Genomic DNA, 144179 nt, shown 5'->3' with positions numbered 1-144179 from the left:
TGGAACTCCGTCGGGCCAGTGTCGAATCAATTGTGAACTATGAAGTGTTTTGTGAATTCTTGTCGGGTAGAATCTTGACTTGGAGTGTCCCAAGTCTATTAGAGTGGTATCAAAGCATGGCCAATTTCTCTCCTACCAAGAAATCCGATCCTTTTTACGCGGCACTTATGGATTCAGACAGAGATCAATCGACTTCCTCTACATCCGAAGATGCGGGAAGAGATCACAATGAAGATTCATGTGAGGAATATGGCCCACCTTGGCCTACTTAGGCACAGCTTGAAGAGATGGAGCGTCGACGATTGATCGGAGATGCAACAAAGATGATGCTAAATTTTGCGAAGGACCCAAAATTTGCAAAATTTATGAGCCAGATCTCCTTCGACAAGGTGCACTCACAGTAGTGGAAAACCACAGACACCCCTCAAACCGGCATTGAAGAAACCTCCTACTCCAAGGATGTACACAGAGCAAGAATTAGAAGAGGTGGTTGATGCACGGATTTCTCATCTTTTTGACGCATATAACAAAGCTAAAAAGCACGAAAAAAAGCCGAAGAAAGGAACTGACTTCCCGGGTTATTGGGTCGTCAATCTACATTTGCATTGGCAAGAAAGCAGAAGAAGCGTGTTTGATTTGAAGGAGTACCCATTTCTTCTTCTTCTTCTTCTTCTTCTTCTTCTTCTTCTTCTTCTTCTTCTTCTTCTTCTTCTTCTAGCTCCTCTGACTCGAGCAAAGAAGACAGAAAAGGCAAAAAGTGAAGCAAAAAGCAAAGCTTCGAAAAGGGAAAGAAAAAGGCAAAGAAGTCTAAATCTCACCCAGTTGTTGACAGTTCTATAGAGGACTCGTCTTCCGATAGTTCGGACTCTAACGACAGCAACTTTTACGCAAAGAAGAAGAATTTTTGTAAAGCCAACCACTATGACTTTCTGGAAGAAAGCAAGAAAGTCTGAGAGTTCAAAGAAGGTGGACAATCAATTAAATTTCACACGTTTTTGGCTATAGAGATGCTTCGAAGGCTTTGGCTTTCATACAGCAGTGATATAGCTTTCTCTAGAGGGCGTTACTCAGAGCACTCCAAGATTCAGAGGACTACTTCTTAATTCAACGGAAATGCTCGAACTTGGTGGTCCACGCTTCTATTCAACAAGATAATGCTAGTTAAATGGTTGAAATTTAAAAGGCTTTTTATTTCTTCTTGGCTGACTCAAGAGTACAAACGAGACATACGAACTGCTTGGAACCATATTCGGATGACCAAGAAGGATAAATTGGGCGCATATTGCGAGAGATTTTGGAGATCTTTTCTCTCAGCCTCTTCATTTAAGAAGATCTCAAAGAACAGATTGAGCGTTTTACCTTGGGTCTTCCTACTGAGATTCGAGATCACTGCTTAGAGCAAAATTTAAATTCCATTCAAGAAGTGATGAGTCATGCGAAACGGGGTTTCTCCATTCACTCAGGTAGTTTGACCTACCCCACAGATGAAATCATGACACAAAGGACCGAACAGCCTTCAAACAATGAAAGTAGAAAGAGGAAGAGCAGCCTAGAAAAGAAATAAAAGGATGCACGGCCCAAACTCACTCCTCGAGAGAGAGTTCTTTACATCAAAGAGGGGAAGTGCTTTGGATGCGGTGAAACTGGGCACATCTCCATGAAGTGCCCTAAGAAGGCACCGAACGAACAGAATGACAAGGATGAAGACATGCATGAGGGTTCGAGAGTAGTTGAGGAACGTGGACAAAAAGGCAAGATGAAAACAAGACTGGTTCCAGATTGCATGGGTATTGACCCAAGCACGATGGACGAGAGTACAGAACTTTGCCGAGCATGGGGTTTGAGAGCAACTGAGGAACGTGGACAAAAAGGCAAGATGAAAACAGGACTGGTTCTAGATTGCGTGGGTACTCACCTAAGCATGATGAACGAGAGTACAGAACTTTGTCGAGCATGGGGCAAAGTGAAAGACCAGGAAGCCCTGATCTTCTTTGATGGAGGAGCCAAGGCCAACTTCATTTCACTTGAATTGGCGGCGTGGCCCGAGATCACACCCGATCGGATGGGACCACTAGCAGAGGCAGTTCTAGCGGCACCCGGCAGCAGGGACGTAGCCATTACACCTATCATTGGCAAACTTTGGTTGCATTGTCATGGGTATTTGGGACATGATGATGTCTACATAATTCCTTTGGAAGGTTGTGATGTCCTCTTGGGAATTCCCTGGTACCACAAGAGCAACGCCATGGTCAACTATTGGGGGAGAAAAGTGACTTTTGACTATAGAGAAGGGCCGAACTATTGTACTTGATGTAAAACTTAAGGGTGAGTCTGTCCCTATTGTATCGGCTTCGGCCATTTCAAAATTAATTAAATCCACTCTGCTTGTTTACTCAGTCTTTTTGAAAGAGCTGAATGATGAGGATAGGACAAATATGTCTGAACTTGATAAAGAACGCCAAGATTTTCTCCACACTCATGCCAATTGCTCTTCAAAGGGCCTGCCAGGCGAGTTACCACCCGCTCATGCTGGGGATCATACAATTGATTTGATACCTGGAAGCACACCACCAAACTGGCCACCTACCGTGTGAGCCGAGCACAAAACGAAGAAATTATGAACCAAGTGAAAGACCTCTTGGAAAAGGGTATTGTCTAGCCTAGTACTTCACCGTACTACTCTCCAGTGTTGTTGGTTTTGAAGAAAGATGGATGGATAGTGTGCATCGATTATAGAGCTCTCAACAAAATCACCATCAAGAACAGGTTTTCGATTCCTAGGATCGATGATATACTTGGCCGACTACTACAGGGATCCTCATGCTTTAGCAAGATCGACTTGAAAAGTAGATATCATTTGATCCGAATCGTGCCAAAAGACATCTATAAGATGGCTTTTTGGATGAATTTTGGGTTATTTGAGTTTTTGGTGATGCCTTTTGGCCTAACCAATGCTCCTGCAACATTTAACCGGATGATGGACATGATTTTTCGAGAGTACAAACTATTTGTTTTCCTCCAAGGATGAGGCAGAACATAGAGAACATTTGCTTCAGGTCTTTCAGGCATTACGAGATCACAAGTTGGTGATTAATGCAAAAAAAAGTGAATTTTTCCTACCAGAGATACACTTTTTGGGACACGTTCTCTCAGCAGGAGTGCAGATGGACCCGGCCAAGATTTAGACTATCCATGATTGGCCCGATTTGAAGAATGTCCATGAAGTTAGAAGCTTCTTGGGCTTGTGTTTGTACTGCAGGCGGTTCATTTGAAAGTTTGCAGAGGTTGCTTCCCCTTTGCATATCTTGACACAGAAAGGAGTCCCTTTCTCGTGGGGACCCACAGAGGTGACTGCCTTTCAGACGTTGAAAGAGAAATTGACTATCGGACCAGTTTTGACTTTGCCGGACTTGCACAAGTCATTTGAAGTATATTGTGATGGTTCTGGTCATAGTCTGGGTGCGGTCTTAATGCAAGAAGGCCATGTCATTGCCTACGAGAGCCGAATGTTATCAAGGCCGGAATTGACAGCACAGATTTATGAGAAAGAGCTTTTGGCGGTTATCCATGCTCTTACTCAGTGGAGAAATTACCTACTCGAAGCAGATTTTACTGTCTTCACAGACCATTGGAGTTTACGCTACTTCTTGTCACAGAAGCAGCTATCAAAAAAGAAGACATGGTGGGCGAACATCTTGTCACAGTTTCACTTCTAGATTGTCAATGTGCAGGGATAGAAGAATTCGGTGGCAGATGCTTTGTCTCGAAAGCCGTTGGTTGTGGTTATTTCCACGATACATCATAGGAGCTTCGAGGATATGGTTATTTGTAAAACCTCCGCGATACATCATAGGAGCTTCGAGGATATGGTTGAATAGTATACCACAAACACAGATTTTGTGGATATTTTCACTCGGATACGGAATGGGGAGATAGTAGCGGGATATTCCATTCGGGATGGCTACTTCTCGACTACTTGATGAGGAAAACCATGTTGTGCATTACACAACCGTTGAGGGAAAAGGTTATGACCTAATGCCGTTGTCCACCTTTTATGGGTCATCGCGGCATTGCTACCACCTTGAAAGGGGTAGAGCAATACTTCTTTTGGCCAAGAATCAAGAAGGATGTGGAAGAGTTTGTGCGCAGTTGCTTGGTATGCCAGAAGGTCAAGTTTGACAGGCATAAAGCACAAGGATTTTTACAGCCTTTGCCCATACCCACCCGCCCCTTGGAAAGTATTGGAATGGATTTCATTTTTGATCTTCCGAGAACACAGAGTTGTCACGATGGTATCTGGACTGTTATTGACAGATTTAGCAAGAATTATCATTTCATTCTAGTGAAGAAAACAATCAAGCCGGATCACTTAGCGAGACTGTTTGTGGCCCAGATCTTCAGATTACAATGTCCAAGACGATTGTCTCTGACAGGGACCCCAGATTCACGAGTTTGTTTTGGAAGGCTATTTGGAAAAACATTTGCACGCGGTTGCAGTTCTCGTCATCTTTCCACCTGCAGACTAAGGAGTAATCTGAGATTGCCTGAGGGGGTTTTCTCGCTTGGAACACCAAGGAAAAATAATTCTAAATGAATAATTGGAATTTTAAGTGAGAGGTTTTTCTCACTGGAGACATCCGAGTACAAAGTACATCATTCATAGTAATGATAGGAGCAATGTAAAAGGGAATATCTGTAAGGCCACTAGGAATGGGTACTTTTGATTCGTCACATCGGATGGGTGACAGGGAGCATCGGGAAGATGTATTCGACCATCCAGGAGTGGACATCTCTGATGAGTCATAGGATGGGTGACATAGAGCATCATGAAGGAGATTGTACCGTAAGTTCGATAGGAAAGGACTGGGTGATGGGTATTCCTGATGTGTCCCGTTGAGGGATGCATTGGAAAGGGGATATCCATAGTCAGGAGGAAACTCCGAACTATGTTAGAATTGTGGACAAGGAAAAAGCAAGCACTTGAATGAAGATGGGTTCAGAGGAAACTTTGAGGAAAAACAGATCCTATCTGAGAAAGCGGGTTGCTTTTTGGGAAAGAAGATGAGGAAGTCTATGTAAGCATTGCAACTATGCATGTGATTGCATCCAGGGACGCCTGTGAGTGCTGTGAAAGCATTTTTTTTAACTTATAAGGTTTTATTGAGTTTTTTTGAAAATTTAGACTATCTTTAAGATACGCTGGCCACCCACTTAATAAGTGAGCAGCCATCTAATAAATAAGGCAATAGATCAACATTCTCTCTCTCTCTCTCTCTCTCTCTCTCTCTCTCTCTCTCTCTCTCTCTCTCTCTCTCTCTCTCTCTCTCTCTCTCTCTCTCTCTCTCTCTCTGGCAGAGCAGCGCAAAAAGAAAAAGGCCGCGATCCCTATGCGAGCAGCCAATGCTCAGCTATCTTTGCCATGGCTAGGGAGCTATAAAAGCATCACACGTCCTCTCCCAGAGAAAAGACCAATTTTCACAAGGAGGAGATGTTGCTGCAGATTTCAGCCGCAAACTTGAAGACGTTGCAGGTGATGCCCATGGCTGCCCCAAGTGTACCAATGTTGCCAGGACTCAATGCGCGAGTTCCCTCATGAAGAAGTGCCTACAGAGCGTATTTCCATCACTAATTTTTCTCTGCTTTCAGCCCATAAACATCGTAGATAGGGCTGATTTACGAGAAGAAACTGGAGAAAACACCTCTTTTATGTGTAGGATTGGAAGAGAGGATTTTCTATGTAGGGATCTCTTCCGAGGAATTTTTTTTCAAAAACCGAGTTGCATTTCCAGCATCGAGACTTTGAAGGTAATGATTTTCATGTTATGATCTCTAAGTATTTGTTTGTAGGTGTACTTCCTCTTAGGGAGGGAGTAGAGGCAGTGGAAGGCATGAGCCTCTACAGAAGAAAGCGCTTGGAGGAACTAGAGCCAGATCAGACCAAGGGTGTTTAGGGCACGAGGACTTTTATATCATGCCTTTGGAAGGGTGTGACATCCTCCTAGGAGTCCCTTGGTACCATAAGAACAACGCCTCGGTCGACTATCGGGCTAAGAAAGAGACTTTGACTAATGAAAAGGGCCGAAAAATTATACTTGATGTAAAACTGAAGGGCGAGTCTGTCCCTATTGTATCGTCTTTGGCCATTGCCAAATCAATGAAATCCAGTCTCTTTGTTTACTCAATCTATGTGAAAGAGTTAAATGATGAACATAGAATGAACATGTCGGAACTTGAACAAAGAATGCCAAGATTTTCTCCACACACATGCTGATTGTTTCTCTAAGGGCCTGCCAGGCGAGTTACCCCCATCTCGTCCTGAGGACCACACTATTGATCTGATTCCTGGAAGCACACCACTGAACCAGCCACCTTACCGTGTTAGCCGAGGTGATAATGAAGAGATAATAAACCAAGTGAAAGACCTCCTGGAAAAGGGTCTTATTCAGCCGAGTACTTCACCTTACTGCTCTCCGGTATTGTTGGTATTAAAGAAAGATGGATCTTGTAGAATGTGCATTAATTACAGAGCTCTAAATAAAATCACTATAAAAAATAGATTTTTGATTCCAAGGATCGATGGTATTCTTGACCAACTTCAGGGATCCTCTTGTTTGAGCGGGATTGATTTGAAAAGAGGATATCATCATATCAGAATCGCTCCGAGAGATGTCTACTAGACAGCTTTTTGGACAAATTTCGATTTGTATGAATTTTTGGTGATGCCTTTTGGTCTCACCAATGCTCTAACGACTTTCAAACGAATGATGGATATGATTTTCCGAGATTATCGATCTTTTGTCGGCACTTTCTTTGATGACATTATAGTCTTCTCCAAGGATGAAGCAGAACATTGACACCATCTGCAACAGGTTTTTTAGGCATTGCGTGATCACAAATTAGTTATCAATGCCAAAACGAGTGAATTTTTCTTTACTCTTTTTGAGACACATCGTTTCAGTAGTAGCAGGAGTACAGATGGACCTTGCCAAGATTGACACTATACGTGATTGGCCAAATTTGAAGAGTGTTCATGAAGCTAGAAGCTTCTTGGTCTTGTGTTCTTACTATCGGCGATTCATTTGAAAGTTTGCAGAGGTAGCTTCCCCTTTGGATATATAAATAGAGAAAAGAGTCCCTTTCTCTTGGGGACAGACAAAGGTGACTTTCTCTTTTGTAAGCAGGCTACAATGTCACTTTCGCAGGACACACAATTAGTACAGTTGGTCTAGTCTGGTTCACAATGGATGGACTATCTAGGTAGGAGAGTGACATGTGGCAAGGATACGGACGGTGTTCTAGTCGAATCGTGGCCAGGTCACCACTAGTTTGGGATAGACTTAGATGGCTGACATTTATGAGCCGTTGGTGGCTCTCTATGATTGTACATGTGAGTAGTAGCTGTTGGGTAAGGATTATCATCTTCTTCATATATGGTCCAGTGTCGTCGTCTAGAGTAACGATATATACACACAGCACGTCTACACCATTCCTACACATCTGAGCCTCAACACCCCCATAGTACCTGTGAGTTCTGGGTTGGAGCTGAGTGTGCTTCCATGCCTGAGTCTATATCGGTTCTTTGAGGTAGTTGAGTCCTTATGTTCTGGTCTGCTGTTGTGTACATGTAAGGAAAACATTGTGATTTTGCAAAAGCATAATCAGCATGAATTCAATAGATCATTGGATGGGGTCTCAATGTATGATCAATGACCAGACTTATGGATTTGGTGGTGTTTATGCACATACAGCCTCGGAGGAACAGGCTGCTTTATGGAGTGCAATGTCTTCTTATCCATGGCTTTCCTTTGAAGTTAAAATCTCAAATGATTAATAACCTTCAAAATCAAGTACAAGGATTTAGAAAACTGCTCTTACATTAAAATAGGGCAGCCCAGCCTACGATGATGGGTATGGGGTATGGATGGACTAGAGCAGGTACACCAGTGCAGAATGCAGCAACATGTACTTCTCAACAATATATGGGACTCTACCATTAGACTCCAGTTCAGTGCTACAATCAACGGTATTCTCAGGGGTTTCAGTTGTCACCATTGCCTCAGATGCAAACGCAGAATGTTACTTGTTGCGACGGTATGCTGGTGCACGCCGCCATGGCTGTGTTACTTGACGTCCTCAGTACACTACAAGATAGGTGCTACCTACTGCCTAGCAGCAAGTGTCTAGCTCCTTTCCAGGCGGCCCAATTACAGACAGGAGATCCCACATACAGTAGGGTCCCACCATTGATTTGATGGCCCCACCTTTAGAGATTGATGCTTTGGGTGGTGTGGTGACTAATATTTCTCTTGGTTGACTCTAAGGCAGTTTTTTCACCATGAAAGTGCAGTGCAGTAGTGGTTTCTTTTGCAGTTGATTGGCAATTTTAGTTGTCTCTCTCACCGAGACGGTGAGCGGTCTTGTGGTGGGTAACATGTAGCACGCTACAGTGTAACTTTCACAGGACACACAGTTAGTACAGTTGGTCTGGTCTGGTTTACACTGGATGGACTCTCTGGGCAGGAGAGTGACACGTCGCAAGGATACGGACGATAGTCTAGTCGACATTGTGGCGAGGTCACCACCAGTTTGGGATAGACTTAGATGGCTGACATTTATGAGTTGGTGGCTCTTTATGGTTGTACATGTGAGTAGTAGCTGTTGCGTCAGGATTATCATCTTTTTCATATATGGTCTAGTGTCGTCGTCTAGAGTAGCGATATATACACATAGCATGTGTGGACCATCCTTGCACATATGAGCCTCGACACCCCCATTGTACCTGTGATTTATGGGCTATAGTTGAGTGTGCTGCCACGCCAGAGTCTGTATCGGTTCTTTGAGATAGTCGATTCCTTATGTTCTCGTCTGCTGTTGTGTCTCTGTGTTGATCAACTGTTATCTATTGTTTCCTTTGTTTTTCTTCTGTTTTGAGTGAGATGTCATGCACATTGCACTAAGGAGCACCCATTGTAGAGAGCACGACACACTATTCACGCCATAATTTCTTTTGGCCAAGACTCAAGAAAGATGTGGACGACTTTGTTCGCAGTTGTTTAGTATGCCAGAAGGTCAAGTTTGACAGGCATAATGCACACGGATTACTACAGCCTTTACTCATTCCCACCGGCCCCTGGGAAAGTATTGCAATGAATTTCATTTTTGATCTGCCAAAGACACGCAGTGGGCATGATGGCATTTGGACTGTCATCGACAGATTTTGGAATCAAGCTCACTTCATTCGAGTGAAGAAAACAATCAAGCCGGATGATTTAGCGAGACTGTTCATTGCACATATTTTTTGACTACATGGCATGCCTGAGACAATACTCTTCGACAGAGATCCCCGATTCACGAGTTTGTTTCGGAGGGCTATTTGGGAGAACATTGGCACACGGTTGCAATTCTCATCATCATTCCACCCACAAACAGATAGGCAATCTGAGATTTCAAATTGAGTCGTTCTGGATTTATTGAAGTCTTACATCTCTGATAAGAAGACTCAATGGGAAAATTGCCCTTGGTGGAATTTTCCTACAATAACACGATTCACTCTTCTACAGGGAGGCACCATTTGAGATCATTGAAGGTGCTCCGAAGATTCCACCCTTCTTTAGCACTAAGGATAAGATTTTTGAAGCCGGCCAGTACACGAGGGACTTCGACACTGCTTTGCCAAGGTCCGGGAGGCTTTATCAAAATCTCAAGAACGACATAAGAAGGCAGTAGATCGACATTGACGAGATTTGAAGGAAGACGATTGGGTGCGCTTACGTTTTGAGAAGGCACGCCTAAGAAAACAAAAAGGAAAGAAGCGGCTTTTTCCAAAGCTTAGCATGAGGCATTATGGCCCTTTCCAAATAAAAGGAAAAAAAAAAAGATGTCTCCCTTAGACTCAAGCTGCCCGATACTTGGAAGATTTACAATGCATTTCATGTGAGTCTATTGAAGCCTTTTAAAGGCGATGTGCCAGTTGATAGGGAGTCTGATGAGAAACCCAAAGTGGAGGAAAGCGAAGAGATACTCGTTCCAGGCACACAAGAACAGATTTTGGCACACAAGGACAAAAAGATAAAAGGTAAAGTGATTAGGCGGTTCTTGGTTAAATTCAAGAACTATTCTGCATAGGATGTGAAGTGGATGGAGGAGGAGGATCTAGCAGATACTCCTCAGATTTTGGAACTTTACCTTGAAGCATTCGGTTTAGCATAGTCTACTCCGATAGAACCCCGAATTCAGCGAGGGTGAATCTGGTACAGCGGGTTTGCACAAGAGGGGAGTTACTCCACTCCTTTGTCAACAGATTACCTCAATTTTTTAATAAGATCACTGATGTCCCCTTTGGGTTTCAAGGATACTAATGGACTGAATAGTATTCTGCTATATGACTTTATGACACAGAATTCCCAAAAATGAATATGATTGATTTGTACTCTCTCATTTGATTTGTTTGAGTGCAGGAACTGAAAGACGAAATGCATGCAGCATTTTAGTCTCATAAATCTATATAGACATGATTGCTATAAGGATTAGTTAATCGGACATTAGTAAGGTCCGGAATGGATATAGATGTGATTACTAAATACGTTGCCAATGGTCATGGTCTGTGATTTGGAAAGAATTTTTTTCTGTGATTTGTCATGTGATGTGTCTGTCATTTGGTACAACTGCTAGATGTGTCGTGTCTAGTGCATTGGTACTAACAATCAGTGTCTACTAAGACAATTTATGGCCTCTATCAATTTTGCAGGCGTAATCAAGGGCGATTACTATTCTTTCAAGAGAGGGGTATGTCACAAACTGATGATATGGCATGCCAATTAACGGACAAATGCCAAGGGGACACTTAATAAAAATGTCTCAACTTATAGATTATTGCCGAGGGTCCCAAAATGACACTAGGGAAATAAAAAGGGCTTGAAAAGAGGCAGCAGCAATAGTAGGGCGTATGGATTTTCGCAAATCTCCCTGGCTGTACGATCTCTAAAAATTGCGCTGACTGCACGGATTTCTACAATTCATGTTGGATGTTTTGGGGCCTCCTGCTTTTGAGTTTGAAGCTTTTGGGGCTCTGCTTTTGGCATCTGTTGGCGAATACGCCGCGATGAATGTCAGCACAGTGAGAACTCACCTAACAAGATTTGTCAGCTAAGGAGGAAGCTCAACCCGTAGGCGCGTGGAAGCAAGCATAGGGTGTCAACTTACACTCGACTGACTATTGACTACTTCCTACAGAGGTCTCTACCCAATGTCTAAGTTACAGCCTTCAAAAGTACACAGGAGGAGATTTCCTACAACGCTTCCAAGAGCCAAATACCCATCAGACGTTCTTGAAATGCTACGAAACTTGAGGGAAATTATATTAACACCCATAGGCCGCTCTCCCTAAGGTCTGTGACCCAAAACCCTACCCAAAAACACCCGGTGCAAAATCACGTAGGGTGTCTGACAGGTTTTTGCATGTCGTCGTTTCTGAAAACTAAAGTGCCTAATGTGTAGCTCTACTCATTGCAAACACGTGGATACACTGAAATGCAAAAACACACACCATATGCTCACCGAATCACCAGAAATAGCTCGCGGGTCAATCTTGCAAAGCCGGGCCGTACACACGCAATGTAGGTGTTGGCGCGTAGCTCTCTCCGGGGGCAACACGTTGCACTTCTTCGCACTCGATTCCGACCACCAGTGTGCGCATAGTGTCAAGATAAACTCTCAATCTCTCTCGTACACAGAATACGCTTCTCACAGACACTTCATAAAACTGAACAAAGGGTTTTTTCATTAAGGTCAAAATTTGGTATAAATAATTTCAAAATACAATATCTCATGCTCCAAAGTAAAATCCTACCCAGTCTACTGAAAAAATAATATACAAAATTGGAAACTTCTGAAAGCCCCAACTGTTTACAAATAAAATTACAGGTTTTTTCCTTAATCAGGGAATGACTACATAGGATTTATTTCTTTCTGTATTCCACGAGTCTCTAGTTGAGTGTAGTCGCCAGTCTTCTTCTAACACTCCCCCCCTCCTTGTTCATGTCGTCCCTGACATGACAGTAGAGCTGCTTCAGTGGAGGCTTTCGTGCATGTACAGAACAGACTCATACCGTGCATGCGGGGCAAATAATGTAGGGACCGAATATATCTATATCGATGGTAAAGAAGCCGGTGTAGAAGGCTTCTTCAAAGGCCTGGAGGTGGTATGAGGGTAAGAACATTATTCGTTGGTAGAGGGCATGTATCACCTCATGGGAAGGTTGAGCAGATAGTTCATAAGCACATCTATATGTATCTTGGAAGAAGAATATGTTGTCTGTTGCCTGTATAGGTTGAAAGACCTCAAAAACTGTTAGAAGGGTTCTACATATCTTCTTGAGCATAATGCAAGAGAGGTCAGGCTATCCAATGAGAAATTTAATGGAACCCGTTAGGGTTTCCACCATGTATTTCTCACTCATTCTCTCGCCTGTCTTCAAGCCTGACAGCTTTGGGTAGTTGAGCCACGTGGGGTGGCTTCTATCTCTTAAACAATTCATGCTCCTTCCATGTCTGCATCCTTGGTAGAGGGCAAAAGCTGAGGCTGTCTCTGATTATTTTAGGTGCCTATACGAGATGTACTAAATACTGAGGGTATTTAGTGATCCATGCCTTCCTCCATCTTGGTTGGGAGTCTACAATGAGTTTAACCCCTTCTGGTCTGGTGACATCTTCATTGTACAGTGGCACTGTGGTCTCCTCTTTGATCCTCTTGCTGATTATAGTAGCCTCATATTTGAGAAGAGGATAGGGAAGAGAAGTTTGTAGCCATTCATGTCGAACAACATTTGCATCTAATTTCTGAATTGTCATCGACTTTAATATCCTCTGCTCCCACTGCATTGCTTCTTTTGCGGTATCCTTTATAGCTACTTCTATGGCTTTCTGTAGATTGTCTTCCTCTTCTTGTGTCAGATCCCGGGGCTCTTGTACTGATCCCTCAGTAATGTCCTCTTGTATGATAGTGTCCACCGGATCTGACACATTCTCTATGTCAATTCCTTTCGTTGCAGCCGGCCCTTGACTTTGTTGACGTTCTTCACTTGTTTGGCCCTGAATTTCATCCAGTTGCTTCTGTAACTTGTCTTTTGCTATCTCAGCTTGTTTTGTCACTCACAGATACTAATAGTTCATTGAGTTCTACATTGACCCTATCAGCTTTGTCTAACTTCTGTTTTATCTGAGCGTTCTCTCTTTGTAGCGTTTGCGAATTATCTTCTAATCTTTCCTGAAGCTTCAGCAATTCTGCTTTCAATGACTTGACAACATCCCAATGCTTTTTACCAGGGGTAGACATAAATCTGTTGACAACTCCCACTGCATGTGCAATGTTAGGTCTTGTAGCCGCCATGGCATACATGAGACTACCACAAGATGAAGCATAAGGAATTTTAGCCATCACAGCTTTTTCCTCAGTAGATTTGGGACAATCGTTTTTGCTAAGTTTCAAATATGCAGGCAATGGAGTACTCAAGGCCTTCCCCTTGTGCATGTTGAAACGATCAGAAACCTTGTGCACATACTCTTTTTGAGAAAGGTACAATAACCTCTTCTTACGATCACGAGTAATGCGCATACCCAAAATGTGATTCGCTTCACCCAAATCTGTTATGTCGAATTGACTTTTCAGCTTGGTTTTCAAGTCAGCAATGTCCTTCTTAGAATGACTAGCAATAAGCATGTCATTTACATAAAGGATAAGCATAATAAGCTATCCATTTGGTTGTCTTTTCATGTAAAGACATGGATCCTCATTAATGCTCTTATAGCCTAGGGAACGCATAAATGCATCAGACTTTTGATACCATTGTCTGGACGATTTCTTCAAGCCATAGAGACTTTTCAGAAGCTTACAGACCAAATGTTCCTTGCCCTTGAGCACAAACTCTTCAGGTTGCTGCATATAAATCTCCTCCTCAAGATCACCATGTAAGAAAGCTATAATGACATCCATTTGATCAAGCTCCATATCTTCAGTGGCAACCAAAGCAAGCAACATTCTTAGTGTCATCATCTTGACCACTGGAGAAAATATTTCTTGGAAATCTACACAATATTTTTCCTTGAAACCTTTGGCCATTAAACGAGCTTTGTAATTCTCAACATTGGATGCAATCTTCTTCTTGTAAACCCATTTACAAGGCAAAGCTTTCCTACCTTTTGGCAATGGAACAAGTTCCCATGTTTTGTTCTTTGCAATACTGGATAGCTCCCTCTTCATAGCATGTTCCCACTGAACCTTATCATTGGCCAGCATAGCCTCTTTGTAACAAGAAGGCTCACCACTATCTGCCAGCAACACAAAGTCCACGCCTGGAACAAACCATTCTGGCGGATGTGAGACTCTTTGAGATCTCCTCGGCTAATCAGAGCTTGTACTAGCCTGTGTAGTAATTGGCTCTGGAGCTATCTGTGCAGGAGGTGATACACCGAAAACATCACTTTCCGGAATTCAACCTCTTTTGTTGGCTGCCTATGCATCTTGGTCTCATTGAAGACAACATCACTGCTACGAATTACTGATCGACTTTCCGGATCCCATAAACCATAGCCAAATTGACCATCTACACCATAGCCAATAAAGATGTATTTCCTGGACTTAGGGTCAAGCTTAGCACGCAACTCCTTGGGTACATGTGCATAAGCTTCGCAACCAAATGTACAGAGTTTTTCATAAGACAACTTATGTCCTAACCATAACTCCAAAGGTACACGAAACTATAATGAAGCATGTGGTGATCTATTGATCAAATACACAACAGTGTATAATGCTTCAGCCCAAAACGCTTGCGGTAAATTAGCCTATGATAGCATAGACATAATCCTCTCTTGGATGGTCCTATTCATTCGTTCGAAAACACCAATTTGTGCAGGGGTATAAGGATTTGTAAACTCATGCCTAATTCCCCTACTTGAACAGAAATCTGCAAACTCTTTGGAGACATATTCTCTACCATTGTCTGAGCGTAAAGCTTTCAACTTATGTTCAGACTCAATTTTCACACTAGATAAGAACTTTTTGAAACAAGAAAAAGTCTCATCTTTAGACTTCATGGCATAAACCCAAACATGTCGTGTTGCATCGTCAATGAATGTAACATAATAAGACACACCACCATGGGATTAAGAAGGCATATGCCCACATAAATCACTATGCACAAGCTCTAAGGGCTTTCTTTCTTTGTCAAAAGACTGTGTATGATGTGCTCGTGTTTGCTTACCATATTGACAGTGTTCACAAAAGGGAAAATCAGAAAATGATAAAGATGGTAAGTAGCCCAAATGAGAAAGAGTTTCCATTCCCTTCTTTGACATATGACCTAACCGGCTATGCCACAAAGCAACAGTTGGAAGCTCGGTTTTACAGAAAGAACACTGTTCTTGTCAGATACATAAAGAGGATAAAGTGTACCAACTTTAGAACCATGGGCTAAAATAAGATGACCTTTCGCAATACGCATGCTGATGAAAAGTGACTTTGTAACCCAAGTCATCAAGACGTCCAACCAAAATCAAATTTCGTGTCAAAGTTGGAGCATGACGCACATTATGTATGGTGAACCTCACCCCATTTTCCATAACCATAGCAATATCACCTATGCCCACAATGTCACAAGAGTAGCTGTCACCTAGCGTAACAGTTCCAATGGTTTCCTCATATGTAGTAAACCAATGCCTATGAGGTGTGACATGCAACAAAGCGCCCGAATCAAGAATCCATGTATGGGACACTCCACCACTAACAAGTAGCTCTGCTGGCATAGAGCTCTGCAAAGATAGAGTTTCTTGTGCATCATAAAATACATCATTATTTTCAGTTAACATATTGATGTCTTGTGCATCACAATCATCTTGCACTATGTTCAGTTCTTCAATCTTAACCGAACTCTTTGGTTTCTCCTTTGCCTTTACCTTTGTCACGCTTCCAAGCATAACAATCCGTCTTTATGAGACCAAACTTATCACAATAATGGCATTGAACATTGCGACAACTAGGAGACTTTGATCTACCCTTTGAAGCATCCCTATTGCCCTCTTTCTTGGATTCACGATTCCAAGAACGACATTTACGATGTTTTCCATCCTTTTTCACATAATGAGCTTCGCCATGATGCAAGCTATCCATAGCCTTGCGGCGCATTTCCTCTGACAAAAGAGAACTAGTGACATCAATGTACACTAGTGTACCATTAGGAGCAGAGTTATTGACAGTTGTGCAAAAGATGTCCCATGAGGGTGGCAAAACAACGAACAAAGTAAGAAGATTGCTTTCATCTCATCATCAATATTGATCCGTTGTGCACGAATCTGGGCAAATAGAGAATCAAAGTCATTAATATGACTGGCAACACTGGCTGACTCCTTCATGTGAAGGTTAAACAATTTTTGCATCATGAAAACCTTATTACTTGCCGTATCCTTTTCATAAGTGTTGCATAACTTTTTCCATAAAGCAAAGGCAGATTCACATTCTAGCAATGAAAAGTACACTGACTCAGCAAGGTGAATTCTAATAGTAGATCTACATAGCTCATCAAGCTCCTCTCACTGAAACTGAGTCAAATTCATCTCTTCAGTCCGTGTCGCATAAATAATAGGCAATTTTTGTTTCTTTTGGACAAGCACATCTTGCATCTGATTCTTCCAAAGCTAAAAATTAGTGCCATCAAACTTTTTTATGTCATAAATGTCACGGTCTTTGCTAGTAGACATGATGACAAAACTACCAAAAGATTTTGGGAAAATTTCGACAGAGTCTCCTTTGTATTTGGGACTATGTCAATCAAAATACGAGACAAAATGACTAAGTATGTCACTCATAAAGCATAGAAGAGAGCAATGCCTCTCAAAAGCACACTGTATAGAGACCAATTGAGGCGCATAAACAGTCAAACTGACCATAGACCATCAACTCGGCGTCAAAAGCACCTATACCACTCTATACATATCCTATGGTGAGGCCTCGTAAGGGATGCTCCAGCTACCTGTATCACCGAAGGTAACTCCAAATTTGAGAATACCCCAGCTCAATGAAAACCTCACCCTATCGACCCTCAACAACGTAGGTTATGCAGCAAAAAACGTATAGCCAAGTCTCAAAAATTGGCTATCTTCCGGACCAAGTCTCAGAAATGGTTGGAACTGCCGTACTAGCCAAAAGATGGCTCCACAAAAGCGTACAATGGCAGTATCCACAAAGATGTACAAGTCTGTCAAGACGCTCAAACAGGCATCAAAAGCATGTGCCTGTAACTAAACATCCCTGCGGGGAGTCAATCCACTCTCAAAAGAGCTCAAACACTGTCAAAAGTGTCAACATATGCATGTACGCATAAACAACTGCTCCCACTCAAACCATAATATCACAAGCACTGAAACCTGTAGCTTGTACCTATACCTGTACCTGTACATGTACCTGTAGTCAAAGAAGACAATGCTGTCAAGCTCCCACTCTATGTGTGTGTATGAGGCCACTCCGAAAGAGGCTACACACTCCCGAATGAGCCGTGGGCTCTCGTAGATGGAAGAGACTACAACAATGGTACTTGTAACTGGCTATGGAATCACTGCAACACAAACTACCACAAGAGGGCTGAAAATTTCATCTCTTGAACGGTAGCTCGAATGGGGTTTCTGATGGCTCGAATGGCTCCAAAAGGGGGATAAAACTCTAGGACACCTGGTGGAAACGCTCTCAGAAGTTGGACTTGCCAATGGCGAAATCGGAATCCTATTTGCACTCTTGAAAGTGCGCGCGCACGCAGAAACGATTTAGGGAATGAAACCGCTCTGATACCAGATGATGGGGAGGAGCTGGGAGCACAACGGAAGAAGAATACGCACGCACACACTCACTCACACACACACACACACACACCATAGCCACACACAGGTTGAAGGGGGAGAGCCAACGTACTGTATGCCCCCTTTTTTTCTTCTCTTATCTTATGCACTAAGGCACAATACACATTGTACTTAGTGTTAGTGGATCACACAAGTGTATAGCTGTACACTTAGGGTTAGTGGCAGTTAGTGATGGGCGGTCGGCCACATGGCCATTAAACCTAACAAGCCTCATATGAGATTTTAGCCTTGTCCGCTCTCTACTTGCTTCGACTCTTCCGCTAACTGTAGGGTTAGCTCATCCCTTTCCTTCTCAGCTTCAGAAAGAGCCTTGCTGACTTTCTGGTATTCCTCTTCAAAGTTTAGCAGTTTCTGATTGCTTTCCCGGCTTTGATTTTCTAGCTCTTGACATTTCTATAGTGCTGCTTCTAATTGAGTTTGTACCTATGCTTGGCCATGCAGTTGCTCCTGGTTTTGCCTCTGGAGTGTTTCCACTTCTATTTTCACATTTTCTTCACTCAACCTCAGCTCTTTGTACTCTATTTCTTTGGCCATTGATCTGGCTCTTAATCCTTGCAGTCTTTGTATAACCTCTTCCCAGTCTTCCTCTTGTGGTTGCAAATCTATGGTGTTTGTTGCATTCTCCTTCAACTCCACCAAACGAGTACTCAATGTGGATTTTTTTGGTTTAGGTGTTGATAATTGAAATGTTGTCTGAGCTTCCTCCTCTCGCGTGTATCCAGCAGCTAGCAGATCCAAGAATATTCCATAATTCCTTGCCTCGGGATCTTGCTTCTCATCTTTTGGTTCAATTTCTGCCTTCTACTCTTTCTCTTTGTTCTCCTCTTCCTTGGAGTCTTGTTGCCCATCAGATTTATTCAACTCCTCAGTTTGTCAGGGTTGAGGAGGACTAGGAGGAGGTGGTGATGGTGGAGGACTTGACTCTCGGCTTGATGGTGGGGTTGATGGTTTGTTTTTGAAATCCCGGTCAGCTTTTGTTTTCCTCTCTCTTTATTCCCCTTTCTGCTCTTCTAGCAACTGCTGCCTCACATCTTCAACCTCTTCGTCAGTAAAAGTTATGACTGGAATGTTCTCAGCCGCCACATCTAGGATCTCAAAATTCTTTATGTAGTCTTTGAAGCGATCCCTATTTGTCCTTTGAGAAGATCCAGACATTTCCTTAAGTGAGGGCTTCTATAATTCATTTAGATCTCCTTTTAGCATTCATTGGGCTTTGAAACTTTCCATCAAATAGCTTTCTTCCCTTTCTTTGGTTGAGCACGCTCTTCTTCCACTATCTCTAGCTTTCTCTTTAGTCTGGTGGTTACCTTGGGAGTTGTAGGTTGTTCCTCTTCCTTGTACTCTGTCAGCTTTAACCAGTCATTCTGTGATGGAGGAAGAGGCCACTGGCCCCTTGCATGTAAAGCTTCATATATCACCTGTGTAAGCTTCTCCCCTGGTGCAATGTATGTAGGATTTGGGGTTCCCATTCTCACAATGTTTTACTGTAGGTACGCCACATAATCTATCTCTTTTGGCTTGCTTGTCTTCATTGCCCATGTAAATGTCGTTCCAATTGCTGCCGGTTGTGTAGTGTACTTTTGAGGTCTCTTTGTGCACATATGGATTGGTTGTAAAGTTGGCACATGGTTGCCACCATTGGATCAACAACATCCTCGAAGGTGTAGTTCTTCTTGATTTCTTTGTATACCTTTACCCCTTCTTGTCTCTTGTTGACACTGTCGCCTTTATTAGAGAGGTTCAATGCACTTGCGAACACTTCTGGCATGATTACAATTACTCTGGTCTTTCCTTGCAGATTTGTCACTTTGGCTATGCCGTTTTCTTTGATTGTGGTGATGAATTCCCAAACTCTTTGGATGTCAATTCTTGTTGGCAATGCCTCAAAATAATTGTGTAAGTCCAGCTTTTCCAAGAGAGACAGTATATCTAGATTTCTCGTGAACTCATTGAGTTCCTGCGGTATCATTGGCAGCTCTATGGCATTGCCTTATGGGTCCTTGTTGGAAGATACACTGCGACACGTCAGCACAGCGAGAACTCACCTAACAAGATTTGTCAGCTAAGGACGAAGCTCGACCCGCAGGCGCATGGAATCAAGCATAGGGTGTCAACCTACACTCAACCGACTCTCGACTAATTCCTACAGAGGTCTCTACCCAATGTCTAAGCTACAGCCTTCAGGAGTGCATAAGAGGAGGTTTCCTACAACGCTTTCGAGAGCCAAATACCCATCAAACGTTCTCGAAATGCCACAGAACTTGAAGGAGACCCTACTAACACCAATAGGTCACTCTCCCTAAGGTCCATGAACCAAAATCCCAACCCTAAACACCTGGTGCAAAATCACGTAGGATGTCTAGTCGAAATTTGCAAGTCGTCGTTTTCGAAAACTAAAGTACCTAATGTGTAGCTCTACTCGATGCAAACGCGTGGATATGCTGAAATGCGAAAACAGACAACGTATGCTCACCGAATCACTAGATGGAGCTCGTGGGTCGAGTTCGCAAAACCAAACCGTACACCCGCAATGTAGGTATCGACGCGTAGCTCTCATCGGGGTTTACATATTTTTCTTAGCATGATGCAAGATAGGTCAGGTGAGCCAGTGAACAATTTGATGGCGCCCATTAGGGTTTTCACCATGTATTGCTCACTTATTCTCTCGCCTGCCTTCAAGCCTGGTAGCTTCGGGTAATTTAGCCAAGTGGGTTGGCTTCTCTGCAACAGCTCTTGGGCTTTCCATGTCCTCATCCTTGGTAGAGGGCACAAACTGAGGTTGTCTCTTATCACTTTAGGTGCCTCTACCAGATGGATTAAATATTGCGGATATTTTGTGAGCCATGCCTTTCTCCACCTGGGTTGAGAATCCACTATCAGCTTGACCCCTTCAGGTTTGGAGATATCTGCTTTGTACAATGGCACTGTTGGCTCCTCTTTTATATGTTTGTTGATCGTAGCAGCTTCATACTTTAGCAGAGGATATGGGAGAGAAGGCTATAGCCATTCACACCGAAGGATACTGGCATCTATCTTCTGAATAGTCATTGATTTAAACACTTTATGCTCCCACTCCAATGATTCTTTGGCTGTGTCTCTTACTGCCGCTTCTATGGCCTTCTGCAGCTTTTCTTCTTCTTCTTATGTCAGATCTTGGGGCTCTTGTGAGGGTCCCACCAAGATGTCCTCTTGAATGGTGGTGTCCACTGGATCTGACACATTCTCTATGTCGATTCCTTCCGTTGCTACTGGCCCAGTGCTAAATTGTTTCTCTTCAGTTTGCTACTGGCCTTTTAGCTCATCTATCTACTGTTGAAATGGCCTCTTTGCTTCTTTCGCTTGATCTCCCATGTTCACTAGGAGGTCGTTCATATCGGCATTGATTTTCTCTGCCTCCTTGAGCTTTCTCTTGATGTCTTCATTTTCTGCTTTGCCGTCTCTGAAAATCCTCATCCACCTTTCTTTTTTGCGCTTCTAGCTCATTTTTCAATGCCTGGTTCTCTTCTTCCAAGCAGTTTTGCATTACCAGAGACCCCTCGGCCAGCATCAGCCTTTGCCTCTTCTCCAGTGTTAACTCCTTCTGGAGTTCCTTCATTTGTTCTTCATACAAAGCAGTCTCTGAGGTTGTGCCAGCCGACGAGCTACCAGCTCTGACTCTGGCCGGAGATACCCTTAGCCTTTGGATGGTCTGATCTTTTACTTTAACCTGATCTTTCAGCTCGATCACTTCATCCTGGCTTGCCTCATGCTCTATCTTGGCCTTTTCCTTGGAATTTCTCAATGTTTCCACCTCTTTGGACTCTTCAGTAAGTTGTAGAGTCAGGTTGTCTCTTTTTCTCTCTGCATCTGTCAATGACTTGCTGATTTTCTTGTATTCTTCCTCTGCTTTTTGAAGTTTGTGTTCAACTGCTTGATTTTGTTGTTCCATCTCTTGGCATCTTTATAATGCCGTGTCTAGACTAGCTTGTAGCTTTGTTTGTTTCTCTATATGCTCTGGGCCTTGTTTTTGTAGTGAGTCGACTTCAGCCTTGATCTGAACTTCATTTGTTTTGAGATTATCAATCTCACTCTCCGTGGCCATTGATCTTTCTCTGAGCCAGGTTAGCTTTTGCATTACCACATCCCAATCATTGGTTGGTGGCTGTAGGTCCACTGTATTGGTGGCCATCTCTTTCAATTCCACTAACCGAAGGCTCTGTATATGTTTCGTGGGCCTTGTGCTTGTCAACTCAAAGGCTATAGTAGCTGGCTCTTCTCAAGAGTAACCCACAGCTAGTAGATCAAGAAATATTATAAAATTCTTTTCTTCTGGATCTAGCTTCTCCTCTTTTGGTTCAGCTTCTTCTTTCCGCTCTTCCTCTTGGCTCTTCTCTTGCTTGGACTCTTCTTGTTCATCAATTCTATTCAGCTCCTTCTTTTGTTGGGTTTGTGGAGGGCTAAGAGGAGGTGGTGATGGCGGTGGGCTAGATTCCCTGCTTGAAGGTGGAGTTGTTGGCTTCTTCTTGAAATCTCTGTCCACCTTGGTTTTTCTCTCTCTTTCTTGGCCTTCCTGCTCTTCTAGCAGCTGTCGTCTTACTTCGTCCTTCTTCTTCTGTAAATGGGATATTCGGGATATTTTCTGTCGTAGCATCTAGGATCTCAAAGTTTTTGATGTAGTCTTCGAACCTATTCTGGTGAACTCTTCGAGATGATCCTGATATGGCTTCAAGGGACGGCTTCCACAACTCGCTCAGATCTCCTTTGAGTGCTCTTTCGGCTCTAAAGCTTTCCATTAGTCTTTCGAGCCGCGCCGCTTTCTGTGACTTGGTTTCTTTGATCGGCACTTGTACACTTTCTTTCTTTCCTTTCTTCAACTCTGGCGGCTCTTCTAGCACGGTCTCTAAGCGGCACTTCAAATGTGTGGCTACTCTAGGTGCCCTGGGAGGTTCTTCTTCTTTATCTTCTTTCAACTTTAGCCAATCATTCTGTGAGGAAGGTTCAGGCCAGTTTCCTTTGGCATGCAATGCTCCATAGACCACTTTTGTTATCAGCTCACCAGGTACAATATAGGTGGGATTTCGGTTCCCCATCTTCACCAGGTTGTCATGGATGTAAGCAACATAATTGATCACTTTTGGTTTGCTCTTCTGCATTGCCCAGGGGAAGGTGGTAGCAATGGCTCCAGGTGGCATCCTGTACTTTTGTGGCCGCTTTGTACACATGTGGAAGTATTGGTTGTAGAGTTGGTTCATGATAGCCACTTTTGGGTTTGCAATATCTTCAAATGTGTAGTTGTTCTTCTTTTCCGAGTAGACTTTGACTTCGTCTCGCCTCTTTGTCACACTATCTCCTTTGTTTGAGATGTCAAGTGCGGATGCCACCACCATCTCTGTGATGACAATCATGGTATTTGGCTTGCATTGCAGATCAGTGACTCGGGCCACTCCATCTTCTTTGATAGTGGTTACAAATTCCCACACTCTTTTGATGTCAATCCTCACTGGCAAAGCTTCAAAGTAGTTATGTAGATCTAGCTTCTCCAGGTAATCCCCCATCTTGCTCCTAACAAATTCATTGAGCTCCCGTGGTATCATGGGTAGCTCCACTGCATTTCCTTCAGGATCTTTGAATACAGCTTGATAGATTCTCAAATCATTGGACTCTAGCAAATCATCTTGAATCCATGTGCTTGTGGGCTTTAGAGTTCCTTCTAGGATCACAAACGGTTCCAATTCTTCTAAGTAGTCTTTTATTGTCATCCTCTTCTTCTTTGCAAGTGATTTTGCGGCTGCCATGGATCCTGTTGCACTCAGTAGTCCAAAGTTAGCCTTTTTTGCTAATAAACTGAGTTCTAACTATCCAAATGACTTGAAAATTGAAAATAAAGCTCAAAAGGAACTAGGGAAACTCTTCATGTGTTCACAGTAGCTTTCTGGCTAAAAATTATCATTTAGACATCCTATGCGTAGGATGTCTACCTTGCCTGTTTTTGGTGAAACTTGGTAGGCTGGTGGCCCTTGACCTGTGCAACATGGCTATGTGATTGGAATTGGGTTTGGGCATCAAAAAGTGCAATTTTGGGCAGATTCAGGCTTTAGGCTCACAAATTGGGTAGGATGTCCTCAACAGGTGGAAAATGATATTCAAATGGGTTGAAATTTGATATACAAGCTTCTTGCACCCTGTTAATGGCTCCCATGAGGTCAGATCCTGCACAATAGGTCAAAATCACACTGGAGACATCCTACGCGTAGGATGTCTATTTCATCAAAATGACTTGAAGTTTGTTATGGGGGTAGCTCTTAGCATGTGGAACATGGCCCTGCTCTTGGATTTTGATTTGGATAAGAATTGATGTTGGTAAGAGCATGTGTAGTGCTTTTAGGCTCAAAAAGTGCATCTTGGAGGTGTTGGGGGCCAAATGTGATGAGAATGGCTTGAAACTTGATATATGGCTCATGAAGGTGTTATAGAGAGATCTAGAACTCAAAAATGTCAGTTGGGGGCCAAATTGGTCATTTAGACATCCTACGCGTAGGATGTCTATTTCATCATTCTTCACATATGACCCCACAGATATCTTGGCAATGAGCTCATGAGTATATTGTGCAAGTTCCATGTGATTTGAACTAGTTTTGATAGGTCTATGACCCATTATTGCCTCTATGCGCTGACTTTGCATTTTTTGATGCATATGAGGTCAATTTTTGTCCAAATGTGATGAAACTTGGTGGCTAGCATGTACATGCTGTTCAGAAATTGTGTGTGATATGAGATGTTGAGTTTGGTGCCCATATATGGCCTTGAGACATGCTACGCGTAGGATGTCTCCTGATGAAATTTATAAGGGAGGTGCTACTGGTGCCTGCCCTGAGTCCCCCTGAGTCCCTTTTAAGCCCTATTTCAACAAAAAAGTCAAATAGATAGAAAGAAACTCCCTGTGTGGATTTCAGATCCTTTGAGCCGTTTTCTGACTTTTGGAGTGCTTTTCGGCGATGAAATTTCTTGATGTTGGTCTCCATAGCTTCACGGTTCCTTGGGGATCCTTGCCATATGGTTTTTGTTGACTTTGGCTTCATCGGAGCTCTGTTTGGCAATTTGTCACTCTGGAAGCACCCGTGGTTGTGTTTACATGTCGCCGATGACTTGTGGTGGTCTACCACCATAGGACTTGGTTGTTGATGGTCTAGGAAAGCCGCTCGTGAAGTTTGGTGGGAAACGGACATGCGGTTTGGCCGTGAGAGCTATTTGACACTTTGTGTGTCTGATGCCGTTTTTGAAGCTTAGTGCAGCTTCGGGTCACCGTATGGCCATGTGGGCTATATAGACTTGTCAAGCATGTTGAGATGCTCCTACCCACGAGTTTTGGTAGCATTTGGGCACCTTTTCGCCGATTTACCATTTGGTGGCCTCTTGTAGGGCTCTAGAAGTTAGGGTTTTTTCCGATGGTTTTCTACCTCCTTTGGGCATTCAAAAGTGGTCTCCTATGCTAGGGTAATCCGTTGATGAAGTCTCATTGCTTTTGGGTTAGCCGTTAGGTGGCCACTTCTACCTATAGGTCTCTACTGCTCGCTTCCTATGTGAACCCTACGCTAGTTTTCACGACAAAACATCAAACATACGCGAAGAGCTCAAGGTGGTGAGCCTACCTCTCATGTTTGGAGCCTGTCGGGTGGTCGTGCGCGTCGTAGAAGCCGTTGGAAGTCCCGTTTGCTCTAGGTGGCAGGAGCTCTCTCTCAAAAGGCAATAGTAGAAATGAGCTTTAAATAAGGTGAAAAAATCTTATAATGGGGGTCCCCGAACCACTTTCCATGAAATTTGACATGTGCTCCCAACTCCTTGCGAGATGCGGTTTAGGCTCGAAATTTTTTTGATTTGGACTCCATTTGCCCAGTTTCCGAGAAATTTGACGTTTCGGTCAAAATCCGGCCAAAACACGCTTTCCGCTCCATTCACATAATTGCACCCCGATTGTACCATAGGTTGTCCTACAGTCACTGAATATCCCCATATTTTTTGTTTTTCATTACGATCGTTTTTTGCCTGCTTTTTGTATTTTTGAAGTTTTTCTGTCGATAATTAGTAAAATTAAAAAGAAAATAGCAAATTAAACCCAAAAAATCCCCAAAAATCATAATAACTCAAAAAAATCACCGCAAAACACTATATACACTCACATGCAATTTTTATGGCTGGATTTCTCCGTTTTACCAATATTTTGTCCGAAAAATGGCTATTTTTACCTATATACACGCACCTAGGGCCTTCATTTGGCACTTGGCCCCATATACTTGTCTATTCATGCTGTATAAGGGCATATGTACTTGGGTTAGTCTTGAAAATTTTGCAATCAAACGACAACCCTTTAAATAGTCGAAAAACATGCCCTTTTTTGCTCTCTTTTTTTTTCATTGGGTCCGCATTTAAAATGCCTCCCCCCCTCCTAGCCGGAGTCCTCCCGGATGACAAGGTATCACCTTGGTGTATGTGCCGTGCATGGGTGAAAAATCGTGCTAATGCTCGGCCGTGTAATGTGGCCCTATATAATGCATACTCGATCAATGCATGGAAAAATCAATGCTGTGCAAGAGGAGGGTATAAGCAAGATGCTTATTGGTATTCGCCGTCGAGGTTTCCTGTTTGTTGTTGATTTGGTCGGCAGATTTTCTTTGCAAGTAACAGTTGTAACTCTACCGCTCTCTATTTGATTGTTTTTCTGGCAAAAGTCACTTAGTTTGCCACTACTTTCGATATGGCCATGGTTGTCTCGTTGGAGAGAATTGTGGTGGCAGAGTTGGCCGTAGTCTTTGTCTTTTTTTCTTTCCATTTGTAGCTTTGCTTTGGAGGTTTTTGTAGGTTTATTGCTACTTCCGCGGTTGTCATTGTTTTGCTGCTGATTGACACCCACATAGATCAGTTTTCCGGTTTCATATGTAGTATGTGTCTGCCTTCCGATGTTGCTTGTACTGAAGTTAGTTCCTGTTGCTTTGGTTTCGGGATCCAAATGCGAGTCGCTTTTAAGTTGTTGCTGAGCATTTTCTTTGGGATCCATATTTGTTTTATTCCCTTAGTTTTTGGTTGAACTGTATGCTTTTGTTGACTTATTCTGTTGGTTTGTCTGCCATGTCCTCTGTATCCTTCCGCACCCATACTTATTTTTCACAGGTTGCTAACCTTGATCTTTGCACTGTGGTCTGTGTTGTTTTATGTTTGTAGTGAACATGGTTGGCAGTTCCCTGTTTGTTCGCCATGTTGTTCTTTAGTGCCACCCATCCTTTTGGCTCTTTATCCAGTGACTGTGTTGCTGCCATCTGGTTCTTACGGGGTTGCTGAGCAAAGGCTACCACTAGTTGTTCTTGTGCATGCTGAATTTTCACTGCATCCGCATTCCAATCTATCTGCACATTATACTCTTTTTGCCAAGGTTGTCCCAACAACATGGGGTGTTGTGTGCTTTCATCCTCAACCACATAAAACTTGTGTGGGTAAATATATTGATGTAGTTGTACATGCAACATAGTCGAGCCCACTGTTTTTAGCAAATGTGATGTACTACTTTCCAGCACTTGTGGAGTAGGATGTAGTTGAACTTTGGGCTTGAGCTGTTTGTATAATTTGTAAGAGATCAGATTTGCTTGAGCTCTAGAATCAAGCAATGCCGTCGATTCAACTTGACCGCTACCCACTTTGACTGAAGTTATTGGCTCCACTGTGTCTTTATCAAATTCGTTATTCGAATAGCATTTATTCGCAATGGTGATCCACATTGTTGTTGTTGTCATAGAAGCCGCCTTTTTGCAATGCGTTCGTTTGCTTCTGCTTGAGCTTCTTCACGTACCCTCTGTTTCTCCTTCATCCGTTGTTTTTCTTGATGGATTTGTTGAAGCATATCCTGTGTTAGTGGCAAATGATATTTTTTAATCGACACCCACTAATCCAATTTGGCATTTCTTCACCTGCTAATGTAGCAAGCTTGACAGCTCCACTTTGTGATAAGTCACTAATCACAAAGGGTCCCATCCCTCGCTTTTTAAGTTTCTTGGCATGTTGCTTCAAGGTATAAACAAGTACATAATCATCAGTTTTGAACTCTTTCGTGCGCACATGCTTGTCAAAAAAACTCTTTTTTTCTTCTCTTTTTAGCATAGATCGAAGCTACAGCTCTCAATTGAAGTTCATCTAGCTTTTCAAGATCATCTATTCTCGAAGAGAGCTCATGTCCTGTCCATTCTAAGCGTTTCGTTACTCGTAGAGTTGGAATTAAAAACTCTATGGGTAATATAGCATTTAGGCCAAACACCATGTTGTACGGTGTTGTTCCTATTCATGTTTTGTAAGCTACCCTGTATGACCATAGTGTTGAGTGTAACTGTTGATCCCAGTCTGTCCTTGACTCTGATACAATTTTAGTCAGAATAGTGCACAGTGTTTTATTTGTGGCCTCAGCTTGTCCATTTGCCTGTGGATGATATGGCAAAACATCTTTCTTTTATGGTTGTATAAGAAGGGTCGAATATGGCATATCGATGTTGTTAAGTATGGAGCTTCATTTACCCCTTGTAATTTATTGTGTTAAAAACGCATATTTGTGAGGGGCCCATTATGAGGAGAAGCCACCATGCGTGAAGGAAAATCACTTGCCGGAAACCAAAATTTTCATGGCCAATCTCGAGATTCAATCTCGAGATTGGCTTCGCCGAAATATTCCTTTTCGATGGAATATTATGTCCGGACGTAATATTCCTTTTTGTCAGAATATTATGGTCGGGTCGGCGGCCGGAAGGTGGTCGGAAAACGATCGATCGGTTGGCCGGTTGGTTGGTGGCCGGTGGCCGAATTCAAAAGTGGAATTGTCTTCTCAAGGGCGGTGGTGCAGCCAAAGTTGGTCCGCGCTATAAAGTGTGCTATGCAGTGCAAAGGGTGTTAGCATGTGCATGGCAAAGGGCTAAAGTAGGTATGAAGACCCTAAGCAAGAGAGCGGCAGAAAAAATGTATGCTTAAAGTGTTTTTTTAAGGGCAAGGAAGCCTCCAAAGTGAGATAATGATGACGGAAAGTCAAGGTGTTCAAAATGAGGAAAATGTGTCTCGAAATGTGGTGTTCAAGATGCTCTAGAAGCTCGTCAAAACGGCTCGTCAAACGGGGCTTCGGTGTGAAAGATATGCCAGTCTGAAGTTAGAAGGCTTCGCAGGTCCCGACAGACATGGTAGGTACAAAGGGGTGGCAAAAAATGGGATCAATGGATACACGTGTAAAGCTCAAGCTTTCGATCATGCCGGTCTTTTCGGTTCGCCATTCGGAGCTCAGACGAGCAAGTTATGGCCTATGGAATATTTGTCGGGGGTCGGGTATGTGCTCACCGGGCCATGATGGTAAGCACACTGACAAGCATGTTTCTAGGGATCGCGAAGATTCTGGAAAATGGCATGCAATGTGGGGAGTCAGCCGAAATTTGTGGCTTGCCGATCGGAGTCAGAGGCATCGAGATGCGCCCACTTCAAGTGGACAGACAATCACGGTAGAAGAAGGGGGCAAGCTTGATTTTTTTCCAATTGTGCGACTTGCGGTGGAAGGATGTGGAATGTTCCGAATGGGGAAAAAGTTCTCGAGAGGTGTGGCTTGGAGAGAAGGGGGTTCAACAAACGCGTGCACATACGAGCACCGATGGTGTGGGGAAACCATGCCTAAAAACCCCCTTGGCTATAAGTTCAAAAGGGAAAAAAAGGTTGGCCCTTAGTTTGGGTGGACTTTGCTCAAAAGCAAAAGGAGTGAAACTCACAAAGAAAAGTCCGGCTCCACTGCCCAAAAAAAAAGGAGTTTTTTTGTTTGGCCTTAAAACAAACAAACAAAGAAAGGGAGAAGGCAGCGTTTTCCGAGCTGTGTTGGATTTTGGGGTTTGGCTTTGAGTTTGGGGAAGAAGGAGGCACTTCGCGAGAGCAATCTGATCGAAGCCGACACCCAAAGGAGAAGGATCTCCGGGAAGCGGCTCGGAAGAGCGACACTGGGCAGAGGAAAGGGCCAACGAAGGCTACCAAGAGGAAACTTCGTGTACAGAGTGGTCGGAGCCGACATGGGTGGTCCGTGAAGCGACCTGAGAGCACGAGGGCTTGGAAGAAGAGCAAGCCAGCGAGGGTTTCCACAAGGAGGAGCTACTATGCAAGCGAAGACATCAGTGGATTTTCTGTCGAGTTGTGTGATGACAAAGTCGAGCTTCGAGAGATGTGTATGACCCTCAGTACAGATTGCTGGTGCGGCCTAGAGTAGACAATGCGGATCTTGTACAAGGTGTTGTTCATTGAAGGAACGCTATCATTGTCGATTTTGGCATTGTTTTTCCCCCCTTCCCCCTCTTTCTTCTTTGCTCGTCTCCAGGTTGTGTGGTGCCGGTCTATGTGAGCGTGTGCGCTTCCCGGGCCCCATGTGTGTGTGAGAGAGAAAGAGAGAGAGGTGTCAAAATGTGGAAGAGTTGGAAGTGGGCAAGATTGGTGTGATCGTTGTTTGGTGATTGTGCAAAGCGTGTGTGCGTTGGGCAAAGTGCAGGCGAGGCCCTGCTAGTGTGAGTTGTCTTTTGTGAAGGTTCTTTTTGAGAGGACAGGGGTGTTGTGAATACCCTGAGCTATATAGGGGTCATTGCGTGTATGTCGGGTGTGTTCCCCATTCCCCCTCTCCATCACTGGTGCCCCCACTAAGGAGCACACTGATGCTCCTGTTTGAAGATAAAGTGATGATTTTGGTGATGCCAACGGTGCGGCCTTTGTAGAGCAGGTGATGCTAGAGAAATAATGGCTTGGACGGGATTTCCCATTTTCATTGGGGTCGAAGATGTAGGAACCTGGCTCCAAGACTATGGGTTGTTCGTGCTGAAAAGCGGTTTGTCGAGGGAAGAAGGTGCGGTATAGGTGTTTTCTCTCCTGGTTCGGGGTAAAGCAAGGCTATGGTTTGATGGCCTGCCTAATGAGGAAAAGGTGGATCATGAAGCACTGGAAGCGGATTTTCGAAGTAAATATGTATCAGATGCGCAGTTGGATGAAGTAAAGAGAAGGCTAGGCAATTTGAAGCAAGGCTTAGAAGTGGATTTTCAAGCGTTCCTATGGGAGTTTGAGGTCCTATGGGGAAAGATGATAAAGGTAACTGCTGCTGAGAATGTTGGTTTTTTAAAATTGAGCAAATACAAGGTTGAGATAGACGGCGCGGTGTCATATGAAGAGGCTGTAACTTTAGCGAGAGGGCGGACCAAAAAGATGTTGAAGAAGCACAAAGCTAGGCAGGGTTTGCAAGGCACTGTGATGCCAAGACAGTGTGATGCGGTGGTAGTCGGTGGTGCAAAGAGAAGTGCATGTGCGAGAGGAACCAAGGGTTCTTTGGCTACAGAAAGACAGGGTGGTTCCTATGCTCAGGATGCCAGCTAGAGCAGTTCCAGTTGTGGAGGAAATGCAGGTGGTTCCAGAGTGGACAAAGAATGTGCTGTCGCATTTGAGTGCAGCTATTGAAGCTCCATTGGAGTGCGGTAAAGAGCAAGGAGTGCGGTTTGCAGACGAGGTCGAAGCGGTGAAGCTAGAGGAGATTCTCGAGCTTGAAACCGAAGTGGAGGCTATGTTGAGTGATGATAGTTCTATGGATGCAGACACGAGTTGGGAGACCGAGTCATCCCAATCCAGGTATGATGAGTTCGACCTCTTACATGTGAGTGGAAAGGCAGTGAATATGTGCGTGGAGCAGCATGAAGTGCAAGCCGAGGTGCTTAGTGGGGACCGAGTGGAGCAGACTAGGCCTACAGGGTGAAGAGAAGGTAAAATTGGTTTGCAGTGCCGTGCTAATGGCCATGTTGATGAAGATAGCAGTGGAATATGCCATGGTGGTGCAACAGGTGCAAAATTTTTCCAAAAGGGTTAGAGAAGCGGTACCTATGGAGGAGGATGAGGAGGAGGTGATAGAGAATGAGCTTCTCTCTTCCTTGATGGAGCATGATGCAGCAGCAGTAGAAAGGATGCTTGAAGAGCAAGTGATGGAAGCCGACAAGCAAGTGGTGCTTATTGACCTTGACGTGCCCGATTGATGAGGGAGATCTTGATGATGTTGGAGTTGAGTGCATGGAAGGTGTGAAGGCAAGTGTGGAGTCAAAGATAGAGGTGCTTCCTATGCAGCAACTGCACTCTGTGGCAGGTGATGCAGATTCCTAGATTGTGTCTAAGCTTTCCAAGGAGCTTTGTGAATGGTGGTTGAAAGGTATGCTCATAAGTGCAGCTATGAAGTGGGTGTTGAGCAGGTACAGGATCTGCTAGACGAGGATCTAGCTTTTCATGGATGGGAGGGCGAGTCAAATATGTTAGGTCTGTTTGGTATGAGTGATGATGCAGATATGCCGAGGGTGTTGGTTGAACACAATAGTGCTCTATTTGATGTTCTTGGAGGTGCTTGGTTGCAAGTGGATAGTTTGTCAGGGAGTGCTTAGAGTGGTAGAAGCATGTTGATGGCAGTTTGGCTATGCAGTTGGCTATGTGCCCTGGTATGGCACTATGCAAGGGTGTTACAAGTGGACGCAAGAGACCAGTACATGGTGTTTGACCCAGGCGGTTGATGACAGGTAAAGCAGGGGGTTCGGCAACCCGCATGAACAAAGGAAGCGGGTAGAAGATGCCAGGTTTTTTACATATGTTAGGTGGTTTTGTGATGTGCATAGAGTTTGTTTTGGTGTGGTAGTTTTTATAATGCAATAAGCCTGCTTGTGGTTGAACATAAATGTTCAACAAGGGGGTGGGCAATGATGGTGCAGCCAAAGTTGGTCCGCGCTATAAAGTGTGCTATGCAGTGCAAAGGGTGCTAGCATGTGCATGGCAAAGGGCTAAAGCAGGTATGAAGACCCTAAGCAAGAGAGCGGCAGCAAAAATGTATGCTTAAAGTGTTTTTTTTAGGGCAGGGAGGCCTCCAAATTGAGATAATGATGACGGCAAGTCAAGGTGTTCAAAATGAGGAAAATGTGTCCCGAAATGTGGTGTTCAAGATGCTCTAGAAGCTCGTCAAACGGAGCTTCGGTGTGAAAGATATGCCAGTCTGAAGTTAGAAGGCTTCGCAGGTCCCGACAGACATGGTAGGTACAGAGGGGTGGAAAAAAATGGGATCAATGGATACACGTGTAAAGCTCAAGCTTTCGATCATGCCGGTCTTTTCGGTTTGCCATTCGGAGCTCAGACGAGCAAGTTATGGCCTGTGGAATATTTGCCGGGGATCGGGTATGTGCTCACCGGGCCATGATGGTAAGCACACTGACAAGCATGTTTCTAGGGATCGCGAAGATTCTGGAAAATGGCATGCAATGTGGGGAGTCAGCCGAAATTTGTGGCTTGCCGATCGGAGTCAAAGGCATCGAGATGCGCCCACTTCAAGTGGACAGACAATCACGGTAGAAGAAGGGGGCAAGCTTGATTTTTTTCCAATTGTGCGACTTGCGGTGGAAGGATGTGGAATGTTCCGAATGGGGAAAAAGTTCTCGAGAGGTGTGGCTTGGAGAGAAGGGGGTTCAACAAATGCGTGCACATACGAGCACCGATGGTGTGGGGAAACCATGCCTAAAAACCCCCTTGGCTATAAGTTCAAAAGGGAAAAAAAGGTTGGCCCTTAGTTTGGGTGGACTTTGCTCAAAAGCAAAAGGAGTGAAACTCACAAAGAAAAGTCCGGCCTTAAAAAAAGCAAACAAAGAAAGGGAGAAGGCAGCGTTTTTCGAGCTGTGTTGGATTTTGGGGTTTGGCTTTAAGTTTGGGGAAGAAGGAGGCACTTCGCGAGAGCAGTCTGATCGAAGCCGACACCCAAGGGAGAAGGATCGCCAGAAAGCGGCTCGAAAGAGCGACACTGGGCAGAGGAAAGGGCCAACGAAGGCTACCAAGAGGAAACTTCATGCACAGAGTGGTCGGAGCAGACATGGGTGGTCCGTGAAGTGACCCGAGAGCATGAGGGCTTGGAAGAAGAGGGAGCCAGCGAGGGTTTCCACAAGGAGGAGCCACTATGCAAGAGAAGACATCAGTGGATTTTCTGTTGAGTTGTGTGCTGACAGAGTCGAGCTTCGAGGGATGTGTATGCCCCTCGGTACGGATTGCTGGTGCGGCCTAAAGCAGACAATGCCGATCTTGTACAGGGTGTTATTCATTGAAGGAATGCTATCATTGTCGATTTTTGCATCGTTTTTCCTCCCTTCCCCCTCCTTCTTCTTTGCTCGTCTCCAGGTTGTGTGGTGCCGGTGTGTGTGAGTGTGTGCGTCTCCCGGGCCCCCTGTGTGTGTAAGAGAGAAAGAGAGAGAGGTGTTGAAATGTGGAAGAGCTGGAAGTGGGCAAGATCGGTGTGATCATTGTTTAGTGATTGTGCAAAGCGTGTGTGCATTGGGCAAAGTGCAAGCGAGGCCCTGCTAGTGTGAGTTGTCTTTTGCGAAGGTGTTTTTTGAGAGGACAGGGGTGTTGTGAATACCCTAAGCTATATAGGGGCCATTGCGTGTATGTCGGGTGTGCTCCCCATTCCCCCTCTCCAGCGGCCACACATAGCCATTGAGTGGCTGCTTTCCAGTGGACGTAGCCCACATTGGGCGAACCACGTATATCGTGTGTACTCTCTCTCTCTCTTTCTCTCTCTCTACTCTATAATCTTTTGTGTGTGAAATCTACCTCTCTCCATTAAGTAATCTACTCAAATATCTATTTATCTACGTCATATTTCCTAACAGATGTTTGATGGTTATATCGTTAGTCAATCTTATTGCGCTATTAAGTTTGGTAGCAAATTAAATGTATGATTTTACTATCATCGTAGTGTTTAATTTGGCTAGTTAAGTTGTCATGGTTGTGAAAAATTGCTCTTGTTAATTATGACGGTGGTTGTGATTGTGTTGATCAATTTGTATTCCATACAAACTGACTCTACCTCAGCAAGCACCAAAGGTGGTTGTGATTGTGTTGATCAATTGTATTCCATACAATTGACTCTACCTCAGCAAGCACCAAAGGTGGTCGAGGAGCTGCTTGTCAGGGATGTCATCTCATGGAGTGCACTGATTTTGGGATATGCCCAACACAGGAAATCCCATGAAGATTAGGACTGTTTTTAGCATATTTAATGCGAGGACTTCTCACGGAGTGCACTGATTGCGGGATATGCCCACCAACATAGGAAAGGCCAAGAATAGGAGCTGAAAATGCTGTTTTTTTGGGCTGATTTGGGGCTGATCTGGGGTTTTTTTTTGCTGACTCGATGATTGATTTGGGCCTATTTTTTTGGGCTAAAAATGTTAATTTTTTAGGGTGATTTGGGGTTGATCTTGTCTGGGATGTCGTCTCATAGAGTGCATTGATTGTGGGATATGCCCAACATGAGCGGAAAAGGCGAGGAAGCTTAGGGTTGTTTTTAGCATGTGCAATGCAAGGACTTCTCATGGAGTGTGATGATTGAGAGATATGCCCAACATGGGAAAGGCCAAGAATAGGAGTTAAAAATGTTGTTTTCTGGGTTGATTTGGGGCTGATCTGGGTGTTTTTTTGGGCTAAAAACTCTAACTTTTGAGGCTGATTTGGTGGCTGATTTGGGGCTAATCGTGTTTGGGATGTCGTCTCATTCATTGCACTGATTGTGCGATATGCTTAATACGGGAGAAGCCAAAAAGCTTAGGACTGTTTTTAGCATATGCAATGTGAGGGCTTCTCATGGAGTGCATTGATTGTGGGATATGCCCAATACGGAAAGTCCAAGAATAAGAGCTAAAAACACTGTTTTTTTGGGCTGATTTGATGGCTGATCTGGGGCTGTTTTTTAAGGCTAAAAACGCTAACTTTTGAGGTTGATTTGGTGGATGATTGTGTCTGGGATGTAGTCTCATTAGTGCATTGTCTGCGAGATATGCCAAACATGAGCAAAAAAGGCGAGGAAGCTTAGGACTGTTTTCAGCATATGCGATGCAAGGATGTCTCTCCAAATGCAATCATTTAATCTTGCATCTTCAGGGCATATGGCATTATGCAAAAGATTAATATGGACAAAATACTTCAGATGATATTGTTAGTCAAGGGTTATTGAAAAACGATGTCTTTCTTGGCATTGCCTTAGTCGACGTGTATGCCAAATGTGCACTACCTCAGTAAGCACAAAAGGTGGTTAAGGAATTGCTTGTCAAGGATGTCGTCTCATGCAGTGCACTGATTGCAAGATATGCCCAATACAGGAAAAGCCAAAAAGGTTAGGGCTGTTTTTAGCATATGCAATGCAAGGAATTCTCATAGACTGTACTGATTGGGGGATGTTGGCCAACATCGGAAAGGCCAAGATCAGGATCTTAAAAAATGCTATTTTTTTGGGCTGATTTGGGACTAATCTGGGGCTATTTTTTTGGACTAAAAACACTAAGTCCCTGATCGTGTCTGGGATGTCATCGTGGAGTGCATTGACTGCAAGATATGCCCAACATGAGCGGAAAAGGCGAGGAAACTTAGGGCTATTTTTAGCACAGTTAACCACCGGCGTCCACTTCTAGTAGTCATGGGCAGGGCTTGCCGGTCCAATAGGAAAAGGGTAAGAGTGATCGCCGAAGAGAGGTGCACTCTAATTGGAACATTTAGGGGTTAGTTGGCTAAGCATGGGCACCCAAGTGTGAATGGACGAGCTCATATAAAAATCACCCAAACCTAAAAATCACTCATTCTCTCATTTGTGCAATTGAAGAGTGCTCTTGCTCCATCTCGATCTTCTTCTTCATCTCCTTATGTGTGTGTGTGTGTGTGTGTGTGTGTGTGTGCGTGCGAGAGAGAGAGAGAGAGTGATCGAGCATTGTGATGGCACGACGGCGGTGAGGCGGTTGAGTGCGGCACCACGGTAGCTCCCTCTTCTTCGCATCAAGGAATCCTCCACGAAGGCGAGTGTAGGACATTGAGTGACACACCCTTGCTCTCTTGAGCTTGCTAGATTAGTTTGGTTTTGTGCTTGCAGTCATTTGTGGCTGGCACACAGTGTACAGCAAGTCCCTTGCTTTGACACGTGCGACAAATACACACATTTTTGGCACCATTGACGGGGAAATGATCTGCATTAAGCTCAAATAGCACTCTATGCTGCTTTGTGGTGCAATTTGAGATGTAGGAAAGGTAGAGAAAAAGGTGTGTGGTTGTTGAGAAGGATTTGTGAATTTTGTTTTTCCTACAGTGTACTGTTTTTTGTTAATAAGGTGTTAGACTTTTTGTTGTAAAGTGTTGTTTTCTATTGATAAGGTGTTATCTTTAAGGTATTAGATTTAAAATGTTAGATCTTTAAGGTACAGTAAGTAAATTTGTTAGTTAATTAGTTGTTGTAGTATTGTGTTAGTGTGTAACAGTAGCTTTGTTAGTTGCAAGTATGTAGGTCACGTGTGTGTGTGCTCGTGCGTGCGGTGCAACCGTGGCGACTTTATCCAAAACAATAAAATAAAAAATTTAAAGGTAGGACTGGGATCGGGAGCATTCTCCAAGCTTAAGTCCAAGACCAAAAACTGTGTTGTAAAGCACACCACGACCCCCCGAGCAATACACTCATTTTGATCTATCACACGCTCTAATCCAAAAATCGATCGTAAAAAGACATTAAAAAAACATCAAAAATGAGTGAAAAAGGGGAGCAAAACGCCTAAAAAATCAAGCGGTTAACCTTCGAGGGTATTCGCTGACGCTTGTAGGGTGACAAAGGCACATGCATTTGCGCTCTGGTCGTGTGCTAGAGGCCGGGCAACTAGCGAGCACTTCAACTTACGTGGGTTCTCAATACCCACCTACCTTAGGTTCCGGGCCCTCGGCAAGGACCCAAGGTAGTACAACCCAAGACCTAAACATAGCGGCTAGTGACTCTTCATCGGACTACGATATTATGGAAGGTCATCCTACACCAAACCCCGAGCAAGTAAACAAAAAGGTACCTATCTAGGCCCCAGAGCCTGGATCTAGTGTGTTTAGTCGCTTTATAGAATCTTTAGTAGAGCTATGCGCTTTGAACCAGTGGCTACTGAAGTTAACGAAGGTGAGGGAGAGGTAGATTCTCCTTTGGTATCTGAGGGGGATCCTATACTCTCGAAGAGTGTCCACATCGATATCCTGCTCCTTGCTTTCATGGAAGACCTTGAAAAGCAATCACCCCCCGAAGTTCTACTACCCGATGGTAGGAGTCTTGTGGAGGTGTAAGCAGTTGAGCGCTATATGCAAGTGGCTAGGGAGAGGGAAATGGAGAGTTTCCTAGAACAACACCGATCCATGAAAGAAAATACCCCTAGGACAACAGGCATAGCAATTGAGCAATCGAGTGCTCTTGAGTTAGTAGGCAATGTGGGTCAAACTGTGGGGAACAACAATGCTTCCACCTCAAGGGAAACCTCTAGTACGTCGGACCTAGAATGGTTATTTCTAAATGAAAATTGAAAATATGACCTACAAACTGAAACCTTCACTGACTTGTACACGGGTTACACATACCATACAGGTTAGAAGTTGTACAATCTACCTCTAGCACCACAAGTCTAGAGGAGCGGCAACATATGGTCTGCAATGTCATCCATAGCATCATCCAATCGGAGAGGCAAAACTGAGGGATTAACATTCCTTCAATGGGTCTTATAAGATTCTTGGAAACGGGCAAAGCCAAACAATTGGCACTATCATAGATGGAAACTCCTTCAATGAGTCCAATGGACCCTTCATATATTGTGTCTCCTGGAGTTTTGGTATAGTCTGAACCCACAAGTAGTAGTTTTACTTTTCCAAATCTAGCTCATCTGTCTCTCGGAGACACTACAACTACAATACCTACTCTGGAGATGTGTACAAAAAGTACACCTTGGACCTCGTTTGTTAGCACTGCACTGCTACCTAGTAGCACAGTGCCCCCAACAATACCTACAGGTGTGCATTAAGCCTATGTACCTATCGCACCTCATGCCCATGTAGCTCTCACACCCCCAATTATGCCAAGGACTCACACTCCACAATGGCATTATCCGAGCTCTTATTCAAGTGGGGCCATACCATTTAGCAATAGCATGTCATATCTAGCACCGGCTATGCCTAGGGCCACACCTATGAACTTTGGACCACCACGTGATACACCACCATACGAGGTATGGTACCCAAGGGCTGCGCGTATGCCAAGGCCAAGGCAAACTCCCATCCCACGTGTAGTCTTTGGAGTGACTTCACCCACGGTGCATGCTCACTTAGGTGACTTGGCAACATTTGCTCAAGCTATCGGTCGATCTATTGTTGCTGAGAATATGCGTAACACGCCTGATAGAGAGCTTAGAAGTAAGGCAGTACAAATAGCCAAGCTCACACAAAAATTTAGTGGAGATAGGGATGTGAGAAAGCATATCAAAGTGTTTGAACAAATACGCAATTCTCTAGGAGAACACAATGACCTACATAAGAGTAATACTTTAAGCCTAACCTTAAGTGGGCAGGCCGGGGATTGGTATAGAACCCTAAGGGTGGAAGAAAAAATGATACACCCTACTCTTAGGAGACGAGAGGAACCCTAATTTGGGGTGTAGCATCTCCGCTCTAGAAATCCCAACGAGAGGAACGAGAGTCGGTGAGAGACTTTATTAGTCGCTTGAAGCATTTGAATTCTCGTTGAGCGCTTCAATAATAATCAATTACTTGATAGATTCATTAGGGGATTACAACATGAGGATATCTACAATGGCCTAGTCATTAGAGGTATCACCACTTGGGAAGCAGTCACCACCAATGCAATCCAATTGGAGGATAATTTAATGATTCAAGGTGTCTATTGAGCCTAAATCTACTAGCTCGCAAGCATCGAGGCATCAACCAATGACCCTAAAGCCTATTGCTAAGGAGTCGAAGATATCTAAGATGACTTTAGAAGATCTCACCAAGGTCATTCAAGAGAGTCTAAGAGACAATCGTGCTCCACAAGCAATCATATGTATCCAAGAAGGGAGCAACAATGGTGCTCAATATGCTATGGTCCGCATAGTACCAGTGAATGCCCTACTTTTAGAGTAAAATTCAATGGGAATTGCAATGCATGTGGGAGGTATGGTCATCAAGCTAAGGATTGCATAGTATTTAAGCGCGCAATGAGCAATAGACCAACCTTGGCATGGACAGACACACCTTGAGTGCCTGCATTGATGTCTGCCCCACCTCTTGAACAAATGTCACAACACATGGTCCCTAGGGCCCAAAATGTTGTTCAAACAACACCCTTACCACCGCTAGTGCTAGGACCGCAACCACCACATCCGAGAATCACGTATGTGAATCAAGTGGGTTGTGAGTCATCTATTGCTTGTTTAGAAGGCTATGAGGAAGATGTAGACCCTAATATTGCCTATGGGATTGATGCGGTTGAAAGAAAGTCCACAATACTACATGGAGGACTATTGGGGACAAGTCAAACTTGTCTATCAAGTAATGGCTCTTGCTACAAGAAGCCAAAATATCAGTTACATTGCCAAGAGACCATTTGGAGGTCCACATTGTGTAGTCGAGTGTCCTATCAGGCTATAAAAGAATGCCACACTAATGTAAACCAATCAATTGAGCACGTCTACAATGCCGATACTCATGTGTAATCAATGTGGCATAGATCATTTGATTGCCCAATGTCCAAATAATCTAAATGCACCAAAGATCACGCCATAAAACTTGATTGAGGCCACTGAGGAGCCATCACAAAGGACACCCGTGGTACCAGTAAATGTACTCACACGATTGATACTCCAAAAACAAAACTATGTTCTTGAAGAAAGAGACACGGCATCAATTGCCCAATCTCAAAGAAGAAGAAAACACGAAGGAAGAGATGGCAAAAAGCAGCAAAGTCCAGACACCAGTTAAAAGACCAACATAGGGATTGGTGACGACCTTGTATATATGAATGATGCTGAAGAGGATTTTGATTCAGGTGAAACCATGGAGACCAAAACGACCACTAAGAAAGAAACCAACAAGGAAGACCGTTATGAGCCACAATGGCCAAGATCCAAGAAGAAGATAGGAACTTATCTAAACCCTATAGAGGAGATCGAGTGAGTCAAGCAATTAAGGAGCTTGGTAGAAGATACCCAAAGGGATCTAGAACCAGTACCTAGGCAGATCTAGATTACAAACAAAGTGTTTCCTATGCAGCAACAACCTCACCAAGTCCATAGACCCTTAGCCACACCTAGTGTCATCCAAGAAGAAAGTGATTTAAAGTCATGGTAAAGTGGGTGTACTCACTTCTTGTTGGAAAAAATGTTTACAAAGGGACTACCTGACCCTATCAAAGAAATGGACATCCCATGTTCCCCACATCAAGGGACCGAAGCCCAAAAGGTTCCGTGAAATATTGCCGAATTGATGGATTTCATGGCTTCAGAAGTCAGAACCACCATCATGTCCAAACCACAATTTGCACAGATGGATGGAGCTAGGCAGATGCCAATAGAGGAGGAACACTTAGATCCACAACCTAGTCTAGATGAGAACCCTGTTGTAGAAATACCTGTTAACAAGTTGGGACAATACTTTGACGGTGATGAATCCAATGCAACCATACCAAGTGCACTACCAAGGGATTAACTGTGAAGTGAATCCTTGATGGTGACCCTGGGGTTAGCATTGTGAATAAAAATTTCTGGGAAACTATGGGAAGACCTCACCTTGGGACCACAATCGTAGTAGTAAAGATGGTCAATGGGTCTATTGTTAAACCTATTGGGATGCTAGAAGATCTCAAGATCAAGGTCTTTGGACACAAAATAAGAAATCCCTTTGTCATGGATTTCTCGAAGCACACTATGGCATCTGAGATGATCTTAGGACATCTTTTCATGAGGGAAGAAAAAATGGTGCATGACTGGTCTAAAAACCATGTCTTCTTGTAGTTCCAAGGTTATGTCATTCGAGTGGATCTTGTAAATGGTCAAACACATCCTCTAGGAAACATGTTTATAATTGATCATAGATCTGACACCATAGTTCACTTGGCCCCATTGCAGTATTGTTACACATGTAAAGTGGGCATTGATGTTGGGGAAGATTCTCCTTATATGGATGTACTACCTGGGATGATTGAGTCGAACAATGTGGATTGGGCCCACTTAGCAGTAACCATAGACACTTGGGAAAACAGAGGGATGACCTAGGTAACACCTGAGGGGGATGAAATTCCACCACTCGTACCCTTAAATATGCTATAAGCAATGCATATAGCTTGTGATGACCTACAAGATGAAGGTTTGACTGGCATTGAAACCAGTAGTGTCTCACAAGACTATAGCCCACACAATTTGGGGTCAGAATCATCAATCAAAATTGACTCTGAGGACAAAGTATCTGAGTTAAAGCTTAGTGAAAATGTGGGACAAACCATTCAGGGCCCAGTGGTACCCTATATGACAATCTATCCAAGGGAGCAGAAGACACAAGTAGTGATTCATCTACTGACTCTTCACTAGAGATTGGCCATAATCAAAAATTAGACAAGAAGAGTAAGAGATATAAGAGGCAACAATATCAAGCAAATGTGCGTGCTAGAATAAATGAAAATAAATCTACCGCAGAATGGCTTAAATATATAGGGCCATGTGATGCTCATCGAAAGCTGGTAGATAACAGGGGTGAATACCTTCAAAGCGTTATGTGGTGTAATCCACAACCCATTGATATCGCACAGCTAGAGGCTACAGCTGGTAGATAACAGGGGTGAATACCTTCAAAGCGTTATGTGGTGTAATCCACAACCCATTGACATCGCACAGCTAGAGGCTACAGAGAAGCCAAAGTTTAGCCGTACCGTAAGGAGACGACATAATAAAGAGTTACAAGCCATCCATCAAAAGAAGGCAGCAAAAGAAGAGGCACAGCTTAAAAAGATCCAAGCAAGAGTTGACACTCGAGAAAGACAACAATGTCTTAGACGCCAAAGAGAGGCTAATCTGAGAATCACGAAAGCGTTTTTTGAAGACACTGATGATGATTCGTTGGAATTTGAGCCACCTCTACGATATCCAATTGAACTAAATAGCCTCTATGGGAGAGTGCTATGTAACGCATTATTGGATAAAGGATCTCAACATAATTTGTTATCCTATGGAATTTGGTGTCAACTAAGAAAACCACCCTTATCCAGAAGCAACATCCAAGTCAAGGGTGTCAATAAGAATAAGACCATTGTTTTTGGAATCCTACACTGTCATGTTATTTATGACAATGGAACCGTGGTTCAAAGCTTTTTGGTCATGCATATTGTTACTATGGAGGGTAATATAAACCTGGGGTGCAAATGGATGTCTACAGTCAAATGTAATATCGATTGGGAGATTGGGAGTATCATGACGCAAAAACAACTCATGGCTCTACAGCTCAGGAAATAACACTTGAAATATCACCTCTTCATAACACAAAAAACAACAAAATAGTGCCAATCCAAAAAGTCACAACATCCTTTCCAGTAGCACAACCCTCTAAAGCTTCAACTTCCATGGCTACTACAGAAAGTGCTACATCAAAGGCTCCATGTGTTCTAACCAAGGGTACATATCAATGGGTCCCCAAGGTATTTTTATCGGACCCCCCTATGGTTCAAGTTAATTCACAAAGGAAACCTCGAAGGAAGGCATCCACTCAGGTTGAGAAGGTGAACACCAAATCATATTGGATTCCCAAACAACTAATAGAAGCCCAAGGCTACTATGATGGAAATGATTGAATTTTGGTACCTAAATGTAAATTGTGTCCTTCCCTCTCCACTACGAAACCATGTGAGTCAAACCTTGTGATTCCAAAGCCGATGGAAGATCATGAGGAGGGAAAGATCATAGAATGCTACACACCTATTCCAAAGCTAGTTTGGGTTCCAATGCAAAACCAATTTATTCGGCTTAGCTTAGGAAAGGGGGAGTTCCATGAAGCTTCTAGCTCCTCATGTAATGCATCCATAGTGATAAAAGCTTCTACACAGCCTCCACTTATCATAGGCAGCCTCCATGAAGCTACAAAAGATTCGACGCCTCCCATTGTTCAATTATTACTTGATGTTAGGAAATATGACGTAGCTAAATAGATATTAGAGTAGATTACTTAATGGAGAGAGATAGATTTCACACACAAGAAAATATAGAGTAGAGAGAGAGAGAGAGAGAGAGAGAGAGAGAGAGAGTACACACGATATACGTGGTTCACCCAATGTGGGCTACGTCCACGGGAAAGCAGCCACTCAATGGCTTTAGGACTTCAAAACAAGAAGTAGTTTATAAAGGGATTATACCCTTAATAGAGCTCCCTCCTTGCTTCACTCTCACCACCTCACAGCCACCTTGTTGCATCACTGACTTCACACTATGAAATCTGTGTAGAAATGGCCTCCTTTTACAAGCCAAAAGGACTGCGCTCTCTCATGAGAGGTAGCCATGTGTAGATAAGTCCAAATCGGACCCTCCAATCCGCCCATGTATGGCCTCCCTTGAGAAGACAAGTCCGCTTTTGAATTCGGCCACCGGCCATTGAATTCCGACCACCGGCCAACCGGCCAACTGATCAGTCGTTTTCTGACCACTTTTCGGCCGCTGCCCGGTCATAATATTGTGGCGAAAATAAATATTCCGGCTAATGTTGCCCCTGATTTTTGGCCGTGAAGATTTTGGTTTCTGGCGAGTGATTTTTCTTCACGCACAATGGCTTCTCCTCATAATGGGGGCCTTACAAATGTGCATTTTTACCACAGAAAATTACAAGGGGTAAATCAGGCTCCATACTTAACAATCTCCCACACTACTTCAAGTTCGTTCATGGGAGAGTACCTTACCACCCTTGCAACTCGATGAGGCACCCAAGGTAATAGAGAACTATTGGCTAAAATCCTCACCTATTACCGATTGGAATAACTAGTTCCAAAAAGTGATGACATCCTTTGAAAGTATGATCTACCTAAGGAAGGGGGGAGTCTTTGTTCACGTCAGCCTATTGAATTATTTTCCTCTTACCCTTCTTTCCCTGACCCTTGAGCTTTCCAATTTTAGGAATTGTATATATATAGATATATAATATCTATCCACCCTAGTTTTAGAAATTAAAATAAAAAAATAGTAAAGAGCTAGAGCAATCAGCAAACGAGTATGCACGCCTCGTGACATTCCTAATACTATTCTGCACAGAAGAGGACGAGGATGATAATGGTGATTGGACAAACGAGACACATGGCCTTGCCAAAGAGGATTACACCTACCTTGATGATGAGGATGGCAGTTTAGCCTTAGAGCTACCGACCGAGCTCTCCACCCTCCACTTACGTTGATCTTCATCACTCGAGTGATGGAGGGTAGGTAGGATTAGTACAATAGGGGTGTTTCTGTTTTAGAGTTTAGTGATTAACAAAGTTCTTTTTTTCCACTGATGTGCCTTTGGAAGGTGGATGTTTGGTGGTGACTATTGTGCAGTTTGTGACTACATAAGGATGCCTTCAAAGGACAACGACAATGGATGTTTACATGTTACAATGGATGTTCTCCATTATATCAGGTGTACTGCTTCCTTTTATCTATGCTTTCTACATTTACATGTTTGCATCTTGTCATTTGAGTTTCTAACAATGCATAAAATTTATGAAGTTGTGATATTGCCAATTTAGATGCTATAATTTTTTCAAACTTCTAGTACCTTGTTCTTCTCTTTGAGTTTGGTATATTAGTTGGCTTTAAGTAGGTATCAGGACCTTAGGCTAAACTAGGCCACTTTAATTCCTAAATAGTCTATTAATTACAGTAACTTTAGTAATGTGTTAAGCTTTGAGGATATAGTTCTCTCTAGCTTATTCCACCTAAGTGTGACTTGTGTTGTGGAAGTCCATGTGTTAAGCTGGTATTTGAGACCTCGAATCTCCCGGGTAGTTTATGCTCAAGCTGGTATTTCAGACCTCAAGTCTCCCAACTGCTAGTATTTGAAACCTCAAGTCCCCCAGCTACTTGTAGCAACTATGACGGGAAAAAAAAAAAACAAAAAACAAATAGCACAAACTTCCTTGTACTTTATGTTGATCACACTTAAGTGGTATAAGTGACAAGATCATTAGTCTTTAGACCTCGACAAGCATTTCTAGGGTTACCTACTCTTTAGTCGACATTTTTTAATTAATGTTGGTCAATCTAGTACTTACTTTAGCCCTAGCTCTTGTGTACTTCTCTTAGAGTCAACCTAATAGACCTTAACTCAATTGAATTGCATTCAGGTACTACGCTTGTTCTAGTTATTAATGTTACAATTCATGATTTTTTTTTTTGCATTTCCTAGAATATCATGTATACATCTAGGCTTACTGCATGACTGCACATGCTGCCTTTGAGCTTTCACAATGTTGTTTTTCTTTTGCTAACAGGTACTCCTATCATGGATCTCGATGCTGCACTGTTATATTCCGAGGGCGGAATCTACATCAGGAAGGGGGGACATGTTAACCACCGGCATCCACTTCTAGTAGTCATGGGCCAGTGGGCTTGTCAGTCCAATAGGAAAAGGATAAGAGTGATCGCCTATGAGAGGCGCACTCTAACTAGAACATTCGGAGGTTGTTGGCTAAGCATGGGTGCCTAAGTGTGAATGGGCGAGCTCATATAAAAGTCACCTAAACCTAAAAATCACACATTCTGTCATTTATGCAATTGAAGAGTGCTCTTGCTCCATCTCCATCTTCTTCTTCATCTCCTTGTGTGTGTGTACGCATGAGAGAGACAGAGAGACAGAGAGAGAAAGAGTAATCAAGCATTGCGATGGCACGGTGGCGGCGAGACGGTTGAGCGTGGCATGGCGGTAGCTCCCTCTTCTTCGCGGCGAGGAATCCTCCACGAAGGTGAGCATAGGTGGTGAGTGACACACCCTTGCTCTCTTGAGCTTGCTAGATTAGTCTGGTTGTGTGCTTACAGCCATTTGTGGCTCGCACATAGTATATGACAAGTAGGCTTGCTTTGACACATGCGACAGATGCGCACAAGCACATGCAATGCAAGGACGTCTCTCCAAATGCGATCACCTAATCTTGCATCTTCAAGGAATATGGCATTACACAAGACAATAATATGGGAAAACTACTTCAAATGATATTGTTAGTCAAGGGCTACTGAAAAACGATGTCTTTCTCGGCATTGCCTTGATCGACGTGTATGCAAATGTGCTCTACCTCAGCAAGCACAAAAAATGGTCGCGGAGTTGCTTGTCAGGGATGTCGTCTTATGGATTGCACTGATTGCGGGATATGCCCAACACGGGAAAAGCCAAAAATCTTAGGGCTGTTTTTAGCATATGCAATGCGAGGACTTCTCATGGAGTGCACTGATTGCGGAATATGACCAACATGAGAAAGGCCAAGAATAGGAGCCAAAAATAATGTTTTTTTTGTTTGATTTGATGGATAATTTGGGGCTAATCTGGAGCTCTTTTTTTGGGCTAAAAACGTTAATTTTGAGGCTGATTTGGGGTTGACATGTTTGGGATGTCATCTCATGGAGTGCATTGATTGCGGGATATGCCCAACATGAGCGGAAAAGGCAAGGAAGCTTAGGGCTGTTTTCAGCATATGCAATGCAAGCACGTCTCTCCAAATGCGATCACCTAATCTTGCATCTTTAAGGCATATGGCATTACGCAAGACACTAATATGGGTGAAATAGTTCATATGATATTGTTAGTCAAGGGCTATGGAAAAATGATGTATTTCTTGGCATTGCCTTGGTCGACGTGTATGTCAAATGTGCTCTACCTCAACAAGCATAAAAGGTGGTCGAGGAGTTGCTTGTCAGGCATGTTGTCTCATGGATTGCACTAATTGCGGGATATGCCCAACACGGGAAAAGCCAAAAATCTTAGGGTTGTTTTTAGCATATGCAATGCAAGGACTTCTCATGGAGTGCACTGATTGCAGGATATGACCAACACGGGAAAGGCGGAGCTAAAAATACTATTTTTTTGGTTTGATTTGATGGCTCATTTGGGGCTGATCTGGGGCTGTTTTTTTGGGCTAAAAATGATGATTTGGTGGTTGATTTGGGCCTGATTCTGTCTGGAATTTTGCCTCATGGAGTTCATTGATTGCGGGATATGCCCAACATGAGCGGAAAAGGTGAGGAAGCTAAGGGCTGTTTTCAGCATATGCAATGTAAGGTCGTCTCTCCAAATGCGATCACCTAATCTTGCATCTTCAAGTCAGATGGCATTACGTAAGACACTAATATGGGTGAAATAGTTCAGATGATATTGTTAGTCAAGGGCTATTGAAAAACGATGTTTTTCTTGGCATTGCCTTGGTCAACATGTATGCCAAATGTGCTCTACCTCAGCAAGCACAAAAGGTAGTCGAGGAGTTGCTTGTCGGGGATGTCGTCTCATGGAGTGTACTGATTGTGGGATATGCCCAACACGGGAAAAGCCAAAAAGATTAGGGCTGTCTTTAGCATATGCAATGTGAGGACTTCTCATGGAGTACACTAATTACAGGATATACCCAACACGAGAAAGGCCAAAATTAGAACCTAAAAATGTTGTATTTTTGGGCTGATTTGGGGCTGATGTTGTGTGGGATGTGGTCTCATGGAGTGCATTGACTATGGGATATGCCCAACATGGGCGAAAAAGGAGAGGAAGCTTAGGGATGTTTTTAGCGTATGCAATTCAAGGACGTCTCTCCAAATGCGATCGCCTACGCTTGCATCTTCACGACATGTGGCATTATGCAAGAGTTTAATATGGGTGGAATAACTTCGATCATTTTGCTAGTCAAAAATTGCTGAAAAACGTTGTCGTGCTTGGTTTCCTTGTTCAACATGTAAGCAAAACATGCTCCACCTCACAAAAATTGGTCGAGGAGTTTCTTGTCTAGGATGTCGTCTCATGCAGTGCATTGATTGTGAGATATGCCCAGCACAAGAAATACTATGAAGCTTAGGGCTATTTTTAGCAAATGTAATGCGAGGATGTCTCTCCAAATGCAATCACCTAATCTTGCATCTTCAAGGCATATGGCATTATGCAAGACACTAATATGGGCGAAATAGTTCAGATGATATTGTTAGTCAAGGTCTATTGAAAAACAATGTCTTTCTTGGCATTGCCTTGGTCGACGTGTATGCCAAATTTGCTCTATCTCAGCAAGCACAAAGGTGTTGAGGAGTTTCTTGTCAGGGATGTCGTCTAATGGAGTCTACTAATTGCGAGATATGCCCAAAACGGGAAAAGCCAAAAAGCTTACTACTGTTTTTAGCATATGCAACGCGAGGACTTCTCATGGAGTGCACTGATTGTAGGATATTCTCAACATGGGAAAGGCCAAGAATAGGAGCTAAAAATGCTGAATTTTTGGGCTGATTTGATGGCTCATTTGGAGGCTAAAAACTCTGATTTTTGGGGCTGATTTGGTGGCTGATTAGGGACTGATCTTTTTTGGATGTCGTCTCATGGAGTGCATTGATTGCGGGATATGCCCGACACGAGATGGAAAGGCAAGGAAGCTTAGGAATATTTTCAGCATATGCAATGCAAGGACGTCTCTTCAAATGCGATTGCCTATGCTTGCATCTTCAAGACATGTGGCATTATGCAAGAGGCTAATATGGGTGAAAGAATTTGATCATAATGTTAGTCAAGGATTTTTGAAAAAAAGATGTCGTGCTTGGCATTACCTTGGTCAACATGTAAGCGAAACGTGCTCCACCTCAGCAAGCACAAAACGTGGTCAAGGAGTCTCTTGTCTAGGATGTCGTATCATGGAGGAGTGTGTTTTATTGGCGAGCTTTCGATTTCGAGCTTTTATAATCAAAACCAGTTTTGCGAGCTTTTTGATTTAAGATTTAGAGCCTTTTCTAACGACACAAAAAAATTAATCCAAAACAAAGACATCAGAATATTATATACAACAAAAAACTTCTATCATCTTCCAACAAGTTGGCTTTAGATTTTGAGTCTCTTTTAAACGATACACACCAAAAACATGTACAAGTTTCCAAAAGCCCTAGTTTTGAGCTTGTACAATCGTCTAGATAGATACCACAAAGCATGCTTCTCTTACTAAAAGGAATCCAAATAAAGTCTCATGTTTCTAGAAAAGCTACTCTACATCTAATACATAAGAGAAATCTCCTTCAATGCATACTTCTACATGTCATTCTCTAAGATCTAGGTTCACTACACCAAAGGTTTTATCTTGCGGGTTTGCCCTAATACAAATGCAAGGTCTATGGGAGTTAGTGCAGGCTGATGAATGACCATGTGCTCTTTTGGTTGAAGCCCTAGAATATGCACGTACACATAGTACATGTGCTTACATGCCAAAAATTCTTTATGTGTAGATTCTCTCTTTTGAAAATCGGAACAGGTGCAACTAGGCTCTACCTTAATGTGTACATCATAACAATTCTTTGTCAATACCCGAAAAACTATGTGCTATTCACTTTCTAGTTTCTTGTCCAAGAACGTTGCAACCATAATTGCAGATGACTCCAATCTCTTTTGTGCTTCTTTGGAAATACCATGTCTCCACTTATGCTTCCTGCTTGATGGAGCCTCCTTGTGTAAGAGCAGCATTTGTATTGCTCATGCGTCGTAGTGGTGTTACAAAATCTGCGAATTGAGATCCATTTTGTACCAAGCTGTCAATCTCTTCCTTTGATAAGTTGGTTCCAATATCCACTTGCTAGAAAGCAGGAACAATAGGTGAGAATTTAACTTCCCACTATACTTTTTGTGTGTGTCCTAATTCATAATTACAGAACCATATCCACTGTGCAATTGTCTTGTCTTTAAAAGTTCTCTAAGACCAAAAACAAGGAGCTGTTTTCTAAGACCAAAAAGTTCTCTAAGACCAAAAAGCTCAAAAATAATGTTTCAATTCCAAAAGCTTGAAAACAAAAGCTCACAAATATAAAATCCCCATCATGGAGTGCACTGTTTTGGGATATACCCAACATAGGAAAGGACATGAAGCTTAGGGTTGTTTTCAAAAAATGTAATGCAAGGATTGTTTCTTCAAATGCAATCACCTACGCTTGCATCTTGAAGGCATATGGCATTACGCAAGACACTAATATGGGCGAAATAGTTCAAATGATACTATTAGTCAAGGGCTATTGAAAAATGATGTATTTCTTGGCATTTCCTTGGTCGACGTGTATGCCAAATGTGCTCGACCTCAACAAGCACAAAAGGTGGTCGAGGAGCTGCTTGTTAGGGATGTCGTCTCATGGAGTGCATTGATTGCGGGATATGCCCAACACGAGAAAGGCCAAAAAGCTTAGGGCTGTTTGTATATGCAATGCAAGGACATCTCTCCAAATGCAATCACCTACGCTTGCATTTGAAGGACGTGTGGCATTATGCAAGAGGCTATTATGGGTGACAGAATTCCAATGATATTGTTAGTCATGGATTGTTGAAAAACGATGTCATGCTTGGCATTGTCGTGCTCAACATGTATGCCATATTTGCTCTATCTTAGCAAGCACGAAAAGTGGTTGAGGAGTTTAAGGCCCAACAGTTTAGGGTTATTTGCAGCAAATCTAATGCGAGGACGTCTCCCCAAATGCAGTCATCTACGCTTGCATCTTCAAGGCATATGGCATTACACATGATACTAATATGGGCAAAATAATTCAGATGATATTGTTAGTCAAGGGCTATTGAAAAACGATGTCATGCTTGGCATTGCCTTGGTCGACATGTATGCCAAATGTGCTCTATGAAACTGTTATATAATGGGCTTGGGAGTTGGTTGACTCTTACAATGTTTATGGTTCTCTAGCTTTTATAAACATGTAGAATGTCTTATTCTATTTCACCCAAGAGCAAGATACAGGTTCTTCACCAAACTTGCCATTGTAGTGCTCTCTCTAACTAGGATTTTTTGTGCATGCCGCTCGCTCCTATTGCACTTAGATTCTTGATGGTGATAATTGCTCCCTCTCATGGGATCGTCCAATGGTCACCCCCTTCCTGAAGCAAAGAGTACACAAGATGACACATCAACATTTAGTCTACTCAGAAACCGAATTGCCATTGCGCCTCATAGCACATCATTTCAAAGTACAAAAGCCACCAAGATACACTAAATCGCTGTTGCACATGGAAGTGGTAATGGCAATGGGCTTAGCAGAAAGAAGAATGGTCTGCTAACTACGACTTTGGCAATTACCTCCTCGACAACATAGTAGAAGCAAATCTTAAGGAAAGCCAAAAGAGCATGAACTACATGAACGCAGGACCAGTGCTAACTCGAATCGCCTACTAAGCATTGGGGATGATTGCTGATCTACCACCTACAGAAGCACAGATAGATCTAATCCACAAATCCAGAAGAGCAGTAAAACTAGTAGCAGGACCATCCACAAGGCCAAACCAGAGGTTAAACAAACAAGGCAAAGCGCAACAAGAACAAACATTGACTGTGAAAAGACAGAGTCAGATGGTCTAAGGAAAGAGATACCCATTCAGAAAACAGTCGTTAGATGAGAAGCATGGGAATGAATTTTCCATGAGCTATACTCAATTAAAAAATAGGATAGCCCAATCAGCAGAGGCCATCCCAATTACCCAAGCCATAAGAACAATGGAAGAAGCACAAGCGCTAAGAAAAATTCGACAACAAAAGCACGAAGAGAAAAGAAGCAAGGGAACATAAGCGGACGATGAAAAAGAGGAAGAGGAAGAATAATACATCCCTTGCTACGCAGGCAATCAGTAGCTCTAGAACAAATCAAACAACACAAAAGACACGAAGCGGAGGAGGCTCTGAACATTGCCAGTGAAATGCAGCAATGGATTCAGAGTGAGCTCAAACGAAAGATGGAGAAAAGATAAAGAGAAGAGGGGAAGCGGTCACACATCAATGATCTCGATCATCGAATGAATTTACAAAGTCCAAGGAAGAAGATGATAACCAAGAAGAGAAGGGAGAGCACGACACGCTATACTAGCAAGGTTATGACTTTGAATCTCCTAAAGACAAAGAGGTCCCTTCAGAGGTTGGAACAGAAAAAAGATATGAAAGTTGTAGACCTTCCAAAACTAGGGGCAGAAAAGGTGTCGTCACAAGAGAAGGCAGATCAAGAAAAAAAGACAACACCGCTAGACACTACTACGATTCCAGTTGCTACTGAAGTCTTAAAAACCAAGGATAAAATGACTGAAGAGGCTGGAACCTCAGAACAGGGCCAAAGAAGCCAGCAAAAACCATGATCTCCTCGTTCGTAAGCTATTGTAGAGGAAGGAGAAAAAATGATCAAGTCATTTGACATTGATGCCTATTTAAAGTAGATCAAACTTCAATTCCAATTCCAAAGAGCTCTCTACAACTTGCGTGAGCTAGAGCTGGAGGACACCAAGAAGGAGGCATCTAAGGAAGCTCAAAACACTCTATAGCTAAAAGACAAAATAGAGGAGTTGCAAAAAGTTTAGCTACAACTCCAAGCAGGGTTGTAAAGAGAACAAGAAAATATGGCCTATTACTACAAAGAAGTCCAACAATTTAACGAGGCCAACTCTACTCTGCAAGTCGAGCAGCAACGACTAGAGGAGGAGCTAACTGGAGAAAGAGACTAAAATGAAAAGCGAAAAGAAAAGAGAAAGAGAAAGAGTCCTACACGGTGGTCAGCAAGACTCTGACCCATCTTTTAGCCCTGCAAGAGACGTCGAGCTCCTCAAGCTTACCAGCTAGATGAACCTTGCTAAACAAAGAGGTGGCAAGACCTAAAGGAGGCCCTTGCTCAGGAAAAACATGATAGACAAATCATGACAGCAGGGCATAGAGCACTACAAAAATCCAAAGATGTAGTAGATTGAAGAATTGAGAAAGGAGTTGGTTGAGGCCAGGGGAGATTTGGAGGCATTGAGGGCAGCACAAGCGAAGCTTGAACAAACAACCCCACTGGAATTTGAGCAAACAGGAGAATTTGAGCATTCCACTTTTGAAGCTCATGACATAGATGTTCCAGGTACAAGCATAGAGAAAGTAACGCAGGAATCTGAAGATCCAACCACGACATCCATCTTGGAGTTGGTCAAGGAAAACATTTAGCGATGGATCTCAGAAGTCAAAGACCCCTCACACAAAGAATATCTACAATATGAACTGAAAGTGTTGGAATCTGTTGCCTTGCTCATAGATGAAGTGGTAAAAAACCTTGGCTATGAGATGATCGCCCTACCACTGATGTGGCAGGAGGTCAGATTATGGAAAAAAAAAGTGCTACCTATCCTAGAGCCAAACAGCAGAGGGGATTACAGAGATGTTCATGTCACAGCAATACAAATTCAGACTATCATTGACAATCAACCCCTCTAGCGAAAGAAACGGTTTGAGCAGCGACCCACGGATGAAACCTACTATAGGAATGCTTTGCAACATCTCAGGATCGACCCAACTTACTATCCCATCAACAACGGCGATCCTGGGATAGCTTTTACTATTGGCAAAGCAAAAGACCGGTAGTATTGAACTACCCGGTTATAGCAAAGCCAATCAATAACAACCCCCCGTCAGAGAAGTATATGGTTTAGACGCTCAGAGGGTTCATCAACTGGATGAAGGAGATACCAGATCTCGCATGCCAAATTCTTGTAAAAATTGCCAAGATGTTAATCACCTGTATCACGACATTCAATGATATAGAGGCATCAAAGCATCCCTGGCAGATTTTTGTCGAAGGCACAAGAGGGCTCTGCTGAAATATGGAGACAGAAATTCAAAGCAAAAATGTCATCATGGGATTCTATGCAAGAGTCATGTTCCTACCTTCCCACTATATGTAGACTTTCAAGGAGGCGTTCATGGACGGATTCTTTGAGGTAGACTCCTCAATATTTAATCCCATGACCAAAGATCTGCTAGCTCGACATATAGCCTATCAAAGCACCCTCAGCAATAATCCTTTAAGAGAGCTGGCGACAAAAGTGGAGATCGAGGCCAGGGTGCAAAAGTTCAGGCACCTCACTACAACGCTAGAAAAAAGACCAATCAACTACTGAAATTCAAAGACAGATTGCACGAGGGTGTGCAATGAATAGGAAGGAGGGAATGTTTGGTGGACACAACAGACTTACATGTAAGAGGCGAATGTACACCAAACCCTATAGTACTCACTCATTTTTTTGAAACAAGCAATATAATTCAGCTAATGAGGATTTGTAATTGTAATATATTTTGTCATGCCCTCTTAGTCTCTCTGAGTCTATTTGTAAATGGCCGAATGGCCACGGGAAAGTCCCCTTAGCTCTTAAGTCAAAACCCTTAGTTTTTAAGAAACACATCATCATTAGCAAAAGGGGATTGGACGTTATCTGTGAGAGCCTCTTGCTGCTACAATTTGGACATTATCTGTGAGAGCCTCTTGCTGCTACAATTTGTAATCCACTTTTCTCCTTGTCTAGTAATCAAAATTCATTTCCGAATAGCACATCGTGCTCCTTGTCTCTTGCTCTATAGTCTAAGTGTAATCATTCTCGATTCTGCTTTGGTTCGTGAAGTCTTGCTTGTGACTTAAATGCATTGATTTGAGGTCTTAAATGGTCTTTTTTTTTATGTTTTGACCTTGGAGAAGTATTTCTATGCTTAAAGAGGACCTTTTCGTATAGTTATGTTTCAGGGGAAAGCATGTATAGGTGGACCACTTTTGCCACTATATAGTATATGGTTTTTGGGGTTGAGAAAATGGGTGGTTTAGGAATTTGAAACAGTGGGATTAAATTCAAAATTTATGAAAAAAAAAGGGTTAAAATTTGACGTGTACTAAGTGAAAGCGCTTACTGGTTAATAATCACCTCAAGGTACTTTCAAGCACTTAATGCAAATATTCTCTCGAGTCTTGTCCCTCCCACTCTGTCTCGCTCGTTCCTCCCCTCCTCTCTCTGTCTCGCCCGCGCCATTCAGGTTTCTGATTCCCTCTTTCCTCCCTCCTTTGCGTTTCTCTGCTAGCCGAAGCAACAAGCAACAACATCACAACAACAACAAGCAAATTCAGGAGGAGTACTTTTTGCTGGGTTGGTCATCAACTTTAGTAAAAATCCCCTACAGAAGCAGCAACAAGTATGTGGCATCATGTAGCTTGAAGCATTCTATCTTGAATGTTGGTTGAATTTGAATGTGGCTGGTTTTCCTAGGTAGCATTTCCAGGTAGCATTGATCCATGTTTTAACATGCTTCATGCAGATGTAGAAGCGTTGTATGCTTGTCTCTGAATGTGTGGCAAGATAACCAAAGGGGGCTTGGCCTAGTGGTTAAAGTGACTGGGTGGGTGCGTAAGGGCCCAGGTTCAACCCCTGGCGATCTGGTTTGCCCTCAGTTGGGGAGGGTATTGCAAAAAAAAAAAAAAAACAGAATGTGTGGCAAGATAATCATGGATTGTAACTATTAATGATGCATGTGTGAGTTTAGAATTTATTTCTGGAATGTATATGCATTGTGCACATCTAATTGATCGCCCTTGTGAATTCTTTATAAAAATGCATCATGCAACTTGAAGCATGAATGCAGATTTTATCAACTATGTGTGCATGCTTATACGAATGCATCATGCAGGTTCAAGCATGAATGCATTTAACTATTGATGTTGTATCTATGTGGCATTTGTGATTTTTTCAGGATGAAGAACCAGGCTACAAAAGGACCTTTAGACTCTGACAAGGATACACCTAGGAAGGGAAAGAGCTTTACGCAGGAGTCGCCTATCAAAACAGGTTAGATGCATCATGCATGCATTTCTAAAATTGGTTTTATGTCTTGTAAAATTTTTGAATTTTTTGCACAAGCATGCTACAAAAAGAACTTTCGAGTCCCCCAAGGGTACACCTAAGAAGCAAAGTGTTTAGCAGGTTAGATGCAGGTATTTCCCCCATGGATTCAATTAAAGTGTTTCTTTATTAGGAAAAAGTAGTGTGCACACCACTAGTAAATATCAAGTGGGTGAACCCCACTTTTTATGGGTACCGCACCACTGATAGGCTGTGTTGAAGTGGTGCACCTGCATCACCCTTTAAAGTTGGACAGAAACCATGGTTGCATCACTACATAGCTATGCTGATATGGTGCACCATCTCTTAAAAGCGATACTGGACCACTTTAAAGTGTTGGGCAGCACTAAAAAGAGGTAAAGCTCTAGTAAAAACTGGCAATACAATGGGTGCATCACTTTCCAGTGGAAAACCCTAACTATTTTGTGGTGAAGCATCACTTTTAAGCAAAGCATCAGGATGGTGCACCACTTTTCAGTGGTTCTACACACTTTTAAGGTACCGAATAACGTTCTAGTTAAGAAGCACCACTTTCTAGTGGTGAAGACCACTATAAAGTGGCCAGCATCACTATAAAGTGGTCAACATCACTATAAAGTTGTGAACACAACTATAAAGTGGTGCTTTTTAACTAGAACGTTATTCAGTACCTTAAAAGTGTGTAGAACCACTGAAAAGTGGTGCTTCTTAACCTGAACGTTATTTGGTATAAAGTGGTAAACACCAATAAAGTGGTGTTCACCACTTTTTGTGGTTCAAATCACATTTAAGTGGTGTTTATAGTGGTGAAGACCACTATAAAGTGGTCAACATCACTATAAAGTGGTGAAGACAACTATAAAGTGGTACTTCTTAACTAGAACGTTATTCGGTACCTTAAAGGTGTGTAGAACCACTGAAAAGTGGTGCTTCTTAACCTAAACGATATTTGGTATAAAGTGGTGGTGCGTGATGGTCAACCACTTTCAATGCTGTAGAACCACTTTTTAGTGATGCTTTACAAAAGTGCAATAATCTTTAGTTTTGCATATTTGCTAAAAGTGGTGGTTAAGTGCTTTTAAGTGATGAAGCTTTACAAGGAGATACCACATTCTATTGGTGTAGCACCACTTTTTAGGAGTTTAGCACCAGTTTTAAGTTGTTTACAACAATTCACATCGGTGTAGCACAACTGAACAGTGGTTCAACCCACTTTTACGTGTTGGAGCACCACTTTAAAGTGGTGAAGAAACACCAAGAGGCGATGTATCACCAGCAAATAGTGGTGTAGCAGGACTTTTTAGTGTTACCTAACCAGTTTTAAGTGGTTGAGAACCATTTAGTGGTACACCACCACTTAAAAAAATTTTGCAGCACCACTGAGAATGGTGCAGAAATCATTTCAACCACTTCTTATTGTTGATAAAACAAGTTTAATTATGGCTCATTACATATTAACATGCATTCATATATGTTTTTACAGGGAGGTGGACAGTGCACGAGTGGCCTTACCCACTCAAACAAAATTTTGCTTCACCAAGGAAGATTTTCATACCAAATATGGGCTATGCTTGGTTGGCCAAGATCCGAAGCTCCTATGTGATGATGATTTCTCAGATGAGGAGAGTCTTAGGGTATGGCTTTAGAAGCACCACCAAAAGGAGAAGATGCATTTAAAGGGGATGAGGCCTGAAATGTATGAAGAATGTCTCCTGCTATACCACAAAGTATATCAAGGAGCTCCCCCAAACAACGAGGTAGGCGTGCATTTTGCACATGGATTTACGTGGCAGAAGTGCAAGGACGCTGAAGATTCTGAAGGTTTAGTTGCATGGGCTGTGTATGATGAAGGTGTTATCAAAATGTTACGCCAACAGAAAACTTTAAATAGGAAATTGGAGAAATGGAGGTCCACAAACGGTCCATGTCTTGGAAGCGAGTGGAAATTTAATGCAGAAAATATTCCTAATTACACTGACAGTATTGGCACAGGATTTGACTGGCAGACATACTCAGGTGGACATCAATTTTCAGGGCAGGCTAAGAAGGAATTTCTAAAGAAGCGGGCCTTTGGCTCGATGGGAACATTTGGAATGTCAAATGTTTCCTCGACTACATTTTCTGCGTCAACGGCTGATGTAGCAGATATTTCTAACATGAAGGCTAATGCTGCTGAAAAGTTAAAAGAGAAGCAGCAATGTCTCGAAGCAATAAAAGTTACTTTAGATCAATCAAAGACAAAGAGAGATGATCAGGTTGGTTTGATGCGAGGCGCCGCCAAGATCGTAGAGAGATTGAACAAGGATATGGAGGAACTCAAGTTGCATAAGGCTAGTCTTGTACCAAACGAGGAAGCAATGGCAAAGCTTGAGACCTTGATTCAAATAAAAAAGGAGGCTCTCAAAGACATGGGACTTGATATTGAAGTGCACAATCTCGATAACCTAGGTGAAGAGGCAGCACAGTTATTACAGGTATGTAAGCTTGATTGATTCACCTAGTAGTAGTTGATATTACTTAAAAGTGGTTAAACTCTAATTAGAAAAAATGGTTAGAGACCATTTTATATGGTAAAAGACCACTTAAATGTGTTTATATAACACTCTTAAGTGATACCACATAAAGTGATGAAGACTCTTGAAAGTAATGCACAAACACTTATACTGTTTTATAAAGTACGCAGTGCTATTTTTTTACAGGGTCACCATGACACTTTGTTATGGGAAGTAGAAGTGGCGACAGGGCATCTTCGATTTGTGGAAACGATTATTAATTTGTTCAAGTCAAGAATGCCTATCCTTCCTGTCAGGCCGCCTATTCATTTGGGATCGGACAATAGCTGTGTGCAGTTAGGTGATTGTGTTGCTTGTGGGATGTCTATCATGCAGACTGTTGTTACCGGTGTCTACATGCTCCAGTGTCAACATCCGTATCATACACTTTGTTTTGTAACTGCCTGTAAGTCTGCCGGCCAGTGTCTATTTCATGGATGTGAGGAACCTTTAAAAGATGCTTTGAAGTTGTTGGCACCTGGAGAGGCAAACATGGATGAGCATGTTGGTATAGGTAATCGATGTTTTTATACCTTATGATATGAAGCTGATTGTAGATTCATTTGTTGACCATTTTGTTTCTTTTCTCCATGTAATTGTAGAGAAAGATCCAATGGAAGGCATCTTTGGATCTCCTGTTGATGGAATTTAGTAATATTCTGTGGAACATTCTTCTCTTTGAATGTTCACATAACTTAATATTGAGTATTATTACATTGTCTTTTATGTAGCACACTCCCAAGCTGGGTCATCACGCAAGCCCAATATTGATAGCATGTGTGGTGGGTGCGTGGATAAGAATGCATCCCAGAAACAAGCAGGTGAAGACACTCCGGACCAACAAAAGGTAGAAAAAAGGGCTGAAAAAAGAGCAGATGTAGTGGGAGCTCAAGGTGACGCATCCAAGGAGTCAGTCGAGGTGCCTGTGAAGCCAGAACCTGCAATGAACAAGGACGTAGAGGACGCTGAAAAATCATCTGAGAAGCCAATTGAAAAGGATACAACAGTCAACTTGTCTGATGAGGACTCGGATCTGCTTATTTCAGATGTTTGTGCACATATTTTGAGGCGTAGCAAAAAGAGGAGCAACACTGAAGAGCGCGCCATACCAAAGAAAAAAGCTAAGGTTGCATCCGAGCCTCCAGAGCCTACTCCAGGAGGTAAAACATCCAAGGAGCCTTCATCTGCTCGGAAAAAGACTAACCTCCAAGCACCCAACCTTAAACCTCCCAAACCAAAGTCCCGCAAGAAACTTCTGTAGCCCCTATTAACCTTTTGTGCTTTGTAGCCTCTTTGTAATTTTGTCTTTGTACCCTCATTTTGATGATAATGAAACGACGGCTTTATTTTTCATTCACTAGTTGTTTATTGCTCATTGATTGTCTATTTATTGTACTCATATTTTTCATTGACTGTCTATTTATTGTACTTGTATTGTTCTTTCCGACATCATCATGAGCATCTTCAAGTCGAGATTATTTTTTCTCCAGTATCTCCTGCCAAGTGGATTGTTTCCATAGAAGTTCAGGAAATTAATGAAATGGAAATCAATAGCCTGGAAGGTATACTTTTCAAGTGTATTTTGAAAAGGTTAATATGTCAGTGGTGAAGCATTCTAAACCACTTTTTAGTGGTGCTAAACCACTTTAGCACCACTAAAAAGTGGTAAATTTTTATTGAGTTTTTATGGAACTGCAACACTTTTTAGTGGTGATGTTTGGGGGGGGAGGGGGGAGTGGTGAAGCATTCTCAAAAACCAACATGTCAATTCCATCGTACATTTACACCAATTCCATCTTGTTCAATCTTTCACTAGATGATATAAAATCAGATTTGATTTACAATTCAAAGGGCATGCTATTGTATATTGCCTCATGGTTTTCATTGGAAAGTTTGAACACTTCTCCTATGCCATCGAGCACTACAGGCTCCATAGGGAACTTTATTGCCCTTATCAAGTGGGAATATATCAAAACTACTGGCTTGTTATCCCACAGCTCATACAAGTTTGCTTGTAGGGATTTATACCAATGGCCCGTGAACATATAAGTATGCTTCTCTATCTTGTTGCCCCATGCATCAATTTGCTCGTTAGTTGTTAGGCCCTTAGCTACTACACACTTCAAAATGTAGAGGTCAAAAGCCTCTTCATTATTCTCTTCAGAAGTGACATCAAAATTGTCTCCAGGTGTGAGAGCATCGCTTAAGAAGTCATAATGACCTACATAAGTGGCACCATGGAACTCCTCATCGTCTGAGTCTCCGTATGACTGGGAATCATTAGCAAGTGGCTCCAAAGTGTGATATTGCCACATCTCCACATGTGATCTGTTCATACACTTTCTCCAATGGCCAAGCCTGCAAGGAAAACAAAAGCATGACAACCGTTTTGATCGCAATGCACAAGTGTTGTTCTCAGAATACCCATTCACACAGTGCATTGCTCTTGAGCCCTTCAATGGTTTGCAGTCCCATTGATGGGATCGCTCATGAACATCGTCTAGCTTGACCTCCCAGAACACCCTACTGACCTCCCTCTTTTGCTTGTCATACATAGCAGTTGCTCCAGTACTGAGATGCATTCTCAAAAAAGAGACAACTTCAACTGCACAAGTCAACCGCACGCTATTTTGCTTCAATTTCTCATGAGTTAGAGCCCTTTTAATGACAGCCCCAGCCCCATCATGTTCCCCCTTTCCATGTCCTGAGAAAAAAAAATTCCAATTCATTTCCATGCCAGTAAGGCTCCAATATCTAGCAACAAAGTAAAATGGTCGCTTTGCTTTAAATTGTGAAGCTGCGCCATCTGACCAAACCCAATGTTTTTTAAAGCTTAGCGCTTGATCTCTCAACCATTGAGCATGTAAGAGAAAAGCATGCTGCAAAAATAAGGTGTCATGTTGTTTATCATTTGAGACAAAAAAGTGCATGGTCTTCTTTATTGCACCTGATGCGATGCGGAAATAAGTAATCAGGACAAAGATAGTGACCCGCTTAGTGTACCAATGCATTGACTGGATCTCATTTTGCTCCTTGAAGGAGTAGTTCTCTGCAAAGTCAACGACCGTGACAACCACATCATCTAGAAACAAAGAAATGCAGTCCTTGAACTGCTGTGCTTGCCACCTAAATATAAAATTGTGAGTGACATACTTCTTCAAGTGGTCTTGGTACACTCGCAAAAGTTCTCTAGGCAGCATTTTCTTGTGGACAATGTCTTTCACGGTGCTCTTTCTAGCTTCATTGTTTAATCCAGTAGCACCCACTATATTTTCAAAAAACTTCACAGATACTTGCTTACTTTGCTCAACATCTTCTCTTGGACAGATCTGAATATTACCTACACCGCATGCATTGCATGTTCCCATTAAGCATTGGTAGCTATGGAAACTATGTTCTGCAAGTATAGGGCAGAGTATAGACTCCAACAGTGAAGTGGTACTCATACTTGCATTTTTGTATGCAAGACATCCATGGTTGACAACTTCATCATGATGAAGGCATATAGGGCAGCTGCACATGGAGCAAGAACCATGAAGATCAAAACTTCGATTCCGCATGTGATTTAGTGCCTCTTTAAGGAAAGTCATTTGTACATGCACAATACAACAGCATGTGTAGCGATCCCTCAATTTTCGGACAAAGAACGGTTTCATAGACTCGAAGCAACGTTGTGAAATCTGAATATCTGCATACTTTGTCTTGAATCTTAAATAAAGCTCCACCTGCAATATATATGTATACAAATGTTAAAAATAAACTTAGCATTCAAAACTAGTTAAATTGTTTCAAAACATTAAAAAGTGATTCTATATCACTAAAAACTGGTGTGCACCACTAAAAACTAGTAATGATACATTCAGCAGTATTGTTTTACCTGTGAAAATAATGCACCACAAATACAAATTAGTGTAGAAACTAGTAACCATACAAAAAGGTAGAATATTAAGAGGTTGTGTGAGGACAACTTAATAGTGGTGAGAAACCGCATTCAGCGTAACTAAAACGTGGTTTGGTACGACTTAAAAGTGAATTCAAACCACTTGACAGTGATGAACCGCCAATAAAAAATGGTGTGCACTGCTTGAATATGGTGGGCAACGATTAAAAATTGGTGAGTAAGGACATGAAAGTTCTGAGGAAGTTCAGAACTAGCACTTAAAAAGTAGTTGGAAGGGACAAAATACTAGGCGACAGACCAACATTAACACTAGATAGTAGTCCAACACAACTTGAAAGTGGAGGAGCTCTTGTGAAAAGTGTTTGATGACCACTTTAGAGTGGTGAGCGACTAGTTCAAAGTGGCCAGTCACCAATTAAAATCTAGCACTTAAAAAGTAGTTGGGAGGGACAAAATACTAGGCGACAGACTAGCATCAGAACTAGATAGTGGCCCAACACAACTTGGAACTGGAGGAGCTCTTGTGAAAAGTGCTTGATGACCACTTGAGAGTGGTGAGCAACTAGCTCAAAGTGGGCAGTCACCACTTGAACGCGGATTCTGGTCACTTGAATGTGGTTTTTGGCCACTTGAAAGCGGGAACTTGCCGCTTGATTGCAGTGACAAGGTTTTAGCTACCACTCGAAAGTGGTGTCTTGCCACTTGGGAGTGGTGCCTCATCACTTGCATGAAGTGATGACTGACGTAGTGACTTAGCACATGAAAGTGGTGTCTCACCACTTGACGACCACTTGAAATTAGTGAGCAACTACTTCAAAGTGGGCAGTCACAACTTGAACGCTGGTTCTGGTCACTTAAATGCAGTGTCTTGCCACTTGAAAGCGGGAGCTTGCTGCTTGATTGCAGTGACAAGGTTTAAGCTATCACTTGAAAGTGGTATCTCACCACTTGAGAATGGTGAGCAACTAGTTCAAAGTGGGCAGTCACCACTTGAACGCGGATTCAAGTCATTGGAATGCGGTGTTTGGCCACTTGAAAGTGGTGTCTCACCACTTGGGAGTGGTGTCTCACCACTTGCATGGAGTGATGACTAGCGTAGTACTTTGCACATGAAAATGGTGTCTCACCACTTGATGACCACTTGAGAGTGGTGAGAAACTAGTTCAAAGTGGGCAGTCACCACTTTAACGCGTTTTCTTGTCACTTGAATGCGGTGTCTGGCAACTTGAAAGCGGAAACTTTCCGCTTGATTGCAGTGACAAGGTTTTAGTTACTACTTGAAAGTGGTGTCACACCACTTGGGAGTGGTGCCTCACCACTTGCATGGAGTGATGGACTGCCGTAGTGACTTAGCACATGAAAGTGGCTTCTCACCACTTGAATGCGGTCAGACACCACGTGAAAGTGGTTTTTATACGTGTAAGTGTTGTGTGCACCGCTTCATTGTGGTGTGACAGCACTTGTAAGTGTTCAAACTCCACTAATATGGTTTTGGTTACCATCATAAGGTTGTGGGCACCATTCGTGCAGCAACAGTAAAAAGTTTATGGCACTACTATAACTGTTGCACCATGACTAAAAGCTGCTACATCACTTGGAAAAAGTGAGCTGCACCACCAAAAACATCTACACCTGTAACATCCCTATGAGTTTGTAAAACACGTCTGTTAGCATTGGGTAAACAAGACTTTTTAGTGAGTGAACACCACTTTGTAGGGTTTACGGGTGGTGAAGCGTTGGTGCATTTCTAGTAAAAATTGTTTCTTAAACATTAAAACCTACTGCAAAACATTAAAAACTGGTTCAAACACACTAAACATGGTGTAGAAACACAAGTAAAAGTGCTTCAAAAACATTTAGAACTATTGATCAAATTTTAGAAGTGGTTCAGATACAATTAGAGACCAGTATAGTAATGTTTTGCCACTTTTTAATGTTGCAGCACCACTAGAAAGTGGTGCAAAACACCAAAACAAGCTGTAGCACTAATAAAAAGAAGTATAGAAACATAATGTTGTGGCAGTAATGAGTTGTAGCACCAATAAAAAGTGGTATAGAAACATAATGTTGTAGCAGGAATATGAGTTGTAGCACCAATAAAAAGTGCTAAAAAAATATATCAATTACTTGAGGCTCCTCAAGAAGGTGGATTGGATGCTTTACATATGAACATCTAGCTAGTCTCTTACTGCAAACATATTTCTTGTTGGGGGACACCCTCGTCTCATCCGTCCAAAATTGAAAGACCATGTCTTTAACAATTTGAGTGATGTGAGTTCTCCGTGCATCATCTCTATGAAACGCTGATGCAGGGAACGAACCATCGGATTCACTTGACACTATTAAGTGATGTTTGGCTGAATATAAGTTTCTTTTGTGGATCCCCATAAGCTTGGCAGCTTGCGGTATGCTCATGTCAGTGTTTTGCTCCTTGCTTCCACCATTCACCAACATCATCATTGCTGATTTCTTCACAAAAAACTCGTCTGAAGATCTTGGGACCTTCACATGATTCAAAGTGTTGTGGATGTTTCTCAGCATAACTGCTTCCAACTCCTTGGATTTACTCTGCATAGTAAGGAAGCAAGGATGTTGAAGAAGTTCATCAAAGAAATTACCACTTGCATCCATTCCCACGGTTAATGTATCAAAGTGTTGTACCATATATTGACATATCCTTCATTTCTTTCTTTCATCCATCTCCCCCGTATTGCTTTCCGTCACAAAGTTGACCGTTGCCTTACGTTGCTTTTGTTTCTGAGCAGCCCAATATTCCCACATTAATTTTCTGCGCTGAAGTTGAGCTTCTCTACTCAATGACGATGAGATGATAGACAGTTCTTCACTGTGCTCCATTGTTGCAGTACTTTCAAAGGATTGCTCTACAAGAAATACAATACAAATCATAACTACACGCTATACTTTTAATTAATACATGGCACTTCTTGCACTAATTAGCAAGATACTAACAAAGCATAATAAGTGTTTACATACCTCAAGAATCATCAAGTAGAAGAGGAACCGATAGAGATAGAGTTCATGAGAGCGAGAGAAAGAGTGCTGAGAGAGAGATGAGCGCGAGCTCAGACACAAGAGGAGCCATGCTTAGAGAGAGAAAGAGAGAGAGAGAGATAGGGGGGGGGGGGGGGGGGGGGGGTGAGCGATACAAAAAGCTCAGCAAGAGCTCTATGAGAGAGAGACAGAGAGGAGCTAGATAGAGCTCCAAGAGAGATCTCAGAGACAAAGAAAACTCAAAGCAGAGAGAAAGCTCAGACAGGTTGTAGCGGGAAAGAAGAGGCGGACAATAATCCAACGTTCAGTAGTAAATTACATTTAGTCTCATTAATTGTGGTACGTTAGGAGACTTAATTGACGTACCTTAGGAGAGTGATGTTCTTTTTGAGATTTGAAGCACTTTCAAAACACCCACTTTTAAGCGCAAAAAAGGAATGTCCTTGACATTACTTTCCAGGCCACCTATACATGCTTTCATCCTTCAGTGTTCTGCACATTTTTTTGTAATGGATCGTGATTTATGTAGATGACTGCAAAACTGGTAGGATTGTACCCTTAGGTGTTGTGATACCTCTCCTTAAGTTTTGTTGCGTTTTGAATTCATTTGAATGCCGAAAAGGCATGATACCTAGAGCGGTGAGATCGGACATGGACTGATTTTTTGACTAGGAAGTGGTTGATTTTCTTTTGTCGTAGTATGAATAGCCTTCTAAGTTCGATTTGGTGATATTGACACTCTCATTAAGTCTCCGTGCCCCATCCCGAGTCGCTTCCTTGCATATTGACATTATGTTAGTACCAAAAAGCTATGTTGCAGACGTCCGTCGCGGAGACCCGCTGTCGGGGGATTGTTGTGTGAAAGGTGAGCCGGGAAGGCACCGGGCCCCTGGCCATGAGAGGTGCGGGAAAAGAGGTGCAGCAGGCACAATTAACGGCAACAGTGCTCAAAACAAACAGTTCTCTTAATTCCAGTTGATCAATCGTAATCAGTCATTAATGGAGGCTTAATGCTCCTTACAAGATGAAACCTGGCTTAATCCAGGTGCTAAACAAGAAAAGTGATAATGACCTGCTTAACTCTGCCTTCTGCTTCTTCTAGTTATGGCTTTAGAATTTCCTCTTCCAATGGCCATCTGATTTGTCTTCAAGAATTGAATGGGTTTAGGCTCGGCTAATGGTATAGGATTAGGCTCAGAGATTAGGCTTGGCTAATAAATTGAGATTAGGCTTGATATCATATCTTGGCTTATGGCTTCGAGTTAATAGGCTTAATTTGGCTTAAGAGTGCTTAGAGAGTACGTTATTGGAAGATTATGAGCTTAAGCTTGAGGATTCGAATAGGGTTTGGATGGTATAAGAAGTTAAGAGTGGATTAAAGATGGCTTAAGAGGTTTCGATTAGGTTAATGAAGCTTAAGAGGCTTTTTCTTCTTCTCCCGGATAGAGGTAGAGAGAGCTTACTTGTGACGTTAATCTAATGATGATAAGAGCTTCAGAGCTTTGCCTCCAATTAGCTTTCTCCTGAATGATGATGAGGTCCGGGATTAAGATTATCCCAGACTTGACTTCGAGAGCACAGCTAATGAATTCCCGAGAGTTTCGGCTTCATTTCCCTCTTCATAGCTTAAGAGCTTTTTCCTTGAAAGAGCTTCCTTATGAATGATGATCCGAATAGGGCTACCGAGCTTCCGAAGCTTTAGAGCTTGTGACTATCCGGAGAAGGAAACACCCCGATGATGAGGAGAAAGCTCCGAGCCTAAGGAGTTTGAGATTATGAAGAGGTTAAGGAATTTAGAGCTTAAGGAGCTTATCTGGAGAAGAGAAGAACCCCCAAGATGATTATCATGAATCCCCAAGAGCTGTTCCTCTTTTGCATGGGCCTCCCTATTTTTAGCTATCCCATTAGCGATATCGCTAATGGGACTAGCTGCTTAATGATGTGGCAAGCCGAAAATGACCTTCCAAAATTCGGCGCAACGGGTGCCAAAAAGAAGCGCCTCTACTAGCTGGGAATTTTCCAGATCTTCCGCATCCTCATCCCATGCCCGAGATGCTCAGCGCGAGCAGAGCAAGCTCCTTCCCCGTCGATGGCACTACTGCAACTCACGCCATTCCTTCTTTTTTCCTTTTTTTTCGACTTCACACTCAATTAAAACCCTTATTGTTTTGGGTGGCCACCCCATGGGCGGGCATTGCTTAAGGTGGGCGGCCTTTGGGTTTATGGCCCTTGGGCCATTGGGCTGCCGGCCTTCTTCATAAGGAGACCACATTAGGCAGACAAACTTACCAAGGCACCGATTGTATGTAAGTTGACCAAGGCTCCGTAAGCCCTTCGCATTTGCATGGTACCTTGCAGTGAGACCTTATAAAAGAATTTATCCTTTCCTAAGCCACCAGAGTTGGCGTAAACATTGATTAAAGCATTGCTATCATCAACATCTTTCTTCAGCCACCCTTGACTGACATCATCTTTGAGATTTTTGTTACCTAGTTTAGTGTTGCAGACCTTGCCACAACCTGGTCGGCATTCCCTGCAATCATTGCATTCCAAAAGACGACATTTCAAATACGAGACTCTTTAAATCACCTGTTGCTCCTGCATATCAAAACCCAAATAAAGCTAAAAAATTCTCAGATGGCTCTCCGGCCGAGCCGGCTAGATTGACACGGAACCGGCCCCCGGAGAATCTATAACGGCCCATAACTTGGCAAGCGGGACTCCGATTCACTGATTTGAAAAGACCGACTCGCTCCTAGAATTGAGCACTTGAGCTTGATGCATTCATTCCAGTTTTGTCCCTTCAGCTGCAGTTGCCCAATCCGGTACAGATCTGCTACTGACTCAACTTGAAAGTGTCATAACTTCTTATCCGTAGCTCCGATTCATGAGCCGTAAAGACAAGCATATAGAGCTTTCTGAGTACTTCAGGTTGTATTAATAAAATCCCAGCTATGACTTCTTTAATAATACTCATTGTTTAGAATTACCAAGACCTCTACTGACGCTTAGAGCCGCATCTGGCACACTTTCAGCTTATAAATTGGCTTGTTAGCAAGCCCTTATAACTGTTGATTAATCCTGTAACATTCAAATAAACCTGATTGGATTTCCTTTGCTCATTTTCTTATCGTGGGAGCGGAGCTGCACGACATTCACTCCCTCTGAACCTGCAGAGCCTCCGGTCTGTGCCAACCGGGCTTCAAGGTGCATCTTCTATAAATACCTTAAGCTACTTGTCATCAAGCTCACGTAGTTGATAAAGCTATGTAAAATAAAAAGAAGGTGTAAATCATAACATCAATAGTCGAACTCAATTATTTGGTAGCTGTCCCATCACAAATTTGTGAGCCATAGTGGTCGTATCTTCAAGCTCAAGTATGCCTTACTCTGTCTGCACAGGGAATGGTCGTGAAGTCCTTTACTTCAAGTTCTGGTAGCAGAACCATCTCAAGAGATGTGAAGATACTATACCAATTGTCCAAGATGTCAACTGGAAGCTAGCCATGTAAGCTTATTGGTCATATAACCAAAAACACGACTGTCTTAACATACATCCAAAAATAAATCTACTGCCAAGTAACCTGCTACTACAGGAAAATAAATGAAGTCTTTGAATCTGCATGTTTCTCTTCAATAGCTCCCAGGATCAAATGGAATAATAAGGAATTGCCCCAATAGTGGAGCAGCATAATATCGACATAAGCACACACATTCTAAATCAAATAACTTCAATAATTTCTGCTCCAAATATGCTATGCCAGGATCTAGCAAAAAGAAACCACCATGTAGACCCAAAAACCCATCCATAGTGTACCTCCTTTTGAAGATCTTTCGAATCACCTGGATCAAATACCATTAAAATCATATAGCATTGATGGCCTCCGCAATATACTAGAGCGTCACCTGAAGCATAGTGCAGCAGCCACATCTCATAAACTTTTGGTAACTTAAGGTCGTTACCAGCAAGAATCAAAGAATTATGACTCCCTTTAACTGGTAGCCAGGACATCACTAACATAAGAATTAGGAATAATATCCAAATCCAGCCACATTTGGCACATTGTCCAAGAAAATAAAAAATCCTGAGCACTTTATGCATTATCAGGGATGATTTAGCATCATCACCCCCTCTAGCTACACAGCCATTACGAAAAATCTTAGGACTTTCTAGACCTATATCATCAGAGAGATTTTTACCTAGCTCTTGAGGTTGATAATGAATAATAGCTTTGTCTTGAAAATCTTCATCCATAACATCTTTGGGAATATCATCCTTGGAAGGCTCATCATTCAACAAATCTATAGGAGTTGGCCCCTCTTGCAGCCCGTCTATAAGCATAGATATATAATCCATGTCATTATCATGTTCACGCGATTAGCATGATGTAGACAATCTTCCATATCATCCTCTACTTCCTCATCTGCATCCATGCTACTGAGCAAGCCATTATAACTCGAAAAAGGTTCATCACGGACCCCCTCTGAAGGGGTACCTGCATCACAAAGCTCTTCTATACTGTTATAACCTTCTCCTTCAGCTTGGGCCAAAAACCCATCAATTATGGAATCTGCTTCTGTGATAATTGAATTGGCAAAAATATTGCCAAAAGCAACCATAAGCTCATTGTCATTATCAGGTACATCCTGTGTTAGGTTCACAGTCTCGCCCACTTCATCAGCTATTGCATGTATAATAGACTTGTTTATGCAATCATCTGCAATAAATATGCTTCCCTGCTCAGCTATAGTGCTGATAGAACCATTAAAATCCTATAGTGGCTCATAAACTTGTTGAGATCATCCCATGCCAAGGTCAGTAGCTTGAAAACATTTTGGTGTACAGTCTAGCTCTTCACTAGAACCATTATTCGAAGTAACTTCCATGCGAGAAATCTTCGAAAAAAAATCATACACTTGTGTTTCAGTAGTAAATTCATTATGTACCTTTGCTTGGTTGCTCAAAATATGGTCCTTTGAAGTTGAATCTGCTTCCTCCAAAGCTGTATTTGCCTTGGCTTGACTTCTTGCAGAAATATGGTCCCAAAATTGATCATAATTAAGGAACTGCATATGATCCCCTTCTTCTTTATAGAAAACAATCTGGCTTCGTTCATTAATCTCCTTCATTGTTAACTCGGTAATTCTTGAGTTTTCATGAACAAACCCTTCTGCAGAATAATCCCATTGTGTGGGGTATGTCTCTGTTAGTTCTCGAACCTTGTCTTTAAACTTGGAGGTTACCACTTCTTCAAAGGTTGAAATCATCCGATCTTCTGGAATTCCTCGGCTCTTCATCTCCGCTTGATAGCATGCAAGGAGTCCATCTGGATCATGCCCTTGAAAAATACCATACTGCTCATGCACAACATCAAGTGCCATATCCACTGCAGCATCAATCTGCTCTTTCACCTTCATAGCTTTTACTTCGTGCAAGCATCTCTGAACTAAGCCCAACATTTTTAGAATCTGCTGTTGCTAGATTTTTATCAAATCTATTCAGGTTGTAATCTTCAATAAACTGCTTCAATTCTGCTGGAATCTCCATCTTGACCTCCCACCCCGGCTCGTTTCACGTTGGGTTCACCAAGAATGTCGGGGGATTGTTGTGCAAAAGGTGAGCCGGGAAGGCACCGGGCCCCTAGCTGTGAGAGGTGCTGGAAAAGAGGTGCAGCAGGCACAATTAACGGCAACAGTGCTCCAAAAAAACAGTTCTCTTAATTCCAGTTGATCAACCGTAATCATCATTCATCAGTCATCAATGGAGGCTTAATGCTCCTTACAAGATGAAACCTGGCTTAATCCAGGTGCTAAACAAGAAAAGTGATAATGACCTGCTTAACTCTGCCTTCTGCTTCTTCCCGTTATGGCTTAGGAATTTCCTCTTCCAATGGCCATCTAATTTGTCTTCCAGAATTGAAATGGTTTAGGCTCGGCTAATGGTATAAGATTAGGCTAAGAGATTAGGCTTGGCTACTGAATTGAGATAAGGCTTGATATCAGATCTTGGCTTATGGCTTTGAGTTAATAGGCTTAATTCGGCTTAAGAGTGCTTAGAGAGTAGGTTATTGCAAGATTCTGAGCTTAAGCTTGAGGATTCGAATAGGGTTTGGATGATATACGAAGTTAAGAGCGGATTAAAGATGGCTTAAGAGGTTTCGATTAGGTTAATGAAGCTTAGGAGGCTTTTTCTTCTTCTCCCGGATAGAGATAGAGAGAGCTTACTTGTGAGGTTAAGCTGATGATGATAAGAGCTTCAGAGATTAGCCTCCAATTAGCTTTCTCCTGAATGATGATGAGGTCCGGGATTAAGATTATCCCAGGCTTGACTTTGAGGGCACGGCCAATGAATCCCCGAGAGTTTCAGCTTCATTTCCCTCTTGCGTTTGAGAATGGCTTCACTACTGTCTTTGACTTTATCAAGATATTAAGTTCGCATCTTGTTATAGTCAGGAAGCACAAATCCTTTTTTGGTTGTACTCATCAAAGCATCTTGAAATATTGGATTGCGCATAGCATTGAACGATATGCCACACGGAACAAATGCTTGTGTCCATTTTAAATGCAACACAAGCAACCATTGTTTACCTAATGCTTCAGGCATTGTCTGTCCATTGGATGACGGTCTGCCGGATTTGCTTGTGCTAGGAACTCCTCCTAATGTAGAAGCATGTCCATGAAGAGGGTTTAATTGAGAACTTTGATCGTTTACTTGAGTGGTACACACCTCTTCTGTTGCCTCATTGCATACAGATAGTTCAATATTCGCATGAATATCTTTAGAAACATCACCTTTATGTGTAGCTGCAAGAATCACCTTTACTTTGCGAGAATACATGGAAAATATTTCATGGCGATCAAGTGGTGGGGCTGGTGGAAGAGGTGGAATGGATGCTTGTAGTGGTGTCTGGGGTGGACGTAGAATTTGTGTTGGTGGGGGTGGTGCTCGGGGTGGGGGTGTTCTTTCTCTAGGGGGTGACAATTGGTTCCTCCTACCTCCTCTATTATAGTTTTGTCGTGGTCTGGGACAGTAGTACATACAGTGACCGTCTTCTCCGCAGTTGTAGCAATGATACTCCTTGTTTTGTCGTCGTGCTCTTCCAGGGTCTTGATCTCTTTCTTGACTCCTCCCTTGTTGTATTAAGTGGACAGACAAATTCTGCAGTTGGTCAGTAATATGGGCCAACATATCTTGTTGGTCATCTCTTACCCCAAGAGCCGGTGGTGGTGGTGGAATGGTGGTTGTCGTAGTTGCTGGTCGACGCGATGTTCCTGATTCTGTTGACTCGGTTTCTTTGGATTTCATTCGCAGCTTCTTGTCTTTAAGGCGAGCAATCTCAACGGCTAACTCGTACGTAGCCGGGAATCTACCTTTCACCTTCTCCTTGAGAAGCGGCCATAAGCCATGCGTGAACCGATCTTTTTTTAGGAAATCGGGTGCAGCTTCCCCCCTTGCCAGTGACTCAACCCACCGTTCCCACAAATCCACAAATTTGGACTCATAGGTGGCATATTCTAAAAGACCCTCCTGATTCAAGTCTCTCAACTTGTCCCACAACTTTTCTGAAGTGGTACCTCCCCCAAAGCGCCTCTTAAAAGCGGTTTTTAAGGGTTCCCAGTCATCCTTGGTTGCTTATGGAAGTGCATTGTACCATGATCTAGCTTCTAGCTTCATGAGATGCTTAAAGATTCTAACCCGGGATTCATCCGTATCTTTGTTGCTCACTACACATGCTACTTCAAAGTCATCTAGGAAGTCTGTTACCAAATCCTCCCCCTTCTTTCCTTTAAATGTTGGAAATGCTACACTTGCCATGATTACTGAGAGAGAGCTAGAAAGACACATTGCTTAACTTGCAAAAGTTTTTTTCTTCTTTACAAGGAGGCGTGTATACCCTCTTATACTAGGACATAGATTAAAACATCAAACGGTACATTGCCTTGTACCAAAGGTAAGACAAATGGTTGGGGGATCTGATGCCAGAACCTCCAAAAACCGCTCCCCACCCGGCATGGTGTCAATGACGTGCTGGTAGTGAGCCTTCAAATCCAGTATTACCTTGATTGAGCGTACACGTGTTGGTATGTGTGATCTGTCTTGAGGTAGGTTGTACTGATTCATGTGAAGCATAGAGGTGCTTAGTCACTGTCCAAGCTTGTGGGAGAGGGTGGTGTTCTTTCCTGAAACAAACTCAGTAGATCCCTAGTTTCTCTAGTGAGAGTGTGAGCCAATGATTCCGTTATCTGTGCTACAGCATCAGGTGCGACTTGAAAACTGACTGTGATAATTACCTCGGTGACTTGAGTTACCCGATTCTCAAAGTAGAATAGTGTTGATTCTCTATTGTGTAGAGCTCCTTCCATTTTGTTGTTGTGGGTTGGTTGTAGGTTGCGGACATGGTTTCGACCTTCTCCTTCTTTTTCTTGGCACTTGGCCTATGTATATCCATTGGGTTTGGCGTGTTGGTTGACTCTCCCACTACAAATCGATTATCGTTACGCTTGGCACTCGAGCTCGGTAATAATTTTAGAAACCATTCCATTTACCCTTTCAACTAGGCCATTACATTGAGGGTAATATGGTGAAGAGTGCCTCCTTGTAATGCCCAGTTTCTGCATTAATTCTCCTACCAAGTCTGCTCTGAAACCTGGACCTCTATCAGAGATGATCTCTAAAGGTGTGCCAAACCTACAGCATATGTGCTCGTAGATAAATTTAGCTACCTTTACCGCTGTGATTCTAGTGGTGGCTGTAGCCTCTGCCCATCTAGTCATGTAGTCGACCCCCATGATAATGTAGAATTTTCCTGAGTTGGCCCTAGGTAATGGCCCAATGGCATCGATACCCCATTTTTCAAATGGGCCATATGAGAGAATAGGTGTCTGTGGTTCAGGCATAAGTGACCTAGTGCCGGCCTTTTGACACAACTTACATGTTTTGCACCAGTGGTGTACATCACGGTTGAGGCTAGGCCATATGAAGCCTGCTTGCAAGATTTTCCTACTTGTTATGTCTAGGGCAAAGTGACCACCACAAACCCCGTCATGACAGCTAGCAATTACTCTCGTGATTTCCTGAGAGAGAGGGACCTTCCTGAGTATTTGGTCCTTACCCTTACAGTACAAACCGTCATTGATGAGTCGATACCTTGTGGCCTTCCGCGTCATCCATTGCTTCTGTCCCTTTGTTAAATCTGATGGGCATTCCCCTGTTTCCAAAAAATGCATGATGTCAGGCAAGGATCACTTCCTTGAAATAGAGGGAGCTTTAGTTTTATTGCTCCAACCACCACTTCCTGTAGTCTTTCACTTGCTAGGGCATCTGCTTCTTGGTTTTGAGCCCTTGGGATATGGTGTATTTGAACTTCTTCAAACTTACCCAACAAGGTTTTTACACCACTTAAGTGAGTCCTTAAACTAGGATTCTTGCATGTCCATGCTCCATTTACTTGCCTTACCAGAAGTAGAGCATCCCCAAATACATTAAGGCGTTGTACACCTTGCGAGACGCACCATTGTAGACCCTTGGTTAGTGTTGCATACTCAGCTTCATTGTTAGAATGTGAATCTAACAATTGGCCCAACAAAAATACCTTTGTCCCTTTGTCATCAAAGACCACTATGCCTGCAGCTGCTTTGTCGGACGCTCGCTTGTAGGCTCCATCAAAGTAGAGAGAGTATGCTCCTTCTACCATAGGTGGTACTGGAGGTAATCGGACTTCTCCTTCCTTAGATTGCTTCTCCTTCCTTTTAAAGACTTGGTAGGTCATGAGTCCCCCCAAACTTGCCCTTGTCGTGCTTTCTACCTATACCGTGTAGTCAAACTCTTGCAGACGAACTAGCCATTTAGTAATTCTAGCAGACACATCCATGTGTTGTAGAACATAGGGAAATATTTCATCCGTGGTTAGAATCACAAATTGCTTAGGCAGCAAGTATGACCTAAACTTTGTAGTTGCAAATCTAAGAGCTAGGACTAAGTGTTCCAAATGGGTGAAACCTTTCTCTCCTGCTGTCATCATTCGACTAGAGAAGTAGATTGGCCTCATGAAAGATGTCGTCGTATCCTTTTGGAGTAGCACAGCCCCCAATGAGTCATCACCAACACTTGAGGTGACATAGAATTTTTCATCCCACTTAGGTGGTGAGATAGTTGGCAGAGTGGCTAAGACCTCCTTTACCTTGTTGTAGTGATGTTTGCTTTCCTCGTCCCAAGTGAAAGTTGATCTTTGAGTGAGTTGTTGCAGTGGTAGAACAAGTTGTGATAGTAGATGTATGAATCTACTTAAGTACCTCACCTTCTGTAGAAAAGAGACCAGTTGACGTGCGGTCGTTGGTTAAGGTAGAGCTATGAGTGCGGACACCTTACTTGGGTCGGCGTTGATACCTTTTGCTGAAATTTCATGGCCTAGTAGAATGACTTTACTCTCCCCAATGTGGCATTTTTCCACATTTAATTTCCCACCTAGGCTCTGCAACCTGGCCAAACCTTCAGTTACCTTTTCTAAATGTGAAATACGGGAGCTATATATACAAAAATCATCAATGAACACTCTTATGGATGTTCCAAAGAACGGTTGAAAAACATATGTGACATATCTTTGGAATGTGGCAGGTGCATTTGTGAGACCAAATGGCATAACCCTGTATGCAAAACAACCCCATGGCGTGATAAAAGTGGTTTTTAGCTGATCTTCCAAGGCTATGCGTATTTGAAAGTATGCAGAATAACCATCACAGACGGTATAGCATTCAAAACCCGCTACTTCATTCAGAATTTCATCCAAGAAAGGGAGAGGAAAGTGGTCTCTCTTTGTAGCTGCATTTAGTGGTTTGTAGTCAACACAGACCCTCCACTTACCATTCTCTTTAGGCGTCACCACTACAGGTGACACCCATTCTGAGTTTTCTATAGGATAGATGAATCCCGCCTCCAGCAATTTCCTTACCTCGGCCAAGAGTGACTTTTCTTGTATGACCCCCAGTCGTCGTAGCTTTTTCACAACTGGTTTTACCCCTTCCTTCAGATTAATATGATGTTCCACCACTGTAATGCATGTGATTCTTTCATAGTTGTCAACGAACAGGTTAGGAAATCCCATCAACATTTGCAACAAACTATCTTTCTCCTCAAGTGTTAATTCCGTAGACAACATACCCTTCAACCTACTTCCTCCTAGGCCAGGTGATTTGCTCTCCTCTTCATTGGGTTTCCCTTTTGGTGATGGATCACCAGTTGTGCTTACCCTTTGTGGATCCTTCATAATGATACCCATCACATCAATGGAACTGTCACTTTCGTCGGTGGATGTGGTCTCCTCCTCAGAACTGGAAGATTCGCTAGTGGTTTCATCTGCCGATGTTTCCAGATTCATTTCCTTCTGCTTGCCAATCCTCATGTCGTAGTAGATTGTCTCCCCTTTCTTACCGGTCATGCGTAGAAGGCCAGTACCCCAGTCCTGTTTTGCCTTCATGGCCATCAACCATGGCCTTCCCAAAATTAGTGGATAGCCCTCCCCCTTAGTAGGCATTACAAAAACATCTACCTCTACCTGAGTGTTGAAAGCTTTGATTTTCACGGCACTTACCACCCCCACACACTTTACTTTTGCGTTGTTTGTCATCTTTGCCTTGCATGGAGAAGGCCTGTCAACCTCGAGCCCTAATTGAAGCATCATAGCTTCGCTCATTACACATATTTGTGCACCTCCATCAATGTAGGTGTTTCCAACCCTCTTTCCTTTTATGTTTATGTCGACAATTGGAAGGATGTCATCCATGTTGCATCCCGAAATTGCTCCGGCTACCTTTGTTTTGGAGCGTCTTGTACTTACCATTTTAGACCATTGTCGCCTTACTTTTGGTGCAAGATGTAGCAGTTGTGGCCATGTAATCTTCGGTCCTTGCTCTGCCACATCCAATGTTAGATCATAGGGCTTACAAATTTCCCCTAGCTGGAAGTCGGTGATGCCCAATTTCCGTCGTGGCCTGGATGGCCTCTTCCTAGTTTCTCCTCTCATGCTTCTCTCATCATCTGATTGTGTAGCTTTCTCCCTCCTAGCTCTTTTCACAGTCATGGCTTCAAGTGGTTCTAAAAAGGTTACCTTCTCCTTACCCTTGTCCCTCTCCTTTGCTCGGGGTGGATCCACTACTATGGCTTTTCCTTTCTCTTCTAGCCTTATGATGTTTACAGGGAGATCAGGTGGTGGGGCTGGTGGAAGAGGTGGGATGGATGCTTGTAGTGGTGTCTGGGGTGGACGTAGAATTTGTGTTGGTGGGGGTGGTGCTCGGGGTGGGGGTGTTCTTTCTCTAGGGGGTGACAATTGGTTCCTCCTACCTCCTCTATTATAGTTTTGTCGTGGTCTGGGACAGTAGTACATACAGTGATCGTCTTCTCCGCAGTTGTAGCAATGATACTCCTTGTTTTGTCGTCGTGCTCTTCCAGGGTCTTGATCTCTTTCTTGACTCCTCCCTTGTTGTATTAAGTGGACAGACAAATTCTGCAGTTGGTCAGTAATATGGGCCAACATATCTTGTTGGTCATCTCTTACCCCAAGAGCCGGTGGTGGTGGTGGAATGGTGGTTGTCGTAGTTGCTGGTCGACGCGATGTTCCTGATTCTGTTGACTCGGTTTCTTTGGCTTTCATTCGCAGCTTCTTGTCTTTAAGGCGAGAAATCTCAACGGCTAACTCGTACGTAGCCGGGAATCTACCTTTCACCTTCTCCTTGAGAAGCGGCCATAAGCCATGCGTGAACCGATCTTTTTTTAGGAAATCGGGTGCAGCTTCCCCCCTTGCCAGTGACTCAACCCACCGTTCCCACAAATCCACAAATTTGGACTCATAGGTGGCATATTCTAAAAGACCCTCCTGCTTCAAGTCTCTCAACTTGTCCCACAACTTTTCTGAAGTGGTACCTCCCCCAAAGCGCCTCTTAAAAGCGGTTTTTAAGGGTTCCCAGTCATCCTTGGTTGCTTGTGGAAGTGCATTGTACCATGATCTAGCTTCTAGCTTCATGAGATGCTTAAAGATTCTAACCCGGGATTCATCCGTATCTTTGTTGCTCACTACACATGCTACTTCAAAGTCATCTAGGAAGTCTGTTACCAAATCCTCCCCCTTCTTTCCTTTAAATGTTGGAAATGCTACACTTGCCATGATTACTGAGAGAGAGCTAGAAAGACACACTACTTAACTTGCAAAAGTTTTTTTCTTCTTTACAAGGAGGCGTGTATACCCTCTTATACTAGGACATAGATTAAAACTTCAAACGGTACATTGCCTTGTACCAAAGGTAAGACAAATGGTTGATCTGATGCCAGAACCTCCAAAAACCGCTCCCCACCCGGCATGGTGTCAATGACGTGCTGGTAGTGAGCCTTCAAATCCAGTATTACCTTGATTGAGCGTACATGTGTTGGTATGTGTGATCTGTCTTGAGGTAGGTTGTACTGATTCATGTGAAGCTTAGAGGTGCTTAGTCACTGTCCAAGCTTGTGGGAGAGGGTGGTGTTCTTTCCTGAAACAAACTCAGTAGATCCCTAGTTTCTCTAGTGAGAGTGTGAGCCAATGATTCCGTTATCTGTGCTGCAGCATCAGGTTCGACTTGAAAACTGACTGTGATAATTACCTCGGTGACTTGAGTTACCCGATTCTCAAAGTAGAATAGTGTTGATTCTCTATTGTGTAGAGCTCCTTCCATTTTGTTGTTGTGGGTTGGTTGTAGGTTGCGGACATGGTTTCGACCTTCTCCTTCTTCTTCTTGGCACTTGGCCTATGTATATCCATTGTGTTTGGCGTGTTGGTTGACTCTCCCACTGCAAATCGATTACCGTTACGCCTGGCACTCGAGCTTCGATGGAGATGCGGAGTTCGTTTAGTTGTGCTTGGAGCTCTTCTTCTTCTGTCGTCCAATTAGCAAATCCTGCTAGCCATTCATCCATTCACAATAGTTTAAGGGTTTCAGTCTTGTAAACTGAAGGGTTTCATGGAAAGATCCTCAGTGGGGGCACCAAATGACGAGAGCAAAGCGAACCCCGAACCTCGACAGCCTCTAAAACACCGGGGACCGAATGGCGCGCCTCGAGCCTGTCATGGTAAAGTAAACAGGGGGCACCACCTAGCTTCAGCGGCTAGGACGCAAACAAGACACCACCATAACAAAGTTTTCATCCAAGAGAGATGGATGCTTGGGAGTAATGATGAAGAGGAAAGGGAATGAGATCAAGTGAGAGAGAGAGAGAGAGAGAGAGAGAGAGAGAGAGAGAGAGAGAGAGAGAGAGAGAGTGAGGGAGGGGGTATAACGGCTTAGTACTTAGGCACCACAAAAGGATGGCGAATCCGCACACCCTTCACACATACACAAGCTCACTCCAAAACACAAGACTAGGTGGGGATTCCGCACACCTCACATGGGCAAAACATTGCAAGAAAACATACTCACAAAACCTCAAGCTTTATTTAGAGAATAAGGCGATGAAATGGGGAGCATAGGGTAGGGGAATGAGAAGGGAGAGAGTGGTAGAGCACATGGCGGATAGGTGGGAGTTGATGGCGAAGACTCGCACGAGGATTATGACCATCATCCTTCATTTAGTTGCCCTTCATCTTCCATAGCCAAGGGTGTAGAGGTCATGCTCAAGACAAGCACGGTGATTGCGGTGATGGTGATGGTGTGTGTATGTGTGTGTGTGTGTGTGCACTAGGCACACACAGTGCATAGTGTGTTCTTTGGTGATGTTGTGTGTGTCCTTAGTGTGATGGTGACCCCTCTTTATATAGGGAAGGATGGGGGAGAAATTCTAGAATTTAGAAATGAAGAAATCATTATCTACATAGGCCATGTGACTGTGGGCCCCACTTGTCTGGCTGTGTGTATATGTGCCAGAACAGCAGTCTCATGAGAGAGAGACTAAGAGAGAGAGATGGGTTGATGAAAAAAAGTGAGAGGTGACATGGAGAATAAAATAATTACAAGAGGGGAGAGAGGGGAGTGTGTTCAGAGGTGAATCTGTGTCCAGATGTGTGTGAACACAAGAAAAATCAGGTAACCACCGGGTGGGGATGGGTCTGTGGGCACCTTTTTCAGTGAAACTGAGTGTGTGTGAGTGTGGGGGAGGTTATTTAGCTACAAGACAAGAGACATGGCGCCCTTTAGAGAGAGAGGGGGGTATTTGGGTCATGGGATATGATAGGAGAGAGAAAGAGGGGGTGGGGTATACTATTTTGGAAGATAGGGTAAGTTGCATGTGAGTTAGGGTGCATTATTGGTGAGTTATAATGCATTATTGGTGAGAGGTGGGGTAGCTTGAGGGGAGAGAGAAAGGAGAAAGGACAAGGGGAAGAGAGAGGGGGTTGACCTTTTGAGTGGAGGAGAGGAAAAGGGACACCCGGCGGGGCAACAGTGAAGAAAAAGGAGGCAAGGTGGGGATGGGCTACCCCGCAGGCATGAGGTGGCCTATTTTACCTTCCTTATATATTTACATAATCATACTTTATTTTTCTCTTACTTTTTCCAATGCTTTTTTATCACTCCCTCCCTAAGAGGGGGTTTTCATGGGGTGGGGACGAGAGAAGAGGGGTATGGGAGCTTGGCTTGTGAAAAGCCCCCATCAGCGTCTGGTGCCAAAAAGAAGCGCCTCTGCTAGCTGGGAATTTTTCCCTTCTTTGGCATCCTCGTCCCATGCTCGCGCTGCTCAGCGGGAGCATCGCGAGCTCCTTCCCCGTCGATGGGCGCTGCTGCAGCTCACGCCATTCCTTCTTTTTTCCTTTTTTTCTTTTTTTCTTTTTTTTCGACTTCACACTCAATTAAAACCCTTATTGTTTTGGGTGGCCACCCCATGGGCGGGCATTGCTTAAGGTGGGCGGCCTTTGGGTTTATGGCCCTTGGGCCTTTGGGCTGTCGGTCTTCTTCATAAGGGCACCACATTAGGTAGACAAACTTACCAAGGCACCGATTGTATGTAAGTTGACCAAGGCTCCGTAAGCCCTTCGCATTTGCATGGTACCTTGCAGTGAGACCTTATAAAAGAATTTATCCTTTCCTAAGCCACCACAGTTGGCGTAAACATCGATTAAAGCATTGCTATCATCAACATCTTTCTTCAGCCGCCCTCGACTGACATCATCATTGAGATTTTTGTCACCCAGTTTAGAATTGCAGACCTTGCCACAACCGTGTTGGCATTCCCTGCAATCATTGCATTCCAAAAGACGACATTTCGAATACGAGACTCTTCAAAGCACTTGCTTCTCCTGCTTATCAAAACCCAAATAAAGCTCAAAAATTCTCAGATGGCTCAGCCGGCTAGATTGACACGGAACCGGCCCCCGGAGAATCAATAACGGCCAACAACTTGGCAAGGGGGACTCCGATCACTGATCTGAAAAGACCGACTCGCTCCAGGAATTGAGCACTTCAGCCTGATGCATTCATTCCAGTTTTGTCCCTTCAGTTGCAGTTGCCCAATCCGGTACAGATATGCTCTACTGACTCAACTTGAAATTGTCATAACTTCTTATTCGTAGCTCCGATTGACGAGCCGTAAAGACAGGCATGTAGAGATTTTTGAGTACTTCAACTTGGATTAATAAAATCCTAGCTATGACCACTTAAAGAATACTCATTGTTTAGCATTTCCAAGACATCTACTGACGCTTAGAGCCGCATCTGGCACACTTTCAGCTTATAAACTGGCTTGTTAGCAAGCCCTTATAACTGCTGATTAATCCTGTAAGATTCAAATAAACCTGATTGGCTTTCCTTTGCTCATTTTCTTGTCATGGGAGCGGAGCGGCATGACACTGCTAACACATGGCCTTTCAAGCACACCATTGGAAGGGAAGAATCATGGAGTTCAAGCAAACACAAGATGAAAAGAGGCTTGTGAGCGTGCAACATGTGTATGTTGCTTCACAACTGAAGCTAGAGACAACAATGGCTCCATCGAGGTTTCTTGAAAACTGTAATTTTGCTCCTCTTTCAAGTTTCTGTATTGTTTATTTATTATTTTTGCCTTGTACGTTGCTTTTGATGACTGTAAGATTTCCATTGCTTGTTCATGTTTGCAGATGTTTTTCCATCCGATTTTGTAGAGTGTGAGCCAATAGAGTCCTTCACAGGCACTTTTGACACCATCCACACTGAGCTTGGCAGGTTGCTCTATGTTGGTTGTCCATCATCTGAGCTTGCCTCACGTGACATTTTTTTTATAATCATACTTATGTCACACCTAGGTGAAATGGGTATGGTAATCTTTCTCCGGTTCACTCACCAACCTTGGAGAGTTTGAAATGGCCTAAGCTAGACAATGCCTTGATCGCAGCAACCAAAAGGAGAATCAAGGTGGATGTGCAAGCAGCAATGAAGTGCACCTATGGTTCCCACAAAGCCACGGTAACATGGTTTATGTCTCTTCATGTGTTTGTGTTTATCTTTCGACTTCAGAGTGTTCACTGGACACCAACGAGACACCAACAATGTGGACTTGCAAAGGGGGAAGTGCGATCAATGGATTCCTTGCAGTTGGATGGGAGACTAAGGTGGTCAACCACCAGGGAGATATAATCAAGTGCTCTGTAGTTGCTGACAATGTGGTCTTCAGATACCATAGTGTGAAGCAAATCTTGTCAATGGTCTTTCCTTATAGAAGATGAAAGCTGATGATGGGAGGCACTAGACTCTAATGTTGCTGCTAGAGGACCAGTTGACCTGCAAATACGTCTCCATGATGATGCAGTACACCACATTAGATTGAATAATGATCGGCACCTCAATCACCTTTGCGAGTATCTTAATCTCAAATATACCTTGGCCAACCAATATCTCTTTGTAATGAATGAAAAGGTTGTTCGCTCCAAAAAAGAGAAGAGCTTTCTATGTGAGAACGTTCCGTTTCCGTGATGCATTTTTGTAAAAGCTTGTAACTAACAAGGATTTCGCTCCCATTAACACATACAATATTTTGAATCTCGTTTCTGTGCATACTTGTTTATTCTCAACTTGTTCAAGTTTTCAATTGAAACGTGGAATTTCTTTGATGTGAAGCACAAATGTTTTCAATGTTGGTGTCTTTCAATGCTTTGTTGCATGATTTTGTTTAAACTAATTTTTTACTTTTTGACGTTAATTTTAAGTGCTTTCTAAAAAGTTACTTTGGGTATGTAAGTGACTTCATTTCACAAAAGTTTAGCTCTAAAATATCTTCACATCGTCTTTGCAAATGAACCCATGGCAACGTCTACTAATGCACTTCTCACACAATTAGAAAAGGTAGGACTTGCAGATCGAGCACATGAACTACTCAGTGTGTTTGAGGGGACAATTGACATGCAGGCCACTACCAAACTTCATGCATAGGCATTTGGAAGCTTTCTTGACTACATGGCGCATCACATGGAATTCCATAATATTTGAGGGATCCAACACGGCGTGGTTGCCAGTGGGTTACCTCAAGCATCTCTACACAGCCAACAAAAAATTTTATTTTTACTTGTTGAGGTTTATTAAAGGCCTCACGGAATGGGACTACAGGAAAGAGGTTGAGGATGATCTCATAATTTGGGCATGGGGTGCATAGGCACCCAATTCATTTCTTGGGACATTGTTCTGGCCTTACTTGTGCTTGAGGGTATGGATAAGGGAAAATCAAAGGAAAAGGTCAACTAAAGACCACCTGTGATCATTGTGGAGGAATTAAATGAAGTTATCAAAGTGATTGATGAGTAGACTGAAGCATCTATGGCACTAGTCCTCTTGCAAGGGCCCAACTCCACTGAGGAGGAATATTGGATGATAGAGGGAGATGAGGTGCTGGAGGAAGTCCCAAACCTCCAAATTCTCACTTTGCATGCAATGGTAGTGGGTGATCGTCACTTTTTGTTCCTTGATGACATTGCCAAAACATTAGGACTCAGAGAAGATGAGTTGCTTGCAGTGCTTACTATCTATGCGGGCATGAAGGATCCCAGTGGCAAGGAAGAGAAAGTCAAATTTCAAATTGACTTTGAAGACCAAAGTCTTCCAGCAAGCCTCTCTTTCCTCCCCAATGAAAACAAATAGAAGATGGTGCAACCAATAGCAAGCACACTTGTGGAAATCAAATCATGTGTCTCATTCTATGAAAGCGTACTGGAAAGTGCTTTTTCATCCACACAGACCATTGATCGCGATTAGTAGAATCTAGCATCGATCTTACAAAGAAAAATCTTAAAGATAAGGATGAGGAAACTGAGGTAAACAAAGCTTAACCTAGTAGATTGTCTATTGTTCAAGTTTAAAGTCATTTAGAATGCTTTGCAGATGGCATACCACGTTGATAAGTTTGCAATGCGTATTGGAGGTTCACGCAATGCGCCCATGGGTAGGGATAGCTCGCTTTGGCACTACCTGAGCCACCTAGGGCCATCAATCCTTTGAGTTTCTCACATAGAGTTCTCCAAGAATGGTTCTACGGAGCTGCTCAAGTGCAAAGCATTAAGTGCCATATTTGCTGAAGATTCCCTCACCCTAAATGCTCACAAATGTATATTCATGGACTGAGAGGCAACATTGTACGCCTTTACAAGAAAACACCCAGATTGCGCCTTGAGCCTAGGTCAAGGGTTGACAAACTCAGAGGAAATTGTAAAATCCCTTGGCGTCAAGTCAGACATTCGCCCCATACCCATAGATGTAATTTATAGTAAAACTAATCGACCATGATATAATATTCAAATCAATACATAATGTTTGTTTTTGTTAACAATTTCTATCAACATTTTGTACTTGTTTGTTTTCTAATTCATATTGTCCAATAAATTTTATTTTCGCAACACATGCACAGAACCTCGAACATGCAGCGACCCATTAGCCAAGGGACACATCTAAGGGTGATATTTTTGCAAAATCGGGAGACGAGGGGGGAGGGGTGTACGGGGTCAACGGGACCACCAATGAGCACGATAGCGCTCGATGTGGCAAAAAAAAGCCCTTGTGTGCCACGGCGCGTAGGGGACAGATATATCACTCGGTGCTCGGCAAATTCTGACAGATCTGCCCGTGGCGCACAGGGGCTTTTTTTGCCCCATCCAACCCCTTTGGGCACCATCGTGCTTATTGTTCCTTCTGTTGACCCCTCCCCCCCCCGGTCGCCTGATTTCACACAAAAATCACTAAGATGTGCCCTCGGCGCGACGGGTTGCTGCATGTTCAAGGTTCTATACATGTCGACATCATCAGACGAGCCGTGTGCCGTGGTGGTCAACTTAAATTTAACATCTTGAACAATTCAAATACTTAAAAAAACAATGGTACAAAATCAAGTGGAACAACTGCAGGGAATGGTAGAAATTCAACATTTGATATTATACAAAAAGATTACAAATCTCATCAAGAGAGAATACATGGGATAAACTATTTTTTATGAAGCATCCTTCATTTGGCAAATTGATTACTAAGCTAAATCCGTATTTTTCAATGTTACGCACTTAGCATGCACCATACAAGAAACGCCATCCTGAAACAGTTACACCAAAATGTTTTCGGCGACATCCTGTAGGGCGAGTAAAGCTGCACGTTGTATACGTGTAACAAAATCGCTATATTTATCCATTATCTCTTTGACCACCCGAGAGAAGGCAGCTTTAGGTAGGATGGGCTCAGTGCTCTTCTGATATTTTTGAATCTCCCGCAAAACAATTGTACCTGGCTTCCATCTCCGCTTTTTTTTGTGTTGTTGGTGGTGGTGGAGGAGCCGCCTGCCTGGCCCATTAAGGAAAATCATCTTTATACTTTTTCTTCCTCTCCTCCTGGGCCTGTTGTTCTTCAGGCGTCACCTTGTCCTTTTTTCTCTTTGCAAATTGCTTGGCTCTTTGAGGTATTTTTGAAGGCCTAGAGCTCTCAGCCTTTGCTTCTTGGGTGGCTTGAGCTCTATCCTCTACCGCCTTTCTCTCTGCCTCTGCTCGTGCTTGTAAGTTTGCCAACGGTGAGCTCTCTCGGCCTTGGCTCTCTGCCATTCCTCTTGCTCCCTCTATCTTCTTTGTTATCCACTTGTAGCTGGGGATGTCGATTTGAAGCCCGTGGATTCTGCATGGGGTTCTAGCTGCAAATTTTCTGTGATGTGAGTGCCTATGGTGGTATTGATGTGCGTAGTGTCAGTCTGCTCGTGTGAATCATCCATGTGGTGCAAGATATGAGTGCGTACACGTTTGTGCGTGCTCGAGAGGATCTTCTAGAATGTGCAAACAAGAAATGAACTTCAAGTTGTGAGTTTTGACTTATATGGTACTATTTTTAAAAAAAAACTTAAAAACTCAATAATACTAATATAAATTTAAAAAAACTCCAAAATAGACGAATTTTGACCCACGAAACCATTGATTGGGGCGTCAATAAATCACGTGGCATTACAATGCATGTTTACAATATAAGTGATTAGTGTCAAAAATTTATTGATTTTCCACCCAACACTTGTCATTCCATCGCCTTGTCTCTAACCATCGTCGGAATCGATCTTTTGTACTAGAAGCATGATATGATTGTGATTGCCATAGGCTAACCACGTTCTCTATTCTGCATTTCAAAATTATTTGCACTCTAGTCTTCTTCCTTTCTCTCCCCGCTAAAACTCTGTAGAACCAATTGAACATTTCGTGTAAGGCATTGCTCTTTTTCCTCCCACCTCCATGACGTGTATTTTTAAAATACACTACTTTTGCTTGATAGTGTGAGCACTCCATTCCTTGGCTACTCCAGATACACAATGAAACAAATGTGTCAAGACAAAATGAGCTATGAGCAAAAAGAATGTGCTGAAAAAAACTTTAGTTCAAGCACTGATGTTTTTTTATTGCAAAGACAAAGTGTTCAACCGATCATGTAATGTGTTATGTGCGTCTCCCCCTAGGCATCCACCATTTCTGTTGTGAAACTATTGATTACAAACTTTAAGGAGGATATCTCAGCATAGGTTAGATTTTCCTTTTTAAGAAAATAAAAAATATCATCTATAGACTGCCACACATGACCACGCTTAATTCTTAGGACTGCTTCGTTACCTCTGTAGGTGGTTATGTCACACACCACTCATTGGGAATTTGGGAGTCAAAATAGTCTGAAAACAAATGCCTAGCTTTACTACCACCCATACATATTTTATTAGGACGAAGCTGTGTACTTCTAGATGTCTTCTTGTCCTTTGATAACTCTACTGCACCCCCATGTAGACCAACACTTGAAGGAATAGATTTGAGTTGTCCGATACACTCTTCTCTTCTTTCGGCAGGCTCCATATTTCAAGCATAATCAATATGGATCATAAGCAACTTGTCAAGAATTTGTAGACGGGCATGAAAAGTGCACACATGCACATTTATTAGAGGAATTGGTAGAATAGGATCCCAATCTGAATCTTCCATGTCTCAACTAGGGGGTACACTCTGGTCACAATTGAGCATACCTTGAAACCATTGTTGTAGTGCTTTACCCATTGTTTGTGTAGTGGGCACACCTTTCACAGGGTTGACTGCAGCTTTGCCACCCTTACCCTTACCCTTACCCTTACCCTTACCACCCTTTGACTTGCTGGCCTTTGCACCCTTGCCCTCAGTTCCTATTGAGACTTTACTATGACATCAATAAATGCATGGAAAGAGGGTCATTTCACCTTGATTGCACCCTAATATACACTTGAGAGTTTTCAAGTCTCCTGCCAAATGCCACTCCACTTGGAACGTGGAAGTAGGCAGCAAGGAATGTTCCTTAATGATTGGGGGGCGAAGTGACAAGAGATAAAGGGGGGGGAAAAGAAAGAGAGAGAGTTGGCTCTCATTTTAGAGAAAGAATGCAGTGAGAGAATGTGGAAAATCTACTTTTCTAGAAGGGGGGACTAAAAAGTGCTTCCTTTAATGAGATCTAAGTGAGAGAGAGTGTTTTGTATGTTAGAGAGAGACGAGGGGTAGAAAAATGACATTTTAAAATTCATTTATCGACCTCTCTTTTGGGTTACTAAATATACTAATTTCAAATACAAAATATGGAAATGGCTTTTAAGAAAAATCCCAGCATAGGCCTTTTTATCCTCTCTTTTAGGCTTGGTCAAACTTGGCTTAAGCTTTAAGCATTCCTTAAACTGCCAAATAAAGAGTCTCTCCTATACCCCCTTCACTTACTAATGATACAATAAATCTTTACAGTAATCATCCTCAAGACAATATAACCATAAGCTCCATCAAGCATAGCATAAGCCAGATTCTCTTATTGAGGATAGTGCAAGGTCAATATACATGGTAATCATCCCCAAAACCATGAGAAAGCATAGAAAATCCTTCTTCTCAAAGCATTATAGGCAATTATATCTAGCCATGCCTTAAATTAAGCCAGATTTTAGCTAGCAAACGAGGCCTAGTTTAACAAAGATAAACCAAAATAGTGTATGTGTGTGTGTGAAGGATGAAGCAATCATAGCCAAGTATAGTGACCAGTTTTTGTGTGTGTGTGTGTGTGTGTGTGTGTGTGTGTGTGTGTGTGTGTGTGTGTGTGTGTGTGTGTGTGTGTGTGTGTGAGAGAGAGAGAGAGAGAGAGAGAGAGAGAGTGTGTGTGAGAGAGAGAGAAAGAGTGAGAGAGAGAGAGAGAGAGGGAGAGAGAGAGGCAAGGAAATGCAAATTTTAGGATGGGAGATAGAGTTGTACCTTGGTGGATGGTGTTGGGCACATGCTATGGAGGATACCACCTGCAGCAAGACATGGCGAGAAAGAAGGTGCAAAAGCGGGATTGAACGAGCGAGAGAGAGAAAGGAGAATTCGGCACAGTAAAAAAAACCACACGCTTTGATTGAATTGATTAAAGTGTAAACAACCTTACAGTATATAAATAGCCAAACTTTCCATGCAAGACTTGAGCTCTAACTGAAGCTAACATGCATGCTATAGGGGACAATGCCCACGGGCTTGACATACCTAACAATCCCCCCCTCAAGCCCGAACTAGACAAGCGCAACTCATTATACCTCGAGTTTTTGGTGTACTCGTCAACCATGAGTTTTAGGTTTTCTCACAACCAAGGATTTCTGGTGTATCCTTAACCTAGTGCTAGGTCACTAACCCCCCCTTGAACAGATAGGGTGTAGGTCAAAAAATTAGCTACCAAAAATGGAGTTTTTGGTTCACTACCAAACCTTGGGTTTATGGTGTACCCAGTAACCTCATGAGAGTGCAACAAAAATGGGCTGAGAACTGAAAAAATTGAGAGGTCTTACCACTTATCTTTGTGGCAGTGTCTATAACCCGTACAAATTTTGACATACAACTTTTGACATGGCATGACTGACAACAAATAAGGTAAAAGAGGCTTTGACTGAAAAACGTAATTGTGTTGACAAAGGACAAAACATAAGAGATCTATGACACTGAACATATAAAAATAGTTTGTGGACTTTGCATGTGTTGGTTGACCAACTTGTTGTAGCAAAACTTTCAATTTGGGCGGTTTTCATCTCCCTTAAGAATGGGTATCTGGACTCCAAGGGGATAATCACATTGATAATTGTTTACCATTTCTGTGGTAAGATCTAGCTTGTCAATTTTGCAAGGTAGATTGCATAGCTTCTGTTCTTGCATTTTCAACATACACGGAGAGTTCTCAACATGATCACCTCTCAAGACCTCAATCATATTTAGCAGTATTAGAAACCTTGGGAGGCCTGCAATATTCAAGAGCGTAATACTTGTTTGAGAGCTGATGGTGGATAAAAGCTTGTTTACCTTCACTTGTGCCTCATCCCCCTCTATAGTAGGCATTTTGAGATGCTCGTTGTTAAGCGTCGAGAAGGAAGCCTAGCTCTCTTTGAAATCCCCTTCTAGTTGCCAATCCAACCTCCTGTATCGAGTTGAAAAGCTCACCCACTGGCTCTCTGCACACAACATCATTTTGATATGTTGGAATTATTGCCCACTAGAAGTTTTTTTTTCTCTGCAGCGTTTTGATATGCTGTTGAAACTCCCAATTTGCCCTGCGCTATGGACAGCGTTTTGAGATGCAGTCCGCTTTGCCTGCAACAGCGTCCCTTGCTTAGGGCAGCATTTTGATATGCTGAAGTGCTTCTACCCGCCAAAGATCATGTCACTGAGCGTCTTGAGATGCCCACCTGGGCTCCGCCACACAGTGGCCTTTTGAGATGCACGTAAGATGGACTTCAACACCCGCCTGCTAGCAACGTTTTGAGATGCTAGACCATCTGTGGCTCTACCTGCCTATGTGTGGTGCCACCTAGGAACAACTGCCGCTTGTGTTGATGCCCCTGCTCACAGCGTCTTGGGAGGTGGTCCCAGCAACACGTACACGCTCTGATACCAGTTGTTGGGCACATGCTATGGAGGATACCACCTGCAGCAAGCCATGGCAAGAAAGAAGGTGCAAAAGCGGGATTGAACGAGCGAGAGAGAGAAAGGAGAATTCGGCACAATAAAAAAACCACACGCTTTGATTGATTTGATAAAAGTGTAAACAACCTTACAGTATATAAATAGCCAAACTTTCCATGCAAGACTTGAGCTCTAACTGAAGCTAACTTGCATGCTATAGGGGACAATGCCCACGGGCTTGACATACCTAACAGATGGGACCAAACCTAGTCAAATTTTACAAAATTTAAGGCTAAATGTGCTTCCAAGGAGGAAATCAAAACGGTCTTGTTATCATCCCATCACCCAACACACTAGAATGAAGAAGATGTCTATGTCGTTGGAGCATAAATTTTCATACCAAGAAATTTTTTTCCCTTAGAAGTGATTCCCCACCAATCATCTTCTTCTCCATATCCTCACTAATGATGATGAATGGTGACATTGTATCATGACGGTCTTAATCATGTTATGTTGACGGTTGAAGAGTTTAAACAATAAGCTTATATAGTGAAGTTTTGATGACTTATAACAATCCAAATTAAGACATTGTCATCAATTGCAAAAGCATGTTAGCCTATGAAAGATTATCTATTGAACTCACCCATTGATAGCCTATCTCTCCATATGCACTTTGCACCTTAGGAGTGATTCAGCTTAGCACCCAAGGGGTCTTAACTTCATACCCTACTTTAGTGCAAAACTTTCATTCAATCTTGCTTTGTTCACATTTCTAACCTCATAGTATCTACTTCATGGATGCTCAATTTCCACCCTCTTATCCACAATCCTCAAGCATTGATAGTCATTGATCATCTTAGCATAGAGTATTTGACACCTTTGATTTGTTTTTGTGGGAGTCTCCTCTCTCTTCGAGATCATCTCTCTTTGGCTCTATGGGAGATAGATCAAACTTATATATTTAAATACATTTTTCTATTGTTGGCTATGTGGCATCATGCTCTCTCTCCCCCCCCCCCCCCTATTTGAGTAACATATCTTGAGTTCACTTGTTAGATTGATCTCTAGGTCTCCCTCCCATTTAAATAGAGACCTCCTGTTTAAGTAAAAGATCTTGAGTTCAACTTTGTCATACCAATCTCTAAGGTCTTTTGGGATTGTTTCTATGATATTAAAAATTCTCCGCATGTGTGTGTGTGTGTGTACACATACATATATATATCTATCTATATAGATATATATATACATATACATATACATATATATATATATATATATATATATATATATATATATATATATATATATATATATATATATACACACACACACACACACATAGAGAGAGAGAGTTTGTAGAATGTGATTTTTATGGAAGTGTCTATCTTTTAGGAGGTTGCTATAATCCTCTCCTTTAAATAGAGACCTCCCATTTAAGCAAAAGATCTTGAGTTCAACTTTGTCATACCAATCTCTAAGGTCTCTTGGGATCGTTTCTATGACATTAGAAATTGTCATAAAGTCTAATATCTAACTAACCCAAATGATTTTCTCATATTATATTGATCATTTAATGTGGGAGAATAAATGGGAACAAGAGTTAAAATAGAGACATGTGCTTCTAGACCTATCTTAGCAGGGGACCAAAAGGAGAGATGGTTGCATCTCAATAGGGGTCCAAAAGGAGATTGTCTACCCAAGAGGAATGTGTAATAAGTGCTTCTAGATGTATCTCTACAGGGGACCAAAGGAGAGATGGTTACATCTCAATGAGGATCCAAAAGGACATTGTCTACCAAAGAGCAATGTGTAATAAGTGCTTCTAGGCTTATCTCAACCGGGGACCAAGAGCAGAGATGGTTACATTTCCATAGGGGTCCAAAAGGAGATTGTCTACTAAAAGAACAATGTGTAATACGTGCTTCTAGACTTATCTCAGCAGGGGACCAAGAGGAGAGATGGTTACATCTCAATAGGGATCCAAAAGGAGATAGTCTATCAAAGAGCAATGTGCATCTAATGGAGATTAAAAGACCTTCGGGTTAGCTTCATTAAATATTTCCAAAGGTTAGTGTTAAAAGCCCTTAGACCTTAGGCAAGCTAGGGCTCTGCTTGAGGTGGGAACCTGGCCCAAGCTTGAGGTGCTTGTTGACTAAGGTGCTTGTCGTGCTTGCTGACTAAGGTGCTTGAGGTGCTTGTCATGCTTGATGAGTAAGGTGCTTGAGAAACTTCCCATGCATGGGCGGTAAGGTTCTTGAGTCAAAGCCCCAAAGTTAGGGGAATCTTTGACTCAACCTCCCACTCACCCAAAGAGCACCCCCTTTCTCAAGGGGCACATGGACATCTGTCAACTCGCGGGGTTCACTATGTGTAAAACTACCATATCACGTGCGTTCAAGACATGTTTGTAAAACCCCTTATCTGTGAATTTTGTTAAGAATATAATGTACCCTTTTCTTTTAAAATCTATAATTTTTCTCAAATTTGAAAAAATAATGTCCTTATGTATATATATTTTTGTAAGTTTCAAGAACTTTAAATACCCTCCTGTTGAACTCACGTGATAGGTTACATTTTTATTAGGTGACCTCCCCCGGGCCTGCCAAGCTCTCCCTATGCTTAGCCACATGGTGTGCTTGAATCCTATTGGCTTGGCTAAAGAGGGGTCCAATGAGCTTCTAGTTCAATTCAACAAATATCTAGATATTTTCAAATTCTCTCTCTCAAAGAGGTAAGGAAGACACTTGTCCTAATGCTACCTATGTTGCTTGAAATGCATCATGCATGTGATTGGCTAGGCTTAGAGGGGTCCAATGAGATTCAATCTTGAGCTACAATTGAACTACAAGGAGGGGTCGACCAAAGCAAGCAAGGGGTGTGCATGGAGGTATACACTCTCCCACACACTCATTTTTCACACATTCTCACTTGGTGAAAGTGGAAGAACTCCATCTCCTTCTCCAAGCTTGTTGAGAAGTTGAGATCCTACACCAACACTCTTGGCTATGGAATGCAAATCCAAACAAGATCCATGCTTCAATGCTTAAGCTTTCCATCTTCATTACTATGCTATTATGTATGCTAGCAAGAAGAGTGATGATAAGTGAGGATAGTTCTTTCTCCTATGAATGATTCTTCTTCCTCTTCCCTACCCTCATTCCCCGTTATCTCTCTCCATCTTTGAAGGTGTTTGAGGCCTTGGGACTGAGTCCGAGGATGGTTAATTCTTTTACAAATTTTATGTTATGCTCGTGATGCAAGATCTTTTCATCTTCATAGCATCACCAGGTCACAAGGAACACAAAGATTATATTATATCAAGTCTCTCTTTATGGGAGAATCTATAATACAAAAGCCTATTGGAGGGGTGATCGGCTCCACATAAATCCAGTCCTCAACTATTGTCAAGTTCTCTAATTCTCTCTCTCTCTCTCTCTCTCTCTCTCTCTCTCTCTCTCTCTCTCTCTCTCAAAAGTATTGTTCATGCCAAGTTAATTAAGTATAATGGTTATGTTGCTACCCCTAAGTAAGTTCACCCTCTATGTTCTCAAAGTAGTCTCATAAAAATGCTCACTCTAATTCTCTTAATTCCTCTATTCTCAAATTTCATGGGCCATTTCCATTACATTGGTATCAGAGCTATTGGTTTCTCTTTTCTTGCTTAAGAAGAGAGGTCCTTAAGTTGTCCATGAAAGGTTGGGCCTGTTTCTTGCAATAGGGTAAGTGGGATAGGGATCTATTATCTTGGTTGAGAAGGACTTAGTTCGAGATACACCATTGGGAACTATAGTCTTGATAATGGAGTCTCTTGGGGCTTGCCTTTAGCTTAATCATTATTGAGCTACTAGCAAGATCAACAGGAACTATAATCAACCGAGCAATGTTGGACCCTCTCCACTAGTCTTTGCAATCAATAGTGTCTAAACCACGGGTGTGGATGCTTGAGAACCAATTTTCAAAGGTAAAGAAGAGTAGAGGCTAAGGTTTTTGAGGGTACCAAAGCACAAAGTAATTTATACTTAAGTTTAATCAGCATGGCTAACAATAACCAAGAGAGTAGAATGAAAATTGACATCTTTGATTTTACATATGAAGGTGCTAATGATGATGGCCCCATGTTTGTTAATTATCTTGTTACTAGGTTGCAACAAGCTATGGGCAACCCTGCTTTGCAAGCCGAAGTTCCTCCACAATTTTGTGCTTATTTCCCTTCCTCTCCAAGAGGAGAGAGAGCTTATGAGGATTCTTGATGAGGACCCCAAAAGAAGACTCTCTCCCATAAGAGAGGAGAAATCCAAAGAACGAGAAAGAAGCGAATCGGTAAGTTCCTCTTAAGAAGTGGCTCCGGGAAGACGGCGGTCTAGACGATCGCCAACTCTTCCCAAGAGGAAATGGTCAACCCATAGTCCTTCTCCTCATCACTTCAAAAGGGAAGAGAGGAAACAAAGGAAGAAAAGGGTAAGAAAGAGGTCACCCTCTTCTTCACCTTCCTCCTCTTCCAGCGAAAGCAATAGCTATTCTCCTAGATAATACAAGAGGGGAGGGAATTGTAAATCTTACACAGCATGGCAAAGGTACCAAAAGCTCAAGAAGTTCAAAGAGGGAGAAAAGAGTATTTCTTTTCTCACCTATGATGGCACCTTTGGTGCTACCGACAAAGTACTGGCCTTCATCCAACAATTCAATGTGGCCTTTGGAGACAAGGGCTTCACGGAGTCCTCCAAGCTACATCATGTAGCTATGCACTTCCAAAAATCTACTTGCCAATGGTGGGCTAGCCTTGTGGAAAAGGTGAATCCCCAAAGACCTGGAAAACTCTACAAGTTTCCATCATGAAGCAATTCCTTGCAAGCGGTACAAAGGACGAAGTGCTTACCGAATGGCGGAGTTTGAAGCTTCTCTCGCATGAGTCTATCCACAAATATGTGGACAAGTTTTGGGATTTACATCTCAAGGCTACTGTCTTTGAAAAATAGTCTTTGTTGAGCAAAAGCAACAATTATGTGCGGGATTACCTGAAGAAATGGTTGATTATGTCAACTCCCAACCGCCTGATTCTATCATGGAAGTAATCCACCACTCTATAGTTGCTTCATGCATCAATTTCCAACAAGGGGCTTAAAGGAATACCAAGCCCATGGAAAACAAAGATCGAAATGAAGCAAAGGGGAAGAAAAATGCTCAAAATTCTTCCCAAGGCAACTCTATGAAAAACAATAAAGCTAAGGAGAAAGGAGTCTACAAAGGCAAGAATTGAATTTCTCCCAAGGAGCTAGAGTGTTATCACAAAGATAACCGGTGCTTCAAGTGCGGGGAGCAAGGACACGCCTATCGTGCTTTCCCCCAAATAAATGTGCACAATGAGCCTCCTAGAGCCTCTATGGTTGAAGCTCCAAAAGAGGATGCTCATTGCCAAGGGTTTCTCCTTTCCTATGCTTGGGGAAAGATACAAGATCATGATGCCTTTATTTTGTTTGACCCTGGTTCAACTCACAACTTCATATCCACCGAGTTGACCACCAAGCTAGGCATACAATCCCACATATGGGAGATACATTGAAAGCCGACGGAGCTATCAAGGGACAAGACATCTAAGTTACTCCCTCAATTGAAAAATTGAGGCTTCATGTCCAAAGCTAAGCTGAAAAAGAAAATTTCTTCATCTCCCCTCTCAAACATGAGGATGTTATCATTGGGACACCATGGTTTAACCACATGGCTTCCAACATGAAGTTTCCAGAAAGGAGAATCTACTTCACCTACAGGGAAAAGAGCATGTACATAGATGCTAATGAGTCAGGGAACACCATATTCATGGTAAATACGATTGCTTTTGATAAGTCCATGAAAAGCTCTACTTTTGCGTGTATGATATTTGATGGAGAATCTATAAATGACTCCAATGGTTTTACAAGCAGCAATAAAGGGAATCAAGAGTAATTAGAGTTGTCTAATTTCCTAAATGAATTCCAAGATTTTTTCATTGACGACATCCCTCACAAGCTCAATAAGAGGAGATCATGAGGCAAGTGCATGAATTGGTGAAAAAAGGGATGGTGAGGCCTAGCTCCTCTCCATTCTATTCACCAGTACTTTTAGTGCAAAAGAAAGATGGCGCATATCACATGTGTGTCGACTATAGTACACTAAATAAGATCACTATAAACAAACATATTTCCCGTGCTGCAGGTAGAAGATCTATTTGATAAGTTACAAGTTTTGGCTTGACAAATACTCCAGCCGCATTCAAACTCATGATGGACCAAAAAACTTCAGGCCACTCAAATTCTCTTCATTACAAGCAACACCTCCAGGTAATCTTTCAAGTTGTGTGAGAGAATAATCTTTTCATTAATCAAAAGAAAAGTTAATTTTTCCTACAAGAGATTCAATATTCAGGTCACATTATCTCTAAAGATGGCACCCATATGGATGCAGCAAGTTAGAGGTAATAGAAGGTTGGCCTAATTCAAGGAATCTAGAGGAGCTACAAGGTTTTATAGGTATGTGTGCATCCTATAGATGCTTCATCAAAAAAGTCTTGCTAATAGCAGGCCCATTACATGACTTAACAAAAAAGAACGTTAAGTGTTCATGGACTGCAAAAGTGCAAGAAGCTTTTGAGAAGCTTAAGAAGAAGCTTATCTCTCAATGTGTGCTTACACTACCAGATCTCACAAAGACATTTGAGGTCCAATGTGATGCTTGTGGTGATTGCCTTGGAGCTATTTTGCTTCAAGAAGGGCATGCCATAGCATATGAGAGTCAAAGACTCAACTCTGCTAAGCGGGTATTGGGAAAATACAAAAAAGAGCTACTAGTTGTTCTATATGTCCTAGACACGTAAAAACGCTATCTCTTGAGGACTCCATTTATCCTACAAATTGATCACAAAGCCTCAATAACTTCATGAAACAAACCAAGCTCTTTAACAAACAAATGAGGTGGGAAAATTTTCTTTCGCAATTTAAATTTCATATTGATGGCAAGCACAATCAAGTGGTCGATGCACTTGATGGCAAGCACAATCAAGTGGTCGATGTACTTTCACGATGGCCAAGGGTAAATGTGGTTTCTATAGCAACCCACAATGATCTATCTTTTATGATAGATGAGTATGCTACCGATCAAGAATTTAAGTATGTATTTATAGCCTTTGCATTAGGGAAGAAAAAAGAACCATTCACCTACAAGGATGGCTATCTTCCAAACGGCAGTAGGCTATGTGTGACTCACCCATACAATAAGAAAGTCATGTATGAATCCCATGCTTCTTCTTATGCCGGGCAAAGAGGGATTCCATAATCTACTCTTCGAGGATTAGAAATGTATTTATGTTGGTCTACCATGAAAAGTAAACATACAAGAGTATGTTTCAAAATGTGTGGTATACCAAAAGTTGAAATTTGACCAAGGGAAGCAACTTGGATTGTTTCAATCGATAGGCTTAACAAGAAAACACACTCTATGCCTGTCAAAAGACTATTAAGGCACATCAAACGGAAACCCTCTTCAGATCTCAAATTCTCAAGTAGCATGGCTTGCCAACATCCATAGTGTCGGACAAAGATCTTAGAATGACCAATAATTTCTAGAAGGGTCTCTTTGAGAATCTAGGAAGTACATTAGATTTTCTCTTTTGGCCTATCATCCACAAACGAATGACCAAAGTGAAATAACTAATCTAATGATTCTTGAATTTACTAAAAGCCTATGTCATAGAAGTAGATCAATGTTCTCCATGAGAGAAGTACCTACCTCTTATAGGGTAGCGTACAATGACATTGTACATATTTCTATGGGGGAAGCCTCCTTTTGAAGATCCAAAAGTCCCTTACTACTTAAAGTACATGGGAAGATCTTTGTTACTCATGAATATAATTGAGATTCACAAGAATCTTTTCCAAAGATTAAAGAGGCAAAAAGGGCTGCTGCTAATAAGCACAAAAGAGCCTTAGTCTTTAAGGAAAATGATTGGATCTTGCTAAAGTTTCTCAAGACTCATCTAAGGCATACTACGAGCAAGGATCCTACGGGCCACCAAGAGTATTATGCTAAACTAGCAAAAAGATACTATGGTCCTTTTTAAATTCTTAAGCCAATCATTCAATGAGATGGCTTATCAATTAAAGTTTCCCAACCATTGGCTCATGCACAATGTTTTCCTTGAGAGCCTACGTAAGCTTTATAAAGGATCTCCACCAAAAGAAGCAATAGTTGCAAACCCTCCAAAAATGAAATATCAAGAAGCACTATTTCAATCTGAGTCCATCTTATGACATGAAGACAAGGTATTAAGACACGGTGAGATTATCCGACAATATCTTACTAAGTTAAAGGATTATCCTTTTCAAGATGCTAGATGGATGCAAGGAACCTAGCTTAAGGATAATATGAACCTTGTCAATGCTTACAATGCTACACTAGAGTAAGCAAATGAAAATGCATTTTAAATGAACAATATTTTTGTCTTATAAGACTAGTTCTCTTTTTATTGTGAAAAAAGTTAAATAGTATGCATGCTTAGGATCATGTTTGTGGTGATGATGTCTCCCAAACGACAAGGAGAACTTGTCACTCTGCTTTGGAAGTATGATATGGACGAAAGAGCAGACATTCTTGTGGCAGCTAACTTTCTCCCAAGCACCAAATGGATTATTCATCCATCTTGGAATGATGTCATTGGGTAAATAGGGATCCTCTACCCACTAAGAAACCTGGACTAATGACTAGGCTTTAATCTTCTCTACGTCACAGTCGAGGATGACTATAATTTCAACAGAGAGGTAATGTCATTATAAAGTCTAATATCTAGCTAACCCAAGTTATTTAAACTAATCATTTAATGTGGGTGAATAAACAGGAACAAGAGTTAAAATAGAGACATGTGTGTCTAGACGTATCTCAGCAGGGGACCAAAAGGAGAGATGGTTGCATCTCAATAGGGGTCCAAAAGGAGATTTTCTACCAAAGCTCAATGTGTAATAAGTGATTCTAAACTTATCTTAATAGGGGATCAAAAGGAGAGTTGGTTGCATCTCAATAAGGATCCAAAATAAGATTATCTACCAAAGAGTAATGTGTAATAAGTGCTTCTAGAATTATCTCAATAGTGGACCAAGAGGAGATATGGTTACATCTCAATAGGGGTCCAAAAGAAGATTGTCTATCAAAGAGAAATGTGTAATACGTGCTTCTAGACTTATCTTAGCAGGGGACCAAGAGGAGAGATGGTTACATCTCAATAGGGACCCAAAAGGACATAGTCTATCAAAGAGCAACGTGCATCTAATGGAGCTTAAAACACCTTAGGGTTAGCTTCATTAAATACCTCCAAAGGTTAGTGTTAAAAGTCCTTAGACCTTAGGCAAGCTAGGTCTGTGCTTGAGGTGGGAACCCAACCCAAGATTGAGGCGCTTGTCGTGCTTGTCATGCTTGCTGACTAAGGTGCTTGTCATGCTCAATGAGGAAGGTGCTTGAGAAGCTTCCCATGCATGGGGGGGTAAGGTGCTTGAGTCAAAAAGAGACCCTACAAAGGAGGGGGAAAGCCCCAAAATTACGGGAATAGTTGACTCAACCTCCCACTCACCCAAAGGGCACCCCCTTTCTCAAGGGGCACATGGACACGTGTCAAGCTCTCCCTATGCTTAGCCACATGGTGTGCTTGCATCCTATTGGCTTGGCTAAAGATGGTTCCAATGAGAGTCTAGTTCAATTTAACAAATATCTAGATATTTTCAAGTTCTCTCTCTCAAAGAGGTAAGGAGGACACTTGTCCTAATGCTACCCATGTTGCCTGAAATGCATCATGCATGTGATTGGCTAGGCTTAGAGAGGTCCAATGAGATTCAATCTTGAGCTACAACTCAACTACAAGGAGGGGTCCACCCAAGCTTGTTGAGAAGTTGAGAGCCTACACCAACACTCTTGGCTATGGAATGCAAATCCATCCAAGAGCCATGATTCAATGCTTAACCTTTCCATCTTCTCCATCTTCATTAATATGCTATTATGTATGCTAGCAAGAAGAGTGATGATAACTGAGGAACTATTTCTTTCTCCTATGAATGATTATTCTTCCTCTTGCCTAGCCTCATTCCCCGCTAGCTCTCTCCACCTTTGAAGATGTTTGAGGCCTTGGGACTGAGGCCGGGGATGGTTAATGCTTTTACAAAGTTTATGGTATGCTCGTGATGCATGAAGATTTCCATCTTCATAGCATCACCAAGGTCACAAGGAACACAAAGATTGTATTATACCAAGTCTCTCTTTACGGGTGAATCTATAATACAAAATCCTATTGAAGGGGGGACCGGCTCCACATAAATCCGATCCTCAACTGTTGTCAAGGTCTCTAATTCTCTCTCTCTCTCTCTCTCTCTCTCTCTCTCTCTCTCTCAAAAGTATTCTTCATGCCAAGTTAATTAAGTATAATGGTTATGTTGCTACCACTAATTAAGTTCACCCTATATGTTCTCAAAGTAGTCTCATAAAAATGCTCACTCTAATTCTCTTAATTACGTTAATTCTCAAATTTCATGGGACGTTTCCATTACAAAAATTCTCTGCATGGATGTGTGTGTGTGTGTGTGTACATACACACACACACACACACACACACACACACACACACACACACACACACACACACACACATATATATATATATATATATATATATATATATATATATATATATATATATATATATATATATATATATATATATATATATATATATATATAGAGAGAGAGAGAGAGAGAGAGAGAGAGAGAGAGTTTGTAGAATGTGATTTTTATGAAAGTGTCTATCTTGTAGGAGGTTGATATAGTCCTCTCTCCATTTAGCTTACTAGGTAAATTTTTCCTCTCTTTAGGGCAAGTTTTTCTTTGATTTTCATTTTTCCAGTTTTCCAATGTAACTAGTTGCACTCAATTATCACATTTCCATTGTGTGTTCTTCAATGCCCTCAAAATTATCACCATTTGGGTGTTCTTAGGGTTTCTCTAACTAATACAAATAAGCCTCCTTTCACACAAAGAGAGAGAGAGAGAGAGAGACAGAGAGAGAGAGATAGATTTTATTATCATCCTCGGAGGTCAAATATGACCTATGGGACCAAAGTTACAAGTGATGTAGTATGTGTATGGTTGATGAGTGACTCTCGATGCTCCAAAATTGTGGTGATGAGAGTCGCAATGGAGAGCCCACACTATGGCTGGGAGAGAAAAGTGTGTAGGTCTAAGTTATGGCTGAAAATGTGAGAGAAGCAAGTTCGGATGTGACCAAAAGCTGAGCACTCTAGTAGTGTGTGGTACTCAGACTCTTGAACTTGAAGTGAGCATAATGTGCAAAGTCAATTTGACTCTTCTCCATTGCCCCAACACCCTATCTCGCATCGAAGGAAATGGGAGCTAAGCTCATTGGCTGCGATAGTGCGTATCGCTAACAAGGGGATAGGCTCAAGCATGTAAGTGTGAGTACGGTTTCCTCTATCAGCGAAAAACATGGTTTTGTAGTTGGGGGCAATATGGGTGGTGTAATGTATGAAGCGTGACCCATCAGATTTCTCCCAAGCCGTAATACATTGGCATTGTAGAAAAGCTTCATTCACTTGGGAGTCAATTGAAGCATCATGTAGCAAGTGTAATGAATCCCATCTCCCAAACTATTTCTTTATGTCTTTCATCCATCCCATGCTCAAGATCTTGCTTTTATGCGTCTTTTGAACTTTTTTGTTTGCTTCCCATGCAATTGTAGGAAGTCGATGTGAGGGGTTTTGACACATCTTTATCATGTACTCCAAAACCCTTTCCATGTCCACAACCTCAATTGGAAGAGATCCCGACTAAAGAAGTAGGAGCATATATGGTGTTTGTGTCTTAACTTGTGTTAACCCTCACGACTCACGAACACCCTATCACCTACGACGGACGTTGTATTATTTACTTGGTAGAGTCAGGTACCGGGCTTGTTGGTCCAATAGGAAAAGGGTAAGAGTGATCGCCGATGAGAGGCGCACTCTAACTGGAACATTCAAGGGATTAGTTGGGTAAGCATGGTCGTCCAAGTGTGAATAGGGTGAGCTCATATAGTCAACTAAACCTAAAATTCACTCATTCTCTCATTTGTGCAATTGAAGAGTGCTCTTGCTTCATCTCCATCTCCGTCTTCTTCTTCTTCATCATCTCCTTGTGTGTGTGTGTGTGTGTGTGTGTGTGTGTGTGTGTGTGTGTGTGTGTGTGTGTGTGTGTGTGTGTGTGTGTGTGTGTGTGTGTGTGTGTGTGTGTGTATGTGTATGCATGAGAGAGAGAGAGAGTGTGTGATTGAGCATTGTGGCGGCACGACGACGGCGAGGCGGTTAAGCGCGGCGTAGTGGCGTCTCCCTCTTCTTCGCGGCGAGGAATCCTCCACGACAGGAAGCATAGAGTTGTGAGTGACACACCAACACCATCTTTGAGCTTACTAGTTTAGGCTTGTTGTGTACTTGGAGCCATTTGTGGCTCGCACACAGTGTATCGGCAAGTTCCTTGCATTGACATGTGCGACAAACGCGCATATTTTTGGCGCCGCTGCCCGGGAATGCCATACACTAAGCTTGAATGGCACTCTGTGCTTCTTTTGTGGTGCAATTTCAATTGTAGGAAAGGTAAGGAAGGAGGGTGTGTGTGTTGAGAAGAAGGATTTTTGTTACTACTGTGTATTTTTTTTGTTAATGGAGTTTTCAAAGGTACTGTGTTTTTTTCTCTGTGTAAGGTGTTAGTATTAAGGTTGTTAGTTATGTGTAATGTAATGTACAGTAAGTAGGAAGTAGATCTGTGAGAGCTAATAGAGTATGTTAGTGTGTAACAGTAGGTGTATTAGTTGTGGGAGTAGGTAGGTAGGGTGTGTGTGTGCGCTCGCGTAGGCCGTGGCGACCTTATCCTTAAAAAAATCAAAAAATCAAATAAAAATTAACAACAATTTAAAAAAAAACCCAAAAAAATTAAAGGTAGGACCGGGATCGAGAATATCTCCCAGACCCAAGCCCAAGCTCACTCTCAAGCTTAGACATCTATCGCCCTTTAAAATTACGAATTTTAGCTTCACACGTAGCTAAAAATCGACTTTTTTGAGGACCAACGGAGCTTTAGGTGACTGAACGTTGTGTTGTAAAGCACACCGCGACCCTCTGAGTGATACGCTCGTTTTGAGCTATCACACACTTTAATAAAAAAAAAATCAAACATTAAAAAGACATTAAAACGTAAAAAACACGAGTGAAAACGGACGCTTAAAAAAGTAAGCGGTTAACCTTTGAGGTTATTCGCCGACGCTTGTAGGGTGCCAAAGGCACATGCATCTACGCTCTGGTCGTGTGCTAGAGATGGAGCAACTAGAGAGAATTTTGACTTACGCGAGTTCTCAATATCCACCTACTTTAGGTTTCGGGCCCTCGGCGGGGACCCAAGGTAGTACAAACCAAGACCCGAACATAGCAGCTAGTGACTCTTCCTCTGACTACAACATCATGGAGGGTTTCCCAATGCCTAATCCCGATAGCTCAAGCCAAGACATGCATGGCATGGGCCCGCGGTCCGGGCCGAGCATGCTTAGCCGCCTGAAGGAAACCTTTAGTAGAGCCACTCGCTCCGAACATGGAGTTAATGATGTAAATGAGGGGGGTGGGGAAGTAAATTCTCCATTCATTCTCCATTCACTGCACCTCCTGACTCTTCAGAGTTATCTCTCTCAGAGGTCATATTACCGGATGGTAGAAGAAGTGCAAGAGGTTGAGCGATATATCCTTGCAGCAAGGGAAAAGGAAATCGAGAGCTTACGCAAGGCAGAGCAATGAAGAGAGTTAAAATTGAAAGGTCCTATGTCAATATCTTTGCTAGGAGAGCAATCGAGTGAACCTGACTTAGCAACCACTAAGGGACAACCCCTAGAAAGCAACATTGCATCTAGCTCAAAGGACACCCCTAGCACCTCAATCCTAGATGGAGCGTTCTTAAATGAGAACTGGGAGTACAAACTACAAACAGAAACTCTGACCGACCTATACACAGGTCACACCTATCACATGGGTTGGTTAGATGTCCTACAATGCACAATGGGTGCTACTAGTGTGGAGGATCAACAACAAAGAGTTTGTGAGGTCATCCATAGGGTCATTGAGTTAGAGAGACAGAACAAGGGGATCAACATGCCTTGAACGGGTCTCATGAGATGCTTAGATACAGGAAAGGCTAAACAACTGACCTTATCACAAATGGAGACTCCCTCGGTAAGTCCGATGGATCCTCCATATGTTGTTTCTCCAGGGGTCTCAGTGCAATCTGAGCCCACAAGTGATAGCTTCACCTTTCCAAGTCTAGCTCATCTTTCCCTTGATGACACCACGGCTACCATGCCTACCCCAATGATGGTCATGCCAAGAAACACGCCATGGACCTCATTTGTTAGTAAAGAACCACTACATGGTAGCTCAATGCCTACAACGGTACCTACAAGTGTGTACCAATCGTATACACCCATGGGTCCTCGTACTCATGTACTTCCTACTCCTCCCATTGTTTCAACAACCTATGCTCCACAACCACAATACCCAAGTTCTTATTTCCATGGGACTATACCATCCAGCATTAGCATGTCACATCCGACGTATGCTATGCCTAGGGCCACACATATGAACTTTGGGCCACCACATGGCACACCATCATACCAAACATGGAACCCAAGGGCTTCCTATGCGCCAAGCCCAATGCCAATACCTACTCCACATGTAGTCTCTGGAGAGCCTTCACCCACGGTGCCTACTCACTTAGGTGACTTGGAAACATTTGCTCAAGCTATTGGTTGATCTATTGTTGAGAATATGCGTAACATGCCTGATAGAGAGCCTAGAAGTAAGGCAGTACAAAAAACCAAGCTCACACAAAAATTTAGTGGAGACGGGGATGTGAGACATCATATCGAAGTGTTTGAACAAATATGCGGTTCTCTAGGAGAACACAATGACTTGCATAAGAGTAATGCTTTAAGTCTAACCTTAAGTGGGAAGGCAGGCGATTGGTATAGAACCCTAAGGGTGGAAGAAAAAACGGTTTATCCTACTCTTAGGAGACTATTCTTAAAAGAATACATACGAGAGGGAGTACTTTGGGGTGTAGCCTCTCAGCTCCAGAAAGCCCAACGAGAGGAAGGAGAGTCGGTGAGAGACTTTATTAGTCGCTTGAAGCATTTGAATTCTCGATGTAATCCAAATGAGCGCTTCAACAATAACCAATTGCTTGATAGATTCATTAGGGGATTACGACATGAGGATACCTACAATGGCTTAATCATTAGAGGTATCACCACTTGGGAAGCAGTCACCACCAATGCGATCCAATTGGAGGATAATTTGTCTGTTGAGTCTAAATCTATTAGCTCGCAAGCATCGGGGCATCATCCAATGACCCTAAAACCTATTGCTAAGGAGCCAAAGATATCTGAGATAACTTTAACAAATCTCACCAAGGCTATTCAAGAGAGTCTTAGAGACAATCGTGCTCTGCAAAACAATCATATGTATCCAAGAAGGGAGCAACAATGGTGCTCAGTATGCTATGGACCGCATAGTACCAGTGAATGTCCTACTTTTAAAGTAAAATTCAATGGGAATTGCAATGCCTGTGGAAGTATGGTCATCAAGCTAAGGATTGCATAGTATTTAAGCGTGCGATGGCCAATAGACCAACCTTAGCATGGACAGACACACCTCGAGTGCCTGCATGGTCATCAAGCTAAGGATTGCATATTATTTAAGCGTGCGATGGACAATAGACCAACCTTAGCATGGACAGACACACCTCGAGTGCCTGCATTGATGCCGGCCCCACCTCTTGAACAAAGAGCACAACACATGGTCCCTAGGGCCCAAAATGTTGTTCAAAAAACACCCTTGCGACCTCCAGTGCTAGGACAGCAACCACCACATCTGAGAATCACTTTTGTGAATCAAGTGGGTTGTGAGTCATCTATTGCTTGTTTGGAAGGCTGTGAGGAAGATATGGATCCTAATATTGCCTATGGGATGGATGTGCTTGAAGAAATTCCACAATACTACATGGAGGGCTGTTGGGGACAAGTCAAACGTGTTCATCAAGTAGCTGCTCTTGCTGCAAGAGGCCAAAATATCAATTACACTGCTAAGAGACCACCTCTTCAATGCTATGAGTGTGGAGGTCCACATCGTGTATCCGAGTGTCCTATTAGGCTACAAAAGAACGCCACACTAATGCAAACCAATCAAGTGAGCACGTCTACAATGCCGATACTCATGTGTAATCGATGTGGCATAGATCATTTGATTGCCCAATGTCCAAATAATCCAAATGCACCGAAGATCACGTCATTAAACTTGATTGAAGTTACCGAGGAGCCATCACCAAGTACACCCGTGGTACCAATAAACGTACTCACACGTTCGATGCTCCAAAAACAAAATTATATTCTTGAGGAAAGAGACACGGCATCAATTGCCCAATCTTAGAAAAAGAATAAAACACAAAGAGAGAGATCGCAAAAAGCAGCGAAGTCAGACCCCAGCTCGATGACCAACATAGGGACTGGTGACGACCCCGTATATATGAACGACGCTGAAGAAGATTCTGATTCAGGTGAAACCATGGAGACCAAAATGACCACTAACATAGAAACCAACAAGGAAGATCTTTATCAGCCACAATGGCCACGATCCAAGAAGAAGATAGGAACTTATCCAAACCCTACAGAGGAGATCCAGCAAGTCAAGAAATTAAGGAATTTGGTAGAAGATACCCAAAGGGATCTAGCACCTAGGCAGATCCAGATTACAGACACCATGTTTCCTACGCAACAACAACCTCACCAAATCCATAGACCCTTAGCCATACCTAGTGTAGAAGAAAGTGACTTAAAGTCATGGGAAAGTGGGCGTACTCACTTCTTGATGGAAAGAATGTTTACAGAGGGACTACCTGATCCTATCAAAGAAATGGAGATCCCATCTTCCCCACGTCAAGGGACTGAAGTCCAAAAGGTGCCGTTAAACATTGCCAAATTGATGGATTTCATGTCTTCAGAAGTTAAAACCACCATCATGTCCAAACTATATAAAGACCCTGAGCTAGTCTCAGCTCTTCGAGCCTTCCTCAATGGAGAACTGAAGTTTGGGCTACCACAATTTGCACAGATGGATGGAGCTGGCGAGATGCCAATAGAGGAGGAACACTTAGAACCACAACCCAACCTAGATGAGAACCTTGTTATAGAAATACCTGTTAACAAGTTCGGACAATACTTTGAGGGTGATGAATCCAATGCGACCATACCAATCACTACTAAGGGATTAACTGTGAAGGGAATCCTTGATGGTGGCGTTGGGGCTAGCATTGTGACTAAAAATTGCTGGGAAACTATGGGAAGACCTCACCTTGCGACCACAACCATAGTAGTGAAGATGGCCAATGGGTCTATTGTTAAACCTATTGGGATACTAGAAGATCTCAAGATCAAGGTCTTTGGACATAAAATAAGAGTTACCTTCATTGTTATGGATTTCTCCAAGCACACTATGGCATCGGAGATAATCTTAGGACGTCCTTTCATGAGGGAAGCAAAAATGGTGCATGACTGGTCTAAAAACCATGTCTACTTGCAGTTCCAAGATTCTATCATTTGAGTGGATCTTGTAACTGGTCAAGCACATCCTCTAGGAAACAGGTTTATAATTGATCATAGATCTGACACCATAGTTCACTCGGCCCCATTGCAGTATTGTTACACGTGTAAAGCGGACACTGATGTTGGGAAACATTCTCCTTATATGGATGTCCTACCTGGGATGACTGAGTCGGACAATGTGGATTGGGTCCACCTAGCAGCAACCATAGACACTTGGGGAAATAGGGGGACGACCTAGGTAACACCTGAGGGGGATGAAATGCCCGTACCCTTAAATATGCTACAAGCAATGCATATAGCTTCTGACACGACTCATCCTAATATAACGAAGAAAACATACAAGTGGGTCCCTAAATCTTCTTTAGCGACTGTAGCTAGTGCTAAAAAATAGAAGCCTTGTAAGAAACGTCCCACTCGCCCCAATAAATGTAAAGAAACATGGTGTTGGATTCCTAAAAGACTATTGGAAGCCCAAGGCTACTATCAAGGAAATGATCAACTCTGGGTGCCAAAACGTTGTGAGCGGGATGAAAACACACACAGCGCCTCTATAACGACCCGACACACACTCTTGGGAAGATACACACACACACTATGGGGCACCACTCGGCTTACACAACACACCTGGCCGAGACAGGGAACACACCTCTAGAGTGAGAGGAAAGAGACTATCCACTTGCCCACTCCACACAGACACACACCCAAAAAAATCAGCTCAAAAGAGGATAATTCCTGATGTTTAGATACAATTGAGCTTGGGCCAACACCAATGGGGCAAATAGCTCACACAATATGGGTAAAATAAGCCAGATACGATCACAAACTAGAGCAGAAACTTCGCTCATAGGAGAAACTTACACAGAAAAACAGCAGGAAAAGAGTGAGGAATTTGGCAAAATGGACAGCGCCATCGCGTCCGGAACGGCCCAAAACCCCAGTCTACAATGTCAAAGTGCTCAAATCCGACCTCGGATGAGCAGTTTACGGCCAAAACAAGCTCCAAAATGAACAAAAACACACCTGCGTCTGTTCCTCCTCTCTTCTCCACGTTTTTTCTGGTCTTCTCTCAGTTTTTTCAGTTCCCACACTTAGCTTTATTACTTGGACACCCTTGGCCTTTTAGATGACCTCAAACGGACCCCGAACAGGCCAAAAACTGACCTCGCAGTGCATAGTTGTCACCTTTTTGCATCATTCGCACACCTGGCACTCAGCTTTTTTCCAATAATGCATCTCGCCACCACGTGAAGTGGCCCCAAAAAGTGGTCCTAATGATGACCTTTCTGCATAACTCTCACCAGAAAACACCCACGTTGTGTCCGTCCTCATCCGCGTGCAAATATTGACCTCGTTCGCCCTCTTGACGCCACTAGATGCCATCTGACGCACCTGCTGACCTCACATCGTCGGCCCGCGGATAGCTTCCTCAAGAAGTTTTACGCGCTACCAACTCCTCCTTATTGTAGAAAAAACACACTAGTATTGGTAATAGTGAAAAACGATGCGGTAGATACACCCTGTCCTACCTGTACACATGTGGGCCCCACGTAACCACCTGGCTAAGGAAAATGGGCAATCCTTTATTTGATGCACCATGCATGTGTATGTACATATGCGCAATCCCTTGCTCCAAAAAACTCCTGACATAATTTGCCCATCCCCTAGCCTGCTAGATCATTCATGATCAGCCGCAGCAAAGAGAGATATGAGACTCGCCGCATCACAGGTCTCCTCATCCCTCACCAACACTCCTTGATCCACAGACAGCTCATCTTGCTCCACCATCATCAATCTAGCATGATACAATTTAAGACGCAACCCATTTACCCTTGACTTATGTAGAACACCATCCAGGTTAGCCAGCTGATATGTGCCATTTGGAAAAACACTCCACTACCTTGAAAGGGCCTTCCCACTTAATTTGAAACTTCTTTTGGAAGGTGTTGTCCAGCTTACTATTGTAGCGCAAAACCAAGTCATGTTTCTTCATACCCTTACTTTTAACCTTTTCATTTATCTTTGCCAAAGCCTTATCCTGCATCTGCCCATAATGCTCCAATGCGCTCATCCTATCCAACTGGACCTCTTGTAACTGCAAGAGCCTCTCTTTGAATGCATCACTAGGCGACCCAAGCAACTTCTCTAACATCTTGACCGCAGGCAACTCTACCTCCACTGGCAATAGTGCTTCCTTTCCATACACCAAATGAAATGGAGTAAACCATGTACCTGTCTTCACCGAAGTACGGTAAGCCCATAATGCACTAGGCAATTCCAAATCCCAATTCTTTCCTTGGTGCTCTGTCACTTTAGAAATAATTTGTACCAACTCACCATTGAATCTTTCATTTAAGCCATTACACTGCGGGTAATAAGGAGTGGTATGCTGGTGCCTAATCTTCATCTTTGTGCATAAGAAGTCTAGCAGTTTAGCTCTAAATCCTGGCCCCTTATCTGAAAGTAGCTCTAATGGCACCCCAAACTTGCAACATATTTCATCATACACAAATTTTGCCACATCCTTTGCAGTGATCTGTTTTACTGCTATAGACTCTGCCCATCTAGAAAGATAGTCTACTGCCGTCAAAATATAGCTTTTGCCCCTGCTTGTGATAGGTAACGGGCCTATTGCATCAATCCCCCACTTTTCAAACACATCAAACGCCATAATGGTTTTTCGTAGCTCTGGCTTCAACACTCTCTTCCCAAATGCTTGACACCTATTGCAAGACCTACACCAATGGTGAACATCCTTGTGCAAACTAGGCCATACATACCCCTCTTGCAAAATCTTATGCAAGGTGATCTTTAGAGCAAAATGGCCACCACATGCGCCTTCATGATTCTCTTCCAACACTCTGTAAAGCTCCTCCCGCCAAGGTACACGTCTCAACACGAGATCAGCCCCTTTCATGTATAAGACATCGCCAATCAATTTGTACCTGCATGCTCTACACACAAAGCCATACTTCTTAGACTTCTGAATCTCCTTTGGAATGATTCCTGTTAGCAAAAACTCCTCTTCTTGAGCCAAACTTTCCCGGCCATGATAAAGAGGTAAATTGGTCCTCAACACGAATAGCTCCCCAATCATGCCTTGAGCTGCTTCATGTGCCTCTCCATTTAGAGCACGTTCAATGTGTTTGATGCTCCATGCTTCAAACTTTTTTAACAGGCCTTTAATTCTAAAGCACATTTCCTTCAATGAGGTGTTCTTGCTCTTCCACACACCCAGCACTTGCTTCACCACTAACAAGGCATCACCTTTTATGCTCAACCTTCGAACCCCATGCTTCAAACAAATGTGTAATCCGGCTTCCAATGTAGCATATTCAGCCTCATTGTTACTATGCGCATCCAATTTGAACCCTCTCTTGCATACTAGCTTCCCCTCTGGATCATAAAGTGCTATACCCCCTGAAGCTGCATCGTGGCTCTTTCTGTATGAACCATCAAAGAACAACACATGTGCATGGCTGATCTGTGGCACTTCTTCAACTACCTTTCTCACCACCTCTTCCTTAACAATAAGGGGATTCTCCTTGTAGGTCAACAAATCAGCTAGGGTAGCCCTTGTACTATCTTCCACTAGAAAAGAGAACTCAAACTCTTGCAGCTCAATTACCCATTTCTTCACCACATTTGACATGTTAGTACCATTAATTAACTGTGGCAAAAAGGCATAACTCATCAAGAAAACAAAAGGCCGTGGTAGCAAGTAATGACGAAATCGTCGACAAGCAAATATTACACTGGCCATCACTAGCTCTACTTCCGATAACTTTCTCTCCGCTACCAACTTCACTCGGCTTGCACAATACACTGGCCTCATATAATGGCTTCCCTTCCCCTTTTGCAATAGCATGGCTCCAATGGCATCATCCCCTACTGATGGATTTACATAAAAAACTTTCTCCCAATCAGGAGCTTGCATGGCTGACAAACCCCCTAACACCTCTTTCACCTCTTGAAACACTTCTTCACACTTGTCATCCCATTGCAATGGATCATGCTTTGCCACTTGCTGTAATGGATAAAGAAGCTGCGAAGACAATGGAATAAACCGTGCCATGTACTTCACTTTGTGTATAAAGGTTGCCAATTGCTTCGTACTCATAGGTGCTGGAAGAAGAATAATAGACTTAACCTTGTCTGGATCAGCCTCAATGCCATTTTCTGACACCATATGGCCCAATAACTTCACCCTTGGCTGTGCTAGATGACATTTCTTTGGATTTAGTTGTCCTCCACATTCATCATATCGAGCCAATACCATCTGCAGCTTCTCATGGTGATCAGCCCTACTGCTATAGACACAGAAGTCATCCATAAAAGCTTTAACACAACTACCAATGAATGGTTCCAACACCCAATTTGCTCTCTCTTGATAGAAGGAAGGTCCATTTGACAACCCAAATGGCAATACTGTGTAGCAATAGCACCCCCATGGCGTAATAAAAGTTGTCTTTGTGCGGTCTTTAAGAGCAATCTTCAATTGAAAATAGCCTGAAAAACCATCACACACACTGTACCTCTCATAACCTGCCACTGAATCCAAGATCTGATCGATGAATGGAAGAGGATATGGGTTCTTCTTAGTGGTTGTGTTTAAGGGTTTAAAATCCACACAAATTCTCCACTTCCCATCCTTCTTTGGACTGACTACAACTGGACTCACCCATTCTGTGGTCTCCACTGGAACTATGAACCCTGCCTTCAATAACTTGTCCACCTATACCCGCAAGGCTTCCATTTGCTCTTGACCCATCCTTCTTAGCCTTTGTCGCACTGGCTTAGCACCTTCTTTCAGCTCTATATGCATCTCTCCACCCTTGAACCCTCTGATCTCTTCATATGAAGTAATGAACAAATCAGGAAAACTAGCCAGCATATGCAAAAATATATCCTTCTCCATAGCTGAGAGGTCTCCACTAATCATTTGCGTCATTAATTCCTGCTTCTTTGACAACTCAACCTTGGTTTGCATCAGCCCTTCAATCACTTCATAAGGCCCTTCACTTTCATCTTCAACCTCATTCGCAAATGCAACTAAACCAATCTCCTAGATTTCTTTGTCCATCAAAAGAAATGCAACATTAGCATCCTCATCACTGCTGGTAGTGCTATCACTGTCCTCATCTGTCACCGTGGAAGAGTCTTCATCACTATAGACTCATCCTCATCTTCATAAAGCTCCTCTAATCATTTCCTTGTGTCCATATTATAAAGCTTCTTGGTACCTGTCTTTCCATAGAGGCTAATCGTACCATGTCGCCAATCTTGAACAGCTCCCACTGCACGTAACCATGGTCTGCCCAGTATAATAGGATATGCTCCCAACCCTGCTGGCATCACATGAAAATCAACCACTGCCTTTGCTTCATATGCCTCCACTTCTAAGCTCTTTACAACACCCAAGCATTTTACTTTTTGATGGTTTGCCAATCTGATCCGAAAACCTGACACCCCAGCCACTGTGAGACCCATCTTCTCAACACATGAGTGTGTTATGACGCATATTTGGGCTCCGTCATCCACATAACCTTGTCCCAAATTTTTCCTTTTATGCCACACATCTACTATTGGACAAATGTCTGGTAGCTCGTCCATTGCCAACACCTTCACTGAACCTCTCTCTGGCTCTTTCTCCATTGGGTTAACCATCCTCTTCCACTGTCGCTTTAGCTTAGGCACCATCTCTATAAGCTGCCCAAAAGTAACATCTGCCTTCCTGCTCGTCAGATCCTCCCTCAAGTCATAGCTGAATTGCCCATCCCCTAGTGGAAAATCTGAAACATGAAACTTTCGACGAGCTCTCCTTTTCCTCTTGGCCTTGACATCCTCGCCTTCATGGCTCTTTCCTTTCTTCTTACTAGGACCTGGGGCACTTCTTCCTTCCTTATCCTCTGTGGTCCTCTTCCCAATAGGCATCACTAATGTATCCTCTAGCTTTGATGCCTTCTCCAAGGTGACTACACTTAGCACTTTTGTCTTTCCCTTTTCCTCCTGGGTCAGTCCACTGGTCCCTTCGTCTCCCTTAATTTCGATGCCATAATCATTTGACCTAGTTAGCACCTGTCTTGGCAATGGATACATGTCTCCCCCCATCCTTGGTGGCTTATCACATTGCGGGCTGATGTGACCCAACTCTCCACAATTATAACATGTGGGCGTCTGCCTCCAAAACCTACCATTGCTTTGTCCAACACCATTCCTAGGCCTTTCTTCACCTCCTAGCTGATTTGCAAACCTCCCTCGAAATGACTATCTTCCAGACCAAGTCTCAGAAATGGCTCGGACTACCAAATAAAACTATATATGGCTCCACAAAGGCGTACAATGGCAGTTTCCACAAGTAACGTACAATCCAGCAGACAATGCGCTCAAACAGGTGCCAAGTGATGCATACCCACAACAACTGCAAGTGACACCAAAGCTAGTATATCACTGTACTCCAGCTACCTGTACCTGTGTGAATCACCTGTACCTGTACCTGTACCTGTCCCTATCCCTGTAACCTGTAACCTGTAACCTGTAGTCTGCAACCTGCAACCTGTAATCCCGAATCTCGAAGCTTGAAGCTCGAAGCAGAAGGTACTCGAAGAAGATCCTCAGTGGGGGCACCAAAAGAATGTGAGCGGGATGAAAACACACACAGCGCCTCTATAACGACCCGACACACACTCTTGGGAAGATACACACACACACTATGGGGCACCACTCGGCTTACACAACACACCTGGCCGAGACAGGGAACACACCTCTAGAGTGAGAGGAAAGAGACTATCCACTTGCCCACTCCACACAGACACACACACCCAAAAAAATCAGCTCAAAAGAGGATAATTTCTGATGTTTAGATACAATTGAGCTTGGGCCAACACCAATGGGGCAAATAGCTCACACAATATGGGTAAAATAAGCCAGATACGATTACAAACTAGAGCAGAAACTTCGCTCATAGGAGAAACTTACACAGAAAAATAGCAGGAAAAGAGTGAGGAATTTGGCAAAATGGACAGCGCCATCGTGTCCGGAACGGCCCAAAACCCTAGTCTACAATGTCAAAGTTCTCAAATCCGACCTCGGATGAGCAGTTTACGGCCAAAACAAGCTCCAAAATGAACAAAAACACACCTGCGTCTGTTCCTCCTCTCTTCTCCACATTTTTTCTGGTCTTCTCTCAGTTTTTTCAGTTCCCACACTTAGCTTTATTACTTGGGCACCCTTGGCCTTTTAGATGACCTCAAACGGACCCCGAACAGGCCAAAAACTGACCTCGCAGTGCATAGTTGTCACCTTTTTGCATCATTCGCACACCTGGCACTCAGATTTTTTCCAATAATGCATCTCGCCACCACGTGAAGTGGCCCCAAAAAGTGGTCCTAATGATGACCTTTCTACATAACTCTCACCAGCAAACACCCACGTTGTGTCCGTCCTCATCCGCGTGCAAATATTGACCTCGTTCGCCCTCCTGACGCCACTAGATGCCATCTGACGCACCTGCTGACCTCACATCGTCGGCCCGTGGATAGCTTCCTCGAGAAGTTTTACGTGCTACCAACTCCTCCTTATTGTAGAAAAAACACACTAGTATTGGTAATAGTGAAAAACGATGCAGTAGATACACCCTGTCCTACCTGTACACATGTGGGCCCCACGTAACCACCTGGCTAAGGAAAATGGGCAATCCTTTATTTGATGCACCATGCATGTGTATGTACATATGCGCAATCCCTTGCTCCAAAAAACTCCTGACAACGTATATTGTGTTCTTACTTGTCACTTGACCCATGTGAGCCCAGTCCCGTAGCTTGAAAACAAATCAATGATCACAAAAATAAAAAAAATCATAGAATGCTACACACGCGCTCTAGAGCTAGATTGGGTACCGAAGAAAGAACAATTTGTTCTACCTAGCTGAGGAAGGGGGGAATCCCATGAAGCTTCTAGCTCCTCATGTAATGCATCCATAGAGGTTAAAGCTTCTCCACAGCCTCCACCTACAATAGTGAATCTCCATAAAGCTACAAAGGAATCCACACCTCCCAGTGTTCAAGAATCACCTGATGAACCACTTCAAGTTCGATCTTGCGAGAGTACCTTACCACCCTTGCAACTCGACGAGGCACCTAAGGTAATAGAAAACTACTGGCAAAAATCCCCACCTATTACCAACGGGAACAATTGGTTTCAAACGGTGACAAGCTCATTTCAAACGGTATGATCTACCCAAGGAAGGGGGGAGTGTTTGTTGATAGTCATCATTCACTTGCTTCCCTCTCAACCTTCGTCCCTGACCTCTCAATCACCAATCTTCGGGAATGTATATATAAAGCCTTATACTCACAAAAAAGGAAAAAAGTAAGGAGCAAGAGCAATTAGCAAACGAGTATGCACAATAAAAGTCAAAACATTGACCCAAACCTACACATTCACATCCGGTACATTGAAACAGAAACCTATGTCATAAAACACCTTTTATCCTCATCACTCGCATGATGGAGGGTAGGTAGTAGGAGTGTTTCTGTTTTAGGATTTAGTGATTAGCAAAGTTCTTTCTTCCCACTGATGTGCCTCCTAGAGGTATTCTTTGTGTTTCCTCGTGTGTACAGGAACGTGTTGCTGTGGTTAGAATTTGGACCTTCATGGAATCTTTCTCTCATCCACTTTTCAAATCAAGCGCGACCATGAGCACAAACAGGTGTTTCTTGTCTATTAGCATTGCCCCTTATATTTTTGCATCCATGTTTGTCTACCTTAATTGTGATTGGTAGCATAATATTCAGCACATTTGCTTAGTATCAAACATTTAATTCAATGTAATTTTTGTCATAATCTCTTGTCTAAGCTTAAAAATCAAGCAGTCCGACTAAGCTAGTTTGACCAAGCTAGGCGTTAAAGATCTTCTCTTAATACCATGGGGAATGCCTTCATAATAATTAAAGGTTACTTAGGTTCTTAATCCGATTTAGGCAGCATTGTGTAACATGTACTAGGGCTTTCTAGTGGGCTTAGTCCCTACTGACCTTTAGCTTAAGTATTATAAAGTGAGTTTACGAGTGTGATGAGCTTGGGGAGGGTAACAGTGTTATATGACCCCCCAAAGTTACAAAATTAAAATGCTAAAAACGAACAAACAAAAAAATCAAGTGCCACAATGTAAAATCTTAAGCTGGAAGAGAAATCTCAGCTTGATTTGGTACTTCACTCACATGTATCGCCTATGGTACTAGAGCCCTAGAAGTTCCCAATGTGGGCGCTTTTTCTTGAAAAGAAAAAAACCCAAGGCATACAAAATAAGCACACGCATCAAAATTGAATCACTGTGAAAAGACTTTGGGGGGTCACAGAAAAAGTAATCAGTCAGGCGATGATTTCATGAGAAATTCCTTTTATTGTAGCTTAACTACAAGGTCTTCTAGGTATAGCCTCTAGTCAGTCCTCGAACATGAAATACTTGGCTCTCGCAATTAAACAACTTAATTGACCAGAGAAAATTAAGAAGCTTACCCATGGTATTAATAGTCGATCTCTAGTGCCTTTCGACCGTTAAATTAGCGACCCCAGACTTGTTTAATTTTTACCTTTACATCTGTTTATGCATTTGATTATATTGCAATTTAATGTTTATTGCTGACAAATAGTTTAAAATTCTGTTACCAATCAATTTGTTTGCCTAAAACTGTATATGCTTTTTAATTCTATATGAGAATGTAATTACTGTGCCAATGTTGTTTGATTTTGCAGTGACTGAAGAAGGCTAAGGACATTCATCTCAAATGCTCTTCCACCTCAACGAACGTTCTGCAACTCAATAGCTTCCGAGGACAGAATCTACATCAGGAAGGGGGGCATGTTAACCCTCACGACTCACGGACACCCTATCACCTACGACGGACGTTGTATTATTTACTTGGTAGAGTCAGGTACTGGGCTTGTCGGTCCAATAGGAAAAGGGTAAGAGTGGTCGCCGATGAAAGGCGCACTCTAACAGGAACATTCAAGGGACTAGTTGGCTAACCATGGGCACCCAAGTGTGAATGGGGTGAGCTCATATAAAAGTCAACTAAACCTAAAATTCAATCATTCTCTCATTTGTGCAATTGAAGAGTGCTCTTGCTCCATCACCATCCTCTTCTTCTTCAACTCATTGTGTGTGTGTGTGTGTGTGTGTGTGTGTGTGTGTGTGTGTGTGTGTGTGTGTGTGTGTGTGTACGCGTGTGTGCGCGATAGAGAGAGAGAGTGTGTGTGTGTGCGATCGAGCATTGTGGCGGCACGACGGCGGCGAGGTAGTTGAGCGCGGCGTAACGGCGTCTCTCTCTTCGTCATGGTAAGGAATCCTCCACGATAGGAAGCGTAGAGCAGTGAGTGACACACCAACGCCATCTTTGATCTTACTGGTTTAGTCTTGTTGCGTGCTTGGAGCCATTTGTGGCTTGCACACAGTGTATCAGCAAGTTCCTTGCATTGACACGTGCGACAGACGCGCACAACTTGGAGAAAGTTTGTAAGAAAACGCTTTTGGACATTCTCAAACTCTTTCCAAGTAGACTTTGAGATGCTTCCGTCCCACACTTCAACTCCATAAAGAAGAACCGGTGTCACCAATGCATCAAAAAGATACTTCTTGAGAACCCAACACTTGATGTTTCCCACATTACACATGTTCTCAAATGCATAATATGCTCTCTTTACCGCTTCCAAACGACGCATAGCATATTTGTGTCACTTGTGATTGGATGGAACCTCAAGGCCAAGGTACTTAAAGCTCTCAACAACTTCAAGTGTCTCATTGGTGTACACAATGCATGGCTTCTCCTTATGGTTGGTTTTCACAAGCATAACCTTTATCTTGGATTCATTCATAGTCAGCCCACTATGCAAGCAAAAGTTCTCAAGGACATCCATAAGCTTTTGTGCATCTTCTAAAGTGTGTGCTAGAAGCACTACATCATCCGCATACAACAAAATCATGATAACCGCATTGCAAATAGCGACCTCTTCAATGCCTTCTTCTTGCATAAAGTCAAGTACCATTTGTTCCAATTGATCGATGCATAGACCAAAGACAGTCGGTGACAACGGACATCCTTGTTTAACCCCAATAGTGCTTACAAAAATTTTTAAAATTTCTCTTCGCATGCGCAATTGACAAATCACCTTCTCATAGATTCGAGAAACCGCTAGCATAAACTCACTTGGCACTTGGAGTTCTTCTATCCTTCTCCACAAATTGTTACGTGGAATCATATCAAAGGCTTTCTTAAAGTCCATAAAACAACAATACAATCGCTTGCCTTTCAATCAACTTTCCTCCATGAGAACGCAAAGAGTGACAATATGATCAATGTTGCTATGGCATCGACAAAAAACCGCTTGTCCCTTTGCATGCTTGTCATTCTTTTCAGCCCAATTACTCAATTTCATCTCCATTATACACCCAAACAACTTTCCATAAGAGACCTAATCATTATAGTCCGGTAGTTGTTAACATTCTTTACATCCCCTCCTTTTTGCAAAGGCTTAACCCAAATAGTACTCTAATCATAAGGTAGACCATGTTGCAGTGCAAGGTTGAACATATCACACATCCACTCATGGGTAAAATCTCCCATCCATTTGATCATCTCCAGCTTGATACCTTAAAGATCTCCCGCTTTGCGAGTGGCCAACTTTTCAAGCCCACCTCATACATCCTCAATAGTAAAAAAAGAGGGCGTACATGGGAGTGAACCATAAAATGGTATTCTTTTAGCATTTGCTTGCTCATATAATTGCCTACAATGTGTGTACATTTTCACAAGACTCAAGTTACCAAAATTCTGAACCCGCTTGCCCCTCAAGTTTTTCCAAAATCTTCCACATGCATGTGCCTTTTCTTGGACTTGAAAAAGTTGTTGCTTTACTTGCTTTGTATGTATGCAAATGACTTTGATAGTTGTCTTTGTCTATAGTTGCATCAAGCTTTATCAAGGACTTTCAAGCATCTTGACATCCTTTATCAAACCACCTTTTGCGTGATCTATCTTTGTTGATACCATGGAGAAGCTTTATGGAAAATCATTCTTCGACACAAGAACAAATAGCTTTCTTGAAAGCTTCACATTTAGTTTCCAATGGTACACCATATTGAAGCTTTGCCATCCATAATTTTTTCTCAAACATTTCAATGTACATTGATGCCCATTTGAAATCCATACATAGTGATAATTTCTCTTTCCTTTGGCTGAGATTATTATGCTTAGTTACTTCTCCACATGAAAGGTCAATACATAAGGTGAGATGGTCAGATTCCGAGGTCCATTCGCCAAACATAAAACTCTTTATGTGGTACATGATGGCTTTGGAGATTAGCATATAGTCAATCACATATCCCCATTATGTCTCCTACATGTAAATCTATTGGTTCCACTCCACAAAGATACACCATTGGCAATGAGCATACCCGTGCTATTACACATGTGTAAAAGTAACTTTCCATAGTGATACAGCTCTTTCTCATCCATTGAAGTACGATCATACAAGTGAACTTCCTCCAACTCCCTTGAAATGTATGGCATAGCTAATTGTTGAGCATCATGTTGCAATGTTTTTGTGCGAGCATTCATATCCCCAAATACAATAACATCACCTTCACCTTTGAAATAATAAATACCCTCTTCTAAATCAAAAAATGGATGATCTCTATCCATGCAAGCATAAAAGGGGAAATCGTGATGAGAAATGTAGCAACCGGCTACAAAAATGGGTGCTCTTTTGTGTGTCATAATTTTCAGCCATACATAACGTTTGTACTTGTCATCTTTCACAATTTTCAGCCATACATAACGTTTGTACTTGTCATCTTTCACAATTGATATAAAATCTTTCAATTCTTTCTTAACCATACATGCTCCCCTCCTTGTCCTCTTTGTTGCTTGAGATTCTTTGACCACATCAATATATGTACATTGTAATCCTCCAAGCCATTAATCCTTCGTGTATCATGCTCCCAAGTTTCAACAAGAAGTACAACATCAGCTTTGCTTGTTAGTTCATCAATGCCAACCCTCGCATTCCGTGGGTATCCATTACAATTCCAAAAGCATATTTTCAATTGTAACTTGGTCTCATAGGTCATGCATCCCTATTTGGGACTTTGCTCCTCCTTGGGCACATTTTCTTCATGAGAGATCTCCTTGTTTTTGTTATTCTTTTTTTCATATGCCTTGGGACTCATATTTTGTTGCTTAATAGTGCAATCCTCACACACAAAACATTTTGTATCCCTCAAATAGATCCAACTATTATCAAGGATAATCTTTCGCTTGGTCTCATCCGGCATGGTGCATACGATTGGCCGTTCTCCCGAGCAAGGAGCTCCTTGCTTCCCCACTCTATGTGCTCCATAGACCATAACTCCGGATATGCCAAAGTGGGTTTTGAAGAAATCTTCGATAACAATGGCAAGAGAAGGAGGTGTCTCTAACTTCTCTTTGGGAATTCCATGAATAACAATGTTCTTGGAACGTTGCTCCCGTTCCTTGAACTCCTCTACATCCACATTCTTAACATTCTTTGTTTGAACCATAGCTTGCATGAGTGAGGAATTAGAAACAACATTGCTATCACATACCTCAGCCCAAGACTTATTTGTGCATATATTTTCATGTCGCATACATCCCGGCTCATGGTGTCAAATTTCTCCTCTTTCAATACATGGTCATGCTCTACTTTGCTCATCCGCTCCTTCAAAGCATTCAAGTCTACAAGAGAGCGTTTACATTCCTTGACTTCCTCTTCAAGTTGAATCAAATGTGTTGTTTGCATCTCAAGTGTCCTCTTGAGATTCTCAATCCCAACCACAAGTACCCTTAGTGTGCCATTCTCCATTGCAAGTGCTCGTAAGTCTTTGCCTTGTTTGTTTATGGTCTCTTGCAGTGATACCAAGTACGCCATGATCATGGTTTTCGATGTCGTTGGTTGGGTGATTGTGTTGCTATCTCCACACTTAGGAGATTCTGGATCAATTTCCACAATGGTTGTGGACCTTGTTGAATAACAATAACCCTTGCGAGTGCCGAAAGACATTGTATGTAAAATAAAATATGAGAGTCAATTTTCCTTAACCTGTTCACTTTGGAAATGCTACTACAGAAATGCCTTCGTTAATTCTGAAAATTTTTGTCTTTACATCAATGCGTAGAGGGCTTTGTGCTCTTCGATTGAGGCTATAGATCACCCAAGTCGGAGTTTGGATGAAGAAGTTATGATCAAAAGAGTGAAATGTTGTCTACTAGGTCAAAAAACGGCTCCGTTTTCTGTTGGAGAGAGAGAGAGAGAGAGAGAGAGAGAGAGAGAGAGAGAGATATTAAAAAAAAAAAATTATCGTACAAGTGTAGTAGATTTGTTATCCAAATTCCCTTCTACAAAACACATCCAAAATCCCAAATTTATTGGAGGTAGAACTCGTCTTCTTCTTTTCTCTCTCTCTCTCTCTCTCTCTCTCTCTCTCTCTCTCTCTCTCTCTCTCTCTCTCTCTCTCTCTCTCTCTCTCTCTCTCTCTCTCTCTCTGTGTGTGTGTGTGTGTGTGTGTGTGTGTGTGTGTGCAATCGACCCGCTATCTCATTACAAGAAAAAATATGTTGATGATCTTTTACAAGAAAAACAAGGCTTCCTAGGTACTCTCTCGTCATGGTGAGGAGTTTGGAGAATCCCATGAGCACGAAGCTACTGTTGCACTTCACTTTAGAGGGATGGATTTCCCATGGAATGTTGAAGCCTAGAAACAAGGTAGTTAACAAGAATAGGGGAATCATTAGTATCCTGCTCATTAGCAAAATCAAAGTTATCAGCATTAATTTCACTCTCTTTACTATTGTTAGCCATCCTAACAACTTTTAGGTGTAAACGTTTTAGGTGTACTTTGGCACTTCAAATCTAGTTGCTACTCCTCTTTAACCCTTTAGAAAAAGCACTCAAACTACTGTACCCATGGCTCAAATACCATTAATTTCAAGGAATAGAAGAGAGGGTCGTTCAACACCAAAACAGAACGGGATCCTGTCAAGCTTCTAATAGCTCAATAGTGGATAACCGTAGGCAAGCCTCGTAGGACTCCACTATTAAGACCATAGCTCTTGACTCTGATGCCCCGTTATCTGCACAAAGGCAGGCGCACTGCAAGGCTGAAAAATCCCTATTCTACTTACTCAATTGCATTTAATAATACCAACCATTTATAGCTAGCTTGAGTACCTCCTTCTTCAGCAAGAAAATAGAAACCTTGTGCTCTGATACCAATGTAACATTTAATGGCCTAGTAACTTGTGTGTAGAGGAAAATAACATGAACATAGTGAGCATTTCATTAGAATAGGTTCCTAATGAGCATAATAAGAGTGCTTGGGTGGAGAGAGCAACAAAAAGCATAACACCTAGTTAGATAGCATGAACAATACTTCAAAAGAAAGAGAAATTAAGCTATTGATAACAGTCAAGGACTGGATTTTCATGGAGCCGGTCCCCCCTCCAAAAGGCTTTGTATTATAGGTTTCTCCCATCAAGAGAGACATTTTTACAATACAATTCTTTGTGTTCCTTCAATACTAGCTAGTGCAATGAAGATAGGAGCTTCAAGCACTAAGCAAAACACTTATTAAACACAACATCAATTCCCTCATGGTCTCAGACCCAAGACCTCACACACCTTCGAAGATGGTGAGAGCTAGCGGGGTATGAGAGTAGATTGAGAGGAAGAAGGAGTAGTCTTACAATAAGGATGTATATCTCCTCACATAATCACTCATATTAGCATAGCTTAGCTTAGTAATTAGCATGGTAGAGGAGATGAGCATGCATTGAACCTTGGCTCTTGGTTGGATTTGCATCACAAAGCCAAGAGTTGTTGGTGTAGGCCTCCCTTCTCACAAGCTTGGAGTAGGTGATAAGCTTTCCATTAAAGCTTGAGAAGAAGAGAGAGAGTCTTCTTGCTTCACACATGAGCTTGTGTGAGTGTGTGTGGAATAATGACTTTGAAAATTCAGCCCCTTCTCTCTCTTGGTCGACCCCTCTTGCTATTTTCTCATGCTACCACCCCATTGGACCTCTCCAGGTTAGCCAATAGGATTTAAGGAGCATAAGTGATAGCCTTCTGACATTTTTCCCCCTTTCTCCTTTTGTGAGAGCTTTAGGTAATTAATTAATGCAACTAAACTCTCATTGGACCCCTTTGTCTCCTGGCCAATAGGAATTAGGCAAGCCATTGGGCTGCTGAATGCTCATTGGGCCCCTTGGGAGACTGTCCAATAGTCTTCTAGAGAGATTATATCTTATTGGTTCTTTTATTAAGTGTTTAAATTAATTAAACTAGATTTACTCTAACCTAATTCTTATTGGTTCTCCTCCATGGCCATCCAATAGGATTTGAGTACACCTTGTGGGCATTTGGGCTAGGGAGATGACATGTGTCCCGCATTCTCTTTGTGTAAAGGAGGCTTGTGAGTGAGTGTGTGTGTGTGTGTGTGTGTGTGTGTGTGTGTGTGTGTGTGTGTGTGTGTGTGTGTGTGTGTGTGTGTTCTCTCTCATCCCCTACTTGCAAGGCTCGCCCCCTCCTTTGTAGGATTTGTGAAAACTTTTTTACACACACACAAAGCATCCAATTTTCCTAAGCTTAGCCATTGGACACAACCTTTGATTTTTGGAACCTTAGCATTTTGCAAGTCTTAATGGACTAAACCTTAGGGTCTTTAAAGACCATTGTTGCACCTTGCTCTTTTGCAGATGGCCCCCCCTTTGGATCCCTACTGTGGTCGGTCTGCCAGCTTAACCAATATTCTAACTTTTTCTCCCTTGGCACTTTCCCATATTAAATGATCAGTTTAACATGAGAAAATCATTTAGGAGAATTAGATATTAGTTATTATGACATTACCTCTCTCTTGAATTCATAGTCGTCCTCGACTATGGGGGGGTAGAGAAGATAAAGCCTATTCATTAGTCCTTTTTCTAGCGGGTAGAGGATCCCTATGTTACCCTACGACATCATTCCAGAATGGATGACTAATCCATTTGGCACTTGAGAGCCTAAGCTGCCGCAAGAATGTTTGCACATTAGTCCTATCAATCTTCCATAGTAGAGTGACAAGCTCTACTTGGTGTTTGGGAGACGTCGTCTCCGCAAACTTAATCTAAGCATGCATACTACTTCACATTTGTGCACAATAAAGAAAAAGAGATTCTTATAAGAAAAAAACTTTGTTCATTTAAACATTTGTACATTTGCTTACTCTAGGGAAGCATTGTAAGCATTGACAAAGTTCAGGTTATCCTTTAATTGTATACCTTGCATCCATCTACTAGCATCTTCAAAAAGGATAATTCTTAAACTTAATAAGATATCATTGGATAGTCTCACCGCCTCTTAGTACCTTGTCTTCATGTCGGAGAATGAACTCGAGTTGCAGCACCTCTTCTTGGTCCTCGATCTCCGGTGGGTCTTCAATAGTTGATTGTTGTGGTGGCTCTCCTTTGTAAGTCTTTAGTAGGCTCACATGGAAAGCATTGTGTATGAGCCAATGGTTGGGCAACTCGAGTTGACAGGCCATCTCATTGATTGGCCTAAGAATCTGAAAGGGACCATAGTACCTTTTTGGCGTCCTGTGCTTTAATCGAGCCTTGGAAAATTGAAGTAAGACACAATCATTTTCTTTAAAGGCTTGGGCTCTTTTATCATCAGTAGCCTTTTGCCTTTGCTGTGAGATAGAGATAGCATCATTAAATCTTTTGGAAAGATTCTTGTAGGTCTCGGCTATACTCATCTGCAACAAAAATCTTCCCATGTACCTTAAGTAGCAGGGGACTTTTGGATCTTCCCTCTATTACCTCGAAAGGTGCTTTTCCCGTGGAAGTATGTACAGTGTTGTTGTAGGCATACTCCACTAAGGGTAAGTACTTCTCCCATTGGGACCTTTGATCTACTTCCTTACATAGGATTTTAGTGGATCAAGAATTGTTAGGTTAGATATTTCACTTTGGCCATCCATTTGCGGGTGATAGGCCGAAGAGAAGTTTAGCCTTGTCCCTAAATTCTCAAAGAGACCCTTCCCAAAATAACTGGTCATTCTAGGATCTCTATCTGACACTATGGACATTGGCAAGCCATGGTACTTGAAGATTTGTGAAATGAAGAGGGTTTCCATTTGATGAGCTTTGATAGTCTTTTTGATAGGTATAAAATGAGCTTGTTTACTGAACCTGTCTACTATCGTCCATATTCTCGTATTCCCATGGATAGACTTAGGCAATCCAAAGATAAAATCCATGGATATGCTCTCCCATGGTGAATTAGGGATTGGCAAAGGTTGAAGCAATACAGGTTGCTTCCCTCTATCAAACTTTGTCTTTTGGCATACCACACATTTAGAGACATACTCTTGTATGTTTTCTTTCATGGTAGGCCAATAGAAATATGTTTCAATCCCTTTTAGGGTAGACTGAATCCCTCTATGCCCTACATAAGGAGGAGCATGAGATTCATACATTACTTTCTCATGTACTGAGTTAGTAACACGTAGTCTATTTCCATATAGAAGTTAGCCAGCTTGTAAAGTAAATGGTTCCTCTTTCTTCCCTAGTGCAAGGGCTGAAATAATATCTCTAAAATCGGGATCAATAGCATACTCATCTATCATAGAAGATAGATCATTGTGAGCTGCTATGGAAACCGCATTCACTCTCGGCCGTCTTGAGAGTGCATTGGCTACTTGATTATGCTTGCCAGCAATGTGAGCAATATGAAAATGAAATTACGAAAAGAAATTTTCCCACCTCATTTGTTTGTCACAGATCTTGGTCTGCGTCATGCGTACTTAAGACTTTGGTGATCCATTCGCAGAATGAAAGGAGTCCCCAATAAATAGTGCTTCCATGAGTCTAAGGCGTGTAGAACTGCGAGGAGTTCCTTTTCATATATGCATAGAGATTGCTCAACACGGTTGAGCCTTCAACTTTCATAGCCTATGGCGTTCCCTTCTTGGAGCAAAACAGCTCCAAGGAAATCACCACAAGCATCACATTGGACCTCAAATGGCTTTGAGAGATCCGGTAATGTAAGCACAGGTTGAGAGATAAGCTTTTCGAAAGCATTGTTCTCCTTGGCAGACCATGTATACCTAACATTTTTCTTTTTTAGGTCATGTAATGGTCCTGATATTAGTGAGAACTTTTCTATGAACTGTCTGTAGTATGCACACATACCTATAAAGCTTCTTAGTTCATGAAGATTCCTTGGTTTAGGCCATCCTTTTATTACTTCTAATTTTGATGGATCCATTTGGAAGCCATCTTGAGAGATAATGTGACCTAAATATTGAATCTCTTGTAAGAAAAAATCACTTTTCTTTCGATTAACATAAGGTTTATTCTCTCTTAAAACTTGAAATATTACCTGGAGGTGTTGCTTGTGTTCATCTAATGAATTAGACTAGATGATGATATGATCAAATAACACTCCAGTAAAGGTTCGGTAAGGCCTGAATAGCTTCTCCATCAAGCGGTTGAATGTGGCTGGTGCATTGGTCAAGCCAAAAAGGCATGACAATGTATTCGTAAAGACCAAACGTAGTCGATCTTTCCAATGTCTTGATCAACTAGCCTTATTTGATAATAGCCACTTTTTAGGTCAATCCTACTGAAGTAGGTGGACCCTTGTAGCTTATATAGGTCTTCTACCCGTGGAATGGAAAACCTATTCTTGATAGTGATCCTATTTAGTGCTCTATAGTCGAAACACAAATGATATGTGCCGTCTTTCTTTTGCACTAATAGCACAGGTGAGAAAAATGGAGATGAGCTAGCCCTAACCATGCTCTTTTCAACTAACTCATGCATTTTTCACATAATCTCCTCTTGTTGAGCTTGAGAAACTCTAGAAGGAGGTTTATTAGGCGGTGAACTTCCTAGAAGAAGTTCAATTGCATGGTCATCATTGCCTTGTTTAGGAGGTAGTTCACAATGGATGTCGTCAATAAAGACATCTTGAACCCCTTGATAAAATTGGATAATTCTAATTCCTTGTGATTGTTTATATTTTCTTTTGCTAAATCATTAGGTTCATTTTGAGAATCTTTAAGAAAAATCATGTACACAGAAATAGAGCTCTTTATTGACTTATTGAAAGCTTGCGTATGTACAATGGGTATGGTGTTTCCCATTTCCTTAGCATCTATGTACATATCTTTTTTCATGAACCTAAAATAGATTCTCCTTTCAGGGAATTTAAAATTGGCAGCCATGCGATCAAACCATGGTGCCCCTAGGATTACATCCTCGTGCTTGAGAGGAGATATAAAGAAGTCCTCTTTGTCCACATAGCTTTGGACATGGAGCCTCAATTTCCCAATTAAGGGAGTGACTGAAGCTTCTTGCCCCTTGAAAGCACCATCTGCGGGTAGGACATCTCCCATCTCGTAAGCTTCTATGCCTAGCTTGGTGGCCAACTTTGTGGATATAAAATTGTGAGTAGAACCAGGGTCAAAGAGAATAAAAGCATCATGTTCTCTTACCCTTCCCCAAGTATGGCATAGAGGAGATCCTTTGTGGTGAGTTTCCTCTCTTGGATTTTGACCAAGGTAGCTCTAGGAGGCTCATGGCGGGTGTTCTTTGGGGACAATCACGGTACGCATTCCCTTGCTCGCTGCACTTGAAACAATGGTTATCTTTGCGATAATGCTCAAGCTCTTCAGGAGAGAGTTTGTTTTTGCCTTTGTAAACTCCCTTCTCCTTAGCTTTGTTGGAATTGCCCTTAGGAGACTTTTGGACATTGCCCTTCCCCTTAGGCTCATTGGAACCCTTGTTTTTTGTGGGCTTAGGATTTCTCTTAGCCCCTGTTTGGAAATTGATTCAAGAATCCACCATAGTATAGTGTATAACCGCCAAAATGGTGTGTGGCCTTTGGGAGTTGACATATTCCACCATTTCTTCAGTTAAACCCGCGCAAAAATATTGTTTTTTCTCTCCAAAATCCATCTTTTTGAAGACTATGGCTTTGAGATGTAGGTCCCAAAACTTGTCTACATATTTGTGAATGGATTTGTAGGGAGAGAGCTTCAATCTTCACCATTTGGTGAGTCCTTTGTCATTGGCATCGGTGGCCAAAAATTGCTTCATAATGGAAGCTCTTGAAGCTTTCCATGTTCGTGGAGCTTCACCATTGGCCTGTAGGCTTGGCCTGTAGGCTAGACCACCATTGCCTGGCGGACTTTTAAAAGTGCATAGCTACATGGTGTAGCTTAGAGGACTCTGTAACACCCTCATCTCCAAACACCGCATCGAATTGTTGGATAAAGGCGAAGACTTTGTCCTTAGCACCAAAGGTGCCATCATAGGTAAGGAAAGAGATGCTCTTCCCTCCCTCTTTGAACTTCTTGAGTTTGGACGACCGCTTTCACGCGGCATAGGATTTTCTATGGCCTCTTGTTTTTTATGGTTCAAACGTTGCACCATCACCTTCTTCAGAAGATGAAGAATTCAAGGAAGATGGAGAAGAGGGTGACCTCTTTCTCTCCTTTTTCTTGCCTTGATCTTCTTTGTCTGCACCATCACGTTCATAAGAGGAAGAGGATGAAGATGGAGAAGAGGGTGTCCTCTTTCTCACCTTTTTCTTCTCTTTCCTTTTTTCATCCCTCTTTGAATTATAGTGTGGAGAAGTGTGTGATGGTCTTCTCCGTTAAGGAGGTGATGGTTCAAAAGTTGCACCATCCCTCTTTCTCACCTTTTTCTTCTCTTTCCTTTTGTCATCCCTCTTTGAATTATAGTGTGGAGAAGTGTGTGATGGTCTTCTCCGTTAAGGAGGTGATGGTTCAAAAGTTGCACCATCACTTTTTTCAGAAGATGAAGAATTCAAGGAAGATGGAGAAGAGGGTGACCTCTTTCTCGCCTTTTTCTTGCCTTGATCTTCTTTGTCTACACCATCACGTTCATAAGAGGAAGAGGATGAAGATGGAGAAGAGGGTGTCCTCTTTCTTGCCTTTTTCTTCTCTTGCTTTTTGTCATCCCTCTTTGAATTATAGTGTGGAGAAGTGTGCGATGGTCTTCTCCGTTTAGGAGGTGATGGAGAGCATTTAGCCCGCCATCTTCGTGGAGCCATTTTTGCCGAGGTGGCAGGAGACTCACTTATTTCTCATTCCTTCGGTGGGGGCTCTTGAGTTCTCCATTGAGAAGGAGATGCGTCATCAAGAAACAAATTTTTGAGCCCTTCATATGGATCCTCTTCTTCTTCCCGAATCACAAGGAGGCTTCCTAGGTACTCTCTCGTCATGGTGGGGAGTTTGGAGAATCCCATGAGCACGAAGCTGCCGTTGCACTTCACTTTGGGGGGATGGATTGCCCATGGCTTGTTGAAGCCTAGAAACAAGGTAGTTAACCAGAATAGGGGCATCATTAGTAGCCTAATCATTAGCAAAATCAAAGTTATCAACATTAATTTCACTCTCTTTACTATTGGCAGCCATCCTAAAAACTTTTAAATGTAAACTTTTTAGGTGTACTTTGGCACTTCAAGCCCTAGTTGCTACTCCTCTTTACCCCTTTAGAAAAAGCACTCAAACTACTATACCTGTGGCTCGAATACCATTAATTGGAAGGAATAGAAGAGAGGGTCGTTCAACACCAAAACAGAATCAGCTCCTATCGCTTCTAATAGCTCAATAGTGGTTAAGCCGTAGGCAAGCCCCGTAGGAATCCACTATTAAGACTATAGCTCTCGACGGTGATGCCCCGTTATCTGCACGAAGGCACGCGCACTACAAGGCTGAAAAATCCCTATTCAACTTACTCAGTTGCAATTAATATTACCAACCATTAATCACTAGCTTGAGGACCTCTCTTCTTGAGCAAGAAAAGAGAAACCTTGTGTTGTGATACCAATGTAACATTCAATGACCTAGTAACTTGTTTGTAGAGGAAAATAACATGAACATAGTGAGAATTTCATTAGAACAGGTTCCTAATGAGCATAGTAAGAGTGCTTGGGTGGAGAGAGCAACAAAAAGCATAGCGCCTAGTTAGATAGCATGAACAATACTTCAAAAGAGAAAGAAATTAAGCCATTGGCAACATTTGAGGACCGGATTTTCATGGAGCCAGTCCCCCCTCCAAAAGGCTTTGTATTATAGGTTTCTCCCATCAAGAGAGACATTTTACAATACAATTCTTTGTGTTCCTTCAATACTAGCTAGTGCAATGAAGATGGGAGCCAAGACAACACAACATCAATTCCCTCTCGGTCTCAGACCCAAGACCTCACACACCTTCAAAGATGGTGAGAGCTAGCGGGGTATGAGAGTAGATTGAGAGGAAGGAGTAGTGTTACGAGAAATATGTACATCTCCTCACATAATCACTCATATTAGCATAGCTTAGCTTAGTAATTAGCATGGTAGAGGATATGAACATGCATTGAAGCTTGGCTCTTGGTTAGATTTGCATCACAAAGCCAAGAGTTGTTGGTGTAGGCCTCCCTTCTCACAAGCTTGGAGTAGGTGATAAACTCTCCATTAAAGCTTGAGAAGGAGAGAGAGAGGCTTGTTGCTTCAACAATGAGCTTGTGTGAGTATGTGGAATAATACCTTTGAAAATTCAGCCCCTTCTCTCTCTTGGTTGACCCCTGCTCATGCTACCACCCCATTGGACCTCTCCAGGTTAGCCAATAGGATTTAAGGAGCATAACTGATAGCCTTCTGACATGTGTCCCCCTTTCCCCTTTTGTGTGAGATTTAGGTAATTAATTAATGCAACTAAACTCTCATTGGACCCCTTTGTCTCTTGGCCAATAGGAATCAGGCAAGCCATTGGGCTGTTGAATGCTCATTGGACCCCTTGGGAGACTGTCCAATAGTGTTCTAGAGAGCTTAATTCCTATTAGTTCTTTTATTAAGTGTTTCTAAATTAATTAAACTAGATTTACTCTAGCCTAATTCATTTTGGTTCTCCTCCATGGCTATCCAATAGGATTTGAGTACACCGCGTGGGCATCTAGGGTAGGGAGCTGACATGTGTCCCACATTCCCTTTGTGTAAAGGAGGATTGTGAGTGTGTGTGTGTGTGTGTGTGTGTGTGTGTGTGTGTGTGTGTGTGTGTGTGTGTGTGTGTGTGTGTGTGTGTGTGTGTGTGTGTGTGTGTGTGTGTGTGTGTGTGTGTGTGTGTGTGTGTGTGTTTCTCTCTCATCCCCTACTTGCAAGAGTCACCCCCTCTTTTGTAGGATTTGTGAAGGCTTTTTTACACACACACAAAGCATCCGATTTTCCTAAGCTTAGCCATTGGACACAACCTTTGATTTTTGGAACCTTGGCATTTTGGAAGCCTTAATGGTTCCCCTTCTTTGGATCCCTACTGTGGCCGGTCTGCCAGCTTAACCAATATTCTAACTTTTTCTCCCCTGGCACTTCCCCATATTAAATGATCAGTAAAATCATTTAGGAGAATTAGATATTAGTTACTATGACACATATATATGTGTGTGTGTGTGTGTGTGTGTGTGTGTGTGTGTGTGTGTGTGTATATATATATATATATATATATAGAGAGAGAGAGAGAGAGAAAGAGAATTGTTGTACGAACCATGCGTGCCCTCGTGACTTGGTTCATACTTACCTCGAGTGAAAAATCATTCAAACATGTAGCAAAGCTTCCACAAGTTCGTATACTAATAGCATATTCCAAACTTTGGGAACTTCTATGCAATGTGTCGTGAATTGAAGCCTTGTTTTGCAAAAATACATCAAACAAATAAGATAGGATGGAGCCTCTGCTCATAGCTACGGATGCTCCTACTGAAAGACAAATATCATGGCAAAATAACATAGTCTTATTAATGGAGAATCCTTAGATTGCCCAATATTGAAGAGATAGCTCAGGAAACTTAGCTATCAAACTGCAATCGACTTCAAAACCGTTCTTGATAGAAGCAACTTTCACTTTTTTAGCTGGCTTTGGAGAAAAAGTTGCAAGATTTAATAAGTTCAAAATTCTAAACTATAAATTGAACTTGCTTACCAACTCGCTAGAATCACCACCCTTGGCATAATTATTTGTATCACCCCTCGATGTGGTTTACTTTTGTAGGATGTGGCATAAATGTAGAAACCATGCTTCACCATGTACAATTGTCTAGATCGATGTAAATCAAAAAAAATTTGCCTAGGAACCATGCCCTAACAAAAATTCTAACTCAAAATCAGAGATAGAAAGAGAGAGACTCCTGATGGCTTCATGAACTGTAACAAATAGATGACCGTCCATGCCAAGCATCTTTGCCTCATCACCCACATGCCTTGCCTGAACTTGCTCGGCTTACTGTAATTGGATGACTTACCAACTGATGCCGATGATTCTTGACCTCTTTGGAGCAAGATCTTTTACTTGAAATTTTGAAACATTGCCCATTGTTCTTGCATGTCACATCTCTGAATTTTTAGCCCAAGTTTGGGTACTAGTGTCTCGTTTCACCATGAGAATTTGTAAAAATTCAAATTTAAATCCTACTTTGATAGTTACTTCCCATTGTAATAAATCCCAACTACTGCAGATATTTGGCTTGTACAATTCTTCCAAGACGTTGTATTTTGCCAAACTTGAACCCTTGTACAAGTAAAATTTGATGCCAAGCTTTATCCACCACCATATAACTTGTTGTAGAAACTATCTATGCATGCATGATCTTGCTAAATGCATGCAAGCTCAGTCAACATGTGCACACAAGCGTAGGTAATCACGGTCCTTTGCATGGCCACACCTTGTGAGTTCATGGCATATGCATGGCCACTCCTCGTCGGTTTGTGGCATAGTCGCTCCTTTTCTCTTCTTGGTCCTTTGCTTCCCCTTGCAGGCTTTGACAAGCTATCGAGGCGTGGAGTGCCAACCAGTGTGCAAGCTTGCCAAACCAAAGCTGGCCAGCTTTAGCCTTGGTCTAAAGCCCTTAATTGGGGGGCGGGGGGGGGGGGGCGCACCATAAAAAATTTGAGGAAAAAACCATGGCGGCAGCGTGCATGTTGATGAGAGAGTAGGGGAGATGGAGTCGCTTGCTGTCTCCAAATCAAATCGTAGAAGAACCAAAATAATTGCCCTCTTGCTACTGCACAGTGTAAGGTATGAGCTTTTTCCTAGAGTCACTAGAGTGTAAGTGAATGAGGGAAGAGGTGGTGCAAGGCTGTAGAGCTACTTAAAGCTCCTTTCATAAATAAACAAATCCATTCCAATTTTGCATTACATGTCTCTTGTTTATGGTGAGCTTGTGATTGGTTAGAAACTACTCAAGGTTTTGTTTATGATTCCAAGTTAATCTATCGTGGAACTAATTCGCTTGAGTGAAAATCTAGCCTAGACACACTCACTTGGGTGCATGATGTTTTTCTTTCATTCCATCCTAGCTAGCACGATCCCATTCCCATCAAGTGTTAAGAAATAAGACGTAGCTAAATAAATATTTGAGTAGATTACTTAATGGAGAGAGATAGATTTCACACACAAGAGATTATAGAGTAGAGAGAGAGAGAGTACACACGATATACGTGGTTCACCCAATGTGGGCTACGTCCACGGGAAAGGAGTCACTCAATGGCTTTAGCACTTCAAAAGAAGAAGTAGTTTACAAAGGGATTAAACCCTTAATAGAGCTCCCGCCTTGCTTCACTCTCACCACCTCACACTCACCTTGTTGCATCAACTTCACACTATAAAATGTGTGTAGAAATGGCCGCCTTTTATAGGCCAAAAGGGCTGCCCTCTCTTATGAGAGGCAGCCATGTGTAGCCGCCCTTGTGAGAATAAGTCCAAATCGGACCCTCCAATCCACCCATGTGTGGCCGCCCTTGAGAAGACAAGTCCGCTTTTGAATTCGGCCACCGGCCATTGACTTCCGATCACACCGGCCACCGGCCATTGACTACCGGCCACCAGCCAACCGACCGGTTGTTTTCCGACCACTTTCCGGCCGCCGTCTGGCCATAATATTCCGGCGAGGAAAAAAAAGTCTCGGGGGCCTCCGCCCCCTAAAGTTGCCCCTGATTTTTGTCCGTGAAAATTTTGGTTTCCGGTGAGTGATTTTCCTTCACGCACGATGGCTTCTCCTCATAATGGGGGCCTTACAAATGTGCGCTTTTACCACAGAAGATTACAAGGATAAATCAGGCTCCATACTTAACGATCTCCCACTTGGAGACTGATCTCCAAACCAAACCTATGACTGCTTTCCATTCTGGCTTCTTATCCTTGAATGCCGATTGAAGATGAGCAAAAGCTCAACTTCTCCTTGTTGACCACCTTTGTAAACATGTCTGCAGGATTTTCACTTGTATGCACCTTTCCTAGCTTTAGTTGTCCCTCTTCCAAAAGAGTGCGTATGAAGTGATATCTCACCTCAATGTGCTTTGTCCTTGAATGAAAGGCTGAGTTCTTCGCAAGATGGATAGCGCTTTGGCTATCACTGTACAAGACACAATTGTCTTGTTTGAATCCAAGCTCTTCTAAGAATCTGTGAAGCCACAGAATTTCCTTGCTTGCCTCCGTCATTGTTACATACTCTGCTTCCGTGGTAGAAAGTGAAACCACTTTCGACAGCTTTGAATCCCAGCTTACTGTTGTGCCTCCAACCGTGAACACATAGCCAGTAGTGCTCCTTCGAGTATCTTTGTCACCTGCCATATCTGCATCAGCATACCCTTCTAGAAAAATATCAGTTCCTCCAAAGTACAAAGCATTTGTTGTTGTCCCTTTTAGATACCTAAGTATCCACTTCACAGCTTGCCAATGCTCTTTACCTAGGTTGTCCATAAACCTACTCACAACTCCCACTGCATGTGCAATGTCTGGCCTTGTCCAGACCATAGCATACATTAGAGAACCTACCGCTGCAGCATATGGAACTTTAGACATATAGGCTATCTCCTCTTGTGTCTTTGGACACATATCCTTCGTTAGTTTAAAATGACCAGCCAAAGGTGTAGAAATTGGTTTTGCATTTTGCATTGCAAACCTTTCTAGTACCTTCTTGATGTAATCTTCTTGAGATAGCTTTATTGTCTTCTTCGTCCTGTCCCTTGATATTTTCATACCAAGTATCCTCTTTGCAGCACCTAAATCTTTCATTGAAAAAGATTTGGACAGCTTCTCTTTTAGGTCTTTGATGTCCTGCATGTTAGCACTTGCAATCAACATGTCATCAACATACAACATTAGGATGATGAATTTCCCATCTCCCAAATTCTCCGTGTAGACGCAGTGATCCGAGTTGCATCTTGTGAATCCAACATCCATCGATCAAACTTCAAGTACCATTGTCTTGATGCTTGCTTTAAACCATACAAGCTCTTCTTTAATCTGCAAACCATTTTCTCCTTACCTTTTACTTCATACCCCTTTGGTTGAAGCATGTAGATTTCCTCCTCTAAGTCACCGTGAGGGAATGCCGTATTTACATCCATTTGCTCGAGATTTAAATCATGAGCAGCCACAAGGCTTAAGACAAGCCTCATTTAGTTCATTTTTACAACATGAGAAAATATTTTATTGAAGTCAATACCTTTCTTTTGAGAAAACCCTTTACCACAAGCCTAGACTTGTACCTTTTCTTCCCACCTTCTTCTTCCTTCAGCTTGTACACCCATTTGTTTTGAAGTGCCCGCTTACCTTTAGGCAACTCAACCAACTCCCATGTTTGGTTGCGATGTAGTGAGTCCATCTCCACTTGCATGCTCTTCGTCCATTCTTCTTTGGATTCATGTTGCATAGCTTCTTCGTATGATTCCGGATCTCCAGAATCTGAGATCAATAGATGGTTGAAGGAAGGAACAAACCTTTCTGGAGGTCTATTTGCTCTTGTAGATCTTCGGGGAATAGGTTGAGGCTCCTCATTTGGTTGACGTTGTTGCACATTGTCACCGTTTGCAGTCCTTGAGTCTTCACCGTCCTCAAGCTCCATGTACTCATCACCTGTTTCTTTTGTTTGTTTTCTTTCCAAGTAATCTTTGTACATATTTTGTTCATTAAAAATTACATCCCTACTCCTTAATATTTTACCATCTTCAGGATTCCATAGGCGATACCCAAAGTCACCTTCTCCATAGCCAATGAAGAAACACTTTTTGGACTTTGCATTTAGCTTTGATCTTAGGCTTCTATCTATGTGCATGAAAGCCTCACACCCAAACACTTTGAGAAATGCATAATTCACCGGTTTACCTGTCCATGCCTCTTCTGGAACTCCCCCATCCAATGCCGTTGAGGGTGACCGGTTGATTAAGTACACAGACGTACTTACAGCTTCCGCCCAAAGCTCACGTGGTAGGCCTGCATGTAGCCGCAAGCTTCGTGCTCCCTCCATGATTTTCCTGTTCATCCTTTCCGAAATACCATTTTGTTGAGGTGTCCTTGAGGTTGTCCTTTGCCTCCGAATTCCATTGCTAGCACAAAAGCTTTCAAAAGCTTCGTTGCAATATTCACCTCCATTGTCGAATCTGAGGCATTTAACCTTGGTACCTATTTCATTCTCCACAAAGGCTTTCCACCTTTGAAACATGGAAAATACATCGGATTTATTCTTCATGACATAAACCCATGTTTTTCTAGTCGCATCGTCTATGAATGTTACATAGTACAATGAGCCACCAAGTGATGGTGTACTTGCTGGACCCCAAACATCAGAATGAACCAACTCAAGTTTTTTTATTTTTCTTTCATTTCCTGATTTTTGAAATTTTACCCTCTTTTGTTTACCATAAACACAATCTTCACAGAACTCTAAGTCCACTTCTTTCAAACCTAGTAGAAGCTTCTTTGTTTGAAGGATTTGCATTCCTTTGGCACTCATATGCCCAAGTCGGTAGTGCCACACCGCACTGTCAACTTCTGTAGTTGCTGCACAAGCTGAAGGTTGCGTGTTAATAGTACACAAGTTAAGTGTACCGACTTTTTCACCCTTGGCAACCACCAAAGATCCCTTTGAGATCTTCCACCGTTTGTTTCCGAATGCAATGTTGTGACCTTCATCGTCCAATTGTCCTGTAGAGATTAAATTTTTTTGAAGAGAAGGAACATGCCTAACATCTTTAAGCTTCCATTCATTTCCGTTAGCAGTTTTGACAGAAACTGTACCTTTTCCGACAATCTCACAAGCTTCATCATCTCCCAAGTATACATACCCAAAATTACCTTTGGTGTAGTTTTGGAAATGTTGCTTGTGTGGTGTCGCATGGAATGAAGCCCCGGAATCTACTATCCAGGAGTTAGACACATTGTCTAATGAGAAAATTAGAGCATCTTTCTCTACTTTACCTGCCACATTGGCCTCCGATGTTGGCTTGTTGTCTTGAGACTCTGTCTCCTTCTTCTTCTTGGACCAGCAATCCTTCTTGACGTGGCCCTTCTTGCCGCAGTTCCAACATTCAAGAACTGACTTTGTGCGTGACTTACTCCGTCTTGAGCGATCACGACCCTTTTGGTTTTTGAACCTCTCCTTAGGCCTTCCTCTTGTTTCTACTGACAATGTAGCACTTGATGATTCTCCTGTGCTTCTCCTTCGCATTTCCTCGCTTAGGAGAACACCCACAACATCATCAAACTTAAGAGTATTTGTGCCAGAAATAGAATTACTTACAGCCATCACAAGGCTGTCCCAACTATCCGGTAGAGATGATAGTATAAGGAGAGCTCGCACTTCGTCATCGAAATTGATTTTCACCGATCGAAGTTGACTTATGTTTGTGTTAAAGTCATTTAGGTGTTCTGCAACTGAACCATTCTCTGCCATCTTTAGATTGAACAAGCGCTTCATAAGAAATACCTTATTGGATGCCGATGGTTTCTCGTAAAAGTCGTCAAGTGACTTCATCAAGTCCTCCGTGGTCTTCATCTCCGAAACATTGAAGGCCACCGTTGACGCTAAGCTTAACCAAATTGTTCCCAGTGCCTTTCGATCAAGGACAATCCATGCTTCATCTGCCATCATTGCGGGCTTCTTTGCAAGACCGCCTACTGGCAAATAGAGGTCTTTCTGGTAGAGATAGTCTTCAATCTGCATCTTCCAATGTTGGTAGTTTTTACCGTTGAACTTCTCAATCTTGAGCTTCCCTTCCTCCGCCATAACTCCCACTCAATTCAAGGAATCCTTTCCTTGAGATAATTTAGCTACGAGCAAACATTGCTCTGATACCAGTTGTTAAGAAATAAGACGTAGCTAAATGGATATTTGAGTAGATTACTTAATGGAGAGAGATAGATTTCACACACAAGAGATTATAGAGTAGAGAAAGAGAGTACACACGATATACGTGGTTCACCCAATGTGGGCTACGTCCACGGGAAAGCAGCCACTCAATGGCTTTAGCACTTCAAAAGAAGAAGAAGTTTACAAAGAGATTAAACCCTTAATAGAGCTCCCGCCTTGCTTCACTCTCACCACCTCACACTCACCTTGTTGCATCAACTTCACACTATAAAATGTGTGTAGAAATGGCCTCCTTTTATAGGCCAAAAGGGTTGCCCTCTCTTATGAGAGGCAGCCATGTGTAGCCGCCCTTGTGCGAATAAGTCCAAATCGGACCCTCCAATCCGCCCATGTGTGGCCGCCCTTTAGAAGACAAGTCCGCTTTTGAATTCGGCCACCGGCCACCGACCATTGACTACCGGCCACCGGCCAATCGACCGGTTGTTTTCCGACCACTTTCCGGCCGCCGGCCGGCCATAATATTCCGGCGAAAAGGAATATTCCGATGAGGGAAAAAAAGTGTTGCCCCTGATTCTTGTCCGTGAAAATTTTGGTTTCCGGTGAGTGATTTTCCTTCACGTACGATTGCTTCTCCTCATAATGGGGGCCTTACAAATGTGCGCTTTTACCACAGAAGATTACAAGGATAAATCAGGCTCCATACTTAACATCAAGTGGTATCAAAGCTTAGGTGTGCTAGCTAGGTTCATTGCTATGCATTGATGTGTTAGTATGACTAGCATCTCCATTAGGTTTCTCTCTCCCTAATCACTAGGATCGCTAATTAAGATTGGGTACAATCTTGGCAATACCAATGAGCCAGTACCCTTCTTAATTAAGTGATTCGTGATTAGTGGCGTTCTAATGATTGTATATGTGTGAGCAATTTTCAATTAGTGTGCATCATTTGTGTTCTTTTTTAGCTTGATTCACCGTACCATTACGGGAGGGAAATTGGCAGCAATAGCATTCACATCCGCGTTAGTAGTTTTTAGCATTGTACTTGTTTTCAACAAAGCTCAAGACAAAGCTATGGCGACATCGACGTCATTGGCACCAACCAGGTGCAGCTAGAAGACTCCAAGAATGGAATGAAGAAAAGGGGGGAGCACATGCATGTTTCAAGGATCAAAGATGAAGACTGTCGCCTCTTTAAGTCAAGGAGAGGAGTTCGTATTGTCATCTTGTGTGGATATGTATTGACATCCTTAGTGGTGGATACAATGTGTCATCCTTAGTGGATATAGAATCTTCAGTGTATTGTCTTAGACCAAACCTCAAGGGGAGGATTGTAAGGTATGAGCTTCGTCCTAGAGTCACTAGAGAGTGAGTGAATGAGGGAAGAGGTTGAATTATCCCACATGTGATGGTGCAAGGTTGTAGAGCTACTTAAAGCTCTTTTCATGAATAAACAAATCCATTCCAAGTTTGCATTACATGTCTCTTGTCTATGGTGAGCTTGTGATGGGTTAGCAACTACTCAAGATCGTGTTTATGAGTCCAAGTTAATCTATCTTGGAGCCTAAGTCGCTTGAGTGATAATCTAACCTACACACACTCACTTGTGTGCACGATGTTTTTCTTTCATCCACCCTAGCTAGCACGATCCCATTCCCATCACGCACCCATCGAGCCTACTCGCCCTTCCTTTTGTGTCAGGCAGTTCCACCACACCTTGTGTGCAGGCGGCTGTTCTCATGGCCAGAACCACCATAGTTGCAGGTTGAGAAAGCAAGAGAGAGGTCAATGAAGAGAGAGAATCTATGAGAGATCAATGAGGAGAGAGTTCGTACTGCCACAACCCTCCATGATTTTCCCCCTCCTCCATATCCCTTCTCCCCTGAGCTTTGATACTAATATGAGAGACTAGGGGATAGCACATGCACATCTCCACCCAACCATGCCTAATGTTTTGACCCTTGGCCTTGGCCTATCTCTTACCCTAGGCCTGACAGGGAAGCACACCTTTTGAAATGTGGTGTAGCTTGTATAGGTAGGCGTTTGGGGTGATGTAGATGCCGGTTGTGAATAAAGGAAAAACATATTGCTTAGGTGGGCAAGGAGCATGCTAACAATGGAAGTAGACCAGCAAAGATGGTTCTTGGGCTAATAGAGTTCAAGAGGTTTTCATCTCTGTGGTGACCCTTCGAGGTCTTTAAAGAAATCAATGGGTTACAGGTGTTGATGACATCTGTCTGCGGCCGCCTCTAACAAGAACTTTGTCGTCAAGGTCTTATATGATGGATGGCTACTTTTAGGCATCTTTAAATAGAGTGGGATTCTTGCTCCATGTGTCATGATTGAAGAAGATTGAATGCCAAAGATTCAACCAGATGGCTCACGCCAAATTTGAGGAAGTGAAAAATCCCAAAGTTAGGCTTACAAAGACATCGACAGAGCCAATTGCTACTAAACAATTTGGCAATATATTTACAATAGATAATCAGCTAAAAGATAATGTAGCACACTAGACATAAACTTTTTTTTTGGTCTAAAATTGTGTATTTTCCAAAGCGTTCTCAGAAAAATGTTAAGTTTTAGAATTGCAAGCCATCAATGACCATGAGAATGGGAAAAATGACAAACCTGCACATGGAAAATTCTAGAGGTAAATTAGGCATATTTTAGAAGGGAAGCAGTGTTTGCGAAAAATGTGTCTCAGCTTAATATCGTGCCGTTTTCAATTTCCAAAATGCCAGTTGAGCGCAAGGGGAAAGAGAGTAATTCCACCCCAAAATAGTGTAAAAACCTAAAAAAAGAACCTAATTTTCCTCGTGGCAAATTAAGGAAAGGCATTTTGTATGTTTGGGAAAATGATTTTTCCCGAACACTGTTTTGAAGATTGAAAATTAAGAGGTAATTTTAATGATTTACTTGTTACAACCAAAATTTGAAAGTTTGAAGATTTCCTCACCTTTCAATTTGAAAAGTAAGATGTAATTTTTCAATTACTGTTACGACCCCAAAAAACAATAGCGGGAGCAGCAATGTTGTAGTAGGTGGGACCGTGGGACAGCCGCCAGACGGGGCTCAGGATCACGCACCCACGGCGGGAAAATTGATTTTTCCCGAACACTGGCCAGTTGAACAGTTCTGATTGGCCGAAGCAGACAAGACAAAAGAGACCTTTTTGAAGCGAAATCCGATCCACGTACAAATGAATGCAGTGGAAAGCTATAGCTATAAATAAAGCAGTGTCCCAAACTACGCGTAAAGGATAGATCTGATCTCACCCGATAACTCTGGAAAAGGCATCTCGTGGAGTTTAGCGCACAATAGCAGCACGAGCGCTAATCTCGCTGGCCAATCGGCTTGCGTGGTTCTGGACTCGGTTTCTGGATTTCAAGTCCACACACGGACTGGCCAGTCGCCTTTCTCCAGCTGGCCTGCTGAATGCCCGCCCTGGCCCGCCTCTCCTTTCTCCATGCATGTACTTTTTGCTGTAGTCACATGCTACGTCAGGTCGCTTTGAGCCGCTTGCAACTTGCAAGTTGCGGAGTCCTGCTGTCCTGCACGTTCATTCTTTTACTATCTTGAAAGTTGAAGTTCTTCAACTTGCCATGGATGGGCATAGTGATTAGTTTTCCTCTAAGCTATCTTTAGGCGATGACCTTGTCATTGCCGATTGTAGGGTCGCTTAGCCATATGCTTAAACATCTAGCATTGGCTCGACGAAGTATCTTATATTACAGCACGTTCAGACAAGCGGGGGTTAACCATTGTTGCAGAAGCTAAGCAAACTCTATCGATGGGGTGTAACCAGTGTTCTGAAAAAATCATTTTTCCAAACATACAAAATTCCTTTTCTTGATTTTGTAAAGAGAAAATTT

This window comes from Adiantum capillus-veneris, chromosome 3 (assembly GCF_014529385.1).
Source record: "Adiantum capillus-veneris isolate H3 chromosome 3, ASM1452938v2, whole genome shotgun sequence".
Classification (NCBI taxonomy): Eukaryota; Viridiplantae; Streptophyta; class Polypodiopsida; order Polypodiales; family Pteridaceae; genus Adiantum; species Adiantum capillus-veneris.
Note: the sequence above shows the minus strand (reverse complement) of the source record.